A 111,081-nucleotide genomic window follows, 5' to 3' on the forward strand; every position below is an offset into this window, starting at 1 on the left:
CTGGGTTCGATTCCCAGCATCCCATAGGGTCCCCTGAGCACCGCCAGGAGTAACTCCTAAGTGCAGAGCCAGGAGTAACCCCTGCGCATTGCCAGGTGTGACCCAAAAAGCAAAAAAAAAAAAAAAAAAATCAACATCAAGAACTCCTTCCTAAGGGATAAGGGAAGTTCCAGCCGCCTCCTGCAGTTTTCTGAAGGCTCCCAGACATGAAACCCTCCCTTCAGCCAAGCCGATCTCTTGTAACCTCTCAGCCTATAACGCTTTCCCAGCCTCGCCCTGTCTGCGTCAGGGCTGACGGCACACCTCTCTCCAAAGGCAGCACAGAGTGACAAGCCATCTTGGACAGACCCATGTGGGAGAGTCTCCCACAGAAGCCTTCAGAGCTCCTTCCTGTCAACACTTTACGCGAAGCTTTATTGTTACACTTTGCATTCTTTGTTCTCCTGCAATTAGTGTCAGCTAGATGTTGGAGGGCAGACAGCTGGTAGACCATGTCTTATAAAAACGGGGAGTGTCACTCCAGGCGTCTGAAGCGGCACTGTGGGTAGCATGTTGCAAACCTTCCACAAGGGGGGTGGGGTGGGGTGTGTGTGTGGCTCTCCTTCCTGTTCCTGAGGGAGCAGAGGAAGCTCCAAGAATGAGGTGGCTGAGCTGCCTTAGCGCGGGAGTGTGGAGCAAGGCCCAAGCCCAGCTCTGTGTCCCCAAACCCCATCTCTCTGCACTCCTCCTCCACAGCTGGGACCGGGCAGGGGCACTGGATAAGCCCTTGTGGAATAAATGATGTCACTCAGGCCAAAGGTGATAAGCTGGAGGGAGTGGAAGGAAGTGATGGGTGGGAATGCGGAGAGAGAGGTGACAGTTTGATCGGCCCGGGCGTCAGGGGGACAAGGCAGAACGATGCATCCGGAGCACTCGGGGACCATGATGAGTGCAGTTTCGGGGGTAAAAGCATCTGGGGAGGGGGCTGGAGCGACAGCACAGTGGGTAGGGCGTTTGCTTTGCATGCGGCCGACCCGGGTTCGATTCCCAGCATCCCGTATGGTCCCCTGAGCACCGCCAGGAGTAATTCCTGAGGCAGAGTCAGGAGTAACCCCTGAGCATCGCCGGGTGTGATCCAAAAAGCAAAAAAAAAAATGTGTTTGGGGAGCCAAAGGCTCACCCCTCAATCTAATCCGGTTCACCAACAGTATGTATGTGGCCGGCAGGCAGAGGGGACTCCTAGCGGATGTTGAGGCCCCGTGTTTCTCTGGGAACCTGCCTGCCTGGGAGGGAAGGGCTGGTGTGTGAGATGCTCTGGGGTTTGAAGGTCATCTGCAGAGAGGTGCCACGGCTGGGTTCATTTGGGACTCAAAGGGCCTAGAGTGGCTGGCGTGCATCCCATATGCCGCTCTGGAGCTTGAAGGGTCCCGGTCAGCCCGGAGCCCCTCGGGAGCTGGAGGGGAAGAGACTCACCTGGGCAGGAGCCCACGGGCTCTGTTTTTTCGGGGGCACATGCCTGGGCACCTTGGCAGGGTGCCTCAGCTCGTTCTGTGGGGGTGCCTTCCTCGGGTCTGGGGGCTTCCGACCCTGCAGAAAAGGGGGGGAGCGCCAGGAGTCTGGGGACAGCCCTGGAAACCCAGACACCCTGCCCCGGAGGGCAGCCGCGATGGCCTTGCTGGGCTGCAGGGGTTGGGCTAAGTTTGCAGCTGGGGAGGGGGGCTGGTCACCCCAGGAGCCCCCCCATCCCCGGAGAAGAGTGACCTGTCAGAAGCCAGGCACCGTCTGGCCATAGGGTCCCCAGAGAAGGGGTCTGTCTGCCAAGTCCCCTCCTTGCGCAAACATTTCTTAACCTCTCCTCTGATTCCCCAGGACCACCCCCTCCCCAACACTCCCGCGCACAGTGCTCTGGGCCTGAGAACCAGCAGAGGCCTGAGAAGGTGGGGGGTGTTTCCCTCTCGGCTCACAGAAACAGTCCAAAGCCCCCCGAACAGCCATGGGCACCACCTGCAAGGTGCCCAACACTCACTGGACCGCTTCTGTCCCGGGTCCACCACTTACCAGAGCACGTGCCCAGAGGCCTCTCTCCCTGCTCCCGAGCACTGTGGGACGACCTCTCCCCCGCCGGCTCACTCTGGGGGGCCATGTCCCCCCGCGGTCCCACGGAGAATCCTGTCCCAGGGAGAAAGACGGGATCAGATAAAGCTGCCAGGAGCACGACCCCAGAGGGGGTTCTGGGTCCCCTCCCAGCATCCCACCTTCACCCTGTTGCCCCAGATCCTCTCAGCGCCCCCAGGCCCGCCAGGGATCAGGAGAGAGAAGAGGAGGCTCAGCTGATGCCCCACCTAGGGGTGAGGGCGCAGAGCCTGCAGCAGCCAGCGGCCCGTGAAGCCCAGGGTTCCCCGGGGGGGCGCAGCCTGTCCCCGACCTTCCCCAAGTTCCTTCCGCCTGGCGGCTCACCCAGGGAGCTGAAGGCATCCAAGGTCTCTCTCATGGCACCCGCAGCGCCTCCGGGACCAGCCTCGGGCCCTAGGGGGAAAGACGCTCGGGGTCCCGGTCTCCCAGGACGGCTCCCCCCACCCGCGCTCCCGGGGCGCCAACCCGGGGGATGGCCCGCGCGCAGGTGGGGAAAGCCGGTTTCCGAGGGCGAGGGGTGGGGGCGCGGGAGGAGGCCTGAATTCAGCCCTTCCGGCCAGCCCTGGGGATCCCGGCACGTCCTCCCCCCTGCAGGTGGCTCGGTCAGCCCACCCCACCTCCCACCCCGGGTACCGGCTCCCGGGCACTGGGCAGGGGGCGGGAGTCGGGGCCGTCCAGGCGAGCGCCGGGGAGGGGCCCGCCCGGGGGCGGAGGTGAGTGTCACCGTTGGGCACCCGCGGGGAGAGGCGCCCCCAGAAGAGGGTCCCCGCGGCAGGCAGGAAGCGGCCCCCGCCGCCCTCCCCGCACAGCCCGACCGCAGCCCCCCGCCCCTCCCCCGCGGGGCTTCCCCCGGCTCGGCCACCCCGCCCTCCGCGGGCTCCCCTCCCCCACCCCGCGGGCAGCGCGCCCGCCCGCCCCGGCGCGGCTCCGGCCCGCTCCCCGGCCCCGCCCCGGCCCGCCCCCCGCCCGCCCCCTCGGGTCGCCCGCGCGGCCGCCGCCCCCTGACCCGCGCTCCCCTCCCCCCGCCGCCGCCGCCGCCGCCGGGGCTCCCCGGCGCCCACCCTCCTCCTTCCTTCCCCTCCTCCTTTCCTTCCTCCCAGCGCCGCCCTCCCCCTCCGCCCGGCGCGCCCCTCCCCGCGCCCCTCCTCCCCCGCCGCCTCCCCTTCCTCCCGCCCGCCCGCCCGCACCCCGTCCCTCCCGCCCGCCCGCCCGCCCGCAGCCCTCCCCCTCCGGGGCCCCCGGCTCCCTTCCCCCGCCGCCCGCTTCCCTTCCCTCCTGCCCGCGCCCCAGAACCGCTCCTCCCCTCCCCCTCCGCTCCGGCTCCCCGCGCTGCGCCCGGGTGGTCGGGGCCCCCCCGGAACCCGGGGGCGGGGGCCGCCGGCTCTCCGGGGACCCCCTCCCCGGACCGGCCTCCCCCCCACACACACGCCCCGCGCCCACCGGCGGCCGCTTCCTTCCCCGCGGCTGCCCCCGCGGACTTCTCAGCCCCCTCCCAAGTTTCTCCCTCCCCACCCGACCCCCAGGGACCCGCCTCGCCCCGCCCCTGCCCTCCGGGGTGGCTCCTCCGGACGGACTCCCGGCGCGTCCCGGCCCCCTCCCAGGCCGCGGGGCTCACCTGTCCGCCGCCCTCCGCGCCCCGCCGCGGCCCCTCCCCGGCTCCCTCTCCCGGGACCCTCCCCCGACCCCCACTTCTCCCGCTCCCCCTGGCAGCCCCCTGCCCGGCCGTCCCGCCCTCCCCGGCCCTTTCTTTCCCCCGGCGCGGGGGCGCCCCCAGCCCGGGGCTGTCACCTGCGCCGGGGCGGCGGGCGGCGACTGTCGGTGCGCCCCGCGGACCCTCACCTGCGGCCCGGGCGTCGCGCCGCCCTCCCGGGACCCCGGCGCTGGGTGCGGACGGCGCGGAGCACCGACGGACTGACAGCCCCAAACTTCGCGGGGAGGGGAGAGGGAAGCGGCGCCCGGAGGGGGCGGGGAGCGCCAGGCGAGGGGCGCAGCGGGGCCCCGCGGGAGGGGCGCGCGTGCAGTCGCGGGGCGGCCGGGCGGGGGGTGGCGGCGGGCAGGTGCGGGCCCGAGGGCTCGGCGGCCCGAGTAGGTGCGGGGAAAGTGGGAGCAGGGGGCGGGGAGGGAGGGCAGGCGCCGGGGGTAGGGGTGGCGGCGGGAGGGGAGCGGGGAGGGAGGGCCCCGCGCGCGAGGGAGGAGCCGGGAAAGGTGGAGCGCGGGGCGGGGGGTAGGGGGGTGTGCGGGGTGGGGGTCAGGGGAGGAGGAGGCGGGGAGTGTCCGCGGCCGTCTCGGAATCGCGTCCCCCCACTCCCGCGGGTCCGGCCCCGCCCCCCCCGCTTGCTCGCACCCTGAGCCGCGGGGGCCCGCACGCCCCCTCCGCCAGGCGGGGCTCGGAGACCCGCAGCTGCAGCTGCATTCCGGGGGCGGGAGGCGGGGCGGGGGGGAGACCCGCGTGCGCGCCGAGTGGAAATTGGGGGCTCGGAACCAGGTGGCCCGGGAGAAGCGGGGCAGCGGAGGCGGGTCCCGGGGAGGGGGCGCCCCGTCTGGGCCCCTGCCGCCCGCCCCCTGGAAGTGCCTCCTTCCCGCGCGCCGAAAAGGTGGCAGGTAATTCCCGGGGACCTGTCATTCTCCCCCATCCAGTAGTGAGTCACCGGGGGCGGCGCCGCACGTGAGGATCTGACCTGGGGGCCTGGACAGCTGAGTGCCCCCAGACGCCACAGCCCTCCACAGGACGGGGTGGCGGGGGACAGAGAAGCTGGACGCCGCGGCCGGGTCACCTTCAACACAAAGTGGCCTGTCTGGGAGGTCTGGGCACCTGGGGAGTTCATCTGGGTGGGTGGGCTGCCCCACCCACCCATGCCTGGACCCTGGGCCCCTGTGCCCCTTAGTGGGGGCAGGCAGGTGTGCGCCGAGACAGGGACGGTGTGTCCAGCCCGCCTGGGCCTTCCAAGCGCTCAGGATCACAGCTTCCCGCTTGGGCCGGAAACCACCTGCAGGACAGGCAAGAGGCACCTGCCAGCATCCTGCTCTCATACCTGGGCACAGGCTGGCTTCATGGGGCCCAGGCAGGGTTTGGGGGTGTGGGTGCAGGACCCGGGTTCGGGGGTGTGGGTGCAGGGCCCGGGTTTTGGGGTGTGGGGTATAGGACCCAGGTTTAGGGGTTGTGGGATGCAGGGCCCAGGTTTCATGGGTGTGGGTGCAGGACCTGGGTTTGGGAGGTGGGATGAGGACCCAGGTTTAGTGGTGTGGGTGCAGGACCCGGGTTTAGGGGTGTGGAGCAGAGGCAGCACTTGGGTTTGGGAGTGGAGGACAGTCGGCGGTCCAGGCTGTGTCCAGCGGCCTTCCTGCAGCTGGTGACCAGGGTGTACACAGGATTGTCCTGGGGTGCAGCTCTCTCTCCTGCTCCCCGCAATTCCCCCCACCCCAGGCGTCTCCCCTGAGGCTCCTCCTGTCCAGGTCGGTGGTGTGCAAGGCAAACACCCTCCCCACCGTCCTATTGCTCTACCCCCCTGAACTTTATTTTAAAAGGAAAAAGTAAAAATCATTTGGCTCGGGAATGCAGCCCTTACACAGCATCCTGGTGCCCTGAGACTCCAGTTCTGAGATGGTCTTTAGACACACAAAATCCAAGTGTTCTGGACTTTCTGAATCTCACCCCTGCATCCTTGTACTCACGTGCGCACGTGCTGTACACACACACACACAAACACACACTTCCTGGGAAACACACACACTGCCTGGGAGACACGGCACACACACATATTCACTGCCTGGGAGAGCTGGGAGAGACACACGTACACTACCTGGGACACACACACACACTACCACACACACACACACACACAGAACCACATACACTGCCTGGGAAACACAGCACACACCACACACATGGTACGCACACACTGCCTGGGAAATACGCAGCATACACACACACACACACACACACACACACACACACACACACACACGGCACGCCAGACCGTTTCCAGGGAGAGCTGCCTGGCGAGGATAGAGCCGGTTCAATCCGGCTGTGGCAGCTGGGCCCCCGCTAGGGCTTCATGGCCTTGGACTTGGTTCTGAAGTGTGGGTTCACCGGGTCCCCTTGTCACATTCCTCCCCGCAAGGTGACGGGGTGGGGGGGAGGGGGTGTGTGCCCCGGACTGCTCCTTGCCTTCCAGTTTGGAAGGGTCTGGGAGCGAGCTAAGGGGTCACAGCCCACTTCGGCCCCTCCGGCTAAGACCTCCCTTCCTGCTCCCTGACCAGTACCCGCTGAGTCACCCCCTCCCACCTCCACTCCCCCCTCAGCCGTGAACTCCCCGTCCGGGGGGACACACAGCAGGCAGGAGCTGACTGCAGAGCCTCGTGAGAGTGGGTACATGGGGGCACAGCCACATTTTTGGCGATCAGTCCTGTCATGAATGTTCCAACACACGCAGGCATTTTGAAGGGAGACAACCCGGCATAGGAGGTGTTGGCAGTCGGTCAGGTGAGTTCAGGAAGAGCAGAGATGGTGGGCGCCGGGCACAACGGGCAGGGCACATCGTGCAGTGTGCCCATCTGATGGTCTCCTGAGCACTGCCAGGAGTGAGCCCTGAGCGCAGAGCCAAGAGTAAGCCCTGAGCATAGCCCAGGTGTGACCCTGGAACAAAGGCAGAGATGGGCTGGAGATAGAGGCACAGGTTCAGGTAATGGCATGTGGTCACACCCAGTTCTGTGCCCAGCACTGCCAGGAGTGAGCCTGGGAGACAGAGTGTGGCCGGAAGGGCTGGGACATGGGCCTCGCGTGTGGGTGGGCTGCGCTCACCCCAACACTTGTGCTCCCTTGAGCCTCCGGTACTTACTTCAGACGTGATTCCGAAACAGGGGCCTGGAGAGACAGCTCAGCGGGGAGGGCGCTTGCCTTGCACAAGGCCGACCTAGGTTCGTTCCCTCGGCATCCCGTAGGGTCCCCTGCTCCCAGCCAGAAGTCCCACTGAGGTGGGACCACACACTTGCGTGTGGTCCCAAGATGACAGTGACACAAAGATGCTTACAGACAATGAGGCAGGAAGTGGAATTGTCTGTGTGGGCACCTCCCTGCTCATGCCCTGAGCTGCCCTCCCCCGGGAGTGGAATTGCTGATGGTGCTTGGGCACTTCCTGGGTAGTACCAGCCCGGCCTCCACCCTGCTCGCTCTCATTCTGCTCGGTCTCAGGAAGGGGAACCCCAAGAAACTGCTCTTGGGAGAGTCAGGGACCAGGACATCCTGGGGCTGGGCTGACCCTAAGTACTCTCCCTTCCGCCTGCGGGGGCCACCCAGGCTGGGCAAGGGCCTGGGCAGACCAGCAGGATTGTGGGTTCTGGCGGTGGCAGGCTGTGGGGGGCAGAGCTGGGTCGGGTCCCTGGGTCTGTGCCCTGCAGAAGTCAGCCGGGCCACCGCGGCTTCACTCAGAAGCAGGCTCAGCCAACACACCTGCCGGGCCAGGCCCTGGGGCACTGCTGGTCCGACGGCACCTGTAGAAGGTGATGGGCAGCTGCCCCTCCGCTCAGTGGGCATCTCTGCCAGAGGATGGCCTCTCTCTGGGCTCCTGCAGCCCCCTGGCCAGAACCATGGCCCAGCTCTGCAGCCAGCGCCAGCGTCCCTCAGTCACCTGTCACCTTGGACAGGTGCCAATTCCTGGACTGCCTGTACATACCGGGCTGTTGGCACCTACCTGGGCCCCCTAACATCTACCTGGGCCTGCCTTCATCTACCTGGGCTGGCTGGCACCTACCTGGGCCTGCCGATACCTACCTGGGCCTGTGGGTACCTACCTGGGCCTGCCTGCACCTACCTAGGCCCCCTGGCACCTACCTGGGCCTGACGATACCTACCTGGGCCTGCCTGCACCTACCTGGGCCTACCGGTACCTACCTAGGCCCCCTGGCACCTACCTGGGCCTGCCAGCACCTACCTGGGCTTGCCGATACCTACCTGGACCTGCCTGCACCTACCTGGGCCCGCTGTCACCTACCTGGGCCTGTCTGCACCTACCTGGGCCTACTGGTACCTACCTGGGCCTGTCGGCATCTACCTGGGCCTGCCTGCACCTACCTAGGCCTGCTGACACCTACCTGGGCCTGCCAATACCTACCTGGGCCTGCCTGCACCTACCTGGGCCTACTGGCACCTACCTAGGCCCGCTGGCACCTACCTGGGCCTGCCTTCATCTACCTGGGCTGGCTGGCACCTACCTGGGCCCGCCAGCACTTACCCAGGGTCTGATGTCTCCATCTCATGCCCGGGGCACTGCCTCCAGCACTGTGAGCTATTGGGGGGCTGGGATAGAGGTAAGGAGGGGCTGGTACGGGAGGAGTCTCTGACCTCCTCACTCTGGCCCTCAAGCCCGAGTGACCACACGGAATAAGGAGGTGCTGGTCCAGGCTGGCCCATCTCTGATCTGGGTTGTGGGCACCCGCTGGGGAGTCAGCTGCTCCAAGTGAGGGAAGCGTGAGCAGGAGCTGGCGCTGGCTGGACCCCTCTGGCCCTCCGGGACAGTCTGGGTTTGGGGTCTCAGAGGCAGCATGAGGGTGCCTGGGAGCCCCTTAGCCTACCCCCCCTCCACCCCGCAGCGTGAGGACATACTTGGAAATCGAGGAACCAGCCCATAAGCCAGCAGTCATAGACCTAGTCCCCTCGTGGGCGCCCATGATCACTGTCCCCTCAGTGTGAGCTCCACCATCACTTTCCCGCTGAGCCTCAGTGTCCCCAGCTGCCTGGAAGGGGAGGTGGGTGCGGCTTTTGTGCTGCTAGTGAGACATCTGTGCTGGCAGGATGAGGTGGGGTGAGTCCTGCGTGCGTGCATGTGTGCGTGCGTGCGTGCTTGAGTGCGTGCATGTGTGTTTATGTGTGATGACGTTTGCTGTGCGGTGCTGAGGGCCTGGTGCCACCCCAGGAGATCCCTGTGGGTCAGGGGATGGAGGGGCCCTTGCACTTGGCCCCCAGCTCTCCCCATGGCCCTGTGGCTGCCACTTCCAGCCTCTCGGCAGTCTCCGTGAGGGGTCTGGGGTTTGGGGTGGGAACACAACCACTGCTTTCCATGACACTGGGGGGCAGCAGAACGCCCTCCCCTCCTTCCCTCCTTCTCCACCCATCACCTCAAGCCCCTTCCAGCTTCCCGTCTGATTATACACGGGCCCCCGCTTTTCCTGCAGTACCAGGGTGGTACTGTCGGGGACCCTGGAAGTTGTGGTACATAGCTGGCCGCCTCCACTTGGGTCTTCGTTTCCATGGACCAGGCACTTCGGAGAGAGACTGGAGGCCTCTGCAGGGGACAATCTGTGGATGAGGGGGGCCAGCACCGCATCTGTCCTCCTCCCCGCAGACAGCTTGTGGAGCTGCCAACTTTCTGACAGAGACCCGCCCCCTCTACACCCACCTGATGGGAGCCAGTCGCCCCAAGCCCGGAATGCCAGTCCGAAGCACCCCATGTGGGGTTCAGCTCAGGGATCTGCTGCTTATCTGATACCCCACTTCCTGCCCCCCACCCCCACTCCAGCCCGGAGACGTCTGTGCTGGTGGACACAACAGTGGGTCCCTGGCCATCTCCCAGGGTCCTGGCTAGGAAGCTTGGCTGGATCCCACTTGTCGCCAGCCTGGGTGTGTGATGCAGTTCAGGGCTGGGGGGACCCCTCTGCCCTTAGGGGTACCGAGGAAGCCCAGACGTGCATCAGCTCGGCCGGACAGTCCCTCCTGGGAATGCCATGAGCAGGTCAGGGCGGCAGTCTCAGCACTGGGGCACCCAGCCCCACCCATCACCCCAAGCCCCTTCCAGCTCCCCGTCTGATTATACACGGGCCACAGCACGGCAGGCGGGCATCTCCTGCTGGTTGCCTGAGGGCTTCTTGCCAGCAGATTCCCCTGCCAGGAGGGGGTCCTGCCTCTTTGCCTACCGTGTGGAGCCAGAGTCTGCAGGCAGCGGGCAGCGAGCACCAGGGCCAGCAGGACTCATGCCCCGCCCTGGCCAGCTCCGCCCCGGCCTGTGCCAGGCAGCACGACCCCCGCCCTGCGGCCTGTGCCAGGCAGCACGACCCCCGCCCTGCCTGGCGAGACCCAGGAAGCCACAGTCCCGCCCTCTGCAGCAGGGAACTGACCCAGACACTGACCAGGGGCTGCTTCCCGAGGGCTGCCCGCTCTTCCCACCCCAGGCCTGGCGGAAGGAAGTGGGAGGGTGAGGGGGGCGTCACCCTGTTATCCAAGAGCGCCCGTGCCGGGGGGGGGGGGGGGGGGGGGGGGGGGGCGTGTTTTCCGCCTGCCGGTGCAGCTGCCGGGCGGGCGCGGGGCGAGGGCGGGCAGGGGGGCTCCGGGGAGTGTGTGAGCGGCTGCCAGGGCGCCCTGCAGCTCTGCGGTGTGCAAGGCCTGGTGGGTCAGCGGGCGAGGTCACCCCCCTCGCTGGGGCTGCAGCCCCGTGGGGGTTCCCGTTGACCCGCCCCCCGCTCCAGGGGCTGCCTCCTGTCTGGGCGCCCTGAGTAGTATCTGGGGGTCTCTCCGGGCTGAACGGTGGCCGCTAACCCTCCCGGGGGCAGCGGTACCCTCCTCGCCCCCGCACCCACGCCGCGCGCAGGCGCCGTGCCCACGATGCGGTGGGCGGGGACCCGCGTGACCTCATCTCCGATGGGCGGAGCTTTTCCTCCCGCGGCGGCCACCAGGGGGATACCAGCTGGGCAGGGGCCGACACCCCAAAGGGGGACCTCCCGGGACCACACGCGGACGTGCGAGGGAGGAAGGCTGCGCCGAGCTCCGGGTCCCATGAGGGTCCCGCGGTGCCAGCCCTGCCCAGTCCCCGGCCGCAGAAGAAAATCGTTCCTACCCAAGGGACTGCTGGTGGAACTCAGGGGGTCTCCTTGGTCCCACCCCTGCAGTGAAGTTCAATGACTTCCCCAGTTCAGGCCCAGGCCAGGCTCATGCACACACACACACACACACACGTGCATGGGACGAGCTCCTGTGAGCAGCGGCCAGGGTGCCCTGCAGTTTGCAATGTGCAAGGCGTGGTGGGTCAGTGGGCGAGGCCACCCCTTTGCTGGGGCTGCAGCCCTGTTGGATCCCATTGACCTGTGACACACTGAGCTCTGGGGTCTAACACCCGTGTATGTGCCCATGACACTGCTCAACGTTGGCACCTAGATTCGGCACGTGTGTGTGACATGTGTCAGGACTGAGCACCTAGGTTCAGCAGATGTGTGTATGTGACATGTGTCAGGGCTCAGCACCTAGATTAAGCTTCTGTGTGCATGTGACATGTGTCAGGGCTGGGCACCTAGATTCATGAGACAGTGAGATCCTTGGGGACAATGAACTGTGCCCTTGCTGATTGCTGGCAAGTTCTTAGCAGTAGTATTTTTGGGTTTGGAATCACACCGGCAGTTCTCAGGGCTTGCTCCTGGCTCTGAGCTCAGGAATCACTCCTGACTGGGATCCCGGGACCATATGTGATGCCGGGGATCCAACCCAGGGTGGCCAGTTAGAAGGCAAGCAGGTACTTTCTCTTACCCCACCAACCATGGCATTTCATTTTATTTTATTTTTGGCTTTAGAGCTGCACTGGACGATGCTCAGGGGTTACTCCTGGCTCTGTGCTCAGGGATCCCTCCCAGCGTGGTTGGGGGACCATATGGGATGCTGGGGACGGAACCCTAAGGCCTCGTGCAGGGCCAGTGCCTGCAGCTCAGGCCCATCCCCATGGCGTTTTAAAAGTATTGGTTGAACCTGCAAGTTGATGGGCACTCAGTCAGGTGGGACCTTCTAGGGCAGTCGGGTTTCCCTTCCCTTGCCCCGCCAGCTGCCCTGCTGGGAGAGGACCTGGCCTCCTGAGCTCCAGGATTGGCTAGGAAAGGCCAGAGAGGGAAAATCTTTGGTTTGGGCCAAATCCCTCGGGCCCCTCCCTAGCTCAGCGGCCCCCTCTTGCCTAGGACCATCACCTGCCGGACAGTGCGACGGCAGTGGCTGCCCAGTCGGGTCGGCCGCAAGACACCTAGCCAGCAGCTGCGGATCTTCAAGGCTAGGGTGGGGCGGGGCTTGGGCTGAATGTGGGCGGGGCCGGGCCGGGCCCGGTCGGCTCTGCTTGTTCCGTGGACCCCGCCCACAGGGACAGGACCTGGGCAACGCCTGGGCAAGGAAGCGAAGCTGGGGCTGGTCTGGGGGACAAGGGGTGAGACCAGTACACAGCCCCTTCAGTGATCCTCCCCAGAGTGTATCCCCCCACACCGCTTCTCAGTGTTCTCGCTCGTTCCTCTTCCAAATACAAAATATTTTATTCCAAATACACAAATGGAAGAGATATAAAATATTTTATTATTTTAGAGTTTTTGGTGGGTGGTCTCCTAAGCAAAACTTAGGGGACCCAGCAGGCCACTCTCAATGACATTAACCAACGGAGCCCAGTGGTTCAGAACATCCTCAGGCCCTGCCATGCTTGGGACCACTAGGGCCAGTTGTTCTGGGGCATGGGGCGGGGGGTAGATGGTGCTGGGGTTCAACCCAGGTCTGGTGCATGGAAAGTATGTGTCTGATCACTGAGCTATCTTCCCAGCTCTACTCTGCTTTGTTTTTCTATTAAAGACTTAGAATTGTGACTTAAAGCACACACAAAATACACATGATGGACATAATTGTACAATTATATAGTATTTATGGATAAATACAAAACCACCCTGGGCCACTACCGCTCTGCTTAGAACATTGTTCTCGCCTCAGAGCGCTCCAGGCCTCCCTTCCCAATGACCCTGAAGCTTCTTCTTTTATAGACATTTTTATGTAGTTTTTCCTCTGTCCATTCTGAGACGGTCACAGGACAGCATGGTGCCGTATTGCTGAGAACTTCTCATATCTGATATAGGTGTTGGCTACGTGGTACATGTATAAAAGACCGAAGGTATGATTTTTGTTTAATTCAACTTGTGCGTTCTTTAGTCTTGTGCAATTCCGGGCACGTGCAGGCCACCAATGATACTTTCTAAGCGAATGTAAGATAGCGCCCTCCTTGCTTAAATAAAGTCGAGAACCTTCGAGACTGGCACCGTTCCGAGATATGTGAGGGAACTAAGAACAGAGCAAGCCAAAGCCCAATCCGAGAGCTTTTCCTTGACCGCGGGATGTGGGAGAGCATCGTGGGGGACGTTACCTAGTAACCAACGCTTCCAATTAGGACCTCGAATTCCGGGAGCCAATAGCAGCTTGGAGAGGTTCGGGCCGAGGCTGGACTACATTTCCCGCGATGCCCTGCGGCAGGGCCCCGCCGGCTGCCGTAAAGCGAGTCTCCCGGTGCGACACTGGTCCTCGCGGCCGCTCTCCGTGGCCGCTCTCTGGCATCCTCCCGCCTCCCGCTCCGGGACCCCAAGGAGGGAGCGGGGGGTCATGCTCGGGCCAGTCCCGAGTGAGCTGCCGTAAGCGGAGCCCTTGGAGTCCAGGGAACCGGGGACGCAGGCCTGGGGGTCACTCGTCCCCGGGTGACCCGCCCCGTGCTGGCTTGGAGGGCGGCTCGGAGCATCTTGAGTCGGCGTCAGGCTTTGGGCTGGAGCCCCCGAGAAGACCGAGCCTGGAGGGACAGTGAGGCGGCCAGGCGGTGTCCGCAGAGACCAGCGCAAGCCCGGCTTGGACACAGTAGTCGTGTCTGGACACTAGGCTCCTCTTGTCCCCCCACCTTCCCCCCAGTGGAAACAACTGCAGAAATTAGTCTACAAATTTGATCCAAAGAACCACCCAGGCGGGGATCTAGGTACCCTGGCTTCTGCACGCCCCCATTAGTTTACACTGACTCTGAGTTTGGGGGTTGGGGAGGAAAATGAGTGAGGAAGAAGGGTTCTGCACCACTACACTGGGGGGAGTGATTTGGGGTCACTGCCCACTACTCTGTTCCATCTTAGGCCAGTGGGAGGAGAGAGGGGCAAACACTTGGGGAGGTGTGTGTGTAGGGGGAACTTTGCTGTCCTTTTTCAAGTACAACTGTTACCCGGGAACATTGGGGATGGCAGTACCACGCCTGCATCCTGATCGCAGAATAGACTATCTCAGAAAGGGATGCTCGCCTTCCCAGGTGCCCTGGTTTCCTCACCTGAAGGGGAAGCACACCCGCCCAATTGGAAAGAGAGCATCAGTGTCTGAGGCCTTGAGCTTGGACGCTTAATGACTCATGGAAGGTACAGGTGAAGGGAAGGGCTGTGAAGGACCGGTGAAAGGCTCCAAACTGGGACACAGGCATGTGCGACCATCAGGTCTTCGTTTGGGGTGACTGGGATGTTTATTAAGTAAAGGCATCCTTGGTCCATGGGATTGGGAGTGAGTCTCTCGCCTGTCACTGGCAGAATAATGATGGTGGTCAAAGGCTTGTTCCCATCACTCTCGTGAGCCTGTTTATTTCCTTGCCAGTCCTCAACACTGTCTACGAGTATCACACATTTATAGGTTGGTTGGCTTGGCTCTGCTGCGGCCCCAGCTAAACACAGGGGCATCTCTGGGCATTTAGCAGCAAAAAAAAACGACATCAGAAGATGTCTTTGGAATGAATGGTTTATAAAAGCCCCACACGTAGGTGCAGAGAGCAGTAGTCTCATACCTCAGATAGGAATCTACAGCCTAATTGTGTGTGTGGTGTAAAAATCCATAACCCCAGGGGGCCTGTCTTATCTTTAGAAATCACCACCTATGGGCCAGAGCACTAGTACAGCAAGGACATTTGCCTTGCATGCAGCCAACTGGGCTCAATCCCCGGCACTCCATATGGTCCCCCCATATGGTCCCCCAGCACAACCAGGATGAGTACAGAGCCAGGAGTGACCCCTGAGCACTGCGGGGTGTGGCCCAAAAAGCCAAAACCAAAACAAAACCAAAACATTCTCGGGAGAATGCAGAGCTCTGTCTGTTGGCACTGGGCATCACAGGAACGGTCAAGGAGGGTCTCTGTGACCCACAAGGTCGGAGGCAGAAGGCTCTTGCTGTCCAGGGCAAGGGCCCGGAGTCGGGGAAGACACTTCCGTGTTGTTTAAAATTACGTTTAGACAAATGGTCCACTACAGCGCAGGGTGGCCACTGCGGCCCCTGCTTCTCTCCGGCCAGGTGGTGCTCCAAGGGGTCTGTTTCCAGAACAGCGTTCCTCAGTGTGGGTGTCTAAGGGTTAAGGGCACCCGGGGGACTGGCTCCAGGAAGACCTCACCTCCAGTTTCAAAGATGCACAAATGAGGGGCTGGAGCGGATAGGGCAGGTAGGGCGTTTGCCTTGCACGCGGCCGACCTGAGTTCGTTTCCCAGCATTCCATATGATCCCCTGAGCACCGCCAGGGGTAATTCCTGAGCGCAGAGCCAGGAATAACCCCTGTGCATTGCCGGGCATGACCCAAAAAGCAAAAAAAAAAAAAAAAAAAAAGATGCACAACTGAACTTCAACGGGCCAGATGGGCCAGACGGGGCTCTCAGCCCTTTGCGGCCCGAATGAAGCAGCTTATTGGCACACAGGCGTCTGTCCTCCGTATCCTCCGTATCCGAACTTAAATCCCGGAGAGGCGGATGGGAGCTAATTGTAGCTCATGCCCCCAACCACCCCGACCCCACGCCTGCGCATCTGGCCCGCCCGGCGCGCGCCTCCGTTTTCAGCCCTACCGCGCATGCTCTTTGCCCAAAGCTGGACCCGAGAAACCCCGGGCATCAGGAGCCCGCTGGTTGCAGCTGCGCGTGCCCAGTGCCCCCGAGCATTAGCCGCCGGGTGCATCTGCGCGTGCCCGGTGCCTCTCGGGGCATCCGCTGCTCAGACCTGCGCGTGCCCGGCCCCGGAGCATCCGCCGCTCAGATCTGCGCGTGCCCGGCGCGGCTTACACCTGCGCGTGCCCAGTGTCCCCAGAGCATCCGCCGCTCGGTGCAGCTGCGCGTGCCCGGTGCCCCCGGAGCATCCACGACTCAGATCTGCGCGTGCCCAGTGCCTCCCGGAGCATCCGCGGCTTACACCTGCGCGTGCCCAGTGTCCCCGGAGCATCCGCCGCTCGGTGCAGCTGCGCGTGCCCGGTGCCTCCGGAGCATCCTCCGCTCAGACCTGCGCGTCGCTCGGCGCCCACTGCCCGGCCTTCCCCGCGGCACCCCGGCGGCCCTTGCAGCCCCCGGCTTGACCATGACGGCGCACTCCTTCGCTCTCCCGGTCATCATCTTCACGACGTTCTGGGGCCTCATCGGCATCGCCGGGCCCTGGTTCGTCCCGAAAGGCCCCAACCGCGGGTAAGGGGCGCGCGGCGCCGTCCCCCTGGCATCCCCGCACCGCGGCTCCCGGGCGCCCCACTCTCGGCGCAGGTCACGGGTCCGGGAGCCCCGCGGCATCGCCGGCGGGAAGCCCAGGGTGGTGGGTGGGCAGGGGGGCGCCCCAGCATCGGTCACTGCCGTCAGCAGTGACCTTGAGCGAATGACAGGCCTCAGTTTCTCCCTAGGCGAGCCAAGCCCCAGAGGCTGCTGTGAGGATGCCTGCTGGATCCGTTTCCGTTTTTTTGCTGGTCGTGCTGGTTTGGGAAGCCCCCTTACAACATTCCCCTGCTCCATCCCCCCCCCCCCCCCTTTTCTGCTTTGCATTACCGATCCCCAGGAACACAAATTCCTCCAGGCAGGACACAGCGGAGAGGGTTAGATTAGCCAGCAGCGGGGATTTTGAGCTCTGTGGGCCTCAGGGTGGCCCTGGCCGCTTGCTCACAGGGACCTTCTCTTCCAGGCCCCGCTGTGCTGCTTGTGACTGGGGGTTTTCCCTGTGAGCGGAGAGTAGCCGGTCCCTCTCGCCCTCCAGCTCCGCTGTTCACCCTCTCCGGGCCTGGGAATTCCCACCTCCAGGGACCAGCCCTGACCCTGCAGGGCTGTGTGTCTTTCCCCAGCAGGCCTGCTCAGAGATGAAGGAATTGTGGGGTGAAAGAGGGGAGGGACAGGGCAGGACGTGGAGCGGAATTTGATGTGGCCAGTCCCAGCAGGCGGTGGCAGTTTTCATTGTCTGCTTGCAGCCCTTCGCTGAGTAGAACTCAGTTCAGGCCAGCGGGAAGCGGGGTGACCCCTGGAGGTCTCTGTGGCCCTGGCCAGGCTCTGCAGGGGTCGGGCTCCATGGGCCTGGCCTGACCCCTGGCCTGACCCCCCTCTGTTGCAGAGTGATCATCACCATGCTCGTGGCCACGGCTGTCTGCTGCTACCTCTTGTAAGTCCTCGAGCCCCACCTCTGGTCCTCACTGTGCCTCCTGTCCGGCTGGTAGAAAGAACAACTGGGTGACCATCATGACGAGTCTTCGGTGGTCAGAAGACAGACGGTTGTTCCGGCTCGGGCGGGAAGCTTCTCTCTAAACACCCCGCCCTGTTGTTTCTCACCTCTCCTGGGCAGGGACTCAGAGGCGCTCGGTGCAGAGAGGAGGATGGTGGGGACATGGGCATGCAGGAGTGGGCACTGCTCCACGGAGCAGATCTGCACCCGGAAAGGGAAAGTAGGCGCGCACACACACACACACACACACACACACACACACACACACACCCCTGAAGAGCATACAGTGCCCTAGCAGTCTGCCTGCAGTACAGAACCCTGCTGACTGGGTGCGGGCAGGAAGGTCCTGGAGGCCACCTGTCCTTCCTGCCAAGCCAGGCTGGCTACTGCTGGGGCCAGCACTGGAGACACCGGAAGTCATGCCCCATGCCCCTCCAGAGTCTGGGGCGGCTGCCCTGGGGTGGGGGGGGGGGGGAACCCAGCCCTAATGACCGCCCAGCCCCTCCCCCCACAGTGGCCAGGGTCTGGACAACTTGCTGCCCAGGGTCCGCGGGTGCCCTGTGTGGCCAGATACGGGCTCTTACCCGTCAGCCCTCATGCCTCTGTCGTTCCTTCATCTTCTAAAGGGGGTGATTCCTGGGTGCCCCCTCAGGCCAGCGCTGTCTGCGGGCACATAAGGTGGCTCTCAGGGACCTGCCCCAACTCGGGGGTCTTATAATCTCCCATTAGAGGATAGCAAAGCTCAAGACACACACCCCTGCAGCCCCCTTAGGCCAGCTGCCCCAGGACCCTGCACAGCAAACCACAGATAGGGGGGGTGATGTGGGCCGCTGGCAGAAAGCAGAAGAAGCCTCTGTCTGTCTGTCTATCTGTCTCTCTGTCTGTCTGCCCCTCTGTGGCTCACGTGGCTTCACCCCACAGCTGGCTCATTACTATCCTGGCCCAGCTGAACCCCCTGTTTGGGCCGCAGCTGAAGAACGAGACCATCTGGTACGTGCGCTTCCTGTGGGAGTGACCGCCGCCTTGGCCAGGTACTGGGGGGCCCACAGCGGGGAGCAGGTGGGCTCAGCCACCCCCGGCCTCGGGATTCAGACACCCACTAAACAGAGCACTTGCTGGCCAGGAGGGCAAGTGAGGCCTTCCCCAAGCCCCATGTGCAGTGTGCAGGGTCCTGGGGGCACGGGGGGTGCAAAGCCTTCCCTGGGACGGGAGGGGGCAGCAGTGGGAGATGCCCCCTCGGGCACAGAGGCAGGACCCAGGAGGGCTCCCTGGGAAGGAGGTGGCGAGGAGGGTCCCCTCCGTCAGAAACTGACCGTCTCCCATGATGTGCTTCTCAGGTGCCCACGCTGACAGTCCGGCCGCCACTGTCCCTGATGTCCTGGTCACCCCTGCAGCTGGTCCTCGCCCCTCTGTGCCCCCCCCCCCCCAGGTTCCCCCTTCCCCAGACCATCTCGCCGCCGTGGCTGGGGCAGGGGATGTGTGGCCCCCAGTCCTGTCCAGCCCTGAGCTGTCTCCTGGGAGGCTCTGAGCCAGGGGTCACTGTTGGTGCTGCCCACGCCTGTCATGTGACCCCCCCCAGAAGCCGCACCCTAGCCCAGCCTGGCTTCTTGGGTCTCCCATCACTCTGATGCAGGCGGCCGCCCTGAGGGCCAGTTGTGGGGCCCCGGGCTGCACCTGTCCTGGTTTGCTCTGGGAGCTTCTGGAACACCAGTTCCGCCCCCGTGGACTAGCCCCCCTTTGCCAGCCCCCGTCTTGAGCATGCAGGAGCCTGAACAGCCTGTCCTGGGGCCTGGGGACCGAGGAGCTGGTAACGGGGCCCCTCACTGCCCATGCAAGGACCCCTGGTGCCAAGTCTCTTGGGAGATGGGGGTGCCGGGGGTCAGTGCTGTGCGTGAGGAAGCGGCTGAGCCCAGGGCAGCCCGGGGTGCCCAGCTCATGGCCATGCCTGCCCAGGAGCCTGAGAGCCCAGGGTCACTTCGTCCAGGTGGCCCCCTGCCCAGCTGACGATGCTTATCTGATGGGTACCTCACCCCTTCCCCATTTCAGGACTCTTTGGGGGTGGGGGTGGGATGCGAAGGGTCCGGCCAGACTCCCTTGGTCCTGCCCTTCACCTGTTGCACAGTCCCGAAACTCCAACTCCCCCCTCTTCCACCCCATCCTACCCTCTGAGGCCCTCCTGGGGGGTGTGGGGTGGGCTGTCCTGTCCAGTGGGAATTGCTGTGTGGTGACACGTGGGTGCTGAGCCCAGATCTGTTGACGGCTGCCCCGTCCCACCCAAGGCGGGTGATGGGGTGGGGGGTGGGGTCCCAGCAGTGCCTATGGAGCTGGGCACAGAGCTGCCCCCCGACCTGCCGTCCCAGGGTTGCCCAGAGTAGGAGGAAGATGGGCGTGTCCACTCTCACGGCTGCTACCCACAATAAAGCAGGTTTCCAGCGTCTGCATCTGCCTTATTCCTTTTTTTTTTTTTTTTGGCTTTTTGGGGTCACACTCAGCAGCGATGCTCAGGGGTTACTCCTGGCTCTGCACTTATGAATCATTCCTGGCGATGCTCGGGGGACCATCTGGGATGCCAGGGATCGAACCCGGATCAGCCACATCCCGGGCAAATGCCCTACCCACTATACTATCACTTCGGCCCCCAGCATCTGCCTCATTCCTGAGCCAGCCAGGGTAACCTGTCTAAGAGGCACGGCCTGGCCTGCTCTGGGACAGAGCATGCGACCCCTGCCAAGGCAGAGATGGGGGCACCCCTGAGGGCCTGGAGGTTGTGGAGGGGACCCTGAATTGGCCCAAGGGGCTGTGGGAAGTCAGACCCTCTTTGGATTTCCAGAATGATCTCTCTGGGATGCGGCTGTTTCAAGGCCCCCCAGGAGGGGAGCAGAGAGGAGAAACCAGAGCCCACTCATACCCTGTTGGTTGTGGCGCAAGGAGGAGCCTGGTCACCCCTCCCACATCTCAGAGCTGGGGGCGCCTGGGAGGTGGGGGGCAGGAGGTCCCAGGCAGAGCTGGCCTGGAGAGTTGTAAAATAACGAGGGTCTCCGAGGTCTTGTTCCTCCTGGGATGGGGTAGAGATGCTGAGGGCCTCAGCTCAGAATTTGGGGACCACCCGCTGTCACAGGTGGGCAAGTAAGGAGATCCCGCCCACCCCTCGGGCACTGAGCAGGAGGTGGGAGCGTGGGAGAGTGTCCCTGAGCCCAGGGGTGCATCCCTGGCGACTGGACCATGGTCCGCCAGGTCCAGGGAGAAGAGCCAGTGTGTGAAGGTCGGCAAATGCCGTGCGAGCCTGAGCGAGAGCTCACCCTGCACCACTACCTCCCCGGGGTGACCCCCGTTCTGCCCTCAGAGCCCCCAGAGCCGCAGGTGCAGTCCAGGCACACTGCAGCCCCCATGTGAGCCCCCAGTTCGAGGGTGCCCAGGGTCCTCCAGCAGGCAGTGAGCCCCTCAGCGGGTCACAGGAGGGAAGCGGAGGGGATGGAGGAGGCACTCGTTGTCATAGGATTGCCTGGGTCGGTGTCACAGCTGCGTCCCGCCCGCCCCCCAGGACTCAGGACTCAGTGCTCGGGGGACACTGTCCCCTCTCAGGAGCAGTGCTGTGGGGTCCGGGCTGGGAAATACTGATTTCAAAGGGAAGTGGACGGACTGATCTCAAAGGGTGGTGGACGGGCCACAATCCACAATCAGGGCCTGGGCAGCTCCAGCTCTGGGTCATCCACAACAGACCGTCACGTCTGGGGACAGTCCAGGGCTTTGGCAGAAGGCAGGTTCACAGTCTGGGGGGTGGGGTGGCAGGGTGGGTGGGGTCTCCCCAGCCTCCCGCCCCCTGTGTGATGCACAGAGGTGGCTGTCCGCGTCCAACGGACTGCCAGAGAGGCTGCATGCAGCGGAAGGTCCCCGGAGACGGACAGGGACGCCCTTGCCGGTGGCCCAGTGGCGGCCACCGGAGACTGGCGGGCAGCCGGGTGGCCCCGCAGGACGGGCGGCCCCGGGAGCCGCGCTCCCAGCCGTGGCCAGCAGGCGGCAGTGCCGGCGCGCACATCGGCGCTCACACCCTTTGGCGCGCGTGGCCAGCTCGGCGGCCCCAGTGTGGCATTTGTGGGAGCCGGGACCCATGGTTCTGGGGTCTCCAAGAAACGACTCTACGGACCCGCCGTCCGCCGACTACGGCTGGTGCTCACTGAACGGTTTGCAAAGGCCAGGACCCGGGGCCCTGCATCCCGCCTCTAGGTCTCAGATAACGGGCACCTCTGGGGCTGGAGCAATAGCACAGCGGGGTGGGCGTTTGCCTTACACACCGCCAACCGGGGTTCGATTCCCAGCATCCCGTATGGTCCCCGAGCACCGCCAGGAGTAATTCCTGAGTGCATAAACCAGGAGTAACCTCTGTGCATCGCCAGATATGACCCAAAAAGCAACCCCCCCCCAAAAAAAAAACAAAAAACGGGCACCTCGGCCCAGATAAGGGACCTGCTGGCGTGGCTGTCCACACACACCGAGGGTCCTGCTGGCCACAGGGCGACTCTACGGCCAGGCCCGATAGAGTCCGGGTGCTCTGAAAACCGCAGGGCATTAGCGACAAAGGCACGGGGCTGTCTCTGGCTTCTGGTGGCCCCCACCGTGCGCCTGGGGAAGACCAGGCCTCAGGTTTCTCTGCATTTGGAACCCGGAAGGAAGGCAGACGGCTGCCGTCTCTTCTCCACGTGGACCCCCAGAGCCACTCAGAGACTGCAGAAACCTGCGTCACACGCCACCAAGAGGAGCCCCAGCTAGCTGGGACTTTAGTGTTTGTCTTTGACTCTCCTAGTGGTGCTCAGGGGCTACTCCCAACTGGGTGCTCACTCCAACAGTGTCCATAGGGTACAGGGACCAAACTGGGCCTCCTGCGTGTCAAGCGATGCTCAGCCTGTTGGGCGTCGCCTCAGATCCCCTGTGGTTCTGACCCAGTTCCGGGGAGCACAAAGTGGCTTTTCTCAGGGCAGAATGCCATTCCCCCCATCCCCCAACAGGAATGATCTGGAATGGTTGGAAATGCAGATTCCGGGCTGGAGAGCGTGTGATGGGTAAGGCACTTACCATGTACAAGGCTGACCTGGGTTTGACCCTCAACACTGCATGTGCTCTCCCGAGCATTGTCAGGTGCAGGGAAACAGAAATAAGTCCGAAGCATGACTAGGTGTGGGAAAGGAAGAGAAAGGGGGAGAGAGAGAGAAAAAAAAAGAGGAAGAAAGAATAAAGGAAAAGCAAGGAAGGAAGAAGAAAGGAAGGAAAGGAGGGAAGAAGGGAGGGAGGAAGGTAGGAGGAAGGGAGATAGGAAGGGAAGGAGGGAGGAATGAAGGAATGAAGAAAGGAAGGAAGGAAGGGAGAGAGGGAGAGAAGGAGGAAGGGAAGGAGGGATGAAGGGAGGAATGAATGAAGGAAGGAAGGAAGGAAGGAAGGGAGGGAGGGAGGGAGGGATAGAGAGGAAGGGAGGGAAGGAGGGATGGAGGGATGTAGGGAGGGAAGGAGGAAGGGAGGGAGGGAAAGAGGAAGGGAGGGAGAGAGAGAAGGGAAGAAGGGAAGAAGGAGAGGGAGGAAAAGTGGAGATTCCTGGAGTTGTTCAAACTTCCCCATCCCCTACTGCATGGGGACCCTTTAGGATGTGTTTCCTTTCTGGTATTAGCACGGTTTGGACAGGACAACTCTTGGGTGGACTTAAAGAAGGGGTACATTCCTGTGCGTTGGAGGACGCTGAGCAGGCCCTCTGCCTCACCCCCGAGACCCGGGGAGACCCCATTCTGTTCCTGCTGTGACAACCAGACACGCCTCCAGCCCTTCTGAATGTGAGTGAGTCTCCCTTGGCGCACACAGATGAATCTCTGCCCTGGGCCTGAGCGATAGGACCATAGGAAGAGCATTTGCCTCGCACAGGCGGCTGACACAAATTTGATCCCTGGCACTGCATATGGTCCTCTGGAAGTGATCCCAGAGGGCAGAGTAATCTCACATGGTCCACCAGGAGTGATCCCTGAGTGCAGAGCCAGGACTAAGTCCTGAGCACTACAGGATATGCCCCCCCCTTCTAAAAAAAAAACAACCCAAAGAATCTGTGCTCCTTGGGGTCAGAGAGATTACGGGGGTAGGGCATTTGCCTTGCGTGGGGACGATCCCGGTTCCATCCCCAGCAGCCCCTATGGTTCCCTGAGTGGAGAGTCAGGCATAAGCCTTGAGCACAGCCAGGAGTGGCCGCAAAGCATCCAAAAAGGCTGAGTTACAGCCATGGGGGACAGGGAGGCTGGGGAGGTGGTGCCGGAAATCGGTTAGGGGCCAGCCTAGTACTTCCTCCCCCGCCTGCCCGACTCTGACCCTCGGTGTGGAGGACACTGTTCAACACCCTGCCTGTTTTACAGTAAGGGACCCTGATACTGCTCCATCCAGTATGGCGATGCTACGTGTGTCCCCAGGCTATATGTAAACGGAGCATCTTCTCAGAGCGCTTTTGGGATGAGAAGGCTCTAGGATAGACACCCTGATTCTGAAGCGCACAGGAAACCAAACAAAACACACACACACACACACACACACACACACACACACACACGTAAGCAGAGGACAAAATCAACTCATCAAAGAATAGCAATGACGTTTAAACACGAAAAATCCTTCACACCACTTATAACCAAGGAGCAAGTTAAAGTGATTGCAGAACCCCCAGCACTAGCTTGTGTGTGTGTGTGGGGGGGGGAGCACATCTGAGAGTGCTCAGGGCTTAGTCCTGGCTCTGCAACTCAGGGATCACACTTGGCGGAGCTGGGGGAACCATATGGGTGCTGGGGTCAAAGTCCGGTCAGCCACGTTGTCACTAGCTATGTTCTTTGTAGAGGGGAGAACTGAGCGTGCCTGTCAGTGTCAGTCTGCATTTTCCTGGACTTAGAAACAATTCCACACTCACCAGCTGGCTTCCAGCTGCCACACATTCTTCACGCACTGTCTGTGGAGAAGATACCAACGAGACAACAGGACTGTGAGGCTCTTCCAGCCGGGAAGAGTATCAGAGATTTGCAAGTCAGACAGCACAGGTTTGGGGGGTAGCAGTTGTGTTCCAGTGGGATCCGTGCAAGGACATTTTACAGACACGTAGACGAGAGGGAGAAAGCTAGGATTGCAAAACTGTTTACCAAGAATGAGGATTGGTTATAGATTACATGGCCTTAAGTGCACGGGCTGTTAGCCAAATTGGCCTTGGTTAGTAGGGAGAGAGAGGGAAAAAAAAAATGTGTGCAGCTCAGAGAGGAGTCTGTGTAAGTGGAGAACCAGTTTGGGCCAGTCGGCACATAGCTTTTAAAGGTCAGAAGTTCAGCAAGACGAAGTCAGTTCAGCCACTCCTGTATCTCCCCAGGGCATCCCTGGACAGCAGGAGTTTTAGCCATGGAAAGTGGCTTCTGCGCCACCTGGAAGCACAGGAACAGTTGTGTCTAATGAAAGGCTTTAGTGTCAAGACAGCAAAGCAAAGACTGGGAAGTGATGGGGCTGGAGCGATAGCACAGCGGGTAGGGCGTTTGCCTTGCACGCGGCCGACCGGGGTTCAATTCCCAGCATCCCATAGGGTCCCCTGAGCACCGCCAGGGGTAATTCCTGAGCGCAGAGCCAGGAGTGACCTCTGAGAATCGCCGGGTGTTACCCAAAAAGCAAAATAAATAAATAAATAAAATAAAATAAAAACTGAGAAGTGAGTCTGGCTAGTCCGGACTGTAGATCAAGCTTCAGAAAGGGTACAGGTGGGTTTCATGCAGTGGGAAATTAGGACCTTGCTACCTGTCTATGCATACTTACGAGTTTTCCAGGGGAACGTTATGCATATTCATGTGTGATTGTGCACGTGTAGTTTAAGGGCACACGATGGCCAGACATGGTCATGCATCATATGCATATAAGACACTGGATTGCCAGAGACACTTTATTGGGGGGACAAGTGAGAAATTAGGTGAGGAGGGGGGTTCCATTGCTCTGTCACCACTGGCCAGATCCTTGCAGTCGGGGGGCTGGGTTCCTTATCAGAACTAAGGTATTTCTAAGGTTCTGATGTCGGTGGGCCCTACAGATGACTTATGATGACTTACGTGAAGCGGGGAGGAGAAAGATGGTCACTTTCTCTCCATCCGCCTCCGCCATCCAGGACCCAGGGTTACTGGGTTCCTGTCTCGCCTCGCAGAAAGGAATTTCAGGAGTAGACAAGCAGTGAAATAAATAGATTTCATTTGGAGGGTTTTTAAGGTGTGGAGGGGGGAGAGTGAGAGAGAAAGGAACGCACTCAAGAGAGAACACTGGCTTCTCCAAGGGCAGAGAGAGCCCCTACACACATGCTAGCATTAGACACGAAAGCATGGAAGTCCACATCTCAAGAGGGGAGATGCTGGCGACACAGTGCTTGGCCAAGTGGGCAAAGCAGCACATTGGCTCGGCCAGCATATGCACGTCCTTCTTTGGTTAAGGTGGCCTTTATAGGGTTTCTCCAACCTGCCCCCACGTGGGCGTCTACTGAGATAAAAGTCCGTTGCTAAGGAGGTTACCAGGGGGGTTGGGAATGGTGATGGTCTTCTTTGAAATTCCTTTCCTGGCCTTTTGTTCCTGCAGGAGCTTCTCTGGGTCTGTTGCTGTAGATAGGTGAGGGTCCTATCAGGCCTCGGTTCCTTTTTTCCTCTTTTCTGCAGGGCTGGCCTTGGCCGCTGCCTTGGGAGGGGGCCTTCCCTGTCTACCTGCCTACATCAGTTCTGTCCTGGTCCAATCGGAGCGGAGAGCTTGCTGGCTTCCTGAGAGCTGTCACATAATCCAAGCAAGCCCCAGACTGGCCTGCCTTGCCCCTTCGGTGTTGGAGAATCCATTTCCGGTTCGACAAGCCCAACGCTGCACAGGTCAACGCCAGAGCACCGTGCCACTGCACCGCAGGGGTCCAAGGAGCCCGGAGCAGCGCCACTTCCGGCCGGGGAGGCGGTCCTACCCGCCACTTCCGGTTCAGGCGGGCGCCTGCGCACTCGGTCACCGGGCGGAAGTCGGCGGGCGCGCGCCTGCGCGCTAGGTGGAGGCGCAGGTTGGAGGCGGAGGCGGAGGCGGCGCCGCATTGACCTTCCCGGAAGTGGCCCCTGCGCGCTCCGGAAGCCGGAGGTTGCCCGGGCTCGGCCCTAGGTAAGCCGGGGAGGGCCGCGAGGGCCCTTCACGGACGTGGCCGCCGGGGGCCGTGGGGTGTGGACGAGGGGCCGGGCGGCCGCGGTGCCCCCCGCCACGGCCTCTGGCTGCCGCGCCCGCGCCCGCGGGGACACCCCGAGCCGCCCTGGGACAGGCGGGGCGGGTAGGACCCCCGCCCGGACCCCCCTCAGCGTGACCTGGGGCCCGACGGAGCACTCTGGGTCCCGCCACTTTGAGTCACGAGCCCTTTTCAGAGATGGGTCTGAGGAAGCTGGAAAAGGGAGGCCAGAGGCGGGAGACGCCTCAGCGGGCCTGACGGGGACTCGGGGCTCGGGCTGTCTGTCAGGCGCGCCTCTCTCCCTCCCGAGCGCGCCCCTCCTCGGACCCTCTCGCCCCCCCCCCCCCCCCCCAGCTCCTCTCCTCAGACCCGCTCACCCCCTCGAGCCTTCCCCTCCTCAGACCCTCTCTCCCACTGGAGCCCTCACCCTCTCTCCTACCTGCCCTCCCTCCTCAGATCCTCTCACCCACCCACCCGTCCTCCCCTCAGACCCTCTCTTCCTCCCCAGCGCTCCCCTCCTCGGACCCTCTCACACCCAGGCCCTCCCCTCAGACCCTCACTCCCACCCGCCCCCCTCAGACCCTCACTCCCACCCGCCCTCCCCTCTCCTCAGACCCTCTCTTCCACCCGAGCGCTCCCCTCCTCAGACCCTCTCACCCCCTCGAGCCCTCCCCTCCTCAGACCTTCTCACCTCTCCGCCCTCCCCTCCTCACCCTCTCTCCCACCTGCCCTCCCTCCTCAGATCCTCTCACCCACCCGCCCACCCGCCCTCCCCACAGACCCTCTCGCCCACCCGCCCTCCCCTCCTCAGGCCTCTCTCACCGACTCCAGAGCTGTGTTCCCGTGCAGCCTGGTCCCGAATAACGCCTTGCCAGGAAGCGGGTGTTTGCGGTGGTTGGCGGGGTGTTGCCCTGCTGAGCTGGGAGCTGCGGCCCCCTCCCCTCCCCCACCCCCCAGCCCCGTCCTGCCCTGCTGCCCTTCTCGATGCCCGGATCTCTCTCTGGATGCGTCTGGGGAGTGAAGTCTGGCGACACCCCCCCCCCTGTCCCTCTGCCCCTTCCTTAGCCGGCTCAGGCGGCGCGGGCTGCAGCGAGAGGCACAAGCGTGTTCTCCTCCTCACCCCAAGCTGACCCGTCGGTGGGCGGGGTGGAGTGGCCCCTGCTGCCCCCCATCGCCCCACAGCCCCACGCAGAGGCAGGAGCGGGCGGGAGGCGGGCGAGGAGGGGGAGAAAGCTGGGCTTGTCTCCAGAGCGCAGGGTGCGACCTCCGGGGACGCTGGCAGTGGCGGTGGACGGTGTCAGCTCCACGGGGGGCGGGGGGCCCCAGTGTTCTCCGGGGAGAAGAGGGTTCTGCCAACAGGGCACAGAGGTCTCCACGAATATGGGCTCAGCTTCATGCCACTGGGCCAGGGCCAATGGCCCTTGGTCTCACCCCTGTAACCCTGCTGGGTGTTGGGTCTCAGTCACCCTGTAACCCACCTGGGTACTGGTTCTCAGTCACCCCATAACCCACCTGGGTGCTGGGTCTCCGTCACCCTGTAACCCTGCTGGGTGCTGGTCTCCGGCACTCTATAACCTGCCTGGGTATTGGGTCTCAGTTACCCTGTACTATTGTACCTCACGCTACCCTCTACTGTTGCTCCACCCACCCCGTTTTGGGGCCACACCTGGTGGTACTCACCTCGGTACTGGTTCTCAGTCACCCCGTAACCCACCTGGGGGCTGGGTCTCAGTTACCCTGTAACCTTGCTGGGTGCTGGTCTCCGTCACCCTGTAACCCTCCTGAGTGCTGAGTCTTAATCTCATATGTGCAGTTTGCACTGGCAGTGATGTGACCCCACACCAGAATCACTTTGGGTGGGCACTGTGTCCCCTCCCCTCTGTTTCAGCTCCCAACTCCACCAGACAGGCCACTGGACCCTGGACCGTCCCTCCTTGCCCCTCCTGTCCACTGTGGCTTTCCCCTCCCTCAGCCTCAGACCCTCCTCAGTTTCCCTGGCACCATGTGGTCCTGCCACCAACCCAGCGCCCCTTTTCCATGAACATGCCCTGACCACTGTGGGCCCAGCCAGTGTGGGGGAGGGTGTGTCACTGACAGAGGTCTGTGTCCCCAAAGAGTGGCCGGGGCACTGCACAACCTCAGCCTCTGCCCATAGAGGTGCCCCCTTCAAGGATGGAGGAACTCCGGGGCATCCCGGCTGTGTATTTTCACTCCTTGGGTTGGGGTGTGTGTGTGTGTGTGTGTGTGTGTGTGTGTGTGTGTGTGTATGAGAGAGAGAGGCGCCACACCTGGTGATGCCCAGCAGTTCCTCCTGGTGGTGCCCAGGGAACCGTATGGGATGCCTGGTATCAAACCCAGATTGTCCGTGTGCTGGCAAACACGCTATCCTCTACTATTGCTCCACCCACCCCGTTTTGGGGCCACACCTGGTGGTGCTCAGGGCTCACCCCTGATCATATGTGGGGAACCGTATGTGGTGCCGGGGATTGAACCTGGTCGGCCAAGTGCAAGCAAGCACCGTCCCCACTCCACGACCTTTCCAGCCCCTTCATTCATTCTCTCTCATCGGCTTTTTTTTTTTTTTAAATAGGGCCCTCCTATTTATTTATTTATTTATTTATTTATTTTTTGCTTTTTGGGTCACACCCAGCGATGCACAGGGGTTACTCCTGGCTCTGCACTCAGGAATTACCCCATGCGGTGCTCAGGGGACCCTATGGCATGCTGGGAATTGAACCCGGGACGGCTGCATGCAAGGCAAACACCCTACCCACTGTGCTATTGCTTCAGCACCAGGGCCCTCCTATTTAAAAGTTTAGTGCTTGTGTAAGTGATTGATTGGGGGTGCGGGGCCCAGCCGTGCTCAGAGCTCTGCAGTGCGGGTGTGTGGGGCAGGACACCAGTGTCCTTCATGGCCCCTCCAGGGCAGCCACGTTCCCTCCAGGGGATTGGATCTTCTGGTGGCTGAGGGTGGGCCTCCGCGTCAGAGACCGGCCCTTCCTCACTGTCCTGGGCACTTGGTTTGCTCCTGGATCTTGGCTGCTGTGACCGTTGGCTGTGCAGCGGCCACGGCCTGCCCCGTCCTGTGGGATTCCTGTTCTCACATTCCTGGAACCGGAGCCCTGGGGCGGCCTGCTGGGTCCCCTGGCAGTTCTGTTTCAGCCCTTGGAGGTGCCTCTGTTGTTTTCCTTAGAGTCTGTGTGCTCGTGGCCATAGGCAACCAGCACAAGGACCCTTTGTAGCCGCCTGGCTGTCTGCACCCCCCACCCCCACCCCCCCATGAGCAGCCCCATCTCTCCCTGCCCCCCACTCCCCTGGGACACTCTCAGGGTCCTTGGGTCTTGCTGCTGCCTTGGTGGCAGGTCTCTTGTGCCAGTGTCTCTCGCCCTGTCCCTATGGCCAGAGCAGGGCCTCTCGGGCTCCCCCTGGTCGCTATGCCCTATGCATCCGGGGAGGGGGGTAGGGCTGGCTTCCAAGCTACCCACCTCTGCAGGAGCTGAGCCGGCTAGAAACAGAAGAGACAGCTTGGGGGGGGTGGGGGCTGGGTAGGGACGTGGGGACTCCTGTGCAGACGGGGCTCAGACGGGACGCAGCCCCGGTCCCTGGTGGAGTGTGGACAGAGAGGCTGGAGTGGGGGCTGGTGGGAGCAGCCACAGGCCTCTGAGCACTCACTCCACCAGGCCTGGCAGCCGCTGCAGGGTGGGGGTACCCCCAGGTGCCTCCTTGCATTCCTCTGCGTAGACCCTGACCCCTCCCCAGGCGGCCTGGCCTGCGCCCCTTGTCCCTGGCCCCGGTTCTCACTCCAGCCTGGACGCTGCCTTCCACAGCTCTGGAGCCGGGCAAGGCCCCTCTAGAGCCACCACAGAGTCCAGCCTGCGTCCCCCCAGCCCCCATGTTTGACTCCACCTCCCCTTCTTTTGCTTCTTTTTTTTCTTTTTTTTTTCTTTTTGGGTCACACCCAGCAGTGCACAGGGGTTATTCCTGGCTCTGCACTCAGGAATTCCTCTTGGCGGTGCTTGGGGGACCATATGGGATGCTGGGAATTGAACCCAGGTCGGCGGCTGCGTGTAAGGCAAACGCCCTCCCCGCTGTGCTATCACTCCAGCCCCTCTTCTGTCATTTTTCTGCAGGGGCCACATCCATTGAGTGGTGGGGGCGGGGACCATCCCAGAGCCACCTCCCAATGTGGGTCTTTGTGTTCCCAGGGCCCGGGTGGGCCTGGGGACTGGTCTGGGTACCACGTGTTCTCTGTGGCCCCCGTGGCTCATCCCTGGGGCTCACTTCACATTGGACAACTGGGGCCTGAAGCCCAGGGCCCCAGCTGCACCCCGTGGAGGCTGGATGCTGGCTGATGCCCTCTGGAAGCACTGCGAGCACTAACCTAAGGTGCGGGCCAGAGCAGTGGCCTTGCAGTGCGGCTCTTGCCTCGCACACATCCTGGCACATGGTATGATCCCCCGGGCCTGCCAGGGGTGCTGCCCTCACCCCCCAAACCAAACCAACCTTTCGACCACAGTGGAGTGAGGGCGCAGGCCCGATCTGGCCTGGCTGCCGTCGGGAGGAAGCCCGGTTTGGGGGTGGCAGTGGAATGGGGGAACCGCAGAAGTGATGCGTGTCTGTCGTGGATGGTGGGAGAGTCCAGCCTCAGTGCGGGCTGGCACCGGGCGCCCTCCCACCTCCGGAGCCGGGCGAGCTGGGTGCTGGGTCCCCGCGGCTCCCGAGTCGCTCACTGTCCCCTCTCCCCTCAGGCCCGGACTGCAGGTGTCGGAGACAGCCCAGGTGACGGCCTCCGGGTGACGGGCGGCCGTGCAGGGGGGGCCCCCTCGCAGGCCATGGAGCCCCCCGGGGAGAAGGCGGGAGAGGGGGCCCGGGTGCGGGTGACCCCGGAGCTGCTGAAGGGGCGCTCGGGCGAGTTCGCGCTGGACTCCATCCTGCTGCTGCAGCTGCGCGGGCTGGGCCTGGCCGAGCTGGGCTGCCTGGGCGAGTGTCTGGGCCTCGAGTGGCTGGACCTGTCGGGCAACGCGCTCACGCAGCTGGGCCCGCTCGCCTCGCTGCGCCAGCTGGCCGTGCTCAATGTGGCCAACAACCTGCTGACCGGGCTGGAGCCGCTGGCCGCCTGCGAGAGCCTGCGCCGGCTCAACGTGGCCGGCAACCTGCTGGCCACGCCGGGGCAGCTGCAGTGCCTGGCGGGGCTGCCCGGCCTCCAGGACCTGCGGCTGCGGGACCCGCTGGCCCGGCTCAGCAACCCGCTGTGCGCCAGCCCGACCTACGGGGCCGCCGTGCGCGAGCTGCTGCCGCGCCTCAGGGTCATCGATGGGCAGCGTGTGACGGGCCGCGGCAGCGACTTCTACCAGCTGTGCCGCGACCTGGACCGCTCCCTGGGCCCCGGGACCGGCCCGGCCCCCCCCACCGCCACCGCCCAGCCCTGGGTGGAGCCCGGTTATTGGGAGGCCCGTCCGGCCCGCAGCGGCTCCATCCTGGAGGAGGCATGTCGCCAGTTCCGCCACACCCTGCGTGAGTGCCACGATCTGGATCGCCAGGCCCAGGATCTCCTGGGCCAGGCCCAGCGGGCACTCGACCCCGAGGACGCCCCCTCGTCCTTCGTCTTCTGAGTGCGGCCTGGGACCCTTGCTTCTCTGTGCGAGCCCCAGGAGCAACCCCACACACACGCACACGTGCACACACATGCACACACTTAGGCACACCACAGACACATGAGGCAGACCACACACGCGCACGTGCGCGCGCACACACACACACACACACACCACCACCAGGGTCCTCAGTCCTGGAAGAGCCTCTGTGTCCCCCATCCCCACGGCCCTGCACACGGCCGACCCATCCTGTGGCTCAGAGCAAGGACACTCGCATCTCCTGCCGGGGTGAAAGGCAGGGTGCACCCAGCCAGCTGGTCCTGGGAGTGGATGGGGACCCTCTGTCCGGCCCTCTGCTGTGCCTCCATGTCCCCGAGCCTGACTTCTCTGTGTGTGTCCCCATTAAATCCTCCCGCTGACCCATCACCATCTGTCATTTCGCCGTGGGTGTGTCCACTCCTGCGGGAATGGGGCCCAGCAGACGCCTGAGCCCTGCCTGCCAGAGCCCCATGGGCAGCATTCGGGACAGAGGCCAGCCGCACCAGCTGTGCCCGGGAGGAAGGGCGGGAAGGAGGGAGGCGCAGCCCGGCTGGAGGGGAGCAGACTTTATTAGCTGAGGGTCTCGGGGACAGGGAGGGCGCCGAGCTGCCCGTCAACTTCCTGGACAGCTGCCCTGCAGGTGGGCGCGAGGCTGGAGACAAAGAACCCGAGACTCAGTCCGGGTGCCAGCCCTTGGCCCCCCCATGCTCTCCAGCCATCCGGAGTGACTCAGTCTGGGTGTGAGGCCTTGGGCAACCCCTCCCCCCAACCTACCACAGGCTCAGTGTGGGGGCTGGGCCTTGAAGAAGGCGAACTGTCCAGGGAAGTAGAGGCTGTGGGGGTCCTCGCCCGTCCGCTCCACCTTGCCACACTGCGCCTCCAGCCGTTCCTGGGGCTCCTGCCGGACCCCAGAGCTCAGGTCCGCGTGGTGCCCACAGGAAGCGGCCCCCCAGAGCAGGGCCCCCGGACCCAGAGGAGGCAAGGTGGGGGTCCCTATGCCTTCCACGTGCTCCCACCTCCCACCCGACCTTCCCAGGCCCGGCCTCTGCCGTCTCTGTGCCCGGCTGCCCACTTACCCGCTGGGCCTGCGTCTGGACGGGGCAGTACACCATCCGGGCCAGGACCTTCCCCTCCGCGTCCAGTTTGATGCAGGCCAGACATTGCCGCTTTCTCTGTGGAGGGGGATGCGGACTGAGGGGTGGTGGAGGCTGGAGGGTGGGACTTCGGGCAGGAGGGAGCAGTCTTGGGCTCAGCGCACAGCCTGGGCTTCCAATGGGGGGGGGGGATGGGACTGATGCGCTTGTACAGGGGCCACCCCTGTCAGTGGTGGGGCGCGGGGTTGGTCCTGGGGCCCTAGGGATGGGCTCTGAGGTGTGTGTTCTGTTACTGAGCTATCTCGCTGGCCCTCAAACCATGGGGTGCTGTGTGTGTGTGAGTGTGTGTATGCAGAACATTCCCCGAGGGCTCACCCCGCCTGACATCCACCAGAGCCCATGTCGTCACTGTGACCTTAGTTTGCCTTTTCTTCTAAGAACTGACTGAACACAAAGGCTCTGATCTGGTCACACCTCCCACTGCTGCTGGCAGAGGAGGCGGGGAGGGGAGGCTTTGAAGCCAGCCAGTGCCCCCCACCTCCCAGCACCCTCAGAGCCCGGGGACCATAGTCAGGCCCGTTAGGAGTCTGCTGCCTTGTGAAGACAGGATTCTCCAGGCCTGGGGGCGGGATGGACCCTGTTTGTGCTGTTTCCATGTCAGGGCTGAGAACAGGAACCCACGAAGGACACGGGTCCTGGGAGTCCCCTTACCCCTCCTGCCTGTCCGTGACCAGCATGACCACACATGCACCTATTTTTGCCTCTGCCAACTGCTCACAACAGGCACATGTGTACGGGCACCTAGACAGCACAGCATGTACGTACATGCACACATGTACACGCACTCAGACAGCATGTATGGACACGGCACACACGCACACACAATGCAACACAGCATACAAGCACACGCGTGCACGTGCACACACACTCACCCCGTTGGGCTTGACTTTGCATTCCGATGATCTCCAGTCCTTCTTCCGGCAGTTGGTTTGCTGCAGCTTAAATTCCAGCCTCACGAAAGTCCCAGCAGGGAAGGTCTGCGGACAGATGGGCGAAGGGCCGGGGCCGCTGAGTGGCCAGAGCAAGTGCGTCGGGACCTGCGTCCTCCCCACGGCGAGCCAGCAGCCGCTCGCAGTGCTCTGGGCCCCTCACCGTGTCGCTGGCGTTGCTCACGCCCGTCTCGCGGAAGGCCCACTGCACGGGCGGGTGCTTGTGGAACTCCTCCAGGGCCACCTGCAGGCCGCGGCGCTGGGCCTCGGGGAGCTCGGCCTGGGCCCAGACGGCAGTGGCCAGACACACGGCGAGTGCGAGCAGCTGCCGCCACATGGTCAGCTTGGTCACCGGTCACCGGCCTGCAGGGCAGCGCGACCAGCTCCTCCTGCTGCCTGGGTCCTGTGCACAGGTGGGGGTGCAGACGGGCCCGTTCTGTGGGGCCTGGAACCCGGGGCGCTCCGCAGCGCTGCGCTCTGGCCACCACCCACAGCCGGAGCAGCTGGTGTCCACCCTGCCCGCCTTTTCTGGCTCCCTCGCTTCCCTCTGCCTCACTGACCCCTCCTGCCCACCCCCCGGAGCCCCACTCTGGCCTCCGCCTCTCCTGGCACCCCAAGTCCGCTGGCTTCCAGGCCCTGGCCCTCCCCCAGCCCCCACCCCCCCAAGGCCCAAGGGGGAGGGGCCGGCAGCAGAGGCAGAACATGTGGGGGACGAAGTAAACACAGGAGGGGCCCAGCGGGGTGGGACCCCAGGATGCTTAACCCTCTGGGTGCTGGGGCCGCCTGCCGCCCTCCCCTCCCCATCTGCACCCAGAAGTGGGGGTCAGCTGCATACCCCCACCCTGACACCCCACTTCTCAGGCACAGATTCCCTCACAACCTTGACTTTTTTTTTTTGAGTCCTGCACACTCCAACCAACCCTCCTCCTCCTCCTGATCCCTGCCCCAGTCCATGCTGCTCTGGGAGTCACAGATGTGTAAACTGAGGCAGCCCGGAGCAGCCCCCGGCACCCCTCACCTCTCGAGCCTTTGGGCCTCTCCCTCTTGCAGCCGCTGCTCCTCCGGGAAGAGTCAGCCTCTTCCCACCCTCACCCAGTGGGGGGCCCACCTCCCGCCACGCCCCCTCCGGCCCCTCCTGCCTCGTCCCAGACTCCTCCCCACCCTCACACCAGCCTCCCAGCTGCTCATCCTTCAGTCCAGCCCCGTGACCCTGACACTGACCCTGGCCGGACCCCACCCAGCCACCTCGAGAGCCGTGGGATCAGACCCTTCGGAGCAGGCGACACTGGGCGAGTCCTTTGCCCCTAAAGCCACACCAGGAGGGGGTGATGCCCCCAGAGACCAGGAAGGCGCGCGTGGACCTCGGTCTCTAAACGTCCAGTTTCTGTCCTGCCTGGGGGGACGAATTTGGGGTCTCCTGAGGAATTCTGGGGGCCTTTGGGCATGGCAGGTAGTGGGGAGCCAGGCCTGTGGAGTGCCGTGGCTGCCCAGGATCAGGGGCAGGTCAGGACATGGCTCCCCAACCCCCAATACTGTGCGTCCCACCGAGTCGAGGGTTTAGTAAGAACTGGATCCCCCAGAGCTGAGTACTTGCCCAGGTCTTGCTGGGGTGGGTGAGGGGTGCAGACTCAGCCCCCATGCCTGGTTCTGGGGTCAGAAGCCATCCAGCGGCATCTGGTTCCCGTCTTTGAGTTACTGTGCTCGCCCTGAGCACTGCGGGCAGAGCCCAGGGGGGTTGTGTGCAGACTCAGATGCCCCAGTGGATACTGCCCCGGGGGTCCTGCTCCCGGGTCGGGCCCAGGTGAGAGCAGAGGACCTGCCATCCTGCCCTCAGTTGATGGGGGGGGGGAGCAGAGGGGACATTCCCTCCCCCCTCCTCACGGGCAGTCCTGTGTCACTTAGTGCCGGATGTGGTCTGAGAAGCATATCCACATCACGGCCTTCTGTAGACCCACTAGAGCAGTGGTCATACCCCTGCGTTGACCCCACTTAACTCTGTGACTAGTCCATGGAGGATACTGGCCTCCGGGTTGGTGGGAACCCCTCAGCACGCACAGGTGGGGATGCTCCTTGGTGAGCTCAGGTCCAGGTGACAAGACCCACTTGTCCAGCAGTCACTGACTGAGGCCCAGCTGCCGGTCCGTGCTCTCCCTGCAGGCACAGAGCAGTCACTGCTAACGTTTGTAAAGAGCTTTAACAGTCACAGACCTTCCAATGTTTTCCTTTGAAACTCTCACCCACGTGGGCTTGACTTGTTATGTTTTTTGGAGGAATCGATCTGAATTTGGGAGCAAAGGCATGTCCGTGTCAACCTGACCTCTGTCCGAGCGAAGTAAACCCACTAATCCGGGGTCAACTCTCAGCAGGATCAATGAATTCCCAACAATATTGCATCAATTTCAAAGCAACTGAACGTACCCATTTCCACAAAGAAGTCCTCAATTTTTCTTATTTTTTTTAACAGTCAATTTAGATCATTCTATTATTAAAATCCCTTGCATATCTGTTCATGCAATAAACTGTAAAATTGTAGCAATTTATTGTTATTAAAGATTTGGTGTGAAAAACTGGTAAACAACATTGTTCTGATGTGCTATTGGCTCATAGCGCTACTTAAATCTTGGAAATGCCTCTTGGTATGTGTCAGTCTTACTGTCCCCACCAAAGTTCCATCACTCTCCCCACACTGACCAATCCCCCCAGCCCCCACCTTTCCCTCTGGCTACCTCCACTTTCCTCAGAGTGGTTTTTTTTTTTTTCGCTTTTTTTTGGGTCACACCTGGCAATGCACAGGGGTTATTCTGGCTTTGCGCTCAGAAATTACTCCTGGGATGCTGGGAATCGAACCCAGGTTGGCTGCGTGCAAGTCAAATGTCCTATCCGCTGTGCCATTGCTCCAGCTCCTCAGATTGATTTTTGTTGTGTTTTGTTAACTCCTTTTTGCTTTGTCTAGTTTTTTTTTAACTTTCTGTTTGTTTTGGGGTCACACCCAGCAGTGCTCAGGGGTCATTCCCGGTAGAGCTCAGGGGACCATATGAAGTGCTGGGCATCAAACCTGGCTCAGCACATTCAAGGCAAGTGTCCTAACTGCTGTGCCACCTCTCTGGCCCCGGCCTTACCTTCTGACTGTCCTTTATAAATATATGTATATATATATATATATATATAAACATAATCATATGCAGTCATTTGAAATTCAGAGGCGACACCACAAGTGAGTTTTCCTTTTCTTTTTCCTTTTTGGTTTTCGGACCACACCAGGCAGATTCAGGGTTTATATCTGGCTCTGTACTCAAGAATCACTCTTGGTGGTGCTCAAGGAACCGTGGGATATGGGATGCTGGGGACCGAATCCAGGGTGCTGCATGCAAGGCAAATGCCCTACCTGCTGTACTATCACTCCAACCCTATATCTTTTTCTTTCTTTTTTTTTTTTATAAGTTCCGTTCCTTCCCTGTTTTCAGTTTGAGTCTTTGGGCTGTAGCTGGAAACGCCCCTCACGCACTAACGGGAAGTTCTCGGGAGTGTAGCGCCTTGCCAGCCGCTGGGCTGAGCTGCTCCTGCTCTCTTGCCTGATCCGTATTCTCAAAGCTCAGTTTTCTCAACAGGTTTTTACAATTTTTCCAGGAAGAGGCCTCCGAGCTTTAGCCCTGAGCAGAGTCGGGCTGTTTGTGTTCTGGGCACCCCTCTTCCGAGTGCAGACTTTGGCCTGGCCTTGTGCCTTCGTCAGGCCCTTGCCCGGCCTGAGCACATTGCCCCTGGCAGGGCTGGCTTGTGTCTGCTCCTCTGACGTCCAGGGCCTACACCGGTGGCCTTCACACGTTCCCAGGCCCAGCCTCTGACTTCCCGGGCCACCCTGGGCTGGGTGCAGCTGGCTCTTCCTGCCCTGGGGTGTACGCGTCATGCTGACGTGCCTGGGAATGCGAATTCCTGCCATGTTGGAGCTGGGGCAGGAGCCGGACCTGAAGGCTGGGGGTCATGCGACAGCTCACCGCAGTCCCTGAGCTCCTAAGCACGTAGGTGTGTGGAAGCCTTGTCAAAGAGCTGCACGGTCTGCGTGGGAAATGGGGGCATCACTCTTTCTGTATTTCATGGACAGTCCTTCATGTTGGAGGGTGGTTGTTGGGGGCCGAATCCCCATCCGGAAGGTGATGGAGACGGAGACTTCAAAGACGGGAAAGCAGTTATGTTTGCAGATACGGGCTTCAAAGAGGTGAGTCAGATGCACTGAGGTCATACGGATGGGCTCTAATCCCGCACTGGGGTCCTGGACAGCAGCGATTTGGGTACAGGGGAAGCCCACGTGAGCACACGGAGACAGGCCCTGGGAGCACGAGAGAGTGGCCACGCTGTCCACTGCATGCTTCCACGCTGCCATGCATTCGCTTGGACTTCCGGCTTTGGGCTAGGAACTGCGTTATTTCCGCTGTGAGTGGAAATAACATGCATGCACATATGAGGTCTTTTCCTGAACCCTGGTGCTACACACTATTGGATTATTTGAAAAGCTTTTTTGGGGGACGGAGGCAGAGAGGTAGTAAGGTAACGTACTGCCCTGGTAAGGTAGTACAGGCTGACCCCAGTTCTATCCCTGGTGCCATATATGGTCCTCAGAGCACTGCCAGGAGTGATTCCTTGAGCACAGAGCCAGAAGTAAGCCCCTAAGAAAGCCGGATGTGGCCCCAAAATTAAAAGTAAAAAAAGTACTTTAGAAGAGGGGGGAAAGGGCTGGAGCGATAGCACAGCGGGTAGGGCATTTGCCTTGCACACAGCCAACTTGGGTTCGATTCCCAGCATCCCATATGGTCCCCTGATGATATGGGTCAGGGCAAGGAGTGATTCCAGAGTGCAGAGCCAGGAGTAACCCCTGTGCATCGCTGGGTGTGACCCAAAAAAGAAAAAAACAGGGGAAATGTTCAAATTTCGTCTATGTAATACAATAATAAGTGCTATGTGGGAAAGACAGAGGTTAGCATGGTTGATACTCAACTGAGAAAAAAGTTTTAATTGGTAAATCCACAAGTATTCTTCCCTCCCCAAAAGTGGATAGGAAATCAGTAAGCCATTTGTTGTTGTTTTCTCGGGGACCACTCCTAGCTGTGTTGAGGGGGCACCAGGATCACTACTGGGGGGTGCACAGTGCCAGGACTAAGACATCGGCAATCACGCCTCTGTGAAGGACACGGAAAAAGCTGGCTTTCAGGGACTGGAGCAATAGCACAGCGGGTAGGGCGTTTGCCTTGCACGCAATCGACCTGGGTTTGATTCCCAGCATCCCATATGGTTCCCTGAGCACTGCCAAGGGTAATTCCTGAGCTCAGAGCCAGGAGTAACCCCTGTGCATTGCTGGATGTGACCCAAAAAGCAAAAAAAAAAAAGGAAAAAAAGCTGGCTTTCATTGGTGGTGGAAATGTACACTGGTGTGGGGGGTGGGTGCTGGATCATTGTATGACAGAAACCCAATTATGAAGAGCTTTGTAACGGTCTATCTCACAGATATTCAATTAAAAAAAATAAAAATAAATTAAAAAAAGGAAAAAGCTGGCTTCCTTTGTAAAGTATTTTCACAGACTGGCCACTAGATGGAGACAGTGACTATAGCTGACCACTTTTGGGGCGCGCAGGGATCATTGTTAGAGGCTCTCAGGGACCCTTGCGGTGCCCGGGTGGAGGCTGGGCTTGGCTGCATGCAAGGCGAGTGTCTCTCCCTGTGCTCTCTCTAGCCCACAAGCTCTTTCCTCTGGGCAAGAGTGAGTTCTCTAGCACTTCGAACAACAAGGCTGTGGAATTGGTTTTCTTACTAGCGTTAGCTTGACATCACTTGTGAATTCTTCGTGCCCCTGGCAGTGCGCAGGGCTTACTCCTGCCTCCTTACTCTGTGCTCAAGGATCATTCCTGGCAGTGCTTGGGGACCGTAAGTGGTGTGGGGGATGGAACTCTGGTCAACTATGCTCTCCTCTCTCTCTGGGCCAAATATGGCCATTTTATCGCTTGATACTCTGAGTAAACATTTACATTGTTGAAATTCCTATCAAAATATCCCCCAAACAAAGCTCAAATCTTGTTAAGAGGAAATCTGCCCCTCCTGTGTCCAGGAAGTGAAGGCAAAGCATTTCTGAGAACATCTGAGCATACCCTGGCTCCTCTGAAGATGCTGCCCTTGGCCCCCGTGTGGTCTTGGAGCTGATCTGGGTTACTCTCTGAATCCCCCAAGTCACACAGGTCCCTGTCACAAAGGCCCCTGGGGAGGAAGGCCAAAGGCAGAGCCAGCTTCCCGGCCAGGGCACACTACCAGGTCGGGGGCTAAGGTGCTTGCCTGGCCTACATCCAGGCTTGATTCAGTTCCCCACACTGATGTGATCAGTCTGCAGGCACTGAGCCGGGAGTAAGAGTAGCCCCTGAATACTGCTGGGTGTGACCCCCAAACCAAAGGAGACAAGTGGTGACCCCGAGGGGCAGTTCTGGACACCAGGAACACTCCGGGGCTCAGTGGAGCCTGCTTGAAAACTGTGCTTGAAAATCTTTCTGGCTCAGGGTGTGTGTGTGTGTGTGTGTGTGTGTGTGTGTGTGTGTGTGTGTCGGGGGTAGTATTTTTTATTTGGGGGGCCTCCAGAAAATGTTTAGGGGACCTGGGGGCACTTACAGCAGCACTGAGCTAATGGGCCTGACAGTCCGATCTCTGGCAGTGTGGGAAATGGGGATGAGTGTCAGTATGCCCGGCGTGCATGTGGGCCCTTCGAGCTCTCTCCCTGGCTGAGGATTTTATTTTCTGTATTTATTTTGGCCTGGGAGCCAGACCCGGCAGTGCTCAGGGTTTCTTCCTGGCTCTGCATTCAGGAATTACTCCAGGTGATAATCAGAAGACCAAAAGGAACCTCAGCGATCGAACTGGTCAGCCAGGTAAGAGCCCTTTCCACTGCGCGCTCTCTCTCTTTGACTTCTTGGCTCTGTGTTTTAAATTAAGGGTAGAGTCACCCTGACTTCTAACTCCACCTTTTAAATGAAACTAAAGTCATGGTCACTTGAGGTCAGCCCGGGATAGAATAAGACACGGCATTGTTATAGCAGATGAACCTGGACACTGGCAGAAAACAGACTTTGGGGAGACACTTTCCCCCACAGAGGAAAATCCCCCACAGAGCTGGAGGGGGGCGGAGGGCTGCCTCGCAGCGGGGGGCTGTCTTTGGGGGGCTGCCTTGGGGTGGGGGGTGCCTCTTTCCAGCCGTGTGGTTCTGACTGAGCCTCACAGGTGCCTGTGATCCTAAAACAATGACCTGGAGAAAATGTTGGGGTTACCGCCACTTCTCCCTGAAATGTTCGGGCTGGCATTCCCAAGAGGCCCTGGAGGCCTTTTCCTGTGGCTTGGCGTGTAGAAGTCGGGCAGATCCAGGCTCTGGGAGCCTGGAGACGCCTTACCAGGGCCTGGAGGAATGTGATTAGTGAGATTTAGGGGCATTTCCAGAAATAATCTTTTTATCAGAGAAACCTGTCTAGGGCAGGGCAAGCTTCCAGAGGCAAGGTTTTGTCCTCTGAAGTCATACACTCCTCCAGTTTGGTGCTCCAGGCTTGGTACACACATGCACACACAAGTATACACACACACACACACAGACCTGGTCACCATACACACAGCCCTGGTACACACACGCACACACAGACATATACACACAGACCTGGTTCACACACACACAGACCTGCCTGGTCTATACACACACACACAAAAGAAAACCACACACACAGATCTGGTCCCTATACACACACACCCCACACAGACCTGGTCCACAGACACACACACACACACACACCTGGTTCACAGACACACACTCAGAGATCTGGTCCACACACACACAAAACACCCACAGAGATCTGGTCCCTATACACGCACACCCCACACAGACCTGGTCTACAGACACACACATACAAACACACACACAGTTCTGGTCCCCCCCTAGACACACAGAGATCTGGTTCACACACACACACACAGATCTGGTCCACAAACACAAAACTAGTCCACACACACACAGACAGACCTGGTCCATACACACAGACACACAGACACACACACACACACAGATCCGGTTTCCATACGCACACACACACACACACACACACACACACACACACATACCTGCCTGGTCCCACTCTCTTTGGGATTTGCAGTTAACTAGCTCCTGGTGGCCTGTTCACACACACACACACACACACACACACACACAAACACACACATACAGATCCGGTTCCCATACACCCCCCCCCCCCCCCCCACACACACACCCATACCTGCCTGGTCCCACTTACTTTGGAATTTGCAGTTAACTGGTGGCCTGTTCTGGGGCCGAGGAGCTGGGCCTGTGGGCCGTTTGGTTGAGAAGAACTTGGGGTGGGGTGGGGCCCCCCAAGTCCTGGCTCCTCTCTTGGAAACTGCTTCCTGATCAACCACAAATCTGGTGGTTTGTGACAATGAACATCTCCCCTCTGGAGTCAGAGGCCCCAAATCAGTGTCCCGGCCCAGAGGTGGGGTCAGCAGGGCCGGCGGGCCACTCACCCCACAGTTCTGAATGAGGGGACGGTCAAGATCTGTGTTTCTCTAAATGGGCTCTTTTGATCCGGATGGGGCCTCTCCCAGGTCTGGGGTGCATGGGGCATTTCTGGGTCCTGCTGCCTCTCCCCTTTGCTCCAGTCATATGAGGATGCTTGTGGTCCCATTCAGGCACCCCCCAACACACACACACACACACACACACACACACACACACACACACCAGCCCCCACACAGAGAGTCCAGGAGAATTGTAAAAGGAAAAACAAATAAAAACTGAAAAAAAAAAACAACCTAAAAAAATAAAGTAAGAAAATTTAGTTTTTATTTTCCCCAGTACAAAAAGAGACTGTCCCTCCCTCTCACGCCCCACTTTGCTTTTGGAAATTTCTGTTTTCTTTTCTTAGGGAAGTAGGAACTTGAGTCTGGCACCTTAGACCACTTGGCCATCCTGTTCGATTCCTCCGCCCCTCTCAGGGAGCCCAGCAAGCTACCGAGAGTATCTCGCCCGCACGGCCAAGCCTGGCAAGCTACCCGTGACATACTCAATACAGTAACAAGTCTCACAATGGAGACGTTACTGGGTCCACTTGAGCAAATTGATGAACAACCGGGGGACAGTGCTGCAGTTGCCTTTCTTAGGGGTTTCGATCACACCCGACATTGCTGAGGGGGGATTCCTGGCTCTGTGCTCAGAAGGGAACCCCGGTGGTGCCTGGGGGACTGTAGGTAGCGCCAAGGGTTGGAGGTGCCTTGAGGAATCGCACGCAGCCCCAAGGTTGGCTGCGCTCAGGCCAAGAGCTTCTCTCCTGAGCTCTCTCTCCGGCCCCTGCAGCATTTTCTTGAGAAATTTCAAGAACCTTGGCGCTGTCTGTCCTTCCTCAGGCCCTCTGAGATGCGCGGGGCCTTTGCAGAACAGCTTTCCCGCCTGTCTTTCTCCGGGTGCTCCAGATGGGAGCCAGGCTGCTAACCAGGACACAGGGCTCCAGCCTGCACAGCCACGCCTGTTCCCGTAGCAACCCAGGCGGGCCACCCTGCAGAGGCGAGTTTCGGGGACTCCTGGGACAAGCGGAGGCTCAGGTGCTCAGAGACCGAGCTAGGGGCGGGTCAGTGGCTGAGTTGCAGACAGGGCGGTGGAGAATGTCCGGAAACTTCCCGGGGACACAGGGCCAAAGCTGTCTTCTTTCGCTCCCACCTCTAGGGGGAGCACTTCTGGGCTGGCAGGCCCAGAAGAGTGTTTTTTCCTCTGTTCGTGCCCAATGTAAGTTCAAATCCTCAAGCCCTTTGCTGGTCTCAGGGGACATCACAGGCCCTGGTGTTCAGCAGTCTCCGCCCCTCGCCTTCCCGAAACTTCTTAGCCACTGACTCCAAAGAAGCTCTTTCTGGGAACCCGGCCCATCCTGTCCAGTGGCCAGCCAGCCAGCTTGGGGGGGGGGGCTTGAGTGGTCCAAGGCCACGGAGCGAGGACACAGCAGGCTGGACCCGGGCTGAGCGAGCCACAGAGCAGCCAAGTAGTGGCAGAGCCCTTTCTTGTAGGCTCCAAACTCGCCCCGGACCCTGCTGATTAAGGGGGTGGATGGAAGGTGCGGGGGTGGGGTGGAGTGGGGTGTTAAGCCCGGGAATACGGATTCCCAAGTGGAGAGTCCAGTCGGACAGAGACACAAACATGATAATGCAAAAACAATAGGAGGGTTTTGTTTTCGTTTTTGCTATGCACCCTGGAGATGCACAGGGGTTACCCCTGGCTCTGCACTCAGGAATCACTCCTGACGCTGCTCAGGGGACCCTATGGGATGCTGGGAATCAAACCCAGGCCAGATGCACGCAAGGCAAACGCCCTACCCACTGTGCTATCGCTCCAGCCCCAACAATAAGAGTTTTGTTCCGGTGTACTGGGGTCAACTATCTCACCCACAGAGTGGACTCTTGGTAGTGACCTCGACCTCCAAGTGCGGGAAGTTTATAAAGAGTTTGATTACATATGCAGTACATGCCGTGTTGTTTCAGAAAAAAAAAATCTTACTTAGTTTACCAAACAAAGGCGTTTTGGTAAGTGTCTAAGGTATAACAGTGGTCAGGCAATAGTTAAACAATAGTTTCCGGTAACAGTTTATGGTTACATAAGTTGCTCATTCCTTACAGTTAACAAAAGATAATTTCTGGGGCATTTTAGCTGAGGCATAATGATTGATTGAGCCCATTTACTGGGCCCAGGAACTTCCCAGGTGGGTTCAGGTTGGCTAGTTACGCATTGTTTCATTGCTGGGAAACTGAAGCCGTTTCAGTTCCAGAAACTGACCCTGAGGCCTGCCTGATTTTTCTCATTTCTGCCGCCTGTCATGGCGTCAGTTTTGCCCTTACAGGGGGTGGGGGAGTAGGGATGCAGGGGGTTTTGCAGTGAGTTTCGGGGAACCTGGGTCTGCAGAGGGGTGCTGTGCCTGCCGCCAGCCCAGGCTGGATGAAGCCACTGAGGAGACATTTCAGCAGGAACAACCACCTGGAAAGAGAAGACCAGCAGTGTTTTGGACCCTTGACCGAGATCTAGGGCCAGACTGTCCGCAGCTGTTAAGGCCTGGGACGCAGGGGAGGCCGCGCCCGTGCCCACTCCCTTTGCAGGGTCCTGCATTTCGTTTTGAGTCAGCCGCCTCTGGGACAGCACACATTTCTCTTCCTTTTCTTTTCTTTTCTTTTCCTAATTTTTTTTCCTTTTTGGGTCACACCTGGCGATACTCAGGGGTTACTATTGGCTCTGCACTCAGGAATCAATCTTGGCGGTCCGCAGGGGACCCTATCGGATGCCAGGGATTGAACCCAGGTCGGCCGTGGGCAAGGCAAACACCTTCCCCGCTGTGCTATCACTCCGTCCCTCTTCTGTTTCTTTATGGGACTCTCTTTCTCCTCTCCATAGAGCCTCGATAAAACAATTGATGTCACTACTTTTGCTTCCTGCAGGAATAAGCAATGCTTGAACCAGGTGGAGATTGGAACTGACTCAAATTTTTTCCCATTTTTTTCTTCCCCTTTTTTTATGGGGTAGGGGCTCTACATCCAGTGGTGCTCAGGGTTTGCTCCTGGCTCTGTGCTCAGGGATCTCTTCTGGTGGTGCTTGGGGAACCCCCACATAACACGCTGGGGATCGAACCGGGGTTGACCGCATGCAAGGCAAGCGTCCTACCCTCTGTGTTCTCTCCCTGGCCTCCTTTTCCTGCTGTGGTCGTAACCTGGCCTCCACCTGGGAAAACATTTCCCAAACAGCTGGGCCACAGGGATCAGCGCCCACACCACACAAATGTTGTGTGTCAGCTGCATGGCTGCAGTGGGGAGGCTGGCAGGATCTGAGTGTCTGTATCTTGCCGGAAAATTCACCAGTCCTGCCCTCTCTGGGCACTTGCCCTCTGCCCCCAGCTGCCCAGCAGAACCGTTACTGAGAGGAATTACCCCGAGATGAAAGTTCAGACCCCCGTGTGAGTGACGCTAAGGACCAGGACCTTGGAAGGAAAGTGGAATCTGGCTCCCCAATGCCAAGAGCGTGACCGTAGCGTCTGGGTGCTGGAACATTCCTGGTCTCTGGCTTCCTCTCTGGCCGACCGAGCAAACAAGCTCACAGCCAACAGATCAGAAGGTGAGAAAGACCACGTTGAATTATATGCACATGGGGGATTTGCATGACGCTGGAGTGGGACCAGGCAGTGGGTGTGGGGTGTGTGTGTGTGTGTGTGTGTGTGTGTGTGTGTGTGTGTGTGTGTGTGTTGGACTTCAGAGGACAAAACCTTGCCTCTGGAAGTTTGCCCTGCCCTAGACAGGTTTCTCTGATAAAAAGATTATTTCTGGAAATGCCCCTAAATCGCACTAATCACATTCCTCCAGGCCCTGGTAAGGCGTCTCCAGGCTCCCAGCGCCTGGGTCCGCCCCCGATATCCACACGCCAAGCCACAGGCGTTGGAAAAGGCCTCCCAGGGTCTCTTGGGAAAGCCAGCCTGAACGTTTGGGGAGGCAATGCTGAGAGGCAGAGTTGACGACCCCTGCAGACAACCTCATTCAAAGGAGGCACCTTCCAGGGGGAGCCTCTTGCGTGGGAGGAGAAGCCGGCAGGGGGTGGAGGAGGGAGTGAAGGCTGAGGGCTGAGGCCAGGCAGGACCTCCCAGGTGAGTGAAAGGGTTCAATGTTGTCCACCGGAATGAGCAGTGTGACCTCTGCTCCTCAGCTCAGACCGGGAGGGGGTCCAGAGGCAGGGAAGGAAGGAACGATTAGGAGGTGACCAGGAGGGAGCAGAGGGGACAGAGGGTCAGACCCAGCTGCCGGGCCCCAGCCTTGGTGGGTCTCCCCTGGCTTCTTGTTTCACTGACAATGTTTTTCTTCTCAGAAAAAATACCTTGGGGGAGAACAGCTAAGTGGCAGGGTGAGGGGAGGGAGGGGGCATTTGGGGGGCTGGCCAGTCCTGGAGTTTCCTGTTTATGCTGCAGCCCATGGAGCCTACAGGGCTGTCAGTTACAGAGCTGTGATGCTGAAGACGGACTTGGCAGCTGGTGTCCTGGCCTTGCACATCGGTCACCAGCATCTTCAGCTGACTGGTACCCGCCGGACACTCCTCGGGCCTTATGAGCCTCGAAGGCCGCCCACGCCCAACTCCTGCACCCGTGGCCAGTGGCTGCTTCCCTCTGCCCAGAGATACCCGTCTCTAGGACAGACAAGGACACCAAGGACGCACCCTGGGGCTCACACCACTCCTTTGCCTCTCTTTGCAGAGCGATGAGGCACCCCTGAGGAAGCTACAGTGATGCCAGCCCAGCCTGGGTGGGCATTTGGCCTGTGGGGCTGGGAAGGGCAGGAATGACTGACTGCTGATGAGGGTCTTTCCTCCTCCGTGACCGGTCAGAGATTGCAGGTGCCCGGGAGCCCCTGAAGACATTCACTTGGGGGTGCTTGTGGGGGTGGAGTCATCAGAAGTCATTAGGTTCACCACCTGACTCGCCATCCAATAGACATGTGCACACACACACACACACACACACACACACACACACACACACACAAACACGCTCTCTAGTGTTAGAGTGAGTCTGATCTGACCGTGCTAAGCTGTGTGGCCTTGCCTAAGTTTCTGACCTCTCTGAGCCTTGAGTGCTTCATTCCTATGGGGGGGGGGGGCACTTCCTAGGGCTGCGAGAGTAGTTGAGACCTCAGGCAGGAGCGATGGTAGAGCAGGAAGGGCATTTGACTTGTACACAGCCTACCCGGTTTCCACCCCTGGCACCCCATATGGTTCCCGGAACCCAACAGGAGTGATCCCTGAGTGTAGAGCCAGGAGTAAGCCCTGAGCACTGAGTGTGACCCCCTCGAACAAAACAATAGCAACGAAAGAGTAGCTGAGATCTGCGTGTCAAGAGTTCATCACGTCCCAAACTATGATGATTAGTTTAATTTTTTTCTGTATTTTTGGGTCACACCCAATGATGCTCAGGGCTTACTCCTGGCTCTGCACTCTCCTGGCAGTGTTCGGGGGACCATATTGGGGAACTGGGGATCAAACCTGGTCGGTCATATGCAAGGCAAGCACCCTCCCTGCTGTGCTATCGCTCCAGCCCCTGTGATTATTAGTTTTAAGTACTCAGGCAAGAGCGAGCTGGGCACCCCCTGACGGCACCAATAGGAGGAAAATCCATTTTCTGTCTCCACCACATCTGACACATTTTCATTCTCGTCTATGGTGACCTTGTTTTCAGAACCCCAGAGCCCCCTTGCTCAGACACAGGTAATTTCAGTATTTGTGGATTTTATTATAGGAGAAATACACAAGATATATATATATATATATATATATATATATAATCTATACATGGAAGATTCGACTCTGGGGGGTAGGCTAGGACCTGACCAGACAGTAGGAATCTAGAGTCTGTACAGCAGATTTTAAAAGTATCGGCAAGATACCCTAAAGTCCCTTTGGAAGAATGAGTGATTCTAGCCAAGAAAGTTTTGAAAAACAAACCAAAAGTCAAGAAACGGGAGTGATCCCTGAATGCACAGTCAGGAGTGGGTTCTGAGCACAGCCGGGGGGGGGGGGCAAAAAATAAAAATAAAAAGCTATGGGAAAGCGGCCACTTCTCTAGGAAAAATCAATCTTCCTGGAAGATAATTTAGAAGACATTTAAATATATCCTTTGCTCCATTTTTAGGATGTAAACATGTGCAATGAAAGATGAATCTAGGACGATACAAAAAACCCAGAAAATTCATGAACAATGTATTTGGACTATATCCACCCCAGTGTGCATTAAGACTTTATTTACTGAACTATGGAAGCAACTTAAGTACCCACGTGCAGGTGGGTGGATAAGGAAGATACTTTTTACGTGGGGATATCGTTCAGCTATTAAAAAAATGACCTTTATTCCTCCACAGCAAAATGGATTGAGCTGGAGGCAATTCTACTATGCAAAGAAGGAGAAAGAAAGGTAATTGGATTATTTCACACGTGTGTGTGTGTGTGTATGTGTGCACACAGTGCAATATTAAGATATAAAGTTGATAACAGCAAAAAGAAGAAGACTGACCAGAATTCGTTGATGATAGAACTAAACGGTCTTGAGCGGAAGAAGGGAGATAGCGGTGAGGCGGAGGAAGTGGAGAGAGGTTGGCAAGGGTCCAGTCAGCCTCCTGGTGACAAGAAGGGTCAGGAAGCAGACTGGTTAGAGTTTTGTTTATCCCTGAAGACTCGTTCATTTTTCTGTTTGTTTTGTTTTGGGGTCACACTCAATGAGGCTTAGGGGTCAGTTCTGGCTCAGCACTCAGGACTCACTCCTGGTGGTGCTTGGGAAACCATGTTGGATGTTGGGGAACGAAGCCAGGTGGGCTGCATCCCAGGCAAGCACCCTATCTGCTGGGCTATCTCTGAAGCTCCATGATTTTATAAATATATGTATTTTTGGTGGGGCGAGCAGATAGGGAGCTTGCCTTGCATGTGGCCTGGTTTGATCCCTGGCATCCCATATCATCCCCAAGGCACTTCCAGGAGTAATTCCTGAGCACAGACCCAGGAGTGACTGATGAGCATCACTGGGGATGGGCACTGTAGCACTGTCCTCCCCTTGTTCATCGATTTGCTCGAGCGGGCACCAGTAACGTCTCCATTGTGAGACTTGTTGTTACTGTTTTTGGCATATTGAATACGCCAGGGGGAGCTTGCCAGGCTCTGCCGTGCGGGCGGGATACTCTTGATAGCTTGCTTGGCTCTCCTAGAGGGACGGAGGAATCGAACCTTTTGCCCATACGGGCAAAAACCAAAATATTTTCTGATTGTTTTTCCTTAATGACTGGTGTCTGAAAAAAATGAGAGTTGAGTTTGGCAATTTAGAAATACCTCCCTACACCCCTTTTTTGGGGGGTGTGTTAAGGGGGAAAGGGGGAAGGAATTAGTTTTATGAGAGAAGAACAAAATCGGAGCCTGTCCACAAATTCCACGGGAAGGGCAGCTGACGCTTTGGCAGACATTCGCCCCATCAGGTCACACACCCACAGAGCCAGCAGAGAGCAGACAGGCCAACGGACCAAAATACGAAATGCAATTGATCTAGAAGGTAAAATCACGAGATTAAAAAAAAAATATATATATATATATATATGCAATGTCTTAGGAAACAAATTTTTTAAAAATTTTATTGAATCACCGTGAGATAGTTACAAGAGAACAAATTTTCCAAGTAGCTTTTGAAAAACTCCACTGCACGCCCGCTACCCCCTCGCCCCCCAAAGTCGGTTGAAAAGCATCGCGGTCCAGCGGGTGCAGCCGGGAGCGTCCCCTTGGCAAGCGGCGGCCACCTGCTCGGCGGTGAGTCAGCGCGGCCGCCCCGGGGCCGGCCCGGACAACCCCTGGCCAAGCTCCCGGGAGCTCTGCACCCCGCACAACCGCGAGGTGGGCCCATGGGGGTCGCCCCTCCCCGGGCCCGCGCCCCGCGGGGGCCAGCGAGTGGTGTCCCCGCAGCGGCCAGGCAGTGCCCGGGGCCGCGCATCCTCGGACGCACAAAGGGTCGGGCCGGGGAGCTGGTCCTCGCGGCGCGCGGGGCGGGTCGCTATGGCAACGGGGCGCGCGGGCGCGGGGCGGGGGGGGGGAAGGTCGCCCCGAGCGCGCGCGCGGGCCCGGCGCCCCGCCCCGCCCTCCGGCCGCCGGCCCCAGCCCGCGACTGACCCTCGGCAGCTCCTGTAGTCACGTGGCGCTGGGAACCGGGGGGGCCGGGGCCGGGCCTGGCGCCCTGAACTCGAACCTGCCGCTGTCGCCGCGGCGCTGCGGCCTCATGGACGCGCCCCGCGGCCCCGCGCCCCCCGCCGGACAGGTGCGTCCCGGGCCGGGCGCCGGGGTGGGGGGAGGGGGGCGCCCCCTGCCCGGCGCGGGGCGTTGGGGTGGGGGGCGCCCCCGGACCCGCACGGTGGGGGACGAGCCCGCGCACCTGCGCACCTGCGCGGGGGACCCCTGGAGGGCCCGTCCGGGGGGCGCGGATGTGGGAGGACGGGACGCGCGCGGATGCGAAACGGGGGGAGGGTTAGGGTTAGGGGGGAGGGTCCCGCGACCCTTGGCCTCCCGGGCTGCGTCGGGGGCTCCAGAGCCAGTCCCGATGCCCGTCGCCCCGGCGCGGCCCCGGGAAACGGGGGTCCCGGAATTGGGGTCCCCAGGAGGCCAGGGGAGCCGGGTCCCAGGGAGGCGGCCACAGGCCATCGGCTCGGGGCCCCGTGCCCGTGACCTTACCCGGGGAGGAAGTGACCCCCACACGCGGCCAGCGCGTCCTCGTTGCAGGGGGCGCGCGCGCGGCCGCCCCCGCGCCCACCGAGGCCCCCGTGCGGGGCCGGGGCTGCGGGGACGCCCCGCTGACGTCGGGAGGAGCAGGCGCCTCCTCACGCGCTCCCCTGTCCCCTCCCCGCAGGTAAGGCCCGCGTCTCCGCAGCCCGAGGCCCGCGCTCTGCCATGGGGGTAGGGGTGTCCTTCCTGCTGCAGTTTTCGCTGACTTCTGGGGGCTACCAGAGTGTGGGCCGGACCGGGCGCTGCAGCCACCGGAGTGTCCCCGAGAGCCGCCGGACAAGGCCTCGTCTCCAGCCCCACGGGCTCCAGGGTAGTGTGGCCCCCTCCCCGGCCAGCCCCCAGCGGGGGGACGCGTCCTTCTCACCTCTCTTGGGTCAGGGATCCCCCAGCCCTGCGCTCCCCAACAGCTCTCCTGGACTTGGGGGTGTGTCGGGGAGCTTGTGGGCAGGCAGAGAGGGTCCTTCTGGGGTCGGCCTGCCACCACCCCCACCTCCTGCTGGATGCTGGTCCCCTCCCCCCCGCAGCGTGGGGCAGCCCTTGATGGGCAGGGGTCGCCGACCCAGTGACCCCCATCCCTGGGGAGAGGCTGAGCTAGGGCTGCCCCAGTTGGGCGACCAACTCCGGGATGTCCCGGTGGCGTGTGGATGGAGCACAGGTGGGGAGTGTCTGGACAGGCCCTGTGCAGGGGAACCTTCATGCTCCCCTCTGCTCCCCCAAAGGGCTGTTTTCCCAAACTCCTTCTTCTACCCTGAGAGGGATTTAGGGAGCCTGGGGTGCCCCCCACCCCGGCGACCCTGACTAGGTTAGTGACCCAGAGAGGCTGCCGGTATGAGATGCTCTCGAGAGTCTTACCCAGGAGACCTTCCCGGAACCTGGAGTGCTCGGAGCAGGGGTGCCAGTCCCCCCTCCCCCAGGCCGGGTTCTGCCCCTTCAGTGTCCCCTCGGGCATGTCCCTGCAGCTCTGCCGCCTCTGCCCAGTTGGAGCTCAGCTCTTCCCCGAGGCCTCGGGAAGGAAAATAGGGAAGGCGGGCAGGGGGTGGGGAGGGGGGCCCACGCTGAGCACTGTCGGGAGAGCAGGGGAGCCCCCAGGCGGGAATGTTTGCTCGGCCAACACCGGCGGCGGGACCCCCGGCGGGGCCTGAGAGTGCCAGTAGAGACGCAGAGACACGGAGGAAAGGGAAGTCGCACAGGAGCCCCGAGTGACAACTGCAGCGACCGCAGGAAGTGGCCCGGAGGGTCTAGTTCCAGGGCGCTGGGGTCCCGGGAGGCGCGGGGCGAGGCGGGGCGGGGGCCGGGCGCGGAGCCCCCCGAGTGACTGTGCCTTTCTGCCCGCAGAGGAAGAACCCATGCTGGAACGGCGCTGCCGGGGCCCCCTGGCCATGGGCCCGGGGCAGCCGCGGCTCTCCGGGGAGTCCCCGCAGGCGCCGGGGAAAGAGCCCCGCGGGCTGAGGTCGCCGGGCCCTTCGGTGGCCCCAGCGGGCGGCCAGGCCCCCGTCGGGGCCCATCGCTGTGCCCACTGCCGGAGGCGCTTCCCGGGCCGGGTGGCCCTCTGGCTGCACACCCGCCGCTGCCGGGCGCGCCTGCCCCTGCCCTGTCCCCAGTGCGGCCGCCGCTTCCGCCACGGCCCCTTCCTGGCGCTGCACGGCCAGGTCCACGCGGCGGCCACCCCCGACCTGGGCTTCGCCTGCCCCCTGTGCGGGCAGGGCTTCCGAGGCTGGGTGGCCCTGGTCCTGCACCTGCGGGCGCACGCGGCCGCCCGGCGGCCCCTGGCCTGCCCCGACTGTGACCGCCGCTTCTGGCGCCGGAGGCAGCTGCGCGCCCACCGCCGGCGCTGCCCCCCGCCGGCCCCCGAGGCGCGGCCCTTCATCTGCGGCAACTGCGGCCGCAGCTTCGCGCAGTGGGACCAGCTGGTGGCTCACAAGCGCGTGCACGTGGCCGAGGCCCTGGAGGAGGCGGCCGCCAAGGCCCTGGGGCCGCGGCCCCGGGGCCGGCCGGCCGTGACGGCGCCCCGGCCCGGCGGCGACGCCGTGGACCGCCCGTTCCAGTGCGCCTGCTGCGGCAAGCGCTTCCGCCACAAGCCCAACCTGATCGCGCACCGCCGCGTGCACACGGGCGAGCGGCCGCACCAGTGCCCCGAGTGCGGCAAGCGCTTCACCAACAAGCCCTACCTGACCTCGCACCGGCGCATCCACACGGGTGAGAAGCCCTACCCGTGCACCGAGTGCGGCCGCCGCTTCCGCCACAAACCCAACCTGCTGTCGCACAGCAAGATCCACCGGCGCTCGGAGGGCGCGGCCGCCGCCGCCGCCGCCGCCGCCGCGCTGCTGCCCGCCGCCCCGGGGCCCCTGGAGCCGCCGCTGCCCTTGGCGCGCGAGCCCCGCGGAGCGCCCGCCCCCGAGCCCCCGCCGCCGCCGCCCACCCCGCGGGCCGAGCCCCCCGCGCTGCTGTTCGGCTGCCAGGACTGCGGCCGCACCTTCCGGCTGGAGCGCTTCCTGCGCGCCCACCAGCGCCAGCACAGCGGCGAGCGCCCCTTCGCGTGCCCCGAGTGCGGCAAGACCTTCGGCAAGAAGACGCACCTGGTGGCCCACGCGCGCGTGCACTCGGGCGAGCGGCCCTTCGCCTGCGACCAGTGCGGCCGCCGCTTCTCGCAGGGCAGCCACCTGGCGGCCCACCGGCGCGACCACGCGCCCGAGCGGCCCTTCGTGTGCCCGGACTGCGGCAAGGCCTTCCGCCACAAGCCCTACCTGGCCGCGCACCGGCGCATCCACACGGGCGAGAAGCCCTACGTGTGCCCCGACTGCGGCAAGGCCTTCAGCCAGAAGTCCAACCTGGTGTCCCACCGGCGCATCCACACCGGCGAGCGGCCCTACGCCTGCCCCGACTGCGACCGCAGCTTCAGCCAGAAGTCCAACCTCATCACCCACCGCAAGAGCCACATCCGGGACGGGGCCTTCTGCTGCGCCATCTGCGGCCAGACCTTCGACGACGAGGAGAAGCTCCTGACCCACCAGGGGAAGCACGACGTCTGAGCGCGCGCGGGTGGACCACTGCCCCCCTCCCCCCTCCCGGGGGGCCTGGGTGGCTGCTGGGGTCGCCCGGCGACGGGAAGGGCTGGGAGAGGCGGGAAGGGAGCCGGGCCCCGGGAGGAGGGTGGGCACCCCCCCACCCCACCTCCCCAATGCCCGGTGCAGGGACCCGGTGTCCAGCTGGTGGTCTGTCTTGAAAAGTAGCAATAGCAGCTCTGTGTACCCCCGTAGGGCATCCGGCTGAGGAGTGGCCAGAGCCTCCGGTGCAAACGCCTTAATGTCTGTCTCTTAGTAGGTCCTTTTTGTGCTCCCCCGGAAGTAGCCGCGCTACAGAGTTTAGTGCCCCAGTATCCCAAGGGTGCGCCCGTTGGGTCCGCCCCGGAGGACCTGCTGGCCTTGTGGCAGCACCTGCGAGGCGAAACCGAGCTCGTCTGGCCCACCAGATCCCCTGCTTCCGAGAGCCCGGCAGGAGACCCCCGCTGCGGTTAGTGGCTCCCCGAAGACCTTTCCTCCTTGGTCAGATTTGCTGTAGATGCCCCCCAGAGCAGCCCCTGGCTGTTAGCTGCTGAGCGGGCCTTCCGCTGCGCCCCCGTGCCTGCCCATCCCTCCAGAACTCAGCGCCTGTGGGGAGGATCGCCCACCCGGGCAGCGGGAGTGGGGGTCAGCGAGGGGAGAGGGCAGTGAGTTTGCTTCGCATTTCCCAGTCGCTGAGCACCCAGTGACAGGGACCCCGCACCCGCTGCCACCCGGGTTCTGTGGTAGGGTAGTTGTTAGAAATTCTCCCCGTAACGAATGGAATCTGCTGTCCTCTGATTTCTACCTGTTGGGCTGTGTTCTGTTCTCTGGAGCGAAACCACCACCACCACTCACCCTCCTTTTTCAACTAGAGAATAAAGATTCGGTTTTAGAATTGGCGAGAAGTGTTCTTTCTCCCGCAGACAGGCTGCTGGTGGCGGGCCGCACGCCCCCCCTGAGGCAGGGGTGCCCGGTAACCAGCCGAGTGTCCCCGCTCTAGCCCCGTTGTGCCCTGCCTCTGGGTCATCCTCTGCAGAGGGGCCGGGGACACCCAGAAGTGGGGCTGATTCTCTAGAAGCTTCACCGTTGTGTGGGGTCAGGTCAGACACATGGGTGCCAGCTAGCAGGGAAAGGTTTGCCCGCCTGCCTGCCTGGCCAGGTTCCCCCCGCCCCCGCCTTGCTAGACCAGCTCCCTGCATGGCTGTGCCTACTAATTAAAGTGCCTATTTTTGACAGCTGTCACTAGGCCAGCTCTGTGCCTCTCAGTAATTTCTTCTTGGTGGGGGGAGGGGGTAGCATATCTGGCCATGCTCAGGGTTTACTCCTGACTCTGTGCTCAAGTATCTCCTGGCAGGGCTCTGGGGACCATGTACAGTGCCAGGGATTGAACCTCTGTTGACCAAATGCAAGGCAAGTGCCCTGTCCTCTATATTATCTCTCCAGCCCCAGGGTTTTTTCTTTTTTCCTCTTTTTTTTTTTTTTTTTTGGCTCTTTGGGTCACGCCCGGCAATGTCCAGGGATTACTCCTGGCTCTACACTCAGGTGGTGGCTGGTCCTGGAGGTCTTCGGCTGCCGGGGCCCTGGTCAGGGCGGGGAGGAAAGCTCAACCCGCTCCCCTCCAAGGGACCACTCTCCGCACACCTGAAGGTGCCGGCAGAGGGACAAAGCCACGTGGGTTCTGGGGCCGAGATCTCCAAGCCTACTCGGATTGGGGCCGAGCATCCTCCACCCAGATCCTCCAAATTCCAGTAGGCGGGGGTCACACCCACCAACTGGCCCCCTGGTGCTGTGTAATCCCATCAGCGGCCAAGATTCAGAGACTATAAAAACCAGCTCCCAGAACCGCGTGGCCGCTTTTGCAGCCACGCGACATCTTATTATGACATCTCATTCCTACTTTGACAAACTGGCAGGCTACTGAATGTAGCCTGCCCACACGGCAGAGTCTGGCAAACTCCCCGTGGCGTACCCAATATGCCAAATACCAGTAACAATGATGGGTCTCATTCTCCTAAAGAGCCTTGAATATAATCTCAGGGCTAGGATGAAGGAGACGTTACTGGGGCCTGCTCGAGGCAATCGATGAATAACAGGATGATCTGTGATCTGTGATCTGTGATCTACACTCAGGAATTACTCCTGGAGGTGCTCAGGGGGACCATATGGGATGCTGGGAATCGAACACCCAAACACCAGAACACATGGGTCAGCTGCGTGCAAGGCAAACGCCCTACCCACTGTGCTATCGCTCCAGCCCTTCTCCAGCCCCACTTTAATGATTTCTGCACAGTTTTAACACCTCGTACAGTTTGGTGCATAATAAGCATTACACTTTATTCTTTTAGTTTACTTTTTGTTTGTTTTGTCCCACGCAGTGGTGCTCAGGGCTTACTCCTGGCTCTGCACTCAGGAATCACTCCTGGAGGTGCCGGGGATCAAACTTGAGTTGGCTGCAGGCAAGGCAAATGCCCTACCCACTGTACTATCTCTCTGGCCCCACCCTTTACTCTTGTAACTTGCCAAGAAGTTCACCGAAAAGGATCTCGGCTAATCCTGGTGTTGGTGCGGGTACTCAACCTGAGTGCAAGTGAAACATTTGCTCAAGGACATTCAAATTCTCGCCTGACTCAGACTGGCAGATTCAGCCACTTCAGCCACCATCACCGGGACACCAATCACCACCCCAAAGCCCTCATGGGTGCTTTTCACCCCTCTCCAGGCTTTCACTGCTACATCACCACCATCCTGTGTGTTTGTGTGTGTGTGTGTGTGTGTGTGTGTGTGTGTGTGTTTATTGGGCGACTGGAATATACCGCCGCTGCCCTTTGCCAAGAAGAGAATTTTAAATGCAGGAGGAGCTGCCAACAGGTTCACAGAGCTCAGAGCCAGCCCTACAGAGAGGCCGAAGCTGAGGGTGTCTGTGTGCACGAAGCATGCAAGGGGCAGAGGTGGGTGGGGCCTGGGGTGTGTAGGATGAAAGTGGTGGCTTCAAAGCTTCCTCTTGATTTATGGGCTTGGGGGGGGGGGTACTTCAAGAGCTAGTGGTTGATGGCAGCTTGTTTTTCAAAGCCGGTGTGTGGGCATTGGCTCAAGAAACCTCAGTCTTCAGGAGGCCAGAGATTCAAGGAAGGGGAATGATGTAGGTTTTCTTTTCTTTCCTTTTTGGCAGGGTTTTGGGGGGATAGGGGCAGAAAAGTCGGCAGAGGTCCAGAAATGCTGGGTAGGGAGTGGGGGACAGGTAGTCATGACATTCTCAGCTTGTGTCGGGGCGCTGAGTGAAAGGGTGAGAGTGAGGAGTCTGCCCATGGCTCCGGAGTTTGGAAGCTCATCGCTCTGAAAGCAAATGGCCTGGCCATGGGGAAATGTGGTTGTGTTGTCTTTTCTTTTTTTTTTTTTTGGTCATACCCAGTGATGCACAGGGGTTACTCCTGGCTCTGCACTCAAGAATTACTCCTGGCAGTGCTCGGTGGACCATATGGGATGCTGGAAATCGAACCTGGGTCGGCTGTATGCAAGACAAACGCCCTACCTGCTGTGCTATCACTCCAGCCCTGTGTTGTCTTTTCTGGTACCCTTTTACCCACTCTTTTTTTGGGCAGAAAAGTCAAGAGTCTGAAGGTCAGGGAAATCTATAGAAGTGCCTGTTGGGCGGTGGGTAAGGGGTTGTTAAAGAGGAACAGAGTGATCTTGGCAGCGATTCCTTCCAGGGCCCCTGGGACACCAGGGACAGTGCTGTCAGCAGTCTGGAGGGAAGAACTGTCCGGATTGGAGGGTCAGGGCTCTGCGGGGTGTGTGTGTGGGGGGTATGCTGTGCACAGCTTTATTAATTCTGCAGTGACAAACATCTTCAACGGTGCAGAAACACTTTGTTTCTGTTCATATGGAAGTCCTTTTTACCATAGCGTTTGAGGACATCCTTGGTGCATGCAGATACGTGACTGCCTCTTCACCCCACCTTGTTCTTTATTGATTTTTTTTGTTGTTTAATAGAAATAGGATCCCAAGCACGCTCCCCTCTTTCAACCTCTGACTTGCCCTTGGTCATGAAATATATGGAGGAATCCTTCACTCTGGGTCACAGAGAGTGGAGGCAATGCAGATTTGGAACCAGGATGCTGAAATTTCCTGTCCTCTAATGAGTCTCACTGGGTGCTCGAAAACGAAGAGATGTATGAGACTTTCTAGTCTGTACCTGGTCTCCGTGTAGATAGCACAATGTGTGTGTGCATGTGGTGTGTGTGTGTGTGTGTGTGTGTGTGTGTGTGTGTGTGTATTGCCAGTGATGGCCAGGACCACTAAGGTCATACCAGGAAGTGCTTAGGGGCCACTAGGGTCACACCCAGCAGTGCTGAAAAGGCCATGGTGATGCTGGGGATCAAGCTTGAGGCCTCACACATGTTAAGACATACACTCCTTTGAGCATCTCTCTGGCTACTGTCTTAAGGCTTTCCACTTTGCAAACATTTCTCTTGAACCAGTTAGGGTCCTCCAAAACTCCAGTCAACTTTTTGTATGTAACCAGCCAACTCCTTTTTGCACACATGACTAAGTCAAAGTTCAGAAAAGCATCTTTTATAAGAACGGCCCAGGGGAATCTTGGCTTCTAGTATGAGGAAGTTAAAGAGCTGTTTGAACGTTGGTGGATGCATGTTTAGGATAAGGCTTGTGGCCTGACCAGCACCTGCCCCCCCCAAAAAAAAAAAAAAACCCAGGCGGTGTATGAGCAGCTCTGAGAGAATCCTGCCAGCGGGAGCCACCCTAGAGGATGATGGAACGGGAGGGACTTCATGCACATACAGGGGCATTTTTCTTCCAATCTGGATGGGTAGACAAGAAAATTCTCTTTCCAAAAGTTTCCCTGGAACAGACTGGGACGCCCCGACTGCTTTGACCCACTGATGGGGAAGGCAATTCCACTTAAGTGAACTAAGTCCACCCAGGATCTTAACTTTGTCAGTCAGCTGTTTCCTCAACTCGAAAGTTCAACGGTTGGGAGAGAGTCCCGGTGGCTGGGGACCGCGAGGGTGTCTGCCGTGCCGCCCCGGGTGCGATCCCTGGCACAGCCAGGAGTGATTCCCAAGTGCAGAGCGGGCATCGGGTACTTGGCTACATGCAAGGCCGTGCAGTTCCCGTTAACCCCCTCCACTCCAGAGAGTGGGGCACAGGATCCCAGATCTGGCTGGGATCTGTGCAGGCTGCAAGGACTTTCACGGGAAAGGTGGGGGAAGGGGCCGGTGCCCACGTGCCCATTGGGTGCCTCGCCGAGCAGGGGTGGAGGGGTGGGGGGCGGCGGCGTCTCTCCCTAGCTATGCTGCACCCCCTTTGCAAGAGCAAGAGGCGCTGAAGCACGCGCCCGACGCCACCGCCAAGTCTCCACGCGCAGTCGCGTGTGCGCGTAGGAAGCGTCACGGGCGTCAGCCCCGGCCTGGCTGGCTCCCAGGTGTCGCGGCGGGGCTGCGGGGGGCGCGCGCCGCGGGACCACCCGCTGCCCCTTCCCCTCCCCGCCGGCCCGGGCCGCGCCAGGCCCGCGGGAGGCGAGGTCGGCCCGCCCACCCCGGCTATTGGCTCCGGAGAACAAAGGGGCCGCCCCGCGAGCTTCTCCGATAGGGCCGGGCTGGTCATCTGAGGGGAACAGCCAATCAGAGCGCGGGGCGGCCCCCGAGACGGCCCAGGCGCGCCGTCCAATCAGGGCCCCGGTCCCGCCCCGCCTGCCCCGGGACTGGCGGGGCCCGGGAGCCCGGTGCCCAAGGCGCCCCGGGGTGCAGTTCCCGTTAACCTTAGCCACAAAGTCAAGGTATTTATTCCCGTCCCCTCCCTCCGAACGCGGGCGGGGAGGGGCGGGCGGAGGGTGCGGGCCGTGCCCTCCCGCGCTGCCTCCACCCAGTCTCCGGCTGCAGGGCGGCCTTGGGGGGCCTCGGGGGTCCCCCCGCCCCACCCCCCGCCCACCCTCTCTACAGCCCATAGGGGAGAAGGAGCCGGGTCGTGCGTGGGGAGGGTCGGGGTGGGGAGCCGGAGTGGGGGGGGGCAGGAGAGTGGGAGGAACTGGGAGGCGAGGGTGGGAGGGGGGGACTGTCCACCCGAGGGGGCGAGCTGCAGCCGGTGCCCCGACCCCACGTTCGGGATGTCCAGGGGCTTGTGTCAGTCTCCCCGAAACACTGAGATTCTGGAAGGCCAGTGCTGGCCGCAGAGTGGCACGTAGTAGGTGCTTAATAAATGACAAAATGAGTGAGATGAAGGATGGGGGTGTGAACAATGAAAGGGAAGCCCACAAGAGGGTGTGTGTGTGTGTGTGTGTGTGTGTGTGTGTGTGTGTGTGTGTGTGTGTGTGTGTGTTGGTGTGGCATCTCCCTTCAGGAGAGTCATGAGAGCAGCCCTCTCCACTCCAGAGAAATGGGCACAGGATCCCAGATCTGGCTGGGTGTGCAGGCTGCAAGGGCTTTCACGTTAAAGGTGTGGGGACGGGCAGGATGGAGCCCTGAGTGGGTTTTGGGCAGGTGGAGCTGACAGTCAGTGTGACCCACGCGCTAGAGGTGGTGACACCCAGGCCCCACTTAGGTTCCTCTTGGGGTGTTGGGGTGTGTGTCTGTGTTCATCTGTGAGATGAAGAGATTAGAGAGCGCTTGACGCCTTCCGTTCTAAAGTTGTGTGATTTCACACTGGCAGTCTCTTTGGGGTTTAAATTTTAATGTTCCCTTGTTAAAATTTTTACATATGGTTTACTTGGGGCATGTGAGAGAGAAGTGCTGTAGCTTAAGATGTCAGTCTTGGGGCTGGAGTGATAGCACAGCGGGTAGGACGTTTGCCTTGCATGCGGCCGACCCGGCTTCGATTCCCAGCATCCGCCAGGAGTGATTCCTGAGTGCAGAGCCAGGAGTAACCCCTGTGCATCGCCGGGTGTTACCCAAAAAGGAAAAAAAAAGATGTCATCTTTTTTATTTGGGGATGGGGGAGGTCACACTGGGTGATGCACTGACGTTAATCCTGGCGGTGCTCAGGAGACCATATGGGATGCTGGAGTCGAACCTGGGTCGGCCACGTGCAAGGTAAACGCCCTACCCACTGTGCTATTGCTCCAGCCCCTTAAGATGTCAGTCTTGCTGACATAAATTATTATACTATGTAGGTGGCCTGGGGTCGGGTGGCTGCTCACAGGACCCCTGATGGAACCTGGTGTACCCATGGGGGCTTCCTGGTCAAAGTGACCCCAGATCAGGGTGGGCGGGTGGAATGGGGGCATGGGAGAAGGCTGACCCACACGCACATCTGCACTACCCAGAAGGGTGAGCAGAGGTTGGGTTTGTTTGTTTTTAGTTGTTTTTTTTTTTGGGGGGGGGTGAGGCACACCCAGAAATGCTCAGAGGTTACTCCTGGTTCGTCACTTAGGAATTAGTCCTGGTGGTGCTCCGGGTTCCCTATTGGATGCCGGGGATTGAACCCTGGTCAGCTGTATGCCAAGCAGATGCCTTCCCCACTGCTCTCTAGCTCTGGCCCCTGGATTTTATTTTATTTATTTATTTATTTATTTTTGCTTTTTAGGTCATCCCTGGTGGTGCACAGGGGTTATTCCTGGCTCATGCAATCAGCAATTACCCCTGGCGGTGCTCAGGGGACCATATGGGATGCTAGGAATTGAACTCGGGTCAGCCGCGTGCAAGGCAAACGCCCTACCTGCTGTGCTATCACTCTAGCCCCTGGCCCCTGGATTTTAAACTCTCTTGCCAAGAAATTTTTAGCTCAATCCAAAAGTTGTTGGGGACCCACCGAGGTATTTCAAGCAAAGTAGTAACCTGTTCAAGATGGTAACTTTAAGGAAGATTGGAGTTCTGGTTGGTGGTGGTCTGTTTGGGGCTGAGGTGAGGGAGGTGACAGTTCCCCAAGGGAGTGGTGAGCCCTGAGCATAGCTGTCCTGGGCCACCTGGCCTGGGCTGTGAGGACTCCTGCTCTGTGCTAGTCACAGGTCCTGAGACCTGGAGATCTACCCGGTCTCCCTCAAGAACCTCCCTAGAGGCTGGGGGGCCCCAGGCAAAGGAGGCCTGAGTGGTCCATTTGTCCATGTAGTGAGTGGTAAGCGGAAGGATCCCAGGTTTCTGACGGCAGGAGTATCTGGGTGGGAGACCCCAGGCAGGATGTCGCCCCAACATCATCTTCCTCATTCTTAGCGGGAACCTTTCTTAACCTTTGCCGAGCTCCTGGGATTCTGCGGGGGGTGATGTGTCTGTCAGCTGAATCGGGAGCTCTTCCAGGATGGGGTGCGTGGGGGGCCCCCACCCTGGGGGGCTCCTGGTGTAGGGTGGAAGGTGGGGCTGGAGGAAGATGTGCTAGGGTGAGGGACACGTGTGGGGCACGTATGCTGGAGGGGGGCAGAGTCAGGGGTCAGATATGGAACTGGGGGGGGCGGGCGACTGAGTTGAGGGGGGCTGTCCATAGGCTGGTCCCGGGGCCTGCAGGATGGAGACCTGGAAAATGGATCCCAGGGGTGTGGATGGCCAAGGAGTGGAAGATGAGGGTCTGGAGGGACGGGGGTCCTTTGGAAGTTGTTCGGAGGGTACTGGGGAGCCCAGTGCTGGGCATAAGTAGGCACGGTGGGCCCAGGGCAGTGCTGGGGACAGGCTGGACTGACTCTGGCCTTCTGATAACTCTGTAAAGCACTTGTTGGCGGCTGATCTGCATGTGCTACTTGGTGACGCACTCCGGGTGACTGTTTGGGGGTGGGTGGCGCTTTGGTTCTGGGCTTAGGAGCTGCCCCCCTTTAGCTCCTGGTGACCAGCATGTGTCCCCAACCACTGCTGGAACATGAGGGCCAGTTTCTGCCTTCCTGCCCCAGGTGGGCTGGGTGGGTTCAGGGCCCGGCAGGAGGCGGCCTGGGGCTGCAGGGAGGAAGGGGACTTGGGTGCATCCCTGCCCGGCCTCTGCCCTGGGCCTGGCGCCTTTGTTTGGCCACACCTGGCAGTGCTCTGGGGCTACTCCTGGCTCTGGGCTCAGGGATCACTCCTGGCAGTGCTCAGGGGACCAGATGGGGCACCGGGGATAGAACCCGGACGGCCATGTGCAAGGCCAGCCCCTTTCCCACCGTGCTGCCACTCGACCAGCTCTACTCTGATCCCCGAGTCTCTCCTCGTCACCCTCCCTGCGTCCCCGCCCCCAGCCTTGACATCTGCTGCAGCCACAGTTGGTTTGTCAAGGCCACAGCTGCCTGCGGGGCTCACGTCCCAGCTGTGTCCAGAGACCAGCTGGACCTGGAGGGGAAGGGCCGGGGCCACCGGGGTGGGCACGGGGCAGCACGTTTCTGGTGAGGTCCTGGAGGGGAGAGATTCTCAGGGTGGGCAGGGGACCGAAGCCCCATTTGCCGGCCCCAGGCCGACTCTCTCCTTCCTCCTCTCTCTCCCCAGACAGCAGGACTGACAGCTGCAGGGCGGATGCTGCGGGTGGTCCCCCCGCCATGGACAGTGGCCTGCATGGCGCCAACACAGGTGAGAGAGGGCGGGAGACAGAGCCGAGCCAGCGGCTCCTCCGGTCTCGGGGCTGAACTGAGGGCTGAGCCTGGGTCCGGGTCTCTCTGCTGTCCCCGCGCTGCAGGTGCAGGGGTTCTGGCTGGGACGGACACTGAAGGGCAGAAAACGAGAAAACTGAGAAAAACCACCGGGCACCAAGCCCAGCCCGTGACTTGCCAGGTCAGAACACACACACACACACACACACACACACACACACACACACACACACACGCGCACACGCGCACACGCACGCACGCACAAACATGCACACACACACACACACACACACATCCCTCACATGCACATGCATCTCCCCCTCGAGACCAGGGGCACCAAGCCCAGCCCATGACTTGCCAGGTCTGAAACCACACACGCACACACATGCACACACACGTGTGTGCACACGCACACACACACACATGCACACGCGCACACACACCCACATGCACATGCACTCCTCCCCTAAGACCAGGGGCACCAAGCCCAGCCTGTGACTTGCCAGGTCAGAAACCACACACACGCACACACACACATGCACACACATACACGTACACACACACACACATGCACTCCTCCCCTAAGACCAGGGACGCCAAACTCAGCTCGTGACTTGCCAGGTCAGTGACCACACACACGCACACACACACATACATATGCATGCACACACACATGCACGCACACAACATGCACACACACGCTTGCATACACACGTGCATGCAGCCCTCCCCGAAGACCAATGGTTTTCAATCTTTTCACACTTGTGGGCCTGCGCAGCGTGTCAGTTGCGTGGCAGGGGACTTGCGTGGCCCAGCGCTAGTCCTTGGGCTGTGATTGGGGCGGTGTGCACCTGGCCAGGCACGGCAGGCACGGTCGGTGTCAGCTGGGTCCCTGAGGGTCCCCGGAAGCTTCTCCCCACCCAGCTGCCCTGCTCCGGGCCGGGACGCCTTGACGACTGTGGCATTTCCCAGCCTGGTCACAGGGCAGCCAGGGGGGATCTGGATGGCACAGCAACTGTGGCCTGAGCAGACGGGGGTGCGCGAGGCCTGAGAGCAGGCGCTTACCCCCAGAACCTGTTCCTGGCTGCGTGTTCCCATCCCACCTCACCCTGGGACCCCAGAGCCCAGCTTGAGCAGAGAATCCTTCCCAGATCTGCAGGAGGAGGATGGAAAGGGCCCCAGTTCCACGGTATGGGCAGGCAGGGGTGGAAGCTGGTGTTCTGGGGCTGTGTGGAACCGTGCTGGGTGGGAGGTGGTCGGCCACTGCCCTGCAAGCTTGCACTGTGGCTTAGACGGGCGCTGCTGCCGCTCCCGTCATCAGTGAGCCTCTGGCAACGGCTCCCTTGGAAGGGTCCTTCTTCCAAAGGCTGGTTGATCCGGGTCAGAGTGAGTGGAGGGTTTCCTGCCTGCAGAGGCTTCTGGGGAGCCCGGGCAGCCACTTCCTCAGCCCTGGCCCGGGGCGAACTCTTCTGAGGGTCTCAGGTCACCCAGAGCACGTCTCTGCGGAGCAAGTTTTATTTCTCTGTCAAGTTTTCTTTCATTTGGGTTACACATGAAATTTGCAGTTTTTCATCTCTTGGGGTTTGTTTTTAGGCCACAGCTGGCTGCTGCTGGGTCATTGCATGGGGTCACTCCCTGAGGGGCTCAGGGGATCGCATCTGGCCTCTTATCGTGAAGCCAGTGAGCTAGCCCTTGGCGCCCTCTCTCTGGCCTGATTCGAACCACTCATTGGTTTTTGGGCCACACCTGGCGGTGCTCAAGAATTACTCTTGGTGGTGCTTGGGGGATGATGATGTGGGGTGCCGGGGATCGAACCCCAGTCAGCTATATGCAAGGCAAGCACCCTGCCCACCGTCCTGTCTCTCCTGCCTCATTACCACCAGGTCTCATGGCAGGAGACAGGGCAAGGGCATCGTGCAGACCTGCGCCCATGTAAGGGGCTGGCAGCGGTGTGTCCCCGGCACTGGGCCAGGTGCCCCACAAGGCTGCCGAGAATTTCCTGCCTCCTTTATCGTGGGGGAAGACGAGGTACAGACAGCAAGGTTCACGCAGATGAGGTGTTCTGTGCCAGGCTGGGTCCCCTGGGAGTCCCGGATGGTGGGGATCCGGGCTTAGCCTCCCGGACGCTGGCCCGGGTCCCAGCACAACCCCCCTCTCAGAGGGACCACGATGCCTCCGGGTAGTTCACTTTCTGCTCGCGTTCTGGGTTGGAGGATTCCTCCGTTTACCATCCAGACCCGGACGGCGTCTGGGCCCATCTCACTGCCCCTCTGCCTCTCCTCCTTCCGCCACCCCATCCCTCCCCTTTCCTCTTCGCCCCTTTTCAGCCCTCCTCCCCCGGGGTGCTGCTGTCCTTCCAGGCGTCCCCTTGCCGTGAGTGACTGTCCGTCCTCCCTTTGCCTCGGCAGGAGCTGGACCGACGATGAGGATCAAGCAGGAGAAGGCCGAGTGGCCGCTGCCCCCGCCGGCCGAGAGGGATAAGGAGAACATCTGCCGGCAGCCTCGGGGCCGGGGCCGCCCGCCGTGCCCGGGCCTGGTGGGCAAGCCCCGCGCGCTGGGGGCGCAGGAGGAGGCCGGGGCGCCGCGGTGGAGCCCGCGGGCCGAGCCGGCGGCGGGGGCGGCCCTGGCGGCGGGCGAGGGCCACTTCGCGTGCCTGGACTGCGGGAAGCGCTTCAGCTGGTGGTCGTCGCTCAAGATCCACCGGCGCACGCACACGGGCGAGAAGCCGTACCGCTGTGCCAAGTGCGGCCGCGGCTTCAGCCAGAAGCCCAACCTGGCGCGCCACCAGCGCCACCACACGGGCGAGCGGCCGTTCCGCTGCCCCGAGTGCGCGCGGCGCTTCAGCCAGAAGCAGCACCTGCTCAAGCACCAGAAGACGCACGCGCGACCCGCCACGCTCGCGTGTCCCGAGTGCCAGCGCAGCTTCCGCCACCAGCTGGGCCTGCGCGTGCACCTGCGCGCCCACGCGCGCGCGCCGCCCGCGCCCGCGCCCGCGCCGCCGCGGGGCTGCCGCCTGCGGGGTCGCGCCGCCTGGGCCTGGCTGGGGCTGGGCCCGGGCTGGTGGCGGCCCCCGGGGGCGCGGCCCGACGACCCCGCGCGCGGGGCGCCCGGCGAGCCGCGCCAGTTCATCTGCAACGAGTGCGGCAAGAGCTTCACCTGGTGGTCCTCGCTCAACATCCACCAGCGCATCCACACGGGCGAGCGGCCCTACGCGTGCCCCGAGTGCGGCCGCCGCTTCAGCCAGAAGCCCAACCTCACGCGGCACCTGCGCAACCACACGGGCGAGCGGCCGCACCCCTGCGCCCACTGCGGGCGCCGGTTCCGCCAGAAGCAGCATCTGCTCAAGCACCAGCGCACGCACCAGCCGGCCGCGCAGGCCGCGCACTGCGCCAGCTGCGGCCAGAGCTGCCCCAGCCGCGCGGCGCTGCGGGCCCACCTGCGCGCCCACCACAACGCCGCCTCCGCCGCCGCCGCCGCCCCGGACCCCGCGGCCGCGCCCGCCTCGCCACACGACGGCCCCCCGCGCGCCCGGAACCCCGGGGACGCGCTGTGGGGCCGCGCGCGCGGGGCGCCCGGCGAGCCGCGCCAGTTCATCTGCAACGAGTGCGGCAAGAGCTTCTCGTGGTGGTCGGCGCTCACCATCCACCAGCGCATCCACACGGGCGAGCGGCCCTACCCGTGCCCCGAGTGCGGCCGCCGCTTCAGCCAGAAGCCCAACCTCACGCGGCACCGGCGCAACCACACGGGCGAGCGGCCCTACCAGTGCGCGCTTTGCGGCCGCGGCTTCAGCCAGAAGCAGCACCTGCTCAAGCACCAGCGCACGCACCGGGGGCTGCCCGCGCCCGCCGCCAAGGACCCTGCGCTCTAGCCCGCGCCGCGGGTGCGCCTGGGCCACGATCCTGCACAGTGGCGGACCCGGGTGCCCCTGGAGGTGCCAGCAGAAGGCGTTTCCCTGAGGCCAAAGGACCCAAGGACGGAATCCAGACGTTTCCCCACCGGGCACGGCAGGAGGGCCCGGGAGTGCCGAGGCTGATCCCCTGTCCTAGCTGTGTGATTTGGTCCAGCTGCACCCTTGGGCGGGACCACCGGCTGCTGGTCCATCACTCTCGCGCAGGGAGAGTCCCCCTGGCTCCTTGGTGCTACAGGCCGGAAGCCAGCAGGGACCGGGCAGTGTCAGGCTTGTGGCGGTCAAGCATAAACAGGAAGGAAGGAAGGTTCTTTGGTCTCACCTCTCCGGACCCCACTGTCTAGGTGCTGCTCTGGGGGGCCTGTGACGTTGGGGGCCGAGTACGGGTGCTCCCAGACTGCCGTAGGGCCCTGGCAGGGGGGTCCCATCCCTGGGGTGTTGTGGAGGAACAATGAAGGACTGTGTCCATCTCCGCCTCCTTGTCCTGGTTTGTTTCCGGGCCACACCCAGCGCTGCTCAGGGGGCCTCCTGGCGCTGCACTCAGGAATCACGCCTGGTGGTACCCAGGAGACCACCTGGGATGCCTGCAACCTCCACCCAGCCACCCGCAAGACAAACGGGCCTCCTCACTCTAGCACCTCCTTGTCCTGAGCTCCAGGTGTGCTTGCTGGGGGGCTGGGGGTTGCTCTCTGCTCCAAGACACTTCGGTCTCACCCCTCAGCCTCTGTCACCCTCAAGGCCACCCCTCAGGTCCTTCCAAGGAGCTGACTGCAGGCCCCAGGGTCCAGCCCAGGCCCGTGACTTTGGTGTGATCCCACAGAAGGGAGAGAATTGCAGAGGGGATGGGTTCCTTGGGCTGGGTCACGAGGTGGGAGGGAAGGAGGACCCCAGCATGACGGCACTGTACCCGCTGCCACCCCCAGCCCCCACTCTTTATGTGCTTCCTTCTCGGGGTGCTCTGCTGGGCACCCCAGATTCTGCACTCCTAGCCCAGACTGTACACCACTGTCGGGTCATCCAGCCCCAGTGGTGGAGCCGTGATGGGTTCAGCTTACCCGGTGCCCCGGTTCCGGTGTGGGAAGGGAGCGAACGCAGGAGGGTCTCCTTGGCGCTTCTCTGGCCCAGCAGCTCCAGGGCACCCCGCAGGTCGTGCCCCCAGCCTGGCCCCTCGGAGAGGCAGAGAGCCAGGGGCTAATCAAGGACCTGCCCACCCCTCCCCAGTCACGGCCTTTACACTTTGCCACTGTCGGATGCTGCAGTTCCTGAAACCAACTCTAGCAAGGTTACCATCTCCAGGAACACTTCCCAGAGTACCACCTCTGCACTAGGGACCCCCTGGGGCAAGAACAGACCTGCAGAAGCCCTGGGCCCCTGTGGCATCAGTGTAGGCGGGCAGCAGAGGGGTTGGGAGGGGGCTTTTGGACGGCAGCTGTGTCTTCTAGGAATGGTTTAATGAGCAAAGCAAGCAGGCCGAGAGGGGGACATCACCAGACCTCAGGCGAGAAGTTCTCAAGAGGGGCTGGAGCGATAGCACAGCAGGCAGGGCGTTTGCCTTGCACATGGCCGACCCGGGTTCGATTCCCAGCATCCCATAGGGTCCCTCAAGCACTGCCAGGAGTAATTCCTGAGTGCAGAGCCAGGAATAACTCCTGTGCATTGCTGGGCGTGACCCAAAAAGAAAAAAACAAAACAAAACAAAACTCAAGAATGGACCCCCTGTGTTCTGGGTCCGTCAGAGGATGGAGGACGGGTGTGCAGAGCCCGCGGGCCAGGTCACGCAGCACAGCCGTGCTCCTGCCGCCTTAGCACACACCGGGAGCTTAGATTGACAGACTTGGGGGTCCAAGCTGTGGGTTCGGGGCCCGGCGAGGACCCACATCCCGAGGTGCTGACGGCTGCCATCTTCTGTGTCCTCAGAGCTGGGAGGGGCAGGGAGGCGGGAACGACAGCTGTCCAGTGTCTGAGCTGCCTGGAGGACCCGCTATCTCCCTCCTACAAAGCCCCGCTCTCCAGGCTATCGTGGGGGGCCCGTATATGAATCTGGGGGCACGTGAGATCTAGGATCTGTGCCCTGGTGCTCACGAACGTCGGTCAAACACAGCACAGCTGGGGCAGGTTTCCTGATGCTGTCAGAGCCGCAGGAAAGAAGGTGGGCCAGAGTCCACCAGATGAGACAAGGGGCACTTCCACCTCGCCCAGTTCTCTCCAGTGGCGGCCTGACTTGGGCAACTTTGCTTTTATTCCCATTACTTTTATTATTCCACACGACAAAGCCTGGCAAGCTCCCCGTGACGTATTCGATATGCCAAACACAGTAACAACAAGTCCCACAATGGAGACGTTACTGGGCCCGCTCGAGCAAATCCATGAACAACGGGAGGGCAGTGCTATTTACTTTTATTACTATGTTTTGTTTTAGGGGCCACAAGCAGTGGTGTGTGGAAGGCAGATGCCCAAACTGCAGCGTCTCCCTGCCCCCCCCCATGGTATTTCTATCCTTTTTTGGTGGGTTGAGTCACATGTGGTGGTTTAGGGGTTATAACTGGTTCTGTGCTTGGGGGTTACTCTCTGGTCACTTGGGAGCCAGGTAATACTAGGGTCGGCAGCATGCGAGGCAAGTGCCCTGACCAGCCCCAATGTGACTGTTTTGGCTTTTGGGACACACTTGGTGGTGCTCAGAGCTCATGCCTAGATCTGTGCTCAGGGCTCACTCCTAGTGGGTGCTCAGGGGGCCATATGTGGTGTAGAGGGTTTGAACTGGGGTCAGCTGTGTGCAAGGAAAGCACCTTCTGCCTTTCCAAGGCAAAGCCTTGTACTTCTCTCCAGCCTCTCCTGTTCATTTTAAAAATCATAAAACGAGGCCAGAGATGGTTTAGGAAGACGGACAGACCCAGCGGTTCCCACCCCAAGGGGCCCTGAGCGAGCTGAGTGAGGAGGTGACTAGGGACGGAAAGTGGTCACTAGTCAGATAAGATCTCGGAGCGCCAACCTTCTGCCCGTGGCCAGAGAGACCCAGCGAAGGAGCACGGTCGGGCCAGGGGAGTGCGCGAGTTTGGCTGCCCCTTTGTTGGGAGCGGGCTGGCAGCTATGGAAAACCACCTACTTCTCTCCTCAGAACATGTTTGCCCTGGCAAAGGGCAGTGCTTCCGGTCAGCTAGCAAGGGGGCTGTCCTTGAGGGACACTCCTGGGGCAGCCATGGGAGCAGTAGACCTCAGGTCTGACAGCGCTGGCGAGAGGGAGGAGGGAGTGTGATTGCTTCGGGGCCTCTTTTCTTTTTTGCTTTCTTTTGGGTCACACCCAGCGATGCACAGGGGTTACTCCTGTTTCTGCACTCAGGAATTACTCCTGGCGGTGCTCGGGGACCACATGGGATGCTGGGAATTGAACTTGGGTTGGCCGCGTGCAAGGCAAACGCCCTACCCACTGTGCTATCGCTCCAGCCGGGGGCCTCTCCTTTCTTGTCCAGTGGTTTGGGTTTGGCAAAGCGAGACCCTGACGAGAATGCCCTCACTGGGTCGGCGAGAGGACAGCAGGGCACTGGTCTTGCACAGAGCTGACTGGGATTCGATCCCCAGGACCCCTTATGGTTCCCTGAGTCCCGCCAGGAACCAGGAGTAATCTCTGAGCACAAAGCCAGGAGTAAGTCCTGTGCACAGCTGGGTGTGCCCCCCCAAAAGTATGTTCGTAAGGAGGGGGCAGCTGGTAGAGCAGAAATGGCAGCTGGCAGGAGGTCTGCTGGGTGAACTGGAAACTCTCGGGCTCCTGACATGGAGATGGTGCAAAGGACTGGAGCACAGGCTCTGGCACCTTGAGGACTCAAGTTCAAAACCTGGCACCGCAGGGTCCCCGAAGCAGTGTCAGGAGTGACCCCCGAGCACCCGCAGGTGAGGTCCTAAAACCAAAACGAAGTAAAGAAGAGTACCAGAAGATAGCACAGCAGGGAGAATGCCTTGCATGTGGCTGACCTGGGTTCGATCCTCGGCATCCCATAGAGTCCCCCCCCCACCCCACCAGGAGTGCTCCCTGAGCACTGCTGCTGTGGCTTAAAAACAAAAATGAAAACAAAAACCAAAAAAAAGAAGAAGAAAAGAAGCAATCATCTTCCATATTCCGCACACAGATCTGGAGGGAGCAGGGCTCGAGACATCCCCGCCCAGGGCAAACTTTCAGTGTTGAAGACATCGGTCTGACGTTGCCCCTACACTGGCCACGGGAGGCAAGTGAACACCGGGAATGCGGCAGCGGCTCGAATGGAATGAAATACGATATGATTGTCATGAGGTTTAGATCACTGGACACAGCCTTTATTTTATTTATTTATTTATTTTTGCTTTTTGGCTCACACCCGGCAATGCACAGGGGTTACTCCTGGCTCTGCACTCAGGAATTACCCCTGGCAGTGCTCAGGGGACCATATGGGATGCTGGGAATCGAACCCAGGTCGGCAGCGTGCAAGGCAAACGCCCTACCCACTGTGCTATCTCTCCAGCCCCTGGACACAGCCTTTAGATGGTCCAGAGCTAGAACCAATGTTCCCTGCTAGCGACAAAAGAAACTAGAAATGTCTCCCAGCCCCGCCCCTCCCCCAATCTGGAGGCGCCTTTGTGGGGATACTGGGTAGAGCCACGTAATTCTGGGGGAGCACTAGCTTGGCCCCTGCAGACTTGGGATCACTCACTGATGCACACGGCACGTGCTCAGCCTTGTCAGCCGCTTCAGGGACCTGTGTGTGGCTGCTCGCACAGTGCAGTTTGCAGGAGCAGAAGGAAAGGGAGAAGGGTTTCCGCGGTGGCCCCAACGGGATGACAAGCCACCCTGGACAGACTGTGAATTCATTTCCAGACCACGAGAAAGTGGGCCATGGTGTGGCCTTTTATTCCCGGTGCCTATAAGACCCACATTTCCCCCAGACCCCAGTTTAAGCGTGCAGTAGCATTCTGCCTACTAGATGTACATTAAAGCACGGTAGCATGGTGCTCCCGTTGTTCATCAATTTGCTCGAGCGGGCCCAGTAACGTCTCCATTTTGAGACTTGTTGTTACTGTGTTTGGCATATTGAATACGTCACGAGTAGCTTGCCAGGCTTTGCTGTGCGGGCGAGATACTCTCGGTAGCTTGCCGGGCTCTCCGAGAGGGGCGGTGGAATCGAACCCGGCTTGACTGGGCCAGCCGGCTGCGCGCAAGGCAAACGCCCTACCGTACATACTTGAATTAAAAAATACTTTATTGCTAAAGATTTTATCTTTAGAGACTATAAAATCCAGATCCCGGACGAGAACAGTGCAGTCTTTTGCCCCCGCACCTGGGTGTCCCTCGCCGGGACCCCTTGGAGGGGAGCAGGTCGAGCTTTCCTCCCTGCCCCGACCCGGGCTCCGGCACCCGAAGACATCTTATTACCTCATTCCTACTTTGGACAAACTTGCAGGCTATCGAATGTAGCCTGCCCACAGGGCAGAGTCTGGCAAACTCCCCGTGGCGTACCCAATATGCCAGATACCAGTAACAATGATGGGTCTCATTCTCCTAAAGAGCCGTGAATATAATCTCAGGGCTAGGATGAAAGAGACGTTACTGGGGCCTGCTCGAGGCAATCGACGATTAACAGGATGATGAAATGAAATCAAATGAAAAAATTGCTAAAGATGTGAACCATCACCCAAGCCTTGGGCGACCTGCAATCTTTTTGCCGGTGGAGGGGGTTAGGAAAAGCAAACACACACACACACACACACTCACACCACCATCACATGTCCCTCCAAGTGTGACAAAATGGGGTGCACCTGTAGGCACCCCAGAACTGAGCCTGCTGAAAGCCGGCTGTCCTGACGTCCAGGTCCCATCTGGGTTTTAAACCCGAAATAAAGAGAACTTCAGAGCACATCAGATCTTGCCACCTGAGCCCCACTTCTCCCGGGCTGTGACCCGGTGTCCGCCCCTCGCTGGCCTTGTGGTGGTGAGCTCATGCGCGCAGCAGTGACCCCCCTGGGGGCTGGGAGACAGTTGCCGAGAGTCCCCTGCTCTCACAGGTCTGCTGAGGTCCAGTCTGAAGCCAGCACGGCCGGCGGGGTGTTGGGGAGCCCAGGAGCTGGGTAGGTGACTCCAGCTGAGTGTGGGCCTTGGCGGTGCACCCCTGGGTAGGGGGGCGGGCGGTGTGGGCGTCCCAGTACCTGCAGGGTCAGTGGGCTCAGCTGTCCAGGGGACTCCACGGTCCTGCAGCTGGAGTGTTCCTGGGTGGGGGTGCGGTGCAGGAGCCCGGACAGGGCCATGGGTCAGCTGGTTTCTGGGCCATTGTGTGTGTGTGTGTGTGTGTGTGTGTGTGTGTGTGTGTGTGTGTGTGTGTGTGTGCGCGCGCGCGCGCGCGCGCGCGCGCAGAAAAGAGGGAAAACCAGGTGACTCAGCAGAAATCCAGCCAGGGCAGAGGACAGGGTTGCCCAGGCCTCCACCAGCTGAGTCTTGAGGTGCGGGGAGGGGAACGTTTCTGGGCGGTATCTGCACCCCCTGGCTCCCAGTCTAAGTTCTGTCTTGGCACATCCTACCTCGAAGATGCTGCTAAAAATGGTGGGTGACCCCTAGGAGACCTGATTGATGAAAACCCTGTGGCGAGGATGGGTGTGACTCTGGAGGGGTGACAACAGCTCAGGGGCCGCTCCCTCGCCACAGCTCCTGGGAGGGGGGCTCACTGGAGGTCAGAAGGTCCCATGTCCACTGAGGCCTCTTCTGCCGCAATCCTCTCCCTGGCCCCCACAATCTCCTCGAGTGTGTAACTCAGGAAGTTCATGTGCCTGGGAGACATCCCAGAGCTCAAGGACAAGCTGGCTGACAGGGGCTGGCAGACCCCAGGGGACCTTCCGGGACACACAGACCCATCACAGAACCTTTGGGGAAGCAGGTGGGCTGCCTCAGGGGGTGGAACAAGGGCTGATTTTAGGGCCCGAGCACCCCACCAGCAGGTTTCAGTTCCCTGCTCTGCAGGAATGCAGGAGGTCTGCCAGCGACCCCCAGACCAGGTTGGGCAATCCCAGCACTCCCACCAGATCCTCTGCTCAGGGCCTGCCTGCTGGACACTCCCTACCTCTGGCAGCCACAGAGACCCCAGAGGAAAGGGCTGTTCCGGGCAGTCTGTGCATCTCCAGATGTGAATTCAGGACGCAGACCCAGCTGGGGGGATCTGGGTCACCAGCCCCGCCCCTGCCTGTGGGTCTAGGTCCAGCCGAGCCGGCTGCAGTGCGCTGGACGTTGGAGCTAGGTGGGCAGAAAGCTCATTTCATGTTCCTTTTCCCATCTATAACCCGGGCTAATCACGCCTGCCGACCTTGGGGTGCGGGTTATTGGCAGTTATTGGCGGCTCCCAGGAGTTAATGGGTGGGAAAGGGCTGCACCCCCCAGGAACGCGTAGGTGCCTGCTGTAATTACTGCTGGCCCCAAGGCGAATCCAACCTTGGGCACAGCCGCAGCTGTCCCTAGGTGTTAGAAGTGGCTTTTATGGGGTGTCTGGCTCCACGGGGTTGGGTTCAGTTTTAAGGGTGATGTACCTGGGATGGGGGGGGCATGACCCGGTCAGACAGCGGGGGTGGGCTTGGGCCAAGCAGCTCCGGGGCGCTTTCTGGCTCTCCCTTCCCTGGGGGTCTCTCCCCCCATCCCCATCCCACCCCCCCCCCAGCCTGGAGAGTCGCCCCTTCTTTCTATTGCAAGGGAAGGCTGTTATCCCCAGCCCCCCACCACCGAGGCCTCCCTGAGTCCCAGTGGCCCTGGCCAGGGGTGAAGCGCGAAGGCGAGGGCCAGGCTCCCAGTGCCCGGGGGGCCCCGCTGGCGGCTGGGCGCGGGGGGCGCGCCCGCGGGTGCGGCGTTAGACCTCCCCGCCTCACGGGGCTGCTGTGCGTCTGTGCGCGGCGACGCGGGCGACTGCGGCGCTGCGGCGGAGACGGAGGCGGCGCCACGTGAGTCCCGGGCTGGGCCGGGCCGGGCCGCGGCGGAGGTTACCGTATTTACCGAGGCCCGAGCCGGACCCTGGGGGGCGGGTCACTGCGGGCGCTACCGTATTTGCCGGGAGCGGCGCAGACCCTTTCCCGGAGCGGGGAGCGCCGCGACTCAATTGCGTATTTATCCGGCGTGGCGTGCTCGCCCCGGGGGGCGCCGCGGGGGCTCGGGGCGGGTGGCACTGGTTCCCGGGGGGCGGGGGGCGCCGGGGCTGGCGGCAGGGTGGGATGCCTGGCGGCAGGCCGCGGGGTGGGAGGCCGACGTTTTTCCGTGGGGGGTGGGGTTGCGACGCAGTTTCCCCCCCTTTCTGCAGGGTCGCCCCGGCCCCTGGAGTTGGCGGCGCTGCTGGCCGGGCCCGGGTGGGTGGGGTCCGCTCTGTGCAGGGACGCGGCGGTCTGGGGCGGACAGCGGCCGGGAGGCGGCTCTCTGGGGGCGGGGGTGCAGGGGTCGCTGCGGGAGACTTACCGTATTTGCGGGGGGTGGGGGGCAGCGCAGACCCTAGCGGAGAGATTCCCTGCTGCAGCCCGGAGCTAAAGGGGGCGCAGCCTGGGGTGTGAGTGGGGGATGAGGTGGGGGAGCGCGAGGGCTCCGCGGCCTCGGCACCGCGGGGTGGGGTGGGGCGGTGGGCAGGGGTGCAGCCGCGAGCAGTGGACAGGCGGCGGGGGGGCCTGGGCGAGGTGGCAGGGTGGGGCCCAGTGAGTGGGGCTTGTCCTCTTCCCAGGGGTGAGGGCGTGAGAGGGGGCTGGGGGCGGGGACGGCGGAGCCCCCCCACCCCCGCAGCCAGACCCACTGAGTCCGGCGGCGCAGCGTGAGACCGGAAGTGGGGTGGACCAGCCTGCAGGTGGGGGACAGCCCGCTGGTCCCAGAGGGGAGGGGCTGCGGGGGACTCGCTCCTCTGTGCTCGGGAGCAGACTTGAGGGCCCCCCGCCCCAGGACACCCCTGAGCAGTGACCCGTTGGGACCTGAAGGCCCTGGGGTGGCCGGGGGTGTTGTTTTTGGGGGTGTGCGTGGGTGCTTTGAGGGGCATTTACTCCTAGAGCAGCTGGGACCCCTAGAAGAGCCATTAAGCTTTAAGCCTAACCCTGGTTCACCTTTACTTCGTGACCTTGGACGAGAGTGATGACTTCACCGAGCCTCAGTTTCCCCATCTGTGCAGCGGGGGGCCAGGGAGCACAGCCCGTTCCCCAGGCCTCCCCGAGGGCAATGGGAGCAGTTGATTTGCCAGGACTACAGAGCCTGGGGCGAGGGGCCTTTGGAGCGCTGGGGTCTTGCGCTCCGCACCTGGCTTTTCTGGGGGTGTTGCCCAAAGTAGCAATCGGGGGCGCACATTCTGGCTGGGGGCGGGCGGGGGCGGGGGTGGCCAACCCCCCCAGGCACGGCCTGGTTTTGATCGACAGAGAACTGTTGCCTTCTGTGTGGAGCAGGTCACTTTCAAGCACAGGGTTGGTTTTGTTCAAGTTTTGCCAAAGTATCTTTCAACCCCGGGGCCCGCCCTTGCCTCCCTCAGCCTGTCCTTGAGAATCGGGTGGGAGAGAGCAACTCCTTGCAGCAGGATAACGGCGGGGGCGGGTCGCCCAGGCTCACCCACAGGTGTCCGGCCGGGGCTGCGCGCACGCGTGAGCGCGTTGGCGTGCGGGAAGCAAAGGGCTTCGTGTTGGGGACCGCGTAGCGCGCGGCGTTGTCCCCTACGGCCCTTTGCAGCGGTGGTGAGCGGAGTGGGAAGGGGGCCAGGATGGTGGTGGAGGGGGTCCGGGGTGCTGGTGGGATCAGGGAAGGCCTCTGGAGAAGGGGGCGCTTGCCAAGGTCCTGAAAGAGGGGCAGGGTCGGGGCAGCGGAGGCAGAGGGACCGCGGAGGGCCGGGGCCGGGCTGTCCCGCGGGGCCCCGCACCGACTCCTCTCTCTGCTTGTGCCGCCGCAGGGGCTGCTGATCGCCGCTGGACGTGCCCATGACCGAGCTGGTGCCCTCCGGGGGCGGGTCCCCGGCGGGGGACGGGGAGGAGGGCCTGGGCGACGAGCGAGGCCTGGTCATCCACCACCCGGCCGAGGAGCCGCCGCACCGCTGCCCGCTGTGCGGCCAGACGTTCCCGCAGCAGCCCAGCTTGGTGCGGCACCAGAAGCTGCACGCCGGGGCGGGCCGCGCGGCCGCCTTCGTGTGCCCCGAGTGCGGCAAGGCCTTCAGCGTGAAGCACAACCTGGAGGTGCACCAGCGCACGCACACCGGGGAGCGGCCGTTCGCCTGCGCCGAGTGCGGCCGCTGCTTCAGCCTCAAGCAGAACCTGCTCACGCACCAGCGCATCCACAGCGGCGAGAAGCCGCACCAGTGCGCGCAGTGCGGCCGCTGCTTCCGAGAGCCGCGGTTCCTGCTCAACCACCAGCGCACGCACGCGCGCATGCCCGCGCCGCACCCCCGGCGCCCCGGCGTCTTCGGGGAGCGGCGCCCCTACTTCTGCGCGCGCTGCGGCAAGAGCTTCGCGCGCGAGGGCTCGCTCAAGACGCACCAGCGCGGCCACGGCCACGGCCCCGACGGGCAGGGCGCGCACCTGGGCCGCGTGCTCTGACGCCCCGCGCCGCGCCCCCCGCCCCGCGCACCCCGTTCTCCACGGGACACCCCCCGACCCCAGACCCGGACGGCCCGCCCCGGGGTTCCTGGAGGAGCCGGCCGTCTCCTCCCTTTTCTCTCCCGCGCGCCGTCGGGGGGGTGCCCCACGCGGGGTCTCTGTCTCGCCTAGAGCAGGTGAGAACAGGAGGTGAGAACTGGGGGGCGGGGAGGGGGGAGATGGGAGGGACGGGGTGGCCCTGGCCCAGGATCCTTACTGGGTCTTCGTCCCCAGAGTGTCCGGGAAGCACCCCGACAGTCCCTGCCCCCGTTCCGCGCACCCCCAAACTCTCCGAGCTCCGGCACGTTCTCTACCTTGGGAAGGTGCTTCAGACCCGCCGTGCAGACCTGTCGGTGTGGGACTCACACCGCGAGGGTGCGGGGGAACCGGGAAGGGACATCCCACAGAAGCACAGTGCCTCGAGTGGGGTGGGTGGTGGGTGGGGCGTGCGCACACGTTGCCCCGTTCCTGAGGTTCTCACACCGCGCTGGGGTCTGTCCCTGGGGACACGCTGTAAAGACAGTTCCCACCTATTCACTCGTGGGAGCCGCCAGTAACCTGCACCCCGAGGTGGAGGTCGGCAGGCAGGGTTAGCCCGGGTTGTTGATGGGGGAAAGGAAATGGAGTGGGTTGAGGGCTTTCTGCCGGGCCCAGCTCCAAAGTCCAGCGCACTGCAGCCAGCTCGGCTGGAACTAGACCCACAGGCAGGGGCGGGGCTGGTGACCCAGATCCCCCCAGCTGGGTCTGCGGGCTGAATTCACATCTCGAGATGCACAGACTGCCGGGACCAGTCCTTTCCTCTGGGGTCTCTGTGGCTGCCAGAGGCAGGGAGGTCCTAGCTGGCAGGCCCGGTGCAGGGGCTGGAGGATCCGGTGGGAGTGCTTGGATTGCCTGGTCTGGGGGGTGCTGGCAGACCTCCTGCATTCCTGCAGAGCAGGGAACTGAAACCTGCTGGTGGGGTGCACGGCCCTAAAACCCAGCCCTGAGGCAGCCCACCTGCTTCCCCAAAGGTTCTGTGTCCCGGAAGATCCCCTGGTATTCTCTGAGCAAGAGCAGGCAGAAAGGAGTGGGGCTTGGACTTGCCCCGGAGCCTGATTTGGAGTTGAGGCTCAGAGGCATGGGGGTCCTCTGCTGGAGGAGAATGGGAAAGGGGGTCCTGTTTGCCCCATTCCCTTCCCTGCCCCAACCCTCTTAGTGCCAGGCTTCCTTCTGGTGGGGGTTCCCCCAAAGTCTCCATCTGCCCAGAGAGGGCTGGGAAAGGCGCCTTGGAGGACTTGGCTCTAGCCAGGTGGGCTGGGATCCTTGGAGGGGGCGTGGCACCCACCGTGTGGGAGGTCAGGCTCACTGCCCTCGCTGTGTCTTGGGGGCCCTGCTGGCGGCCTCTCCTGGGAGGTCCCTACCCCACAATGCGATTGGGGAGCTCTGGAGCCGGTCACCAAAGTGTCCTGCCCGTGACTGCGGTCATTCCAAGCACTTGGGGGAGTGGGGGCAGAGGGCTGGGCCCCCTAAGCACCCACGACTGACCACCCCCTCGTGACTGCAGAGTCTCCTGGCCCTGAGCCCGGTCTCTTGGTTCCATGAACAGATGCAGGACCAGCAGGACCTGGGACCCACGGGGACCAGCCCAGCACCCCAGCCCCAGGACACGCCCCCCGAGAAGACCTGCCTTGGCAGAGGGAACCGCATGGAGCCCGGATATGGAGCAGGTCCCTGGAACGGGCGGACAAGCCCCAGGACTTGCGGGGGGGAGCGGTTTCTTGTCTGGGATGACCCCGTTCTGACTGTGGCTGCTGGACCCCACAGAGACAGGAAGTCCCGCCCCAGAGGATGGAGTGTACAATGGGCTGTCCCTCCCCCAGGCGCAGGCTCCGCTTCTGGCCCGGACAATGGTTCTTAGCGCTGGGGGGTTGAAACTCTCTAAAACTCTGACAGAGATTCTGGAACGTTCTGGAAACTTCTCCCCAGAAAACATGCACCCATACAAAGACTGAGTCTGGGCCAGCGGTTCCCGGCACTGCTGCCGGCCCCCCTCCCCTGCCCTGTCCGTGCAGGGGCCCCATCGGTTACAGGCAGCGGCTCCCCTGCCCGCCCTCACCCCTTCCCAGACTGGGAATAAAGATTTCTGTGGGGGCAGGGGCTGCTGTTCTCATTTCCACACCCCCAGCTTACACGCTGGCTGGGTTTTGACTCTGCGCCCGGGGGTCTGGCCCTGTGGCCTCTGGCCTGGGGTTCCTAGTGCAGTAATGGACATCCAGGGGCAGGTGGCAGGGAGAGCTGCTGCCATCGTGGGTCCCCGAGAGAAGCAGGTGCCCACAGTCAGGCCCTGGGGTGCCCTCCGGCCTGGGAGCTGCTCCAGTTTCCCAGCTCAGTGAAGTGGGCTGGCGGGGCGGTGGCCACCCAGGGTACCGCCTGCTCCCCGCAGTGAACTGCCGATCGCGAAGGGCGTGGCCCCCAGACTGTTCCCAGGGCGGAAGTGACCTTTAGGAACTGAATCAGTGGATGAGGGTGGTTATGCTGTGGCCGGCAGGATGGGGAGTCTGGGATGCGGTTGGACCCCTCAGGCTCGTTGCCACATGGCTGTGGGGAGGGGCGACACGTTCCCATGCTGGTGCCTCCTCCTTGGTGATGGTCACGGTCACGTCCCTCCTGTGCCCTGGCCTTGCCCCCTGCCCGGCCAAACATCCGTTTCTGGCCATGTTCCCTCTGCGTGTCCTGGGAGCCCGGGAGCACCAGGTCCCACGTCTGTCTGCCCCAAAGGTCGGGCACAGCGGCTCCAAGCTCTCAGGAAATACCTCTGCTGACCATAGGCCCCAGCGCTGGACGTGGTGGGGTGCCAAGACGCTTCTGAAACTGGGGGCAACCTCTGGGCCCCATTTCGGAGGCAAGATCCAGCAGGGTGACCAGGGGTCACTGAGGGTGGCTGTTCCTGTGCGTGAGGGACACCTGCCAGAGCTGGTCACGGGAATAAACGTGCTGTCTTCAGTGGCTGGTGTGAGTGGTCATTTGGGGTGCGCTGGGAGGGGCAGCCCCTGGGGTGGCCGGAGGCTGTAGGAAGCGCAGCCCAAGGCCCCTGACGGGGTGAGCTCGGACCCACCCAGCCGCCAACAGAAGCCGCAGGCAGGTGGGAGTGTCTGAGGGCCCCGGGGCCCCTGGATGGTCCCCTCGGGGCACCCTGAGTGTGGGGCAGCCTCGGACAGGCACCTGGAGGACGGCCAGGCTCAGGGCACGGTGGGTTCTTGGGTGGTGCCTCAGGAAACTGGCTCCGTGGGCGCGAGTGGGCCCAGCCAAGCTGCCTCCCCAGGTCCCCCATGGGCCGGCCCGCAGGAAGCCCGGCTCCTTTCCTGCGGGGACTCAGGGAAGGCTGCCCCCAAACTCAGTCCTGCCCCCAGCTGTGGGCAGGAGCAGGGCCCACAAGCTGACCTGGGGAGCCCCCTCTGGTCCTGCCATCCCCCCACACCGCTGCCTCAGCATCTCCCTGTCAGCAAGAGAAGGGCAGTTCCTCCAGACTGGTGAGTCACCTGCCCGCAGAGTTTAGTTTCTGGAAGGTCACTGGATGGAGCCACAGAGAGAGAGGGAGAGGGAATGTGTGTGTGTGTGTGTGTGTGTGTGTGCATGAGACTGTGTGTGTACATAAGTATAAGTATGTGTGGATGTATGTGTGTATATGTGTGTGTGCAAGGGTATTTGAATACGTAAGAATGTGTATGTGTGGAGTGATTGTGTCTGTAGTCATGTTTGTGAGACTGTGTAAGTATGTGACTGTGACTGTTGTGCATGAGCAAGTGTGTGATTGTTGTGTGTAAGTGTGTATGTGTGTGACTGTATGAATGTGTTGTATGTGTGACTGTTGTAAGAGTGTGTGGCTTTGTTGTAAGACTGTTGTGTCTACGAGTGTGAGTAACTCTATGAGACTTGTGTGTGTGTTGAGTGTGTGATTATGTGATTATGAGAGTGTGACTTGTGAGAGTGTGACTGTTGTGTGTTTGTGGGTGGGTGACTGTTGTGTGTGAATGTGAGTGTGTGACTTGTGAGTGTGACTGTGAGAGTGTGTGACTTGTGAGTGTGTGACTGTTGTGTGCTTGTGGGCGGGTGACTGTTGTGTGTGATGTGTGAGTGTGTGACTGTGTTGTGTGTGAAAGTGTGTGTGTGTTGTGTATGAGAGAGTGTGTGAATGTGTGTTCTTTCAGGCCTCGATCACGTAATGGATATTTCACAAAGTACATGACACTTTCCTTTCACAAACTGCCTTTCAAGTCCTGGCAATAAATATCATGAGCAACTGACCCGGGTTCCATCCCTGGCGCCCCCTAGAGGGTTCCCTGAGCCCCATCAGGCGTGATCTCTTGATCTCTGGGCGCAGAGCCGGGGAAGCCCTGAGCATCGCCGAGTGTGTCCCCCAAACCCCGGCCCGGTGCAGAGTCTTCACAGCAGACGCGCTCTGCACGCTTCTCCGTGACACCTCGGGACAGGCAGGAGGCTGGGAGGGCGGGGTGGGGTGGGCGCCCCTCGGCCTGCCCTCGCCCTGAAAAGCGTTTCTCTGTGAAGAACGTGTGCTACTGCTCAGGAGGCCGGTCTGCTGGCCTGTCGCTGTCCCGGGGACCGTCAGCTGTCCCGAGACAATCAGCTATTCCTAGGAGCAGCCGGCTGTCCCTGGGAAACACCCAGCTGTCCCAGAGACCTTCACGTCTCCGGGGGGCCCACCCAGCTGTCCCTGGGAACTCCCCAGCTGTCCCTGGGCCCACCCAGCTGTCTGTTTTCTTGCAGGAATTCAGGGCTGGGCTTTCTTGTCACGTGTTTGGGGACACGCGTCTCCAGTGCAGTTTCCCAGCCCCAGCCACACCCCACCCTGAGGTGTGACATCTGCCTGCACCCCGATTCCTGAACCAGCCCTGGGAGGGGGGCCAGTCTTCAGGGCGGCTCTTGGCAGGACGTGAGGGGCCACGTGCTGGGTTGGGACTTGGGACCCACCGTGGGGGAGTCTTTGGCGTCACCTGCTGGGTCTCTTGTACAACCCCCTTGCTTGGGGCAGGGCGGGGGTGGGGACACGCCTGCCGGTGCTCAGGGCTCACTCCTGGTTCTGGGCTCCGGGATCACTCCTGGCTGGGCTTGGGGGGACCGTAGGGGGTGCTGGAATTGAACCCGCGGAGGGGGGTGCTGAGTGCAAGGCCAGCGCCCTCCCTGTGGTGCGATGTTTGTGGCTCCTGGGCTTGAGCCTCCCCCAGGGGCGCCTGTTCCCAGCTCCGGGCCTGGCGTCACTCCCGTGGGGCTGAGGCCAGGCCCAGCCCCGGCATGCAGAGTCTGGCTCAGCCTGGGGGCCGAGCCAGGGACGTGTTGGCTTCGTGGGTCCCAGAGACGCTGGTGCCTGTGCGCCTCCACCTGTGCCAGAAGTCTGTGGCTGGTGTCTCTGTGTGTGTGTGTGCGTGTGCGTGTGTGTGTATGTGTTGTGCATGTGTGTGCTTGTGTGTGTGCGTGTGCACGTGTGCATGTATGTATATGTGTGTGTGCGTGTGTGTATGTGTGTGCATGTGTGTGCTTGTGTGCGTGCGCATGTGTGTATGTGTGTGTGCATGTGTGTGCTTGTGTGTGTATGTGCGTGGGTGTGCGCACATATGCATGTGTGCATGTGTGTGAGTGTGTGTGTGCGCGCGTGGGTGAGGAGGCTCTGACCTTGCCTTGGCCTCCTCAAGATCAGTCTCTGACACTGCCTGAGGTCCCTTTAGTCCTGCAGGAGTGACTCTGTCAGAAGTGACCCCTGGGGGGCTGGAGCGATAGCACAGGGGGTAGGGCGTTTGCCTTGCACGCAGCCAACATGGCCAACGCAGGTTCGATTCCCAGCATCCCATATGGTCCCCCGAGCACCGCCAGGAGCAATTCCTGAGTGCATGAGCCAGGAGTAACCCCTGAGCATCGCCGGGTGTGACCCAAAAAGCAAAAAAAAAAAAAAAAAAAAAAGAAGTGACCCCTGGGTACAACCTGGGGCCACCCCAACCCCCCAAATCCAACTCAGACAAACAAACAGCGAAAACCAAGCCACCTGCGTCCTTTCCATGGTGGCCTCATCCTTCTCATCTCCCTAATCTTGGTCCTTTGAAAACTCAAACCCTCAGCCTGGAATGTGGGGAATTTCCCCAGACTTTCACCTGGCGGTGCTCTGGGACCCTATGGGATGCCGGGGATCAAACTCGGTTCAGTCACGTGCAAGGCAAGCGCCCTCCCCGCTGTGCTATCATAACTCTGGACTCTCAACGGTAATGTATTTGAGACGACATCGAATAGCTGGCCAAGCTGATATGTTGCTCTTTGTAGACATTTAACTGAATGTCACCGAACCCCGCGTTTTCATTTTCTTTAGGTATTTGAGGATGGAAATAGACTTCAACATTTTCCTAGTTGCAAAAGCCAAAGCCCTAGGCATTCTGCCTGTAGCATGGAGGTGGGAAACGGATCTTTGCGGGACACTATTTAAGAGCTGGAGCTTTGTGTATGCATCCCGTGAGCGGAATCTATTTTGCATTAAGGTTGTGTCTTTGGGTCGCACATTTTTGTAGCCGATGGCGCCCTCTGGCGCACGATTTGTGAACTGACGTTGTGTGACGTGCTTTGTAAGGCTGTTTCTGGGGCGCCGTGGGCAACGTTGATACCAGAATGTGCGAGTCGGGGAGGGTCTTTGTAATCAGAGGGTGTTTGTTGAACGAATGAGCAGGACTACCAGGTCTTCCAGAATTCTCTATTGGAGCAAGTAATTAAAAAAAAAAGAAGCAAAGTGAATTGTTCCTTTAGGAAACGCACAGCGAGAAAAGGGATAATGAAGTTTGATGTGTGCTCGTTCCCGAGTTCCAGGGGAAATGAGAAGAAACCAGAGTTTCTCCAAGGGGAATTCACGCCTGGAATGAGAGTTGCTCAGAAAATCCTGAAGCATCACAAAGGGAGGAGGCTAAAATGGACGGCAGAGGCCGAGTGGACGGCAGAAGTTGAGTGGACGGTAAAGGCTGAGCAGATGGCAGAGGCTGAGTGGACGACAGAGGCTGAGTGTGTTGGGACTAGAATCCGGAGTGCAGAGACGGAAGCTCCCTGGAGTGCTGGAGTACAGGCGGGGTTCCTATCTGCTCTCTTTCTTTCTCCCTCCAGGAGAATCTCCCCTTAAGAAAGTCCTTTACATTTCTGTTTATCCGGTAAGCTACTGCTTTCGAATATGTAAGAGTCCAACCTGGACAGGTCCAGGTTGTTAGGCGCCCGAACGTTGTTCTCTTAAACATTGCTGGTTCTAAGCAGGGACTACTGTTCCCAGAGGACAGTCAGGCTCACAGACCACAAGGCTGTGAGCCCCTTCCTCCATGCTTTTTTTCTCTTCTGTCTCTTTTTAAATCTCGCAGCATCTCTGCTTCAGGCCTGTTCATCCGGGCCTGAGCTGACAGGCCCCTCTGACCTCGGCACGAGCAGATGGCAGGAGCAGAGAGAATCCACAGGGAAACAACAGACAGGAGAAGGCCGGGGGCTTCCTCCTGCAGGCTCATCCTCAGACGTCAGGGACCAGAGCAAGAGGACTGCCTCCCCCCCCCCACCCCCAGAGCCAGAGGGGAAGTGGAGCCTGCGCATTCCACAGTTAGTCTGGCCGTGGGTGCGAGGGGCTCTTGCCTGATGATGTGTTGGGGTCACCGAGGGCCCCACAACCCCTCTACCATAACCCGAGTGGTAGGGTGTTTCCATGGCAACCATTAGAATATGTTTCTAGGGAATCCTTCTTCCCTGTTGGAAATCACTTTAAAACAGAAAAAAAAAAAGAAGGGTGGGGGCTGGAGAGAGCAGGCCTCGTATGGCCTCGTATGTTGGCCTCCCTATGGCTCACCTGGACTCTGGCCTCGCACCTCCTGTGGTCAGGGGTGACTCCTGAGCGCAGAGCCAGGAGGAAGCCTGCGTACTTCTGGGTGTGACCCGATAGCAGAACAAAGAAACACACACACTCACACACACACACACACACACACACACACACACACACACACACACAGAGGCAGGTGAGATAGTACAGCAGGTGGGGTGTGACTGAAGCAGGCACCCTATCGGCCCCCTGAGCACCACCAGGAGAGATCCTTGTGTGCAGAGGCAGGGGTCACCCGGTATCAAAGCTCTGGGAGACCCCCCGACTCGGGGGCCTGTCCAGTGACCCGACAAAGGAAGGGGTTTCCTCTTTCTCAGTCACTCCCACTCTCACTCACTCTCCCGCTCACTCTCCCACTCTCCCACTCACTCCCACTCTTGCCCTCCCTCTCTCCTTCACTTTCCCACTCGTCTCTCTCTCCCCCTTGGCCCCCTCCCTTCCACAGATGTGTCAGGTGGCCCCCCCCCCAGGTGCTGATACCTCCCAGGGGTGTTCTGGAGACAGAAACAAGCTCAAATGGCACAGACAAGCACTTAGGAGGGACATCAAGTCCTTGCTGAATTTTCGCTTTTCTACTTTCCTTTCTTCTTCTTTTGCTGCTTGGCCATTTCCCAGTGCGCAGTGAGGGGATTAAATTAAATTCTCTGTTGCCTTGAAACCATCACACCCGTCCCACCTTGTCATCTCGTAAACCGGAAACGGAAGCTCTGCTCTGCCTGTTTAACCCCCCCCCCCCCCACGTCCATTGCTAAACCTCACTAATACATTAACCTCTGATCACAGTGTAGGTCACATGCTCATGATCATGTTAACATTCTCGGTTTTGCTTTCCAGTTACGTCTCTTCCCTGCCACCCATGCCCAGGACCCTCCACCAACATCCCCGTGACACTCCTGTCCCCCTCACCATCCCCTCACGCTGGGGCTGGCCTCATGCAAGGTCTCCCTTGCTCGTCTCCCTTGCCTGGCTAACTCTGTCTTGTTTCTGCACTGATTCCTGCTCCTGTGAAACAAAGTGAAACAGTCACCTCTCCCGGAAGGTCACTAGCCTGGGCCAGCACCCCTGCTTGATGGGTCTCTGGGTCCTTGCTCTGGCCAGTTTGGCCCTTTGCTTCCGACTGCTCTGGAAGATTTGTCACTCTGAATGCCTCTTGAGTGGTTTTTAGTGTGAGTGCTGCCATGGGTGACGTCTGGGACACAGGGGTCAGCCCTGACCTCTGGCCTGTTCTGCCAGGGAAGCGGTGCCACTAAACAGCAGATGACACCGAAGTCATCTCCCCCCAAATGAATCTCTCAGGTCTTCTTCCTCTCTTTCCCCCTTTTTGGGTTGCACCGGGGGATGCTCAGGGTTCCTCCTCATTCTGCACACAGGAATTACTCCTAGTGGAGCTCAGGGTGCAGGAGTACAGGATGCCGGGGATTAAACCCAGGTCAGCCACATGCAAGGCGAACATCCTTCCTGCTGTCCTATCACTCAGGCCCCCTGTCACGGCCTTCTCGTGACAGCCACCAGTAAGTGCTACAATTCCAGAAGAGTCCACAGCCAATTAACACGGTGACCACCAGCCCTCAGGTGGCCCAGAACATGGTGTTTCTACTTTAAGTTAAAAATTTCACAAGAAGGGGCTGGAGTGATAGCACAGCGAGTAGGGCGTTTGCCTTGCAGGTGGCCAACCCGGGTTTGATTCCCAACATCCCATATGGTCCCCTGAGCACCGCCAGGAGTGATTCCTGAGTGCAGAGCCAGGAGTAACCCCTGTGCATCGCCGAGTGTGACCCAAAAAGAAAAAAAAATCACAAGACGGGGTGAGAGTTAGTACAGCAGAGAGGGTGTTTGCCTTGCATGCAGCCAAACACGGCTAGGTCCCCAGACTCACATACAGGCCCTGGGGCACAGCTAGGAGTAATTCCTGAGCACAGAGCCAGGAGTAACCACTGAGCACTGCCGGGTATAGCCCCAAAACGAAGAAAAATTTTAATAATCCTTATTAAAACGGGGACCTCAAATAAGATTTTTTTCCATTAGAAAATACAAATTTGGCTCTGACACAGGGTGCTGCCGTCTGTGTGTGTGTGTGTGTGTGGGGAAGGAGCACACATTTCCTCCCGAGAGGAAACACCAGAGGCTCGGGGAGCAGCATCACCTGGAAAGGTGCCCCCTGATGGGGACAGCAGCCCCGGGGGACAGTCCTGGACTGTCCTCGTCCTGTCTCCTGGGCCCCGCACACGTCTGCTCTCTCCGCTGTGCAGGCGCCTGGACCAGCCTCGTCCTTCTTTCTAGCTGCTGCCCCTCCCTGACCCCGAATCTGTGCGTCCGCTCCCTGCACCCACATGCGGTGGCCTCGTTTATTCTTCCTCTGGGGGGGGGGGGACACCCTGGGCGGGCAGTGACCTCGGGGCGCGGCCTCTTCCTGCACTTGACCTTGTGACCGCCGGTCCTGCCTGGGGGGCCGGTGGCGGGTCTGTTGCAACCGCGCCCGGTTGTAGGATTCTCCGCGTGTCCGGGCTGCGGCCCTGCTGGACAGCGCCTGCCGCACTGACCACTCAGCGCCCCCTGCCGGCGGGTGCCGGCGCGTCCCCCCACGCTGGGTCCGGCTTGACGGACACTGAAGGTGCGCGACCCGCACGGGGAGAGCCTGGACGTGGGGGCCCTGAGCAGTGGGCGGCGGGATAAGGGGACTGGCCGCCGCCAGGGGGCAGGAACGGACCGTCCTTCCTCCCACGGCCTCGCCCGGTCCCACCACCGAGTCCAACTCCGCCGAGGTTCGCAGCATTTGGTCCCCACCCGCGCCCAGCCCAGGGGCGTGGCCAGAGCTGAGCCCGGCGCGCCTGTCCCCAACCAGCACGGCCCCCGGGGGCGCGTGACGCCGCGGCCGGGTCAGGAACTGGCCGCACCGAGACTGGGAGGCCGCGCCCGCTGACCCTGCCCGCCGCCCCTGCCCGCTGCCCGCTGCCCCTGCCCACTGCCCGCCGCCTCGCCCGCCCCTCCAGCTCGCCAGCAGCCCGCGGGAGCAGCCGCGATGGAGATGCCGAAGGTCCCTGGGGGTCCGAAGGCTGCCAAGGGCCGGGCCGCAGCGCCCAGGTAAGGGGGTCAGCCCGGACACGTGGGGCGGGCTGGGGGCTGCAGCCAGAGAAGGGCCAGGACTCTCCCGAGGGCTGGATTTCAGGGGCTCCCAGCTCAGGGGAAGATTCTCGGGGAGCAGGGTCGCGGGGAGGCAGCAGTGAGTGCGGGGCACAGCCGGGTGGTCCTGACCCTGGGACTGAGGTCCTGGGGCCAGTGGACGGCAGGAAGGAGGGTCTGCCCTGCTGGGCCCTGGGGTCGGGGGTGGGGGGCAGCATTGGTCTGAGTCTCTCCCAGGCTTACCCAGAAGCTTCTCTGACCCCTGAGCTGGACTTCAGGGACAATCCTGACTGATATCCTGGAAAACTTGGGTGGGTGCTGAGGCGGCCCCCTGGGGAACATCTCAGAAGGCTGATGGGACCTCGGAGTCTACCAGAGACCTGGAGAGAATCGGTTATTTCTCGGCATTGTGTGTGTGTGTGGGGGGGGGGGATTGGGTGGAGGGAGGAGGTGAGAAGGGGGAGTGAAGGGGAGGGGAGGGGACGGGAGGGAAGGGCAGCTGTCTCTGTTCTGGCCGTTCTTCTCTGTTCTTGGGTTGGGCAATTGTATGAGAGACAGAAGAGAGAGAGAGGAGAGAGAGGAGAGAGAGAGAAGAGAGGGAGAGAGAAGAGAGAGAGGAGAGAGAGGACAGAGAGAAGAGAGAGAGCACTGTTTCTTTGGCAAATGAATTCCTTTTTTTTTTTTTCCAGACCTGCTGGATTCTCTCTGCTTCTTTTAGCTTTCTTACCCACAGGAGTCTAAAAAAAAATATCTCTGCCCCAAAGTCCCACTTCACTTCCTCAGGATACTATAATAGAAGCATTTCTGTGTTCCTGTTCGCTTAGGCCACCTGAGTCCCCCTCGCCACACCTGAACGCTGTCTGCTCCCCTCCTGCCTCCTGCCACTTGCCGTATCGCTGTTTTCTCATCAGCACTCACTGAGCACCGTGGTGTGCCCAGGCCCAGGATTAGGACGGGGGACAAGGAACGGGGTGGGGGTGGGGGGAGAGGGTACGTCTCAAGAGCTCGCCACCCAGGGTGCAGCGTGGAAATGAAGACCGGGCACAGGAGCACATTGAGCGAGCAGGAGAGGAGAGAGGTGGGGCCGGGAATCCGGGGATCTGGGGTGCGTGGTCGCCACGGAAATGCTGCAAGTTAACAGGAAATGGCATTTCTGCAGGGTTTTAAATATCATACATATGGGCCCCCACATGTGTCTGTTTAAGGGTGGTAAAGGGGTAAGAGGTGATGGGTTGGGTTGCTGCGGACTTTGCTTAGACCTGGGACTGATTGTGGGTTACATTTCTTTGAATTCGTTGAATTTTAGTCAAAATGGCTGTGGTTACTAGGAGGAGAAAGAAGAAATGAGTTTTGCAATTTGTGGGGGAGAGTCCTGTGTAGAAAGGAACCAGTTCCTACCAGTCAGAAAATATTTATAGCTTTTATTTTGGGGGTGGGTGGGCACACTCAACAGTGCTCAGACATCATTCCTGGCAGTGCTTGGGGGACCATACCTGGTGCTGAGGATAAAACCTGGGTCAGCCACAAGCAAGGCAAGCTCCCTACCTGCTCTACTATCTCTCTTAATTAATAAGCAACTTTTTATTGCTTATTATAACAAGGGCTTATCAGAAAATAAATCCATAAAAGCCAATTTGTGATAATTGATTTTTTTTTCTTTTTGGGGTCACACCCGGTGATGCTCAGGGGTTACTCCTGGCTTTGCATTCAGAAATCACTCCTGGTGGTGCTCAGGGGACCATATGAGATGCTGGGAATCGAACCTGGGTCGGCCGTGTACAAGGCAGATGCCCTACCTGCTGTGCTACCGCTCCAGCCCCTGTGATAATTGTTATAACTCACATGATGTCGCTAAGGTCCTTGTCTGAAGATGCATGGAGCTGGTTGGTACTAGCTGGTTGGTGCTGTGTTACTGTTTTTGCTCAGTGAGCTCGGTGGGCTTCTGTACAGCTTTTCCACCCAAGTTGTGGTGATCCCACTGGGCTGTCAGTGCTATGAAATTTAGAGGTGTCTCGTGGCCATGTGCTCCAGGACCTGCAATGACTTGGAGGCTTGGCACGTTGAAGAGGTTCAGTTGTGGAGCTGGGCGGTTTCTCTGCCAGAAAATGGTGATAATGGGAGCTGCTGGTCCTTCAGTGGGAGGACGTGGGGTATTTCCTACCCCCGTTTTGAGAAGGCCCCAGAGTTTTCAGCTTGGACTCATGTACCTCGCAGATTCTGTGTCTTGGCATTCTTTACAGGATTAGTTGACTAATTTTGAGAATAATTTTTTGGGGGATCACATCTGGTGACACTCAGGGGTTACTCCTGACTCTGCACTCAGGAATTACTCCTGACAGTGCTTGGGGGACCATATGGGGTGCCGGGGATGGAACTTGGGTTGACTGCATGCAAGGCAAATGCCCACCTATTGTACTATCACTCTGGCCCCCATTTTTTTTTTTAGATTTTTTTAAAAGAAAAGTTTGAGAGAAAAGCTGGAAATAACCATTTAGAAAGTCATAGTCAATTAGAAAAATTGAGGGTTCATTTCTTTTTTTTTTATTAGTGAAATACCATGAGGTACAGTTGTAGATTTACAAATTTTTGTGCTTGGATTTCGGTCATACCATGATCAAATACCCATCCCTCCACCAGTGCCCATTTCCCACCACCAGGATAATATCCCTCCCCCCATCCCCCCCATCCCCCCCTGCCACTCTCTCCTTTTGGGTGTTGTGTTCAGCAAAAGAGGCATTGAGTGGCAAACATGTTCAGTCCAGTCTACTTTCAACCTGCATCTCCCCTCCTGGGAGGATCCTCCAAATACCCTCCATTTGGTGCTTCCTTCTCTATCTGAACTGTCCTTTCCCCTAGAATACCCGGCTGGCTGGCCCCCATTTTTTGACCCAACCTAGTGGTGCCGAGGGGTGACTACTGGCTCTTTGCTCACGGAGCTCTCCTAATGGGACTCGGGGGTCATATGGGTGCCAGAGACCAAACCTGGATGGGCCACATACAAGGCAAACACCCTTCCTATTGAACTATGTCTGTGGCTGTCTCCAGCCCCAAATTTTGAGAATCATTTTAATGAAAGCCCTTATCTGAGTTGAATTGACTGCAGATGGCCAAACACTATACCCAGGTTACAAAACAGTCACTCAACTTCTTGGCAGGGTTCAGGGGACCATATATGGTGCCAGGGATTGACCCTGGACTGGATGTGTGCAAGGCAAGTGCTCTAGCCCTGTACCTGCTGTGCCAGCGCTGCAGGTCACATTTTTATTTTTTAATTTAAAAAATTTTTATTTTTATTTATTTATTTATTAGCGAATCACCATGAGGTACAGTTACAGGCTTACAAACTTTTGTGTTCGCGTTTCAGTCATACAATGATCGAGTGCCCATCCCTTCACCAGTGCCCATTTTCCACCACCAATGGTCCCAGCATCCCTCCCACCACCCCCACCCCGTACCCTCCACCCTACTCTGCCTCTGTGGCAGGGCATTCCCTTTTGCTCTCTTTCTCTTTTTGGGTGTTGTGGTTTCCAATAAAGGTATTAAGTGGCCATCATGTTTGGTCTATAGTCTACTTTCAGCCCGTGTCTCCTCTCCCATCCCGAGCGGGTCCTCCTAGCACCCTTTACTTGGTGGTCCCTTCTCTATCTGAGCTGCCCCCTCCCCCAGCATGTGAGGCTGGCTTCTAAGCTGTGGAGTAATCCTCCTGGTACTTATCTCTACTATTCTTGGGTGTTGGTCTCCCATTCTGTTACTTCATATTCCACAAGTGAGTGCAATCGTTCTATGTCTGTCCCTCTTTTTCTGACTCATTTCACTTAAAGTGATGCTCTCCATGTTGATCCACCTATATGAAAATTTCATGACTTCATCTTCTCTAACAGCTGCATAGTATTCCATTGTGTAGATGTACCAGAGTTTCTTTAACCAGTTATCTGTTCTTGGGCACTTGGGTTTTTTCCAGATTTTGGCTTTTGTAAACAGTGCTCCTGCAGGTCACTTTTTACTCCATCCATTCTATCTCTTTCACATCTATTTTATTTTTGTAAAAAGTTGTTTTTTTTGGGGGGGCCGCACCTGATGATGCTCAGGGGTACTCCTGTCTGTGCTCAGGAATTACTTCTGGCGAGCTTGGGGGACCAGATGGGGTGCTGGGGATCAAACCCATGTTGGCTGCAATGCAAGGCAAACACCCTAACTGCTGTATTATCTCTCTAGCCATCCCCTCGAGTTTCTTTTAAGGAATACCATTTTTATTTATCTTTTTTCTCCTTTTTTAGAGAAATAGTTCCTCTCATCTCCCAAGCTGTGCTCAGGGGGGCTGGGGCTCCCTCCCGGTATTTAAATACAAACACCCAACTTTGAGGTGCTGCCCGGGCCCTGCTGGGAATGCCCTGGGCCAGTGCTGGGGGCTTCCAGCCACACCTGGGGGTGCTCAGGGTCCCCCAGGGCTGCATCAAGTGAGTCCTCACATAGGGTGAGGACAACTCATCTGGCCCCTTCCTTTGTGATCTTGATCTGGTAGGTCTAGATTGGATACGGGAAATCCGTTCTTTGAACCTTTGTCCTTTACTGTGTTTATTCCAACATTGTCCCTCGCTATTTGCCATGGCTTTTAGCCTTCGTGGGCTGGAGCGATAGCACAGCAGGTAGGGCGTTTGCCTTGCACGCAGCCAACATGGCCAACCCGAGTTAAATTCCTCCGCCCCCCTCGGAGAGCCCGGCAAGCTACCGAGAGTATCTCACCTGCACGGCAGAGCCTGGCAAGCCACCCATGATGTATTCGATATGCCAAACACAGTAACAACAAGTCTCATGATGGAGACGTTACTGGGCCCGCTCGAGCAAATTGATGAACAACGGGAGGACCGTATCTCGACCGTATCTTTAGCTTTCAGAACAGTCAGGGCTTGAGAATGCTCCCCTGCCCCCCCCCCCCCCCCCCCGTGTGGGGCTCTGAGATATTCAGAGAGGGCCACAGGTAATAAAGTCACATAAATGTGTGACCACAGCCCAAGGCTGGGGGCCATCCGGCAGGGCAGGGCAGCCACAGGAAGGAAACACAGTTTGGAGGCGGCCACAGTTGGAGAGAGAGTGAGGAACGCGCATGAATAAGGGCTGGTGGGTCCTAACTACAATACAAGCCTTTAGTGAACCCCGGGGAAGGCTGGGTTTGCGCCGGAGCAAGCGCGCAGAGACGGTTTCCCAGTGCGTCCGCGCCAGGCACCTCAGGACGCAGGGCCCCAAGGACAGTCGGGTTCCCAGGGAGGGTCCCTTGCGGGAAGGTCCACGTGCTACTTCTGCCCCTTAACAGGAGCAGCCGGAGTGCGCAGGAGCCGGGCCTGAGGCTTCTCCTCCTGGGGAAGCGCGGCGCAGGGAAGAGTGCCACTGGGAACAGCATCCTGGACCGATCAGCGTTTGTGTTTAGACTCAGTGCGCAGGCGGTCACCAAAGAGTGCCAGAGCGCGCGCGGGACTGTGCAGGGCATGGAGCTCGTGGTCATCGACACCCCCGACCTCTTCTCCTCGAGCATCAGCGCCGAGACCCAGCGTGGCCACCTCGAGCGCTGCGTGGAGCTCTCGGCTCCCGGCCCCCACGCGCTCCTTCTGGTCATCCCCATCGGCCACTTCACGAGAGAGGACGAGGAAACCATCTATCGCGCCAAGTCCAGGTTTGGACCGGAGATCATGAGGTACAGCATCGTGGTCTTCACTAGGAAGGATGAGTTGGGAAATGACTCCCTGCATGAGCTCATGGAGAGCAGCGAGGCCCTAAAGGCGCTGGTGCGGGACTGCGGGGGCCGGTACTGCGCTTTTGACAACAAGGCCTCGGGGAAGGACAGGGACGAGCAGGTGTCCGAGCTCCTCTGCAAGATAAAGCATTTGGTGGACCAGAACGGAGAACAGCCCTATTGCCTGAACCTCGGAAACGAACACAGTGAACTGCAGATGAGAACTCATGCCCATGTCTTCAAGTACCACTACGATGCTGGAGCAAGTGGGACAACAGAGGCGCAAGTAAGTGAGACTTTATGGAACAGAGGCTTCGTTTAGGGGACAGTCACCCATACACTGGGAAGAGGAGGCGCAGAGAGCAGGGTCCTTTAAATACGGACTTTATTCGACAAAATAGGATTTGTTGATGACTCCTCCGCGTCTTTCCCCTTGGCTTCAATAAAATCGCCTATTCCAGTCTCCACCTTCTGTTCCTGGGACCCCAGAAATCACCGAGCCTTTTCATGGGCTCTGACATTGGCATCTTTCCACGTAGTCTCACCCTTCCTCAATTCTCTCGCCTTTGGGTCCCGCATTGATACAGCTTTGAGGTGACTCCATCTCCACCCCTTTTCTGTGCTGACTCTGACCGATTTACTGGGCGTCTCCCTTAGAGGACTTCAAGCTTGACATTCAAACCTTTTGGGTTTTCATCTTATCTTTGTAATATTTTGCTTTTTCCTCTCAAGTCAGGTACTCACCATTTTCATCCAACCTAGACCCAGACATCAGCGTCACACCACAGTGCGCTCACCTCCAGTATCCTCGAAGTCAAGTCTCGTTTGACCAACATGCCCGTCACCCATCTACTTCTCTCCTTTTCTGCTGTCACCCGCTGGTCCTGCCAGGCTGTTTTCTCATCCCTGCTGTCTTGCCAGGAGCCTTCCAATCACTCCACCCTCACCTGTCCTTTTCCCTTACTCTTCAATCCAGTATTTAATGCAAAAGACAGCTGTAACTAAACACAAACACAGACTTTCTGAGAAGCTTGCATTCAGTTGGAGTGGTTTCTGTGTGGAAGCAAAGGTATTTCTGCCTGGCTGTAAGAGAATGTTGCTATAGGGAATTCTATGAATTTAAATGCCAGAGAAAGTAAAACTAGCAAAAACGCATCACAGGGGGCTGCTTTTGGTCAAAGTGGAACTTCTTGGAACGGATGAGTTTGATGCTCAGACAGGAGGAAGGGAGAGGAAAACCAGAGTTTATGAAGCATCTGCTAAGTTCCAGAAACTTAGTAGAGAGGTGGGGGTCGCACCGATCTGTATGTAATTTCTGCCTTTATTTTCTAGGATTCTATGAATGAAAGAAGTGATAGTTCATATGGTAAGATGATCTTTAAATATTTTGAACTCAATTTTGTATTCAGTTGAATGTATTATACATTAAAATGGAAAATAGACTAGTCAGGACAGAAATGTACCCTGAAGATCTTCCTCAGACCAGGCCCATAGTCAGTTCCTCAGGAGACTTTTCATGTATGCACTGGGTGTAGCCCAGCCAAGGACGTGGTGAGAGAATGCTTGACCTCCTCTGAAATCTTATGGAGTTGGGCCTGACTCTGCCTCTTCTTTCTGGATCCTGGTTAATCATGATTCATTTTTGATTCCTTCTGAAGAAACAGAACTAATTACTTCATGGGTAACTCTGGCATATAGAGCCCAATCTTTAATGTACTGGTGACCAAAAGTGGCACTTCTTGTGTGCACTGTTGTCAGTATGCAGAGATCTACCTCATTCTATGTAGTTGCTGGAGTTGTGTCCAAAGAGGGGCAAATACAGCTGATTTGGCCATCGCCTTGCTGATCAGCTCTCAGGTTATTTATGGATCAGCCCTGTGCAATAAGTAAATATTCAGTGATGAATACAATAGATAACTTCTCTGTTCTCATGCCCAATAATAACCAACGTTATTAACCAAATAATTATAGTGATTTAAGCAGACATTACATACTGAGAAATTAAATACATCACTCAATAGGATATATATCATTTAATACTTAGAATATATAAAATATCATCTTTATAATAACCCTTTTTTCATAATTTTATTTATTTATTTATTGAATCACTGTGGGAAAAGTTACAAAGCTTTCAGGTTTAAGTCTCGGTCACACAATGATCAAACACCTTTCCCTTCACAAGTACTTATTTTTCACCACCAAGAACCCCAATATAACCCCCCTCCCACCCCTCCCAATGCCTGTGAGGCAGATGATAATAATAACCCTTTTATAAGGAAAATGGTATTACCAATATTCTCATTTTACAGAGGAGCCAATTTAACCAGAAATATGGACCCTCAAATTCTGCCAACATGTGAAACATTCAGTTCTATCAATGCCCATCAGTCTCACTCCCCAGACACAAAGTTATCACTGAACAGAGTTGAGTTCATTGACTGTTGGCAAGGAGGCAATGGAATACCACGGGGAGTCACAGAGTGAGGGTGAGAGAAAGGACTGTATGTAGGATGTGGGCTTGTGTGAACTGTATTCACTGGGTTCCGTGGTATCAGTAGCCTTTCAGCTGATACTTTAAATGTTTCCTTTACTAGTCTTGGTGCTTAGACCTAGACATAAGACTCTCATTATAGGGCCTGAAGGAATCAGACTAAGTGACCACATCGAGATGCCATCTGCACTTTGTTTAGGTCATTGATTTGGTGTTGATCGTAGCTCTTGGGAAAAGTGTTTGGGACAGGAGATGTATGGAAATAGGACTTTATGGGATGTGTGTGTGTGTGTGTGTGTGTGTGTGTGTGTGTGTGTGTTTCAGCATACCCAATGGTGCTTGGGACTTACTCCTGGCTCTTGGCTCAAGGATCACTCCTGGCTGTGCTTGAGCACCATATGAGATGCCAGAGACCAAACCAGTATTGGCTGTGTACAAGATAATTGCCTTACCCACTATGCAGGGGAAACATCCTAAACACTGAACTATCTCTCTGGCCCAAACTCTTTTATTCTTAACCCTGAAACAGTATCTATTATGTGAATATACCACTAAGAAGCATTTTAATTATAGGTTTTTCATATTTTATTCAATATATTTGAAATAATTCAAAGACTTAACCTATCCTTAAAAATAGGCTCTGCTTATTTCAGTATAAAACCATTTATGTACAAAAAAGCCCTTTAGGGGCTGGAGTGATAGCATAGCGGGTAGGGCGTTTGCCTTGCACGCGGCTGACCCGGGTTCGATTCCCAGCATCCCATAGGATCCCCCAAACACAGGGCCAGAAGTAATTCCTGAGTGCATGAGCCAGGAGTAACCCCTGTGCATTTCCAGGTGTGACCCAAAAAGCAAAACAAAAACAAAAACTAAAAAAAAACCCTTTATATATTCATACTTAGTTAAGTGCCCAAGAATGAAAACACAAAGAGTAAATGCAAACATTGGTAGTATCTGAAGGGTAGTGTGAGGGAAATCATAACTAGCCCATATTTTTCTCTATATTAAAAAACCTCAACCATGAATGGATTAGGTTATTTTTGGAAAGATTTAGACTGAGATCTACTTAACCATACCTTCTATTCATTGTTTGCATATTACTGAAAGTGTCTATCATTTCAAGGAAGCCTAAAAGTCCGTCTGATTTGTAATTCTCAATGCATTTCCCAGCATGCTCCAGTATCAACCTGTAGTAATGAGATGAGAAGAATCAAAGGTTTAAGACTAGCAAAGGCCAAGTTTAATATGATCATGTTTCCTGGCAACTTCACACTTTATGTAGTGGTGCATTTGCCTGTGACCCTTTCGTGGCTTCCACTTGCTGGGTATTTTCTGATCAGGTCAGAGTTTTATGGGTTCACAGTCCTACCATTGTCCATGAAAATTGACAGAAATGAGAATCAATCCCTGTAATCTCCATATTCAACTGCAAGTGGAGACTCTGAGTCTGCCTGTTTTGCCCTACAGGGTCAGAAGAGATGCAGGTGCAGTCGACCAGCAGTGACCTAGCTCCCGAGACTGAGGACTCAGAACTGAGGGTCCTTCTGGTGGGCAAGCATGGCGCGGGAAAAAGCACAATTGGAAATTGCCTCCTGGGGAAGCAGGTCTTTGACACCGGATTCAGTGAAAAGCCTGTAACCATGAGCTTTCAGTCTGAGAGTAGAGACTGGAAAAAAAGGAAACTTTTGATCATCGATACTCCAGACATCTCATCTCCAGAGAGCTTTCAGCGGAAGTTTCAGAGATGCACATATGGGGACCCCCATGTCTTCCTGATGGTGATTCCCATCGGCTCGTTCTCCAAGGAAGATAAAGCTCTGCTGAAAAGCATGCAAAGATGTTTTGGAAGGAAAGTCTTTGGGCACATGTTCATTCTCCTCACCAGGGAAGAAGATAGACGTCAGAATACAGAAACGTTAAAAGACAGAGATGATTCTCTCAATAGTCTCCTTAAGAAGTGTAAAAATAAAAAATTCTCCAGATACAAAGAAATGGGGGAGGGTGAGCAGAAACAGGTGGATCAGCTCCTGCAAGAACTTGTGAGTCTGACAGAGCAGAATGCGAATAAGCCATGTGCCATGGAAGGTAAGCAATGGACAGAAAAATCTTTCTACATTCTTTAAAAAGGAGCAGAAAATACATTAAGGACCTTTATTTCCTGAAGGGCATAGAGAGATAAGGGCAATTCCATTCTACTGACAGATGCTCAAGAAAATTCAAAATAAGATAGCTTTATTTAGAAAAATTGTAAGGAGAATGAGAAAGCGAGAGAGGGAGAGAGAGAACACTACAGGCTGTGCTGTGAGTAGCAGAGATGGTGCCTCTTTCTTACATTTTACTGGGGTGTCTGCATCGCAGGTGCTATCCTGGCCTGGCATTTAGTCCTTTCCGTAAACCTGTCTCTCACATGGGTGCGAAGGTCTTGAGCGAAGGAGTTGATCTTTCCTTATTCCTTCTTTTCCTCACAGTGTGTCTTTTGCGGAGGACTCAGCATTGGTGAGAAGATAGTCTTCATCATACATTTAGCCTCTTGTTACCTCTTTCCCCCGCTTTTTGGGGGGTGTTTAGATCACACCTGGTAATACTCAGGGCTCACTTTTGGCCCTGGAATCAGGGATCACTCCTGATAGGTTGGGGGACCATATGGGATGCCAGAGATTGAACTCGGGTTGGCCGCATGCAAGGCAAGAGCCATCCCTGCTGTACAATTGCTCCAGCCCCTCCTATTATTTTCTTGAACTGAGTTCTCTCTCCCCATATGTCAGTCTCTCTTTCAATCTCTTATTCTGTCTCTCTCCCTCTCCATCCTTTTATTATTCTTTGTAGAATCTCTTGATTTTTTTTCTCCGTCGGAGAGGGGAGAGCACTTTGATTTGATAAGCTCAGGGATCTTAAAAGCTCTCAAGGGCAGGGTCCACATGGCACTAGGTGGGCCTTGGAATCCCCATAACTCTGTCATATCTACTGCAGGAGGCTCCAGCTAACTCTATTTACGTGTTCTAGCCACTCAGTCGGAGATTCGTTCAACTCAGCATTACCATCCCTTTCCCTTATTCAGATGAGACTGTTTGAAGCAGAAGAGAAAGGGTTGCTCTTGGCTTGGGGGTCTGAGACACACCTGTTTATTGACTTGTCATGTTCTGCATGGAGAGAGCCAGGCGCTAGCAACCTCTTAAAGGAGAGATGTGGGAAAGTGAGTAGAACCTTCGTGGAGAAAACCCAACTTGCAGTGGAGTCTAGAGAATGGGTAGAGTATGGATGCAGGTACAGGAAGCTGGAAGATATTCTTTTTTTTTCTTTAAATTTTTATTAGTGAAACACCATGAGGTACAGTTGTAGACTTACAAATTTTTGTGCTTGGGTTTCAGTTATACAATGATCGAATACCCATTCCTCCACCAGTGCCCATTCTCCACCACCACCAGTCCCAGTATCCCTCCCCCCCCCCCCTTCCTCCCATCCCACCCTACCACTGTGTCAGGGCATTCCCTTTTTTTTTTAATCTCTCTCCCTTTGAGTGCTGTGGTTTGTAAAAGAGAGATTGAGTGGCAATCTTGTTCGGACTATAGTCTGCTCTCATCACGCATTTCCCATCCTGAGAGGAACTTCCCAACTCCCTTTACTTGGTGCACCCTTCTCTATCTGAGCTGCCTTTCCCCCTAGCATGTGCGGCTGTCCTCAAAGCCATGGAGTAATCCTCCTGGTACTTATCTCGGCTATTCTTGGGTGTTAGTCTCCTATTTTGTTACTTTATGTGGAAGATATTCTTGAGAGTACACTCAATTGCAATCTAAGTGTTGGCCTGAGCACAGCATTTGTAGGGAAAAAAAGAGACGATCTTTATGTAGATAGAGGTGTCACACTTCTAGATAATGGCACTGAGAGAGGAGATCAATGACAGAGGTCCTTGAGAATCATCCTGAAGGTTAGGACGCAGAGACTAAATTTCATGACAAAAATGGAGGTGCTGGAGGTCAGTCTACTTCTTTTCATCCTCTAAGCATAACTATGAAACTATAGGTTTAGGATCAGATATTTGAAAAGTTCTCCTAGGTAGAATTCTCTCCTTTATGTGTTGAGGTGGATATTTGTAACTTGGCAAAGGTTTTATGACTAAGGAGGTGCATAAAAGGATCTAATGGATGGACAGGTCACAGACTGTCTGAAATGCAAAACTACAAGGAACCCTAGCAAACATATTGTAAGATCTTTGCACCTGACATTTCATTAACAGGAACATGTATTCTCCATGCACACCATACAGAACTAAGGTAGTGGATTATCCTTTATTAAGATAATGAATGACATTCGATTCATAGTGAAGACACAATTAAACACAAGTTTAAATTTTAACTTCAAGTATTTTTAAACACAAGTTTAAAGTACTCTTCGTGCCTTCCAAGTGGAGCTCAGGGGGCCTGTGGTTTCTTTTAGAAATTCTTGGCCAATAGGGAGGATATGGTACTGCCGAGTTCTTACTGTGCCAGGGACCCCAGTGGTCACTCTGGTCACTCTGGTCCTCAGGGACCTCCAGGACTGCATCGGGTAAAGCCTGATACTCAGAGGCAGTGTAGTCCTGGGGATGAAGGCCTGGCCAGGTACATGCCCTCACCCACCTGTTATCTCCTGGACCCCAAGTTGATTTAAATGAGAAATGCAAGCTAGCATGATTCTGCAAAGGAAGTGGCAATCCTTTCACAGTATATGTAATTTAATTGCTTTTTAATAAAAATGTAAAGTTTAATAAAGTAATTTTTCAAATACAATGAAGATATTTTGCTTTAGGTGACAGTAAAGGAAGACAAAGTCATAAGACAAACAGAAGACAAAGATAAAATATTAGGCTGGAGCCAGATGAGTAGGAGAAGAATGAGAAAGTCAGAGGACTCACAGGGTGCTAAGAAGTCAGAGAAGATTCCAGAATAGCAGCAGAAGAGATTCAGTTCCCTGTCAGGATTAGCACTGGACAGAGACTAGGTATCAGGTCCTGCTTCTGAGTTAATAAACGTTCTGACGTACAAGTCATTTCTAAGTGTGGGGCAGGAGCTTCCAGATGAGGGGAGCTTTTGCGTTCTGAGCATCCTCTGATGTAATATGTGGTCTAACTGGGAGAGGTGTACTCAGGTCAACTAATTTTTTTTCCATCCTTATTTATTTATTTATCTAATTTTTAATAGAATCACCATGAGATGCAGTTACAAAGCTTTCATGATTGAGTTTTAGTCATCTAATGATCGAACACCCATCCCTCCACCGATGCACATTTTCCACCACCAATGTTCCCAGTATTCCCCCCACAACCCCCACCCCATTCCATCCCCTGCCTCCGTCGCAGACACCTTCCTTCTTACTCTCTCTCTACTATTGGGCATCATGGTTTGCAATACAGATACTGAGAGGCCATTGTGTTTGGTCCTTACTCTACTTTCAGCAAACATCTCCCATCCCGAGTGACCCCTCCAAACATCATTGACTTAGTGGTCTCTTCTCCATCCCAATTGCCTTCTCCGCCAGCACATGAGGCCGGTCTCCAAACCGTGGAGTGATCCTCCTGGGGCTTGTGTCTACTGACCTTAGGTGTTAATCTCATATTATCTTATTTTATATTCCACAAATGAGTGCAGTTATTCTATGTCTGTCCCTCTCTTTCTGACTCATTTCACTTAGCATGATACTTTCCATGTCCTTCCACTTATAAGAAAATTTCATGACTTCATCTTTTCTAAAAGCTGCATAGTGTTCCATTGTGTAGATGTACCAAAGTTTTTTTTAATCAGTCATCTGTTCTCAGGTACTTGGATTGTTTCCAGATTTTGGCTATTGTGAACAGCGCTGCAATAAATATACAAGTGCAGATGTCATTTCTATTGTGCTTTTTTGCGTCCCCAGGATATACTCCCAGAGGTGGTATTGCTGGGTCATAAGGAAGCTCAATTTCTAGTTTTTTGAGGAATGTCCATGTTGTTTTCCAAAAAGGCTGGACCAGTTGGCATTCCCACCAACAATGAACGAGAGTCCCTTTCTACCCGAATCTGCCCCAGCACTGGTTGTTCTTGTTCTTTTGGATGTGTGCCAGTTTATGTGGTATAAGATGATACTTCACTGTTGTTTTGATTTGCATTTCCCTGATGATTAGTGATGTAGAACATTTTCTCATGTGCCTTTTGGCCATTTGTATTTCTTTTTTGAGGAAGTATCTGTTCATTTCTTCTCCCCATTTTTCTATGGGGTTGGAAATTTTTTCTAGTAAAGTTCTACCAGTGTCTTGTATATCCTGGATATTAACCCCTTATCTTATGGGTACTGGGTAAATAGTTTTTCCCATTCCGTGGGCTCTTTCTGTATTTGGTCACTGTTTTTTTTTGAGGTGAAGAAGCTTCTTAGTTTAATGTAGTCCTATTTGTTTATGTTTGTTTCCACTTGCTTGGTCAGTGGTGTTTCATCCTTGAAAAATTCTTTTAGCTTTAATATCGTTGAGTATTCTACCTACATTTTCCTCCATGTGCCTTGTGGATTCAGGTCTGATACTGAGGTCTTTAATCCATCTGGATCTGACTTTTGTGTCTAACGTTAGACAGGGACCTGAGTTCACTCGTTTGCATGTAGTTGTCCAGTTTTTCTAGCATCACTTGTTGAAGAGGCTTTCCTTGCTCCACTTCACATCTCTTGCTCCTTTATCAAAGATAGCACAGCGGGTAGGGCGTTCGCCTTACAAGCGGCCAACATGGCCGACCCGAGTTCGATTCCTCCGCCCCTCTCGGAGAGCCCGGCAAGCTACCGAGAGTATTGGATATGCCAGACACAGTAACAACAAAGTCTCCAATGGAGACGTTACTGGGCCCGCTCGAGCAAATCGACGATCAACGGGAGGGCCTTTACCTTTACCTTTACCTAAATGATCACTTACTTGAGAGTCTGTGTCAGAATATTCAACTCTGCTCCTTTGGTTTGCGGGTCTGTTTCTATTCCAATACCATGCTGTTTTAATTACTACTACTTTGTAGTACAGTTTGAAGTTGGGGAAGGTGATGCTGCCTCTCTTCTTTACTCTAAGGATTGCTTTAGTTTTTCGTGGGGGTTTATAGTTCCATATGAATTTCAGGAGTGTTTTGTTTATTCCTTTGAAAAATGTTATGGGTATCCTTGTAGGGACCACATTGAATCTGTCTAATACTTTGCGGAGTATTGCTCAATTAATTTTTCCTTCTTCCCTTTCTACAGATACCCTGAACATTATCCTTGTGGGGAGGGGTGGAACTGGGAAGAGCGCAACTGGAAACACCATCATCGGGAGGGAGGTGTTCCCCTCACAGCTCAGTGCTCAGCCGGTTACCAAGACCTGCTGGAGCCAAAAGAAGAAGTGGGGGAGACAGGATGTGGTGGTTGTGGACACGCCTTCCCTTCTCCTCATACCTAGTGACTCAGAGCGTTCGTCCCAGCCAGAAGAGGAGATCCAACTCTGCTCACGCTACTGTGAAGGGAACAAGATTCTCTTTGTCCTGGTGTTCCAGCTGGGAAGGTTCACTCAAATGGATCAAAATGTTTTGGTGCAGTTAGAGGCCATCTTTGGACAGAACGTTAAGGAATACACAATTGTGCTGTTCACCCGGAAGGAAGATCTAGGGGGTGACAGCATTGAAGATTACATTGAGAATGTAGATTGCAATGCTCTTAAGGAGATTGTTAAAGAGTGTGGAAGGAGAGTTTGTGCCTTTAATAACAGAGAGTCAGGCCAAGCTAAGGAAACCCAGGTGAGAGATCTGCTGAAAATGGCCAATGATGTGATAGAGAACCATGGAGGGTGTGGATATACTTTTAATTTGGAAAAGAGAATTAAACACATGGAAAGTGCTCAGGGAAAGTCCAAATACAAATCTCAGAAACAGGATTCAAGAAATTGCAAAGAGTTTGTCTCAAATGCATATCAAGGAGTAAAGGAACTCGCTCTTAGGAAGTTGCAGAGTAAATCTACTGAGCACTTCCAGAAGTGATCCCAGAGCATAGCCAGGTGGGACCCTCTGGCCATCCCACCTCCAATCAGTTTCTAGGGACTGGAGAGATCACCCAATGGGTTGGGCACATGTTTGCGGGTAGCAGGCAAGTTTCAATACCTGCCACCACGTGGTTTCTGGAGTATCCTGGAGGAGCTCCTGAGCACCATGATTGTAGCCATCCAAAACAAACAAACAAACAAAAAAAGCGAAGTTCCCAAAGGTGTCTAGTGTAGCCAGGGCCTCTTTAATTTAGAGACCCTCAGGCTGGGGGCAGGCATGGTAGAACAGAGCAAAAGGAAGAGGGCCTATGACTTGGAGAGTTTGAGAGGTATACACCCCCCCCCCCCCACACACCATTTCTGCTCGGTGGAGGGTTATAAAAGATCCGACTGGGGCAGATAATAGGGAGTTAGAAAGTAAGGAAGAAATAAGGTTGAAAAGTCAGGAAAAATGTTTCAGAGAAGATTATATAGACCTCTATTTACTTAATTGAAAAATCATTCTTTTTTTTGGCGTTTGGGTTATTCTCGTGGTGTTCAGGACTTACTCCTGGCTCTGTGCTTCAGAATTACTCCTGATGGTGCTCAGGAGAACATAGTGGTGCTAGGAATCAAACCCCAGGCAGGTGCCTGCATGCAAGGCAAGTGGCTTACCCCCTGGAACATTTCTCCAGCCTTAAATTTTAATTTTTCTTGCAGTTCAGGTAACACAGTGATAGTAGAGCTAACGCTTATGGATTTGATGTACAAAGCACCTCACCAATACCAAAGTGCCTAGGACCCTCCACCACTGTCCTGATGATGTTTCTAGTCTCTTTCTCTCTCTTTCCCCGCTCACTCCACTGCTTAGTAATCTCAGTTTCATAATCAGAGTTCAAGGGTTTGTCATCAGAAGCAGTACAAGAGTGACAACAGTTATGTGGGCAGGTTGGAAATCAGGAGACACCATGACCCAGTAGAGGTTGGCAAGGGGTCAAAGGACAAGGTATTTGCATAGAACCAGGGGAAGCCATTTATAAGTGCTTAAAAGTAGGCCCATGCCCAGCCAACTCCCGAGAGTGACAGCTTGGAGGAGCCTGACTCCTGTGGTCATCCTACTACCCAGGGCTATTGGCCACTGGTCTCGGGCAGGTGCAAGGCCATGTCGCTCTTGAGGCAGTTGCTCCTCAGAAGTCTTCTCACTCCAAGCCTGAGGGGAAAGTGGGATCCACCCTGACTTTTTGGGTTAAGGGAAAAGGAGTTTGTGAGGATTCAAAAGATTTTGTTGCTCATCACCACCATGAATGGACCAGGGAAAAAAAATCAGAATATGGTAAAATTGCCCAGATTAGATGCATATGCAAAAAATTTTAAGTGCACATCTTAAATCTTCTGGAAAAAAATAAATGGAATCACTCCTCTACATGTTCTCTTTCATTTTGTTATTTTAAATCCCGGAGAATCAGAAATTAGGTCACGACTCAGAGAACTCAAGTGAGATGCGTGGCCTCCTCAGGAGCTCGCTGTCTCATGTAAGGGAGCCCAGGATGAGGTGGTCAAGGGTGGGTTGGGCTGGTTGGCCCTGGGCTCTCAGCTCTGTCCTGTCTCCCTGCTGAAGGAGACTGTGCGGAATACTCCTCCAGGTGGGGTGTGGAAGAGGGAATCTTGGAATCTTCTCCCAAGGAGGAGTGTCAGGTGTTTTCTGTGTGAACACTTTACACATGTTTTGAGGACAGGATCTACGTCATCTGCTTCTTTCTGGGAGAATCTATCAAGTTCCCTCCAAGATTGAAGCAGTTGTAAGAACATGTAGTGCCACCATGAATACTTTTTTGTTTCGACATAGCTCTTCATATGATGACTTCAGGGATGTATGTACAAATTCAGCTGAGTGATAAAATAAAGAGGAATGTAGCTCAGAGTTCATGTCGTCATGTTTCATTTTATTCATTTCAAAATGATGCTGGTGCCCCCTTCCCCCGCCCCCTCCCCCCTTGGCGACTTATGTGAAGCATCGAGGAGAGAGATGGCCACTTCCACTTTCTCCAGACCCACTCCTGCCACCTCCGGACAGGCTGGGAAGTCTAGGACTGATAAACTGCGATGAGGCTTATGGACTTTGAGTCCCACCAGCCCCACAGAGTAGCTCAAGCCACACCTGGCGTCCACTTGGTCTTCTGGGCACAAGACTTAACCCCCACCTTCTGATTTCTCAGGGAGCCGTGGCCCCAGGCCGGGGTTAGGCATTGCTCTTTGCAGGAAAGGAAAGTCATTTCTAGGCCTTAGCCAAGCTTTGCTTGGTCCTTCACCTTCTCACAGAAGAGAATTTCAGGAGGAGATGAGCACTGAAGTAAAAACAGATTTTGTTTGGAGTTTTTTTAGGGAAGAGGAAGGAGGGAGAGAAAGGGAGAGAGAGTAATGCGTTCAAGAGAGAACATGGTTGGGGCTGGAGCAATAGCACAGCAGGTAGGGCGTTTACCTTGCTTGCAGCTGACCCGGGTTCGAGTCCCAGCATCTCATATGGTCCCCCGAGCACTGCCAGGAGTAATTCTTGAGTGCATGAGCCAGGTGTGACCCAAAAAGAAAAAAAAAAGAGAACATGGGCTTCTCCAAGGGCAGAAAGTTCCTCAGTACATCTCAAGAGGGAAGATGCGGGTACGACATGTGCTTGGCCACAGCCCGCGAGCACAAGCAGCACATGGGCTCAGGCAGCATATGTGCATGCTTCCTGTGTTCAAGCTGGCTTGTATAGGGTTTCTCCCCACCTGCCTCACATGGGTCTTTCTATGTAGGTAAGAGTCTGTTGCTAGGGTCGTTGCCAAAGGGGTAGAATTGGGAGCAGTTGATGATCTTCTTTGAAATTCCTTTTTTGTTGCAGCTTCTCTTAGAGTGGGGGGGGGGAGTCCAGCCTTCTCTGGGTTTGTGCTGGTGCCAGATAAAGCTTTCATCAGGGATTAACTCTTGTGTCCATGAGGTGGGTCCTGAGAGCCTTAGGGCTAGTTGGTTATTACTTCCCAGGAATTTTATTGCCATGGAGCCCTTCCCTATCTACCTGTGACACAGCATATGGCCTGGAGAATGTACTATGTGCTTGAAAAGAATGTGTTCTGCTGCTATTGAGTAGAATTTCATATATATAATTAATAAATATATGAACTATGTTAACATATAAATATAAAATAAATTATATCAATAAATTCTCACTTGTATCACTTGTCAGCTGGAATGATAGCACAGTGGGTAGGGCGTTTGCCTTGCACATGGCCGACCCTGTAGGCCTAGGTTCGATTCCTCTGCCCCTCTTGGAGAGCCCGGCAAGCTACCGAGAGTATCTTGACCGCACGGCAAAGCCTGGCAAGATACCTGTGATGTATTTGATATGCCAAACACAGTAACAAGAAGTCTCACAATGGAGACATTACTGGGTCCGCTCGAGAAATCGATGAACAACGGAAGGACAGTGCTTGATCACTTGTCGTCTGGTTGTTCATTGATTTGCTTGAGCGGGTGCCAGTAGCATCTCCATTCGCCCCTGTCACGTGATAGTGTAGCCCAATGGCATACTGGGGGCTCTTTCAGAATCAGGGGAATGAGATCTGTTATTGTTACTGTTTTTGGCATATTGAATACACCATGAATAGCTTGCTAGGTTCTGCCGTGTGGGTGGAATACTATCAGTAGCTTGCCAGGCTCTCCCCAATAAATATCACTGTCACTGTCACTGTCCTCCCGTTGTTCATTGATTTGTTCAAGCAGGCCCAATAACATTGTGAGACTTATTGTTACTGTGTTTGGCATATCAAATACATCATGGGTAGCTTGCCAGGCTTTGCCATGGGGTGAGATACTCTCGGTAGCTTGCTAGGCTCTCTGAGATGGACGGAGGAATCAAAGTGGAGGAATCGAACTCCGGTCGGCCTGGTCAGCCACATGCAAGGCAAACGCCCTAAAATATAAATATATATGTGTATATATATATGTATATAGATTCTCTGCTTGCTCCCACTTAGCACAGGTGACAAAGGGATTAAAATCAGGAGCCCCACCCTACCCTGCCCTGTCTGCTTCCACCAACCACAAGAGCCCCAGGAATTGAACTGCGCACAGAGACTCACCCTACCCCAACCTGTACCAGATAAATACCTCACCGGCAGACCTCCACTACCTCCACTACCCAGCCGTCGCCACGCACCAGGACGCTTTCCAGACTCTCCGGCTGAGACTCATGCATGACTGAAGCCCCATAGAAAAAGATAAGTGGAACTCTGAGTCCTTGGACTCCAGGCTCCAATGGACCCAGGGACAGAGTCTCTGCTTGCTCCCACCAAGCACAGGTGACGAAGGGATTAAAATCAGGAGCCCCACCCTACCTTGCCCTCTCTGCTTCCACCAACCACCAGGATCACGGATCATGGTCCTCCCATTGTTCGTCGATTGGCTCGAGTGGGCCCAGTAAAATCTCTATCATGAGACTTGTTGTTACTGTGTTTGGCATATCGAATACATCACGGGTAGCTTGCCAGGCTCTGCCGTGCGGGCGAGATACTCTCGGTAGCTTGCCAGGCTCTCCAAGAGGGGCAGAGGAATTGAACTCGGGTTGGCCATGTTGGCTGTGTGCAAGGCAAACGCCCTACCGCTGTGCTACGCTCCAACCCACCAACCACCAGACCCCCAGGAATTGGATTGCGCACAGAAGACCCACCCTACCCCTACCATTACCAGATAAATACCTCACTGGCAGACCTCCACTACCTCCACTACCTCCACTACCCAGCCACCGCCATGCTCCAGGACACTTTCTGGACCCACGCAGCCGCTTTGCCGCCATGCAACACATTATAAGACACTAAATACCCATCTTCCAGAATTGCTGTACCATATTTGATAGGGTTCAAATATGTTTGAACCATGGTAACACCTACAAGGGCGATTAGAGGCTGCCCCAAAAGCCTTCATCCCTCTAGGAGAGCCTGGTAAGCTACCGAGAGTATTCCACCTGCATGGCAGAGCCTCGCAAGCTATCTGCTGTGTATTCAATATGCCAAAACCAGTAATTACACTGGGTCTCATTCCCCTGACCCTGAAGGCGTCACCAATATGGCAGCATTGAGAAGGATGAGAAAGGAGAGGCCGATAAAATCTCAAGGCCGAACTAGGCTGCCACAACGAAGGAAGACAAAAATGATCATCTGTACTTTCAATGCACGTATGCTAGCATCAGATGCATCCATCAAGGACCTGATGGTACAAGTGCGAAAGATCAAGTATGACATCATT

The 111,081-nt window shown here is 58.2% G+C and overlaps 8 protein-coding genes across 14 annotated transcripts in view; 6 read left to right on the plus strand and 2 right to left on the minus strand.

Moving 5' to 3' along the window:
- Positions 1–4,165, minus strand: part of ZNF467 (zinc finger protein 467) — a 7,073-nt gene extending 2,908 nt beyond the window's left edge. Inside the window, 4 exon segments of the mRNA XM_056106763.1 lie at positions 1,453–1,566; positions 2,038–2,148; positions 2,437–2,505; positions 3,952–4,165. Of these exon segments, the coding sequence (XP_055962738.1) occupies positions 1,453–1,566; positions 2,038–2,148; positions 2,437–2,470 (259 nt within the window). The 5' untranslated portion in view covers positions 2,471–2,505; positions 3,952–4,165.
- An 11,929-nt stretch (positions 4,166–16,094) lies between these two features.
- On the plus strand, positions 16,095–18,357 carry ATP6V0E2 (ATPase H+ transporting V0 subunit e2). Its single transcript, XM_056106792.1, has 3 exons — positions 16,095–16,326; positions 17,228–17,275; positions 18,257–18,357. Exons 1-3 carry the CDS (start codon positions 16,223–16,225, stop codon positions 18,348–18,350), a joined length of 246 nt encoding a protein of 81 aa, XP_055962767.1. The 5' UTR covers positions 16,095–16,222; the 3' UTR covers positions 18,351–18,357.
- Positions 18,358–26,391: 8,034 nt separating this feature from the next.
- LRRC61 (leucine rich repeat containing 61) lies at positions 26,392–32,177 on the plus strand. Its single transcript, XM_056106757.1, has 3 exons — positions 26,392–26,491; positions 31,298–31,342; positions 31,379–32,177. Exon 3 carries the CDS (start codon positions 31,382–31,384, stop codon positions 32,159–32,161), a length of 780 nt encoding a protein of 259 aa, XP_055962732.1. The 5' UTR covers positions 26,392–26,491; positions 31,298–31,342; positions 31,379–31,381; the 3' UTR covers positions 32,162–32,177.
- ZNF775 (zinc finger protein 775) lies at positions 27,476–68,473 on the plus strand. 2 transcript variants are annotated; one of them, XM_056106756.1, is made up of 3 exons: positions 27,476–27,480; positions 64,050–64,109; positions 66,538–68,473. In XM_056106756.1, the coding sequence occupies exons 2-3, from the start codon at positions 64,079–64,081 to the stop codon at positions 67,995–67,997; spliced, it is 1,491 nt and encodes a 496-aa protein (XP_055962731.1). In that variant the 5' UTR covers positions 27,476–27,480; positions 64,050–64,078; the 3' UTR covers positions 67,998–68,473. The 2 variants fall into 2 exon arrangements, with proteins under 2 accessions (XP_055962731.1, XP_055962730.1); XM_056106755.1 differs by lacking the exon at positions 27,476–27,480 and adding an exon at positions 60,338–60,433 and having other exon boundaries at positions 64,029–64,109; positions 66,538–68,472.
- Positions 32,734–36,344, minus strand: RARRES2 (retinoic acid receptor responder 2). Of its 2 annotated transcripts, none has more exons than XM_056106759.1 (6): positions 36,321–36,344; positions 34,429–34,668; positions 34,209–34,313; positions 33,259–33,354; positions 32,957–33,080; positions 32,734–32,834 (listed from the first exon to the last, which is right to left on the minus strand). In XM_056106759.1, the coding sequence occupies exons 2-5, from the start codon at positions 34,600–34,602 to the stop codon at positions 32,964–32,966; spliced, it is 492 nt and encodes a 163-aa protein (XP_055962734.1). In that variant the 5' UTR covers positions 34,603–34,668; positions 36,321–36,344; the 3' UTR covers positions 32,734–32,834; positions 32,957–32,963. The 2 variants fall into 2 exon arrangements, with proteins under 2 accessions (XP_055962734.1, XP_055962733.1); XM_056106758.1 differs by lacking the exon at positions 36,321–36,344 and adding an exon at positions 35,284–35,397.
- Positions 50,920–55,534, plus strand: REPIN1 (replication initiator 1). Of its 2 annotated transcripts, XM_056106753.1 has the most exons (3): positions 50,920–51,137; positions 51,723–51,908; positions 52,934–55,534. In XM_056106753.1, exons 2-3 carry the CDS (start codon positions 51,764–51,766, stop codon positions 54,625–54,627), a joined length of 1,839 nt encoding a protein of 612 aa, XP_055962728.1. In that variant the 5' UTR covers positions 50,920–51,137; positions 51,723–51,763; the 3' UTR covers positions 54,628–55,534. The 2 variants fall into 2 exon arrangements, with proteins under 2 accessions (XP_055962728.1, XP_055962729.1); XM_056106754.1 differs by lacking the exon at positions 51,723–51,908 and having other exon boundaries at positions 50,921–51,137.
- Positions 68,474–75,903: 7,430 nt separating the features above from the next.
- On the plus strand, positions 75,904–78,584 carry LOC130016012 (gastrula zinc finger protein XlCGF49.1). Of its 4 annotated transcripts, none has more exons than XM_056106767.1 (2): positions 75,904–75,974; positions 77,933–78,584. In XM_056106767.1, the coding sequence occupies exon 2, from the start codon at positions 77,961–77,963 to the stop codon at positions 78,570–78,572; it is 612 nt and encodes a 203-aa protein (XP_055962742.1). In that variant the 5' UTR covers positions 75,904–75,974; positions 77,933–77,960; the 3' UTR covers positions 78,573–78,584. The 4 variants fall into 4 exon arrangements, with proteins under 4 accessions (XP_055962742.1, XP_055962740.1, XP_055962743.1 ...); XM_056106765.1 differs by lacking the exon at positions 75,904–75,974 and adding an exon at positions 75,981–76,133; XM_056106768.1 differs by lacking the exon at positions 75,904–75,974 and adding an exon at positions 76,349–76,373.
- Positions 78,585–89,509: 10,925 nt separating this feature from the next.
- GIMAP8 (GTPase, IMAP family member 8) lies at positions 89,510–107,725 on the plus strand. The gene is made up of 5 exons (XM_056106785.1): positions 89,510–89,571; positions 94,922–95,624; positions 96,671–96,704; positions 99,300–99,917; positions 105,054–107,725. Exons 1-5 carry the CDS (start codon positions 89,510–89,512, stop codon positions 105,821–105,823), a joined length of 2,187 nt encoding a protein of 728 aa, XP_055962760.1. The 3' UTR covers positions 105,824–107,725.
- The last annotated feature ends 3,356 nt before the right edge of the window (positions 107,726–111,081 follow it).

Source organism: Sorex fumeus, unplaced genomic scaffold (genome assembly GCF_029834395.1).
Source record: "Sorex fumeus unplaced genomic scaffold, SorFum_2.1 ptg000143l, whole genome shotgun sequence".
NCBI classification, from domain to species: Eukaryota; Metazoa; Chordata; class Mammalia; order Eulipotyphla; family Soricidae; genus Sorex; species Sorex fumeus.

Bases quoted from the DNA above. Each gene is read 5' to 3' on its own strand.
- RARRES2 (XM_056106759.1), bottom strand. From the start codon at position 34,602: ATGTGGCGGCAGCTGCTCGCACTCGCCGTGTGTCTGGCCACTGCCGTC. The intron at 34,314-34,428 runs GTGAGGGGCCCA...ATCTGTCCGCAG, and splicing joins TGAGCAACGCCAGCGACACG to ACCTTCCCTGCTGGGACTTT. The intron at 33,081-33,258 runs GTAAGTGGGCAG...GGGGTCCGGCAG, and splicing joins TCCAGACGCAGGCCCAGCGG to GAGCCCCAGGAACGGCTGGA.
- REPIN1 (XM_056106753.1), top strand. From the start codon at position 51,764: ATGGGGGTAGGGGTGTCCTTCCTGCTGCAGTTTTCGCTGACTTCTGGG. The intron at 51,909-52,933 runs GTAGTGTGGCCC...TTCTGCCCGCAG, and splicing joins CCAGCCCCACGGGCTCCAGG to AGGAAGAACCCATGCTGGAA.
- ATP6V0E2 (XM_056106792.1), top strand. From the start codon at position 16,223: ATGACGGCGCACTCCTTCGCTCTCCCGGTCATCATCTTCACGACGTTC. The intron at 16,327-17,227 runs GTAAGGGGCGCG...CCTCTGTTGCAG, and splicing joins CCGAAAGGCCCCAACCGCGG to AGTGATCATCACCATGCTCG. The intron at 17,276-18,256 runs GTAAGTCCTCGA...TTCACCCCACAG, and splicing joins GCTGTCTGCTGCTACCTCTT to CTGGCTCATTACTATCCTGG.
- LRRC61 (XM_056106757.1), top strand. From the start codon at position 31,382: ATGGAGCCCCCCGGGGAGAAGGCGGGAGAGGGGGCCCGGGTGCGGGTG.
- ZNF775 (XM_056106756.1), top strand. From the start codon at position 64,079: ATGGACAGTGGCCTGCATGGCGCCAACACAG. The intron at 64,110-66,537 runs GTGAGAGAGGGC...TTGCCTCGGCAG, and splicing joins CCTGCATGGCGCCAACACAG to GAGCTGGACCGACGATGAGG.
- LOC130016012 (XM_056106767.1), top strand. From the start codon at position 77,961: ATGACCGAGCTGGTGCCCTCCGGGGGCGGGTCCCCGGCGGGGGACGGG.
- GIMAP8 (XM_056106785.1), top strand. From the start codon at position 89,510: ATGGAGATGCCGAAGGTCCCTGGGGGTCCGAAGGCTGCCAAGGGCCGG. The intron at 95,625-96,670 runs GTAAGTGAGACT...TTTATTTTCTAG, and splicing joins GTGGGACAACAGAGGCGCAA to GATTCTATGAATGAAAGAAG. The intron at 96,705-99,299 runs GTAAGATGATCT...TTTGCCCTACAG, and splicing joins AAGAAGTGATAGTTCATATG to GGTCAGAAGAGATGCAGGTG.